The 144,179-nt window shown below is 46.2% G+C and overlaps 1 protein-coding gene and 1 non-coding gene across 2 annotated transcripts; one reads left to right on the top strand and one right to left on the bottom strand.

The window, feature by feature from the left end:
- The first annotated feature begins 3,311 nt into the window (after positions 1 to 3,311).
- LOC146811282 (uncharacterized) lies at positions 3,312 to 120,348 on the top strand. The gene is made up of 18 exons (XM_085618354.1): positions 3,312 to 3,362; positions 12,754 to 12,907; positions 13,785 to 13,963; positions 45,398 to 45,603; positions 52,841 to 52,978; positions 58,169 to 58,352; positions 61,650 to 61,740; positions 69,568 to 69,666; positions 70,303 to 70,393; positions 76,625 to 76,861; positions 77,461 to 77,590; positions 86,187 to 86,268; positions 103,646 to 103,740; positions 107,339 to 107,493; positions 107,688 to 107,871; positions 109,548 to 109,660; positions 112,333 to 112,426; positions 117,365 to 120,348. Exons 2-18 carry the CDS (start codon positions 12,799 to 12,801, stop codon positions 117,461 to 117,463), a joined length of 2,286 nt encoding a protein of 761 aa, XP_085474480.1. The 5' UTR covers positions 3,312 to 3,362; positions 12,754 to 12,798; the 3' UTR covers positions 117,464 to 120,348.
- On the bottom strand, positions 30,188 to 30,327 carry LOC146811283 (U4 spliceosomal RNA). Its single transcript, XR_014967319.1, has one exon. It is a non-coding gene; the product is annotated as a U4 spliceosomal RNA (small nuclear RNA).
- Positions 120,349 to 144,179: the final 23,831 nt, after the last annotated feature.

Below are 144,179 nucleotides of genomic sequence, written 5' to 3' on the forward strand. Positions count from 1 at the left end.
CTGTTCAAGCATACTTCTTCTCTTTTACATGCTCTGGTCCGTCCTGATCCGATCTCTCGTGAATCCTTTTTGGCCTCCCCTATCTGGTACAATTCGCTTATTCTTCTCAACAATCGTCCCATTTGTTGGACTGTGTGGAGAACAAAGGGTCTGATGTGGGTTAACCAACTTTTCGATGGTGTTCTTCCATGTTCTTTCCCTCGATTCCGACTTCTGTTTCACTGTCCCCAATCCTTTTTCCGCAGATTCTCTGTCCTTATGGCCATCATACTTGATGTTTATTATTCACTTCCCTTGTCATCCTCTCCCGTATCTCATTCCCCACTTCTTCAGATCCTGTCTACTCTCCCTAAAGCCTCTCTTATCTATAAGTTCTTCTCCTCCCCCAATCCGACCCGCTCGAAATCTAAATTGGAACTTGCCTGGGAGCTAGACTTGGGCTGCGACTGGTCTATAGGTATTTGGGATAAAGTTTGGGCCAGGTCTTTAAAAATTTCCCGTTCCGCCTCACTAACTCAATCCTTGTTCTTTCTATATCATAGACTTTATCTCTCTCCTGTTTCCATTTCTCGTTTTTCTCCTGATAAGGACTCTGCCTGTTGGACCTGCTCTGCTCCTAATGCTGATCTTTTCCATTTACTCTTTCTGTGCCCTTCTGCTCTCGCACTTTGGGATCAGGTGTGGTCCTATATCTCTCGTCTATTTTCTATCTCTATCCCATACTCTGTCCCTCTTCTTTTTAGGTCTCGTCTGAGACAGCGCTTTAGCGCTTCTCTGGCGAGACTTATAGTAAGCGAGTTTTGGCAGTGCAAACAGTGGCTTTTCAGGCCGCCAAATACAGTGCATGTGCGCCGGGCGCGCGCACCATTTGGCAGCCTGAAAAGCACTGCCTGATCACTTGCTTTGATGTCCTCAGTGAGCCGCGCGGCCACTGAGGACATCAAAGTGCACACCATTTGCCACCCCCTTCTTGCTTGTTGTTGTCTACGTCTTTTTTTTTACCCCTCCTTTAACCCCTCCCTGACGCACACGTCAGACCCTGCCGACAAATGTAAGAGCCGGTCGTGGTTGGGGGCGTGGCCCCCTCCACTCCCTCCTCGCCTTGTTGTTGTTCACATTTGTTGCATCCCAGCATGGTGAGCTTTATATTATGAGGCGTGCATTTCTTTTGTTCGGCGCTGCATTAAAAATAGCAACTGGCGCTGTGCCCTCTCTCAGGTGCTCCCTTTCCCCAGCAATGTTTTCAGTGCGATGTCTGCTCCACATACTTTAAGCAGCACTGCCGGCACCGCTGCTTTCCCCCGTAATCCAGACTTGTTCCAGGCACTTCGCCTGTAACCTCACCCGGGAGCACGAGAGGGCGGGGGAAGAACCGGGAGTGCTGCGAGAGAAGGAGCAGACATTAGCCCTATCCGTCCGTCTTTGGAAATATTCAGCTTTCTTTAACTTTAAGACTCAGCGCGGCGCCCACTGCAGGACACTGCGCATTCACTCCACCACTTCCCTATCTAGGTGCCCTCTTGCTGCCCTGGGACCGACCCTCTTTGTCCAACCCGCTCTTATCTAGATTAATTGATTGATATCTGCCCTCTGCACGTTTCCTGCCCATGCTCTGCCACTTTCTTGAAAGGGTTCACTAACTAGAGTTGGGAGGGTCCTCGGTATAAAACAAGCGCTGGGGCTGCTCTGTGTGTGAAACCGCCACCAATCCTCTCTCAATTAAAGTGCCCGGACTGACCTTAGACTTAGAGCTGCTTCTGATAAAATGGCGTTTGCCGAGCTCTAAATGAGAACATGCGGAGGCTTTGTATATGGAGCTTGGTTTGAGTGAAACAACATCTAATTAGCGGCAGTAATGGGGTCCAGAAAGTCAGCAATTATAGCAGAGTGCGACATTTACTCTACGAGAGGGGATTCCGGTGATGTCTTCAAGTGGTTAACACTGTCCTGTGAACCGACCAGATAACTGTGAGAACATAGTCGAGCCTTCGCAAAACCGAACGATACTTTTTCTATAATTACTCATTTAATAGTTGTTTTTATAGAGCTCACATTCCATCCAGTTGTGTGTCAAGGTGCTATAGCTGCCATCTTACTTGTATAGATCGTGATGGAAAAAGCGCAGCGCTTGCTGAGTACCTGTGACAAGAGAAATGCCGAAATAAACCTCATGTTACACTCCAGCGCACTGTGTACCCTGATGCAAAGCATAACATCCATTGCACACCGACAGAGCACACAGCTGGGCACAGAAACAAAATGAGGTTATGTATTTTAAATGTATTAATCGTAGAGCAAAAGAGCAAGTGATGGCTTTGTGATTTTTAATATATAATATTGAACATGGTAAATAAACTGCCATGCCCGTCCACTCCATCTAAGTTCACCTGCGCCATGTACTCGCAGCGCCAAAATATTTCTGGCTGGTGGTGGGTGCTTTAAAAAAGTAGAAGCAGACAATTATGATGGTTTGAATGTGGCAGTAGGTAGCGTTTCGACTTTGACGAGAAATACTCGTTTCAAACCTGCTCTTGGGGGTTAATGCAGCCTTGGACCCCCGACCATAATACTGTGCGGGCCCAATTCGCGAATGGCAGGCTTGAAAGCGTGGGGTGTGCGTGTCAGGGGAGTCACCCCCTTCTTGCTTGTTTACTTTGTCTCTGGTTCCCCTCAGGCATCCAGACTCTGCCTCTCTGCGGACTTCTCTGGGTGACCCCTGGTGACCCCTGCTTGTGGACACAGGTTTGTCTAAATGAGGTACATCATGCCACTGGCACGCTGGTCCTACGCCTCGCTGCTCCTCAAACCTGCTTTGCCAATTTTCTGTTCGAAATTATGAGCTAAAACACAGAATAAGTGCTTTAGCCCGATTTCTTAACATAACACCACTAAAGCTGACATTCATCAATAGTTTGTGATAAATTAACTGAAGTGTAAGAAGCGGACACGTTGTGGGGCTGTGGCTCTTGAAAAGTGGGGGAAATTGTCTTGCGTTATTTATTTCTAATACAATACATTTGAAGTGTCTGATTAAAAATGGGCAGCGGCCGAGAAGATGTGTTTATCTTTTTTCTTCTTAGCTTACTCATTGCACTGTGTTTAGATTTCTCTTTTCAGATTTCCTCTTCCCAAGTACTTGTTTAGTTTTGCAGGCCGTGGCGTGCTCCTTAAAGCACTGTTTGCTTTACCCCTCCTGCTTCGCTCGCCCCCCAGATAGCACACACGCAACCTTCCCCTTAATGAGGTGGCAACGCCTCTTCAGTACTCACTCCTTCTCTGCTGCATTTGCTGCTCTGGCTGACTGCCTCCCTCCGCCCCAGGGGTCTCCCCCCGCCGCCAGGGAACAAATCTGCCTGCACTATGTAAGTAGCATTAACCACACTCAAATGTTACAGAAATAATGAACAATAAATATCTTCTGCTCCCCCTCTTAAAATAGTTGTTTGACCAGATCGGAGTAAATCAATGTGTTCAGCATCTATTGGCGCCTCATTAACATTTATTAACAATGTCCTTTCGGGATGCAGCTTCAAGTGTGGAACAAACTCCTGTTCCCATACCTGCAGTCGAACTTCAGAGGCGGGTTAGTTCTTGCCTTTCCTTTGCCCCTACTAGTTATTATTTAATATTTACATGACATCGTTTGCGTGATTTACATGCCGAATATTTTCAATGTTCATTTGGTGCACGGACTCTCTGAAGCAAGCCCGGCTTCTCAACACTCGGCTCTGACTCCCTCTATTAACTTGTCGACCACCTCTGATGTTATACTGTTTACACCCCCGACCCCCTCCCCACTACTATCCCCCACTTCACCTCGGAATCCAGTGTGGTATGCTCTCAAAGGTAGAAGCCTGCCTGCAGCCCTCTGCCCCTCCACCCCCCCTGCTCCCCCAGCAGTGTGCACGTTCAGTGCCAGTCCGCAACACTCTGCCCCCAGCGGCATGCACGTTCAGTGCCAGCCTGCAGCCCGCTGTCCCACAGCAGCGTGGAAGCTCACTGGCAGCCCGCAGCCCTCTCCGCCTCCACCCCCAGCAGTGTGCACGCTCAGTGCCACCCTGCAGCCCTTTGCCCCCAGCAGTGTGCACTTTCAGTGCTACCCGCAACCCTCGGCCCCCAGCGGCATGCACGTTCAGTGCCAGCCTGCAGTCCTCCTTCTCCAGTGGTGTTCCACATGCAATACCGTGACAGCCTGCAGCTCTCTGCCCCTCTTACCCAAGTGGTGTACACGCTTAGTGCAGCCCGCAGTCCTCTGCCCCCCCAGAGGTGTGCCCGCTCAGTGGTAGCCCACAGCCTCTGCCCCCTTCACACATCTACAAACTATTCAAACGTTTCACACCACTCCAGACTTCTTGGCGCATCATTCGGTCTTCTTCCGAAACCAAGGTGTGAACGCTTTTCAAACACATTCAGCTGAAAGGCTGCCACGGCAACACTGATAACTATCTTAATTAGGAGGCTAACTTTCAGTTTATTGTAGGATTGCTGTTTCCTTTCACTGCAGATTCCTTTTTTTTTTATCCTTTCTTTTTTTCTAAAACAACGTCTAAAGTTAATTCAATGCCTTTGCTAGCTTTCGTTTTACATTTTGCTTACACAAACATTTACATGTAAAAATGCAAGTGCAGAATGCTTTACTCTCTATTTTGCTCGCATAGTAAACATGAACTCACCATAACAAGCATTTGAGCTTGAGCTATTGGCACTGTAAATGGCAATGCCTTTTATTTATGTGTGGGTTTTTAAAACATAAATAAAAGGCATTGTCATTTACAATGACAATAGCTCAAACTCGTATAAATGCGAGACCTATTGCATTGCAAATGCTTGTTTTAGGTAGTATCTCTGACACTCTTAATATTCCTTCTCGCTCCTCTGGTCTATTAGATCTTATGTTGGCTCTGGCTTTTCAACACATTTCTTCTAATTGGAAGGATCTCTCTAAGCTCTCTATACAATGTTGGTGGAATTCTCTCTGTCACTATCACAGGCTTGATGTTCGTTTTGCTGCTGCCTCCACTCCTACCCTCAATAGAGATTTATTCTGGTTGCCTCTTACAGTATATCTTGACCGCATGGCTCTGAAATCGAAATCTATCTCTCCTTTATCCTCTGAGAATTTCAAACCCCCATAAGTGACCTTTCCTCTGTCCCTCTTCTTCCTTTCCTCTTCTCTACCCCTCTTATATCTTTTACATTTACATTTTACTTCTTTCCTGCCTTTCAACTATTCCCTACCCTTGGCTTATTTGCTCTTTCTATTCTACCTACTTTCTCTCTGATCTCTTCATTTATTCTTCTCCTAACGCCTCATACTTACTTTTCTCTTTCTCCTCTCTCTTCCTTCCCTTCTCCTCCTTTTTTCTCCCCTTTCCCCCTCTCCCTCCTGGTTGCCTTTAAAAATTTTACAAAATGCTTTTTAATTTTCCCTCAGGTTTCTTATGTTTAACACATGATGACCCTCTAATGTTTTTTTTTTCTTTTTGATTCTGTATGACAATGTTCTTTATATGACCTGCATTTTGTTGCTCACTATACTTTTTCTTCAATAAAGCATTTCAAACATAAAAAAGAAGCCTACCTGCTTTCTGAGAGATGAAAGAAGCCTGCCTAGTCTGCAGAAGAATAGACTGTCTAGGAAGGAGTCAGGTGAAGCGGGGCTCCAAGAGGAGCAGACTGATGGAGACCGGTCGAAAAGGGCCTGAGTATCAGATGCCTCTCCAAACTCCCCTGACGGTTACAGACAGGAGCTGTCATTCTGGTGGGATGCAATTGCTGAGGCCCAGTCATACCCGTGATTTTAAAGGCTATGACCTGGATTGTAACTGATACTGCCACGAAACAAACAACTTTTTAGAGGCACCAACCAGGAATGTGACCTGCAGAAGCAGTGTTTATCTTCAACGGCAGATCCATTCTTAACTTGTGACTTTCAAATGTTCAATGGTGTTGTCTTTGGTCGACAGCCGGTGCACCAGTAGGGGATAATCTCCCCTTTCCAATGGTACTCCTCCCCAGTGGATCCCTGCTTGGGGATCGCCACAGGAGTGCGATCCACAAGCAGGGATCCACCCACTAGACACCAGGGAGGGGGAGTCCAGCTCGTCATGAGGCATTCCCTGGGGATAAATCAAAATAGCCTCTGCAGCTGGGGAAGAGCTTCCCCAGCTCCCGAGGGCCCCCCCCCCCTTTCACTGTAATGACGATCGTCGCGCACGTCGCGCCAACGTCATTACAGTGAAAGTGAAACTGAAATGAGCCAAGAGGCTCATTTCAGTTTCACTTTTTACGTGCTCAGGGGGCTATCTCAGCCCCCTGAGCACATAGAAAGAAGGGAGAGGTATCGTTGGAAAGGGGATAATCTCCCCTTTCAAATGGTACCCCTCCCCAGTGGATCCCTGCTTGGGGATTGCCACAGGGGGGCGATCCACAAGCAGGGATCCACCCACTAGACACCAGGGAGGGGGGAGCGGCCCCTTGGGCAAGGGCCTTTGCTCCCCCTGGTTATTTTGGCGCAATTTAGTCTTTTTGCCCCCCCTGGGGGGCAGATGGCGGCATTAGCCTCCAATCTGCCCCCCCCGGGGGGGGGCAAAAAGCCCACTAGACACCAGGGAATTAAAAAAAAAAAAAGGGGTGGGGGCTGCCCAAAACTGGCAGGCCCGTGCCCTCACCCCACCCCCCACCCTCCAATTACTACAGTCTTTCTGCCCCCCTGGGGCAGATGGGGCATTGTCCCCTAATCTGACCCTTCGGGGGGGCAGAAAGCCCACTAAATACCAGGGATTCGTTTTTAGTTTTTTTTTTAGGGTGGGGGCTGCCCGCAATGGGCACGCCAATGCCCCCACCCACCCGCCACCATTACAGCCTTTCTGCCCCCCCTGGGGGCAGATGGGGCATCGGCCCCCAATCTGCCCCCCCGGGGGGCAAAAAGCCCACTAGACACCAGGGAATAAAAAATAAAACAAAATAGAGGTGGGGGCTGCCCAAAACGGGCAGGCCCATGCCCCCACCCCACCCCCCAATTACTACAGTCTTTCTGCCCCCCCGGGGGCAGATGGGGCATTGGCCCCTAATCTGCCCCTTCGGGGGCAGAAAGCCCACTAAATACCAGGGATTAGTTTTTAGGTTTTTTTTTAGGGTGGGGGCTGTCCGAAACAGGCACGCCAATGCCCCCACCCACCCGCCACCATTACAGCCTTTCTTCCCCCTTTTGGGGGCAGATGGGGCATTGGCCCCCAATCTGCCCCTCCGGGGGGGGGGGCAAAAAGCCCACTAGACACCAGGGAATTAAAAAAAAAAAAAAAGAGGTGGGGGCTGCCCAAAACGGGCAGGCCCATGCCCCCCCCCAATTATTACAGTCTTTCTGCCCCCCGTGGGGCAGATGGGGTATTGGCCCCTAATCTGCCCCTTCGGTGGGGCAGAAAGCCCACTAAATACCAGTGCCAATGCCCCCACCCCCACCCCCGCCACCATTACAGCCTTTCTGCCCCCCCCGGGGGGCAGATGGGGCAGTAGCCCCGAATCTGCCCCCCCCCCCCCAGAGGGGCAGAAACCCACTATCCACCAGGGATTTTTTTGCGCAATTGTTTTTAGGGTGTGGGCTGCCCGTAACGGGCACGCCAATGCCCCCACCCTCCCCCCCCACAAAAATGACAGTCTTTCTGCCCCCCAGGAGGCAGATGGGAGCTGTAGCCCCCAATCTGGCCCCCCCCTGGGGGGCGCAGAAAGCCCACTAGAAACCATGGATTTTTTTGTTTTATTAGTGTAGGGGTAGGGGCTCCCCAAAATGGCCATGACAATACCCCCACCCCACCCCCAGAGAAAATCCAGTCTTTCCGCCCCTCCTGGGAGGGTAGTTGGCGGCAGCGGCCCCTGATCTGCCGCCTGGGGGGGCAGAAAGCCCACTAGGCGCCAGCGAGTACGCAGGCTTTTTTTATGCGTGGGGGTGGGGGCTGCCCAAAATGGTCATACCAATGCACCAACCCCCCAATGCCCCCACCCCCACAAAAAATATCCACAGTCTTTTTGCCCCTTTAGGGGCATATCGGGATGAAACCCCCTTCCCCGATTCCCCCCCAGGGCGGCAGAAAGCCCACTGTGCTCCGGCTTTTTTTTAGCAATGTGCATACCTGTGGATTTTGGGCCCTAGCGCAGTTGGCACGTAGGCAAACCTAGCAAACCTGTACATTTTTTAAAACTAGACACCGAGGGGATTCCAGGATGGGGTGACTTGACTGGCTCTCACCAGGTTCTGTTACCCGGAATCCATTGCAAACCTAAAAATGTGTCCAAAATAACAAATTTTCCTCACATTTCTGTGGTGGAAAGTTCTGGAATCTGCGTGGGTCCACAAAATTCCACCCACCCCGTGTTCCCCAAAGTCTTCCGAGAAAAATGGTACCTCACTTGCGTGGGTAGGCCTAGTGCCCACGTCAGGCAAGGGCCCAAAACCAATTGAGGAGACATCAAAATTACCTATCACAAAACAACCTAGTTTTGCAAAGGGGTTCCCATGAGTTTTTGGCCCCGGGCTTGGCGGCTATCTAGGGAAACCTACCAAACCCACACATTTCTGAAAACTAGACACCCGGGGGATTCCAGGGAGGTATGGCTTGCGTGGATCCCCCAACATTTCCTTACCCAGAATGCCCAACAAACCTCAAATTTAGCTGAAAAAATCACCTTTTTCACAAATTTTTGTGTGGGAAAGTTGTGGCATCACCGGGCTGACACACATTTCCTACCACCCAGCGTTCCCCCGGGTCTCCCGATAAAAATGGTGCCTCACTCGTGTGGAAGGCCCAAGTAGCCGCGACAGGCAAGGGCCCACAACGTAGTGAGGCGACATGAAAATTGCCTATCTCAAAACAACCTGGTTTTGCAAGGGGGGTCACTTGGGTTTTTGGCCCGGTGCTCGGCGGCCACCTAGGGAAACCTACCAAACCCACACATTTCTGAAAACTAGACACCCGGGGGATCCAGGGAGGTATGGCTTGCGTGGATCCCCCAACGTTTCCTTACCCAGAATGATCTGGGTTCGTCGGGTTCTTGGTGAACCTACAAGTCCTATATATTCCCACAACCAGTAATGTCCAGCGGATGTATATTGCTTAGTTTCTATAAACAAACCTTGATGGATCTACACAAATGACCCCTTGCTGAATTCAGAATTTTGTCTACTTCTCTAAAATGTATAGCTTTCCAGGATCCATTATTGCTTTTGCACCCATTTCTACCATTAACTGGAAGGAGGTCGAAAGAACAAAAAATAGCAAAAATATGCTATGTCCCAGAAAAATGCCAAAACTGTGTAAAAACGTTTGGGTTTCTGACAAAAGTCTGGTATCCCCTAAAAGCTGGGAAAATGATGATTTCAGCCCCACAAACCCTTTTTTGATAACACTTGCAGGGAAAATCTCAGAAGCTTTCATTTGCAGCCCGCTTTTCCCATTTTCCCCAAAAAAAACTACATTTTGCTGTATTTTGGCTCATTTCTGTGACCCCTCCAGGGGAATCCACAAACCCTGAGTACCTTCAGAATTCCCATGATGTTGGAAGAAAAGGACGCAAATTTGGCGTGGATACCTTATGTGGTCAAAAAGTTACAGGGGCCTCAGCGCGCACTACCCCAAATAGCCAAAAAAGGGCGTGGCACAGGAGGGGAAAAGGCCTGGCAGCGAAGGGGTTAAAGCCTCCATTTTGCTGAGTGGAGATGCAGGAACAGACTAAGGAGGCTTGGGAAACTGTATGGCACCAGTCAAGGCAGATGAATTGAGGGATGGTCGTTTGTTTGGCTTGAATTGTGTGAAGAGGAATTTGGCTATCCTTTCCTGCAGGGTGGTGATGGACACTGGGAGGTTGGTCTCATTGAGTAGTGTGTTCTAGCATGGGAAGGGTTAGTTGATTGTCTTCTTTCTTTTAGTTTACATTTCCATGTGTAAATCTTCTTAGTTGTGCAGTGCATTTGGTGAAACATTCTGTACTTTCCTCAGGAGGTCTTCCTTTAAAGAATGGAAAGAAGCTCCCCCCTTGAGGAGCGGGACTTTAGGAACACACCAATGCATACTATGCAACGCTTCACACCAAGTCAGACTTGTGGACTTTTTACAAGGAAAGGAATCATTTTCTGACCACTGTGTGTAACCAGTGGTGCTAGAGGAAAGAGTTGGGTAGTGGACTACCTGCTCTTCAATCACCCATGTCTTGGAGCTTTTGTATGATACAAAAAGTGTGTACCAGACAATCGCACACCAGTGTGTCTCCCACAAGAGCCTTTTCATGGTTATATGATCTTACCACAGACAGTGTTGGTGATTGTCTATGCTCTGCCTCCTAGTGAGGAGGATAAGGTACTGCAGCCATACTGGCTATTACCCATACTTCTTCAGCCTAGACACAACAGGCGCTTGTACTAGTGTTGGACTTGGCCCTTTTTCCCTGAATTTTTCCATTTTTGTAGTGTTAAAGTGCAGGTGCTCCCTTCACCCAAGATGGCTGCCACAGACCCCTGCTACTGCAGAGTGGCCTGTTCTAGTAGCACCCTAGCTGCCAGGAGCTGGCTGGAACCCCACAACAATGTTGCGACTCCAGCCCGCCTTTTTGTCCCATAGGTAGAGTGGGGAAGCTCCTGGAATGTGCTGGAACCTTCTAGAAGGGAGGTGTGGTTTTTCTTTTGCCGCCTTGGCTAGAGGTCACCTGACCTAGGGCTACTTAAGAGAGGGAGGGAAACTTTTGTGGTGAGTTGGCCATTGGGGTGAAGCAGAGCTGGGAGAATCCACCAGGAGTGTAGGCGGTAGGGCCTAGCCAGGGACTTATGCCTCTGAGAGTGACAGGATTTAGGTGCTGCCTCAAGTGAGTGAGGGACCCTGTGAAACCCACTGATCTTGCCCAGCAGTAGGAGGACCCAGAGACACTCTGCCCAGCCTGACTAGGAAGGATCTAGTCGCCCTCTCCATTCCTAACCCCCTGTAACAGAACCCCTTAAGGGCGCCAGATACATCTGCACCAACAAGACCTTATCTGACATCTAAGAACAGAAACTTACAAGCCAAGCAATGAGACTGCGTGTCCAGATTGAACTCTGAAACCTATTCACCAAGCACTGAGACTGCGTGTCCAGATTGAACTCTGAAACCTATTCACCAAGCACTGAGACTGCGTGTCCAGATTGAACTCTAAAACCTATTCACCAAGCACTGAGACTGCGTGTCCAGACTGACCCCTGAACCCTGATGCAAAGCTGACTGGAGAACTACCGGGGATCGACCAGGTATTAGCGCTGTGACCCCTGCGCTTCCTGCCCTGGTCTGGGACCCCCGGCAGCGTGCTCCGCTGAGCACAGAACCCCATCCTTAATTTGAGCCCCCCCTGTGACGGCGACGCCAGCGCGCTCACCGCCGTGGCCTGAAGGCCTGGAGAAGTGCCCTGCCGTGTCACGAGGCCCGCGGAGAAGCCCGGGGCCCCGTCGCTGCCGTCGCAGCTGCGTGAGGAGGTGTGCGAGGCCGGGGCCGAGTTCCCCCATCATCGTGGGAGCGGACGCCTGCTGACGCCGAGATCAAGGTAAGCCCGGAGGCTGGGATCGTCCCCGGTGCGCCCCCTGCTGGTTGGGAGCCGCACCGCACTCTGCCCGGGTTCCCCCTCCGTGGGAGTTCTCCCCTGCCTTCGCGACGGAGAGACCCCGCCGAGGGATCCTTTCCGTGTGCCCCCTCGAGCGGTACTGAAGCGCGGTGCCCTACGAACTGCACCGGAGCCTGGAGACTCGCTCCTCAAGTCCCGTTGCGCTCCACGCTGGAAGCTCCGTCCTAAAGTACTGACTATCAGTGATTACGAGGAGCGCTTGGATTTATATGCTCCGCTTCAAAGTACCAAGAGTCAGTGATTACGAGTAGCTCTTTATTTTACCTGCTCTGCTTGAAAGTATTACATGTCATTGATTACGAGTAGAGCTTTATTTTACCTGCTCTGCTTGAAAGTATTACATGTCATTGATTACGAGTAGCGCTTTATTTTACCTGCTCTGCTTGAAAGTATTACATGTCATTGATTACGAGTAGCGCTTTATTTTACCTGCTCTGCTTGAAAGTATTACATGTCATTGATTATGAGTAGCGCTTTGTTTTAGGTGCTCTGCTTCAAAGTATTAAGTGCCATTGATTACGAGGAGCGCTTTGTTCTACAGGCTCCGTGTTGAAGTATCCAGTGTCACCCCTCACGAGTATTGTCCGGTGCTAGATGCCCCGTTCAGAGATAGACCTTGCTTAACGCGCACAGCGCGATAATCACCCCCAGGGCCCTACAGGTAGTTAACCCTCCTAGGGAGTCCCGCGCTGGTATAAGTGAAGCGTGCCTCGCCATATTCATGAAGTAAATGTATAGATTCTGAACTGCCGTTACATCTCATGTCTGGCCTGTATACCTTGATGGATTGTATTACATCGCACGCATTGCACTGATATCTCATGAACTGCATCTATCTGGCTTTACTTGGATAAACTTGAAGTATTTGCATAATTTAACCTGTGTGGCGTCACTTATTGTGTGTGTCTCCCGTCCATGAGAGGTGCGTGGTGTATGGTTGCTTAACACACAGACCTTTGGTGGCCCGACCGCTCGTGTCACGTTACCGCCCCATAGGGCCTGGTGACTCCAGGTCCTACAACTAGCCTGTAGTTTGTGGCAGTATTAGCACTAGAGATATGGTAGCGATGACCGTCATGTCCACATCTGCAATGATTCAGACTTTTGTACTCGTAGGTGCTAAAAATCAAAGTCCAGCGAAGCTTGTGGTGGGGTCCCACCATGGCAATGAAGAGACACCTGACCCTGGCCCTCCGGGAGTGGCAGCATCACCCCATCACCGCACTTGGGTACAGCCCACCACGCCGAGAGTTCCTCTTGGGCTTTGAAGGTGAGTGTGACCAGGGGCAGCATATCCTAGAAGCACCATAGTGAGGGAGCCTATCTGTACATTTCCCAAGACCTTTAAATTCCCAATAGACAGTCTAAGATGCCAGCAGGGTTTGCCACTGAGTTCCATGCAGGAACCTATCTGAGGAGTAGATGGGTATTAACTCACATGCCCTGCGACACAGACATGACAGTGATGGCTCAAGGTTGATGGACCCAACACTATGTCTTGTCTAACTTTCATGACCAGTTTAGATCAATGTGCAGTCGCTTCCTCCTTGCCCTATCTTGGGTTGGATGTAATAGCTTGATGTACAGACTTTCTCTTCCCTTACTCTTTGCTCAATTTGCATATATATCTTTCTGTGTCTTAAAGGCTGCACGTAGTCTAACACTATGTCCTGCTTCTCAACTTACGCTTGGCTCATATTTACCTCATAATGGCAGGTTCAGTTCAGAATGCATCTGATTCTTCTCTGTGCTGCATTGGTACTTTACTAAAGCCCATTTCAGCCTCTGTAGCCTGCTAATAGGCCTAGTCATATGCCCTACTTGTCTATGTGACCTGTCCATCTGCCTGCACTCTGTCTGTACTCCCACGCTCCCCCGATCTGGTAAATTCTCCACTAGAATTGTTTTACTGACAAAGAAGAGCTTTCATTACAGGAGTGAGATAGGCATAAGTGTGATGGAAGCTACCGAGGAGGAGTGGATCTTGAAAAGATAAGGCTTGAGAGACAGGTGGGGTGGCAGAGAAAGGGTTCCTACAGAACAAGTGGAGTAGGATATGAGGGTTGTGATATTGTACTTTGCACACTGTAATTATAAACTTCAGCAGCACTGGGGTACCCCTTGACTTATATGTATGATGATTTCAGATGGTGCCATCCAATGGTGCGATCTCGAGAATGGGAAGCTCTCAACGTCTGCCACAGAGCACCAAGGAATGGTCACGCACTTCTTGTACTGGCCACCGCCGAGGCTTGTCTTCTCCTCCTCCATTGACGGCACGGTGGTGGTGTGGACCTCAGGGGCCACCATATTGGACAGGATCGAGGTAAGGATGTGCTTGCCTCAGGAATCACACACCGAGGACCGACTCGTTACACTCTTCTGATCTCTTTCCTCTGATCCAACATCCTATTTTCTGAATTTAAGGGATGAGATGTGTCCTAATGTCCAGAGTTGCTGACTTTGGAACTGGTGAACTGAGTTTGAGTCCTGACATCAGCTCAACATGCTGTGATTCTGGGCAAATCACTAAATCTTCCTGTTACTTAAAAACTAATCTGACCTTGTGTAATGTCATCTGGAGGTCCTAAGGCACTCTAATGCCCCCGGGATAAATATGTGCTATATAAAACTGCAAAAAAAAGCCCCACACATTCTGTATGTGAATCCAACTGAGTGGAAGATACGTTTACATAACCCTGGGATTGTTGCTTTACAAAGGCTTCTCCTTGGCAGGAACACCCTTTCAACCCTGAGCTGGGAACCAGTGGGTGATTATCTAGTCTTCCTTTATTTCATCGGTCCTGATTCCACAGCCCTGGTCCCATCATTCCACTGCATTAGTGTTTCGCTACATTACACATGGCACCCTCACCCATGGCTTTCCACCGAGTTAATAGATTCCTCTATGGTCCCCATTCGTCGCTCATGGCTTCTATTGAGTTAGACCATACCTCTGTTCGACTTATTCCTGGCTTGGGGTAGTTATTGTCTCCACTCAGGGCCGGCTCTAGGACGGTGTGGCTGGTGCGACCGCACCGGGCACTGACTTCAGGTGGGGGCGCCATGTTTGCAAGTATAGTTTAAAGAGCACCTGCTGCCACGTTCCAGGTCACCAGCAATTTCCAGGCAACAATAAAAATGTCAAGATATCTCCGGTGATTAATGTTCTTCCTAGAGAGAGATCGGAGGTTTGTCTGGTGGAAGTTTTGACTCATGGTAAGGTAGTGCTGACGGTTAATATGCTTGCTGCAAAGAATGTGTACCACGCAAATCACAGAAATGTATTTATGAGGATAGCTCAGTGGGCTACTGCTTTTGTTAGAGAGATCATTTTTTTACTTGCAGTTTATAAGTTAAAATCCTAAAATAGAACAGTGAGATATTAACTGTTATCAAGGACCTGCATGCACACTGCAATGTATATATTAGAGTGTTATGATTTTTTCCCAGTCTTTCATTGTCCTAATGTTGCAAAAAGGGTTCATTTGGCTAGAAAATAATTTTTATTATTGAAAGAAGCCCCAACCATGGGGTTACGTTTTAAATCCTGAGTTTGTGCTTCTCCAGACCAAGCACACTTAAACTCTCCTGCCTACCAGTATGGATGACATGTCACTCCTACACCTTGCAGTCCTCTGGCTTATAAACATTTCCTATGCACTGATTTACACACATATGAGTGATTGTCTCTTTGTAATGTGTGTGTGATGTAAAGTGCTCTGACACCCTTCACTGATATGAGTGGCACTATAAAACTATAAAATGCATTAGAGAGAGGGTGGTTTTGGAGACTTGAGGAGCACTGTTAAAGGGTGGTAGTGAGGGAATCTGTGGCAGAGGTGGTCATTGGGGGGCGGCAACAAACAGTGTTGCACTGGGCGCCACCAGCGCTAAGGCCGGCCCTTCCTCCACTGTCCACCTTCCTGGCTTGACGCTTTCCCTTATATCATGCTCTACCAATGGGCGACCCAATGTATATTCCTAAAAGATAATCCCTCCTCATTTTCATGTAAAGACCTGCTAGACACAGACACTAACAATTGATGGCTCCAAGAAAATTAAAGGAGTTTTCAGATGCTCATTGTGAATAACACAACAACTTCAGATGTACAATCTGGCAAACAGGGGTACTGCCTTAAGAGTCAAGGAATGCATCAAGATGGTGGCATCAATCATCAGGAATCATAGCTCTGCAAGGAGCGGGCAAGGCGCAAGGCCACATGACCAACCAAGAATCAACAACACAACCAAGGATTCCAAAGCCCTTAGTAATGTGAATGCACAGTGAGCAGTTTGGCAAGAACCTGCTTCTGAGCACCAACAAAGCCGCATTAAGGCAAAAAAAAATAGATTTAAAACCCACCTTCTTCCAGGCAGGTGTACAAACTAAGGGCAGAATCTGTGTGAACAGTGGGCACCCTAGAAATTCTGTATACACTTAAAACTCTAGCCATGGTGTGCTCCCCGGCAGGGCCGGCTTTAGCGTTGTTAGCACCTGGTACGACAATCATTTTTGGCGCCCCACACCCTATGACCGCCTCCTCGGATCTCTCACTACCAATGGGCAAAAAGTACCCCTCATCTCTCCAATCATAAGTTATTGCGCAACACAGCAGCCCCCCTGAGGTCAGCGCCCCCAGCAGGTCAGCACCCACTGCAGCCGCACCGGTCGCACTGCCCTAAAGCCGGCCCTGCTCCCCAGTTCAAAGCCAAGCTGTGTCACTTAGAAAACCAGGAATAATAGACCCAAGTATACAACACAACCGGATGGATCCGAGCACACTAGCACACTTGCTTTTCTTGGTTAGAATTCTTTGGGGAACGTCATACCCCTTGTTCCTGCAGTGATTCAAATGAAGTGTTCCCATTCCTGAGAGCATTGGTCCAAAGTGCATGACAAAAGACGAAATGTTAGACACTGTCCTTAAAAATCTTAGGGATAAGAGATGATCGTCAAATACTCCTTAAAAATAACATTTAAAAAATGTTGGTCACTTTCAAAATAATTTGACAAGAATCGTGTTTTAAGGATGCACTATGTCTGCTGGTGTAGGTTACAACCCCGCCAGTCGTTTTCTGTGAAATATACGCTGTGCCATGAACTGTCAAATATATCTGGAGGCGCTTCAAGAGCGAGTCAAGTGACTGTTTACTTTTATGCACACATTTTTGGCAGACCACAACTCCCTGGCATTTGTTGATCTAAAACGTATCTCTTAATATTCCTACAAAAAACTGCTATGAAAGAATTATATTAAACTAATTAACTATAGCACTTATTCATAAACCTTATATATGTGAAAACTCTAAGTTGCTTTATAAATTGATTATATAAAATGTGTCCCATTTACAGATAAACAGGGACAAAACTGAATTACTCTTACTATTTTACAGAGAGAGTTTAACCCATATGATTGACAGACAATCCGTGCAATTGGATGGAAATATGGAACCCTTTCTTCTGGAAAGGAGCGCCATGAAAGCCAATCAAGAGTAGATCACTCTCCAGCAAGAATTGGAAAAATTATTGGCAATTTAAATCTCCTACAAACTCAAACAAACCTCAGAGCATCCATAGCGAATGAAACTGCTAGAACCTGGGAAGGCCCAGTCACCAGATAGACCGATAAAGGTATTAGGCTATAGAAGTGCAATCAATAACACCCAACGTGTGCGCGATTAGATCGGAAGAATACAAAGAAAATGTGGATCATATGGGTATACTATCATTGTGTGCCACCCACCTTTAAGGAATGTAAACCAAACTTCACCAGCTTGCAGTGCTTCATTTGAGCCGGGGGTTTCCGGTGCTCAGCACCAGCACTTAATCAACACCGGCACTTTTCATAAGCACCAGTTCAGTTAAGGACACATTCATTTATGGTAGGCACTAGGAGATTAAGTGATTTCCCCAGAATCACAGGATGTTTTGCCAACCCGAGACTCCAACCTGGTTCCCCAGCTCCGAAGCCAGCAGCTCTGCCCATTATGTCACATCCTCCCCCCACTTTCATGGTTAGTAGTTGGTTCTGTTTTAGGCGGTGCTAACAGGAGAAATGGGCTGGTGCAAGCTGCCTGCTGACGAGATCCCCAGCGCTTATATTTTTTTTACAAATTAACCACTGCCAGCTTGTTGGCCCTTTAGCCGTTCTCTCATGTGTTCATTAACCAGGTCGAATCTAGCACAATGCATGCAGGTAGCATAACACAACCTGCTAACTTTCTGAAATATTATACCTCAACTTTCTGGGAAATGCTTTGCCCTCTTCTGTATTGTAGGTTTGTACTAATTTCCCTCTGAACCCTACTGACCGTCTTGGAGACTGAAGTACCCGGCCCCCTGTTGCTCACTCCATGGAAGGACCTGCCGTCCTTTCTTCTGCATCAAGAATCAACTGGTCCTGATAAATAGAACACAGCGAAAACCCCAAAAGGAGGGGCACACATTACAAATATGATTCGCTGCTGCAGATAAATAAAGATCCTGGGTACTGTGTCTAACTATGGGGTATTGGATTATTTCATGAGGTTCTCTTTGGAACTGCCTGTAAGACAGATGGACATCTAGCCAATCTTTGTGAAAAAAATGCACTGTGCAATCTAAAATGTGGCCTCATTTCTAAAACTAATTTGGAGTGGAGAATTCCAAATTTCAGACATCCCAGGCTTCCATCTGTGATCACAGAAGTAGTGTTCAAATATTATGTTTCTTTTAAATCAAGTTTAGCTTTTCTCAAATCACTTATTTTTTTAATTATTTGATCAATTTACTCTTTACAAGCATAATGAATATTATCAATCCAAATGGAGGTCGCCCTTCGGTTGAATCCGTCTCCTATCCTCATCATTGATGTACAGATTTGCACAAGGCCGGCCTTTGTCTAGAGTGGCACAGTAGGGAAAAAAACAATAGGTTTGAATGTTACCCCGAGTGATTGTCCGTGCATTCTTCCCATCACCGTTTGTGTGAGCAATACATCTCTACATCATGCGAGTGTGTAACCAATCAATTTGCTCCTTCTTACCAGCTGAGCCATAAAATCACGCTTTCTATGGGTGCCTGTAGTCTTAAGAACATTTTCTTGCTCTCTAGGGCATTCTAGGGCTGGTAGATATTCCTTTCCCAGAGGGTGTGTCATTCCACAGCTAAAGATGGCTCGTGATGCGGATTAAATGCCCATCCACTTACAAACAATAACTAAGAAGCTGAGGAATACTGACGCTCGCCGTAGAGAGCTTCGTTGCGCACTCCCCTGCACATGTTGGCCAGGGCTATCTTTGCATGCGTTGTAACATCAACTACCTTAACGAACTCCCTTGGGATCCCATATGAGGACTTCTCTAGAGAGAGACATATTTTGAAAAAGGTAACTTAACCCATGAGTAACTGAGGTAGATGTCTCCAATGCTGGACATTGTGTTTAAATGTTTTCGATACATCCATTAAAGTGTGTTCATCAAACACTTTTGTTGTCTTCTGTAACATACATGAGAAAAAACAAAATCCTCCTGTGTCAATTCAATTCAATAAATCTCTGTCAATTCTTCGCAATGGTTTCCTAAATCAAGGCTAACAGGATCATTTAGCGAACAAGACTACGACCAAGTACGACCAATTGATACAAAATTTGATAAATTGCCAAACATCCTGAACATGTCCAGTATCCTTTTGATTTATTCACAGATAATTTATAAAGAAAAATCATATTAACAAATGAATTTGTTTATTGTTCTGTTAAATTAAAACTTACAATATGACACAATTAAACACATCGTACATAAATATCATTTTAAAAGAATCGTCTTAAAAGGCAGTTAAACCCTTCATAATGTCTACAGAGCTTCAGGGTAGGAACTGGTTTTGAAGACACCAATCGACAGTTGTTTCATTTCATGGGTCTTATTGCACTTGTTATGTCCTTTACACCCAAGGTTTCCTATTTAAACTGCTGTTGGTTGAACCATAATTCAATTTGTGCAAAATAGTCAATAAAGTGCAACGTGCCCTACTAGGTTTCTCTGTTGTCCTGATACCAATTAATTGTCATCGGTTAGACTGACCTAATTAGTACATGCAGTCGTACACCAAATCTTATTTTGAGGGCAACAATCTGCAGTTTTTGCATATCTTTAGCCTTGTTGCCTGCGGTTCAATATCAATGCACCTTAAATTAGATACTATCCCTGTTATTAGGTAGACAAGGATTTGATTTATACAGAATATCAGGAAAAAATGTGCAATGTACTTTTTATAGAATTCTTTCTCATCTTAATACTATATGTTGGTTCAAACCATCCCATTTAATCATACCTCAAGGAAGCCCGTTATACTAAGTAAAAATGTACTCGATATAGTTATGCCTTGTACAGTCTACTGGCGTCCCTGTCCAAGTTTCTCCTCAGCTATGGACTAGGATTTTTAAAAATTTCCAGAAAATCAGGTCCTCTCCCTGAAGACCAGCTATAACTGCTTGCCGACATGTACGTATAGTATTCTGGTTAAAATACTGTCTCAACAAACTTTTGCGTTCATCCGCTAAGGCTTGGCAACAGCAGACAATATGACAGATGTCTTCTCTACAATAATTACGAGGACGGCATGACATTACTTTGTCAGCCTTTTCCAGGCTGGTAAATTACATCAAAATTGGAAGTAGCCAAGCCGATATCGGGAAAGCTTTCATTTTGCATTTAGCCCGTTCAGGCCTCCCAGATAGTTTTAGAATTTTAATAAGCCATACGTAGCAATAACCATCCATGAGTGAGCTCTATTTGCTAACGCCTCTCTATCCATCAAAGATTAAACCTTTTTACTGATACCATTAATGACTCTATTAAATGCAATTTGAGAGAGGGGTAAAGCCCAGAGTTCCTCTGCCTTAAAAGTGGAAACAGCCAATTTAAAATATTCGCGTGCTGCAATATTTCTGGGGTCGCTTATTAACCTATGATATCCTAGTGATTTGTGAATATGATGTTTTTCCTAAATCAAATTAATTAAACTCGTTTTGATTCAATTTTCTCATGTAATGTTGGAAATCAATGTCTGATTTAACAAGTTATTGATGGATTTGAACGTCAATTTAATGTTCTACAGGGCAAAAAATTTCAAGCTCATATTGGATACTCTGGAAAAATAAATCAAGTATACGATCTGCACTGAAAACCTACACTTCTCCCGCTATAGTGTCCAAGTCTGTAAAAGTATGCATTCTCTGTTTCATGATTACAACTTTCAATATCCCATTGACAAACTGCTCACAAAAATAGGCCAACTAAAAGGTCACAATAAGGTCATTAGGTGCAGCGCTAGGTGGCGCACACGAAGATGGCTGCCTCGCGGTGAGGCTCCCGGTGCTTGACCCCTCGCATCCGGCAATCATCCGTTTCCCGCCGTCCTAGCGGCGATCTGAAGGTCCCTACCTGCAGCGGGGCCGGGGGTCTACACTCGGTCCCGATTTGAGCTGCCTGCCTGCTTCCGTGCCCGAGTTCTGCCGCCCGTTGCTGGGAGGCCGAGAGGGAGACCCGGCTGCCTGGTGCTGTCCCCGGCGTTGGATCCTGCGCGAGGCCGCGACGCCACCGCGTGACTCGGGCCGCGAGGCTGACGGCGGCTGGCTGCACATCGTGGGATCCAGGAGGGCCCCGGAACTGTCTGACGCTGCTGCTGGCCTGACGTGGAGTCTCCACCGATCCGTGGGGCGCTGCTGGGCTCCTGCGTGGCCGGGAGGGCCTGGATCCGGCTGAGGCCTCTACTGAAGCTGACCGGAGGTGAGCGCTGCGGACCTGTGTGGCCGGCCCCGGCGGGCCTTGCCGGCCCTGGCTCCTGGCTCCTTCCCCTGAATCAACTGACGGCTGGCGCTGGAGGCGCTTGGGGCGGAGGCCTCGCTGGGGACGCGGACGTGCTCTCGCCGCGGGTGCCGGCTTCCACCGCGGGAGGGCCCCCGCCGGCTGCCGGTCATCGGACCTTCCCCCCCCCGCCTCCGCTGGTTAGACCCTGCTGCTGTTGGGCTTGGGGCGCCCTGCTTCCCCTCCCCCGCCTGGGGGGGTCCTGTCGGGGCCCGGGCTGGGGGCGCTGTCGAGCGAGCCCGTGGGCCCGTTGTGGGTGCTGGACCCGGAGCGGGGACGGCGCGGACGGCGCCTGTGTGAAGGGGCCACGCCGGCCTGCGGAGTCCTCGGTGGACCCTGTGAGGGGACGACGACACCTCTTCTCCTTTGCGTTCCCTGTGTGGCCCGGTCGCTTGGACGCTGGGTGAGGCTGGTTGGCGATTCGATCTGCAGCACCTGGCCATCGGTGCGCGCTCCACGAGGGTAGCCATGGGCAAGGACAGGGGCGCCAAATCAGCGGCCGCGCCCCACCAGACCAAAATCGACCGCTTCACGACCTCCGACCCCCCGGGCACGGGCGGGGAGGTGGCACTGACTCCTGGCACGGACCTTGCCGCTATATTGCAGGCCATCACCGCCTCTCGTACGTCCCTTGAGGGGATGGTCGGGGAGGTGAAAGTGGACGTCGCACTACTGCGGCAGGACCTGCGCAATGCCACGGCTCGCATCACCGAGACGGAGTCCCGGATCTCGACGGCGGAGGATGACATTCGGCAGCTCCAAGACCAGGTTCGGGAGCTCACGACTCACTCTAAAGAGCTGCATCGGCGGGCGGAGGATGCCGAAAATCGGGCCCGCCGCAACAACCTTCGCCTGGTGGGATTTCCGGAGGGGGTGGAATCTGGCCGCTCCGATGACTTCCTGGAGAAATGGTTCAAATCTTGGATGCCGTCGGCCAGCTTGTCCGCCTGGTTTGTCGTCGAGCGGGCGCATCGGTCGTTGGCCGCCAAGCCTCCGGTGGGGGCCCCCCCGCGCCCCTTCATCTTGCGGATCCTCAACTTTAGGGACAGAGACGCTATTCTGAAGGAGGCGCGGGCGCAGGCTCCCTTGACCTTCCACAACCACAACATCATGGTATTCCCAGACTACACCCGGGAGGTCCAGGAGCAACGCCGTTCGTACGTGGAAGTGAAGCGCAAGATGCGCTCCCTGGGCCTCAGCTACCAGCTTCAATTCCCGGCACGCCTCCGTGTTGTCTTCCAGAGTAAGACCCTGTTTTTTGACACCCCCCGGGCGGCCTGGACTTGGCTCACCGAAGAACAACCGCTGCGCCAGGCCGAGCGGGAGTCACCGGCTCGGCGGCCTTCGGATCGGGATGCGGCCGGGCCCCGGCGCCCGGGCCGCAGGAGGCGCACGCGGTCTCGGCGGCCCCGGGGGGGGCTGGCGGCTGGGCCTCGCTCCACAAGTGCATCAGGGAGAGGACTGCGGGACTCCTCCGCCTCTTCCGGGACGTCCTCCAGGGCGGCTGGGGGCCCCGGGCGCCAGTCGGCCCGTCTGTTGGACCCGTCCCTGACCCCCCTTCCCGTGTCAGTGGACCTTTCTGATCTCTCCCGCAGCCCAGCGCTCTGACTCTTCTCTGTCCTCTGTTTCGGCAGGGGGCCGGACGGCCTGGTCCCGCTGTTGGGACCTTCACTACGGACCTGGACTCAGCGGCTTCCCGCTCATCTGTAGAGATCTAGGACCGGACTCTTGCATCCGCACATCTGGAGGGGTCCACCACGCTCTTGACACCCGAGCACGTCGCTTGGGGCCTTGTAGTTGCTGTTACAGTTAGGGCGACAGATGCTTCAGTTCTCGAAGTATAGGGTGGGAAATTGGGGGGGGGGGTTTTGGGTTTGTTGGGGTATTGTTTTGCTGGTTGCTCCTCTTGGGGCGGGTGTTTCCTCTAGTTTGGGTCTGGTTCCTCTTGCTCGTGTCACACAGCAGTTCCCTGCGTGCGCTGGTCCAGAGCTTCGCACTGACATTCATATGCGCTCCACTCGCTCCCTCTCCCCGCCTGGCCTCCCTGGCTCCCCTTCGTCTGTCCTCTACGCTCCCCGCGCTGCCTGGGCGACCCTCCTTCACTCCCTGCGCGTTGGCGCGGCCTCGGGTCCTCCTGACGCCGCCCGGGTGCTAGATTCCGCGGCGTATCCCGCTCGTGGCTTCCATGGCTGACCTAGCCCCCGGGGCGCGGATGCGCGTCATGTCTTGGAACGTGAACGGCCTGTTGGATAGGCTCAAGCGCACCGCGGTCCTCAAATATGCTCACCGCATAGGGGCCGACGTGCTCCTTCTTCAGGAGACCCACCTTCTCGGGGACAACTGCCCCTTCCTGGCGCGATATGGTTACGATCGGGTGTGGCATTCAGGGTTTGCTCGTGGCTCCCGGGGGGTGGCGATCCTGCTGCGCCGTTCCTTCCCCTTTGTCCTTACACGGGTGACCCACGACCCTCGGGGCACCGGGATTGCTATCTGCGGCACGCTCGATGGTAGGCCGCTTTGCTTCCTATCGCTCTATGCACCGCCCTCGGGACTGGCGCAGGCTTTGTCCCACGCGGCCTCTCTGCTGGCGCTGCTACCGGGGGGCACTGTAGTGCTTGGGGGGGACTTTAATGCCGTCATGGCCCCTCAGCTGGACTCCTCGGGACCGATCTCGGACTCTCGCGCAGCTCGCGCGCGGCAGCTGGCGGGCTGGGCCGAGGCTCAGGGCCTCTGTGACGCCTGGAGGCTCTGGCATCCTCAGATGCGTCAATACACTCACACGTCGGCCGCTCACCATTCCCACGCCCGCCTCGACATGATCTTTGTCCCCCCCACTGAATGCGGGGGCGTCCAGGACGTCCGCATTCTGCCCAGGGGGATTTCGGATCACTCGCCGGTCCTCCTGGGCCTGGGTCCTCCGCCGCATACGGCTCGTCCGGTGTGGCGGTTCAGCGCCTGGTTCCTCCAGGACAGGGCGCTGCGCAAGGCGGTGGGTACCGAACTCATTCAATACTACTCCGCCAATGAGGGCTCGGTCTCATCGGCAAGTACTCTGTGGGAGGCCTGCAAGGCGACCATTAGAGGGGCAGCTAAGGCGCAAGTGGTGCGGCACCGCCAGTCGCGGCTGCAGCAGCTCACCGCCTGCGAGGCTCAGGCGCTTCGACTGGAACAGTCTCTCGCTGCAAACGATGACCCGGCGGCGGCCCGGCGGCTGCGGCTCCTTCGCCAGGAAATTAGCCAGCGGTCCCTTGATGCGGCCAGGCTCCTTTGGCAGGCCTCGGTGGCAAGGGTGTATGGCTGGGGTGACAAGAACGGTGCGCTGTTACATCGCCTGGTGACCTACCCCAGGGCGTCGTGTATCATCCCGGCGGTCACGGATTCCACGGGGGTGCTCCGGTCCTCCTCTGTGGAGATGGCAGCGGCTTTTGCCCAATTTTATTCTCAGCTCTACCGGGCCCGTGCACCGACTCTTTCCTTGGCCGCTTTACTTGCGTCTGGGGGCGCACACCTCGCTCGGCTTCGGCCGGCCGAGTGGGAAAGCCTGGAGGTCCCCATCTCTCTTGAGGAGATTGGAGGTGCCATTGGGCGTACGTCCGCGGGGAAGACGCCGGGACCCGACGGGTTCCCCCAGGAATTCTACGCCGCATACAGAGACACCCTTGTCCCGCGGTTGTGCGCTCACTATGCGGAGGTGATTGAGAAGGGTTCCTTTCCCCCGGAGGCGGATATGGCCACGATCGTGGTCTTGCCTAAATCCACGCCACCATCCACCGACAGGGCGGCCTACCGTCCCATTTCGCTTATTAACACGGACGTGAAGCTCTATGCGGCGATCCTGGCTCAACGGCTTAGGCCCTTGCTGTCGACCTTGGTCCACCCGGACCAATGTGGCTTCATGCCCGCTCGGGGCACCCGCCACTGTCTCCGCCGTCTCCATGTGGCCCTGGCCCACCGCCATCGGCTGTCCCCGTACCTCGCTCTCCTCCTCGCTGATTTCGAGAAGGCATTTGACTCAGTGGGATGGGCCTACCTGTTTGAGGTCCTGGCCTGCATGGGTTTTGGCCCTCGATTCGTGGGGATGGTGCGAGTCCTATATGCACATCCCCGGGCCAGGGTCTTGGTCAATGGCGTGCTATCGAGGCCATTTCGGATCGGCCGGGGGACGCGGCAGGGCTGCCCACTGTCGCCCCTTCTTTTTGCCCTTGTGATGGAACCCCTAGCCGCCCTGATTAGATCTGATCCCGTCCTTCGGGGCTGGGAGTGGCCTGGCCTGGAGGCCGACAAAATCGCACTTTACGCGGACGACGTCCTGCTGTATCTGAGTGACCCGGCGCACTCCGGACCCCGTGCCCTCTCCATCCTGAGCCGTTTCGGCCGGGCGTCTGGCCTATCCCTCAACTCGCGGAAATCGGTGCTGGTCCCGCTGCACTCATCCAGGGAGTGTTTTGACTGGCAGGAGACCATCCCTCTCCGCCGGCTATCGTTCCAGTACCTGGGTATTTGGGTCTCCCTCCTCCCGGAGCTGAGCTGGGCACTCAATGTCACCCCCCTGGTGAAGAAAGCCAAGGCGGACTTGGTGCGTTGGCACCAGCTGCCTCTCAATCCGCTAGGAAGAGTGGCCCTCTATAAAATGATGATTCTTCCCCGGTTTCTCTATGTGCTGCAAAACACCCCCCTCTCCTTTCCGCGCCCTTGGTTCCGCGAGTTAGACGCGATGGTGACGAGATTCCTCTGGGGCAGCGGGAGGCACCGGCTGGCATTATCGACGTGCCGCATACCCACCTTTGATGGGGGCCTGGGCATGTCTGACCTCTACCTTTATTATCTTGCCACTCGCCTGCTGGTCGTACATGACTGGTTTGGGGGGGGTTGGTCTGACCCCGCCTATAGGGTGGAACTCGGTGAGTTGGGCTTCTCCGGTATCCAGGATCGACTGTATGGCGCGTCCGTCCCCGCCTCTTGCCCGGATATCACCAGGGCCGTCTTCTTGTCCTGGCGAGCGGCGCTCCGTCATACCCGCTGGACGGGGAGGCTGACCCGGGTCACACCCCTGTGGCACGGGACATGGCTGCGTGAGGTCGCGGCGCTGGAAGGGTTTAGATCGTGGGACTCAATTGGTATTTCCCAGCTGGGGGACATCTGGCGGGGCGGGCGAATGTGTTCCTTTTCAGAGCTGCAGGCGCGCTTCTCCCTCCACTCCTCCCAATTCTTTAGATACCTCCAGCTGCGCCATGCTATACGCATCCACACCCCGCTGGACGTCCGGCTGCCGGACCACAGCCCCCCGGAGGCTCACGTTATGATGGGCAACTTGGGGAGGGGGGGCGTCTCCAGGATTTACCGCTCCCTCGTCAACTGCACCCCTACGTCCCTTGAGGGCCTTAAGGAGCGCTGGGAGGGCTGGGTGGGTCCCCTGGATGAGGCCGACTGGCGGGACGCCCTTATGGCCCCCCGCTTGGTGACGGCCTCAGCTCGGCTACGGCTTGTCCAAATTTATTACTTGCACACTGCTTATCTCACGCCGGCCCGCCTACACGGCGCGGGCCTCTCCGGGGATGCGGCTTGCCCCCGCTGTGGCTTCGAGCCGGCTGATTTTCTTCATGTGGTGTGGTCCTGCCCGGAGCTGGAGGGGTTCTGGAGGGGCATTGAGTCCGAGCTTACGGAGGTCCTGGGGTGGGAGGTGCCACATGAACCTAGACATTCCCTATTGGGCATCACGGATGGATTGGATGGCACGCGCTCAGAACACCGGTTCCTCATGACGGCCTTGATGGTGGCTAAACGAGACATTGCAGCGGCATGGAAGCAGCCACAGCCGCCAACCGTAGCTAAATGGGGCGCCGGGGTGGACTGGTGTGCGGCGCAGGAGCGGACTCTCTATCAGGCACGCGGCTGTCCCAAGAAATACCGGAAGGTGTGGGGGAAATGGTTAGGCAATATACCTTAGCGGAGTGGGTTGGGGTGGGGGGGGAAGGTTTGGGGAGAGGGTGGCAAGGTGATGCGGGGTGGGGACTTGGAGGGCCAGACGTTCTTTTTGTTGTACTGCTAAAAACAATAAAAACTTGTTTATCAAAAAAAAGGTCATTAGGTGATTAAATATCTAATCTAGTCACCCTCAACATTACTTATTGTTGTAAAGCTCTTTCTTTATTGTCCCCTTGTTGTACCTACAATTTGAAAGCCAATTTTATCAGTATTATGTCATGTTTCCCAAAAGATGTCTGATATAGGTGGCCCTGTATTTCTCAACCTGATAACTGATTTGTATTTATTCCACCAAACGTTGGCAGAACATGTAATTTCCTACCCAAATACAGTCCTGCCAAGTACCACGCATCAGGTGTTAGACTAATGCATTTCAGTGTGGTGCTCCAAATCACTGCACTGAAATGCATTCTCACGCATATGAATGTGTCTCAGCTGTCACTAAAGCGCTGCAAACTTAGTGTGTGGCAGCTGGTAGCGCACCCCCATGGCCTGTGTGCGGTGCTCCTGCAGGCTTGGGGCGCTCGCTCCACAGCAAAGCTACGGCGCTGGCAGGCTCACGACAATATATATATTACTTCCCGCTGCACCTCGTGGCTCTGATAGTCACACACCCGAGCCTAACATCAAGACATAGTGCCCAAAGGCTGCCAGAGTGGGGAGTTTGTGAGAAAGGCGGCAGGCTACTGGTTTGCAGGCTGCAGCACCTGCCACAATCTTGGCGCTCAACTTGCAGTGCTGCCTGCTGCTCACGCAGTCGCGGCCGGCAAGACGGGCGGAGGGGGCGAAACGGGACGGTATTAAAATTTAAAAAGTACCTTCCTCCCGATCACGCGCCGCCTCAGCTCCTGCTGCTCCTGGCCGTGTTTTACCCTCCCCTCCCCTATGCCAATCTCAACGCTGCAATGGCAGCATTGTGATTGGTGCGGTGCAGCGGACAGCGCCCCAGCCGGGCGCCTGTAGGGAGGCCATTTTCTCTATGTAGGCTGCATGCAAGCATGCAGCCTACATAGAGAAAATATAGAGTGCGCATGACTGGTTTGGTCGGCCCCAGGGGCCGACCAAATAGTCAGGGCCCACAACAGTGTGCAAGCAACTCCCCTCAAGCAGGACCGCCCACCCGCCCGCCCCCAACCAGGCACTTCTGCTTTCTCTCAGTGCGAGAAAGCAGTGGGGCGACGCCCCCACCCCCCAACGGATGAACCGCCACTGTAGGCTCACGCCGGGCCGCCTGAACCCCTTTAATATTATGATCTTAGTATGGCCGGCTTATTCATTATTGCTGAGCCCAGGGCCAGGGAGAGAGTGGTCACGGAGTCATGACTGACCGTGACTGTGACCAGTTGCAGCGGCCGCCAGGACAGACGGGATGCAATGAGGACACCCGGCAGCCTGGACTAAAAGCGAGCAGCAAACCGAAATGATTGTCGGTGGAGGGTGGCTCATGGCCTGAGTCTGCTGCCTTGCAGAGTCACCGACGCCTGTCCCGCTGTCTGTAGTGATGCAAAACTCAAGACCAGTAAGTAGTACTAGCGGCTAGTAAAATTGAAGAGGAACAGCTGCATTCGGACACAGTCCCTACCCCAAAAATGTTTATGTGCTTGGAGTCTGAGAAAAGTATTGTTTCTAGTACGTTCGTAATCAGGCTTAAAAGAAAGGGAATCCGATGGAAATACTTTGGCAACATTGGAAATAATGTGTGTTATTATTAACACACTGACAGTACACACACAGGTGGGTGACAACTAGCCACTGTCACCCACCTGTGTGTGTACTGTCAGTGTGTTAATAATAACACAAATTATTTCCAATGTTGCCAAAGTATTTCCATCGGATTCCCTTTCTTTTAAGCCTGATTACGAACGTACTAGAAACAATACTTTTCTCAGACTCCAAGCACATAAACATTTTTGGGGTAGGGACTGTGTCCGAATGCAGCTGTTCCTCTTCAATTTTTCGAAGATGACTCCACTAAATTCCACCACAGCAGCTGCTTTATGTATGGTTAACTAAGATCTGTAATGCAGTTGTTGTCATCAAATAGCGCCCCCTTCTGGACGGCTGCAACTGATTTTTTCTTGCATTCAAATATAATTAAGTGCAAGCATTGTTGTCACCTGCTCTCCATGACGTTGTTACAACATGAGAGGAAGTGCAGTGTTTCAATTGTATTTACAAGCATAGGTGGCAAACACGCGTGAGCAGTGTGCTATGCATTGTTTGCCTCTTTCCTATACTGGGTTGGTAATAGACTAGACACAGCACAATAGTACGTTTTGTTTGAGAAACGATCCCTCTCTCGTTCGCCAAACTTTCCTTTCAAGACACGTGTTTCCCTTGCTCACTCCGTGCATTTCAACTTGGGTCTCTCTACCTCTTGATCTTTGACACCATTGCGCCGCGTCAAAGATCACTTTTGCGACAAAGGGGTGAAATTCAGTGACTGTCTGCCAAAGGTGCTGGTGAGTTTTGGAATGCTCTGCGGTAAGAAGTGATCCAGGGAGCAAAGGTGGGAGCAAAGACTAGGAAATACAAGGAATAAGACAACTGTTCATTGAAAAACCATCCCGAAATTACTGCCAGAGTAGAAACCTGCCAGCGACTAAATGGCTAATAATAATTTTGTGAAAAATATAAAATCTCCATTAATCTGTGATCAATGCACGCTCACAAACGCAGCTAAAAATCAATTCTCATTTTTCACAGTAAAATTCAGTCTCCTTGGAGACTGTCAAAAATTGCAATGGCGACTATATTTCAAGTCACCACAGCGGGGTATTGGGTAAAGTTTTCAATAAGCAATAATCGCGCCTCGGTTAGACCTCATTGGCTACGATACTGCCACTGCGCAAAGCTAAAGTTTCATTGAGAATTACACGCCGCCCCGCCGCAATACCTCATGTTACAGAGAGCAAGGAAACTATGTATCAGTGTGCAGGCATCAGTATAGCATTGTTGACTTATGACAGTCAAAATAATGAATGTGGTAGCCCTATGTCTGCAAACGTTTACCTGAGCGCGCAGAGGACTCTGGGAAATTGCATGTTAAGTAGCTAGTTAGACCGAGCTATACACTAGTTCCGGTGTTTCATGTTAGGGCTTGGTGCTATCCGGTGCGTTGTAGAAATGGAAGAAGCAGCATCGTCACAGGCACGCGGCCTGTAGCTATATAAAAAGGAGGCGTGAAAATAATTTAGTGAAATATAAACAATGCTGCCATTTTTTCGATATAGCCTTTACTGCAGGTGTGCCGTTTCATGGAGCTACACTGCTAAACTTGCAGAATTTAAGACTCCGATTTTAGGGGTGCAATTTTGGCTTCATTATTTTCAAATCATCACCCTCCAGATCTAAAATTCAAGGAATTAATTTTATTAAAACATTATATTATTAACCACCCGGGATAAATAACCGTGGTTTAGACTGCAGATTTTTTTTTGTTTTGGTCTGGAATATGTGCTGGGTCTAGATACATTAAATCAGGGATCTCCAACCAGGAGCTACTGGCCGCTCACTGTCACCTTTAAGTAGCTTGCAGTCCAACATCACCTTTTAGGCCTGTTTTAGCCCATCTTTATTGTTTGTTTCACTTAAGTGAAGGCCCATTTGCAGTACTTGCCGCCCTCACCCAAACCAGCTGCACCGATTGGCTGAATTAAGCTTAGCCCTGGGCGAGGAGGGTGTGGTGTTGGGCCTCAGGCCCACATGGTGTGAAAGGATGGACGCAGACACGAGTAGTATCTTACAACAAACTGGCCTCGAGCACGTGCACTCGGTCTCTTTTATTGACCGGGCCACGTCACTTGTGGCACCCGTGATGGATGGGTGTGGGGGTGCAGTGTGTCCAGCCCTCGAGGGAGTGGCTGGGATTACAGCTTCCTGTGAGACAATAGAACGTGTCTCGCAGGACACTACATTCCTCCCCAACTTTATTGAAGGACAAACAAAGTGTCAGTCCAACCTGTGGGGAAGAAACAAACAGTTGACTAAATACCACAGGGTCCATCAGTCTCACGAGTCAGGTGGCAGGACGACATCAGACGTGGGCTGGTGAACTTGGCTTGCAGCAGGACCTTCTCGGCAGGCACCCGTAATTTAACCTGAGGGACTCAGGACACGACCACTGGCTTGGAGACGCCCGCTGCATGCCGTCCGTTCGCTGACACTGCCATGTCTTGCTGTCTTGCCTGGCTTCATCTTGGCTGACGTCGGTGATGGTCTGTGGTGGGTTCTAACAGTTCTTTTTAGTGTGCTGCGTCGTGACCATGGATGGAGTCTCCCATGAGGATTCACAAAGGAGTTGCTGGACCGACTGTCAGTGTTGAACCGCTTGGCTGTGACCGGTACCCTGATGGTGGGGCAATGTCTCTCCTCACTCTCCAGCCTGGGGAGGCCCATCGTCGGGGTTGCTGCGGGACTGTAGGAAGGCTGCGCTGGAGCCGCTGCTTGTGTGCCGTCTGGGGGCAGCTGCAGGACCGCCGAGGAGCCGTTGCTTGGTCGCACGCACAACCCTCACGGGTGGATGAGTCTTGGTCAAGACTGGCACTCGCTGTCGCTGTTCCAGTGTAGGCCAGGTTCACAGGTGGCTTCTGATTTCGTTTAGTCGGCTTCCCAAATCGATTTTATCCACACCCAGTGTGGGAGGGTATGCTCAGACGTGAGTCCCTTGCTCATTGCACCATCAGGATTCAGGCAAGCCGGGCCGACGAAGGCTGTGATGCCAGAAACCGGTCCCCGGAAGCTTGTTTTTTTCCCAGTATAAGAATTGGCTTGGTAGTTTGGTTTGCCCTGTTCCCATCATGCACTGGGACAGGTACAGACTAATTTGCATGTAGCCAGGTTCTGAGCTGGGATGGTGCAGTGAGCTAAAAAACGGTGATGGATTGAAACCATGATCTCTTGACTTGGTAAGAGTATTCTGCATCATTCAGAAACTCTGTCCATCACCACCCCCTTTTTCCCAAATCGATTTTATCCATACCCAGTGTGGGAGGGTATGCTCAGAAGTGAGTCCCTTGCTCATTGCACCATCAGGATTCAGGCAAGCCGGGCCGACGAAGGCTGTGATGCCAGAAACCGGTCCCCGGAAGCTTGTTTCTTTCCCAGTATAAGAATTGGCTTGGTAGTTTGGTTTGCCCTGTTCCCATCATGCACTGGGACAGGTACAGACTAATTTGCATGTAGCCAGGTTCTGAGCTGGGATGGTGCAGTGAGCTAAAAAACGGTGATGGATTAAAACCATGATCTCTTGACTTGGTAAGAGTATTCTGCATCATTCAGAAACTCTGTCCATCACCACCCCCTTTTTCCCAAATCGATTTTATCCACACCCAGTGTGGGAGGGTATGCTCAGACGTGAGTCCCTTGCTCATTGCACCATCAGGATTCAGGCAAGCCGGGCCGACGAAGGCTGTGATGCCAGAAACCGGTCCCCGGAAGCTTGTTTCTTTCCCAGTATAAGAATTGGCTTGGTAGTTTGGTTTGCCCTGTTCCCATCATGCACTGGGACAGGTACAGACTAATTTGCATGTAGCCAGGTTCTGAGCTGGGATGGTGCAGTGAGCTAAAAAACGGTGATGGATTAAAACCATGATCTCTTGACTTGGTAAGAGTATTCTGCATCATTCAGAAACTCTGTCCATCACCACCCCCTTTTTCCCAAATCGATTTTATCCACACCCAGTGTGGGAGGGTATGCTCAGAAGTGAGTCCCTTGCTCATTGCACCATCAGGATTCAGGCAAGCCGGGCCGACGAAGGCTGTGATGCCAGAAACCGGTCCCCGGAAGCTTGTTTCTTTCCCAGTATAAGAATTGGCTTGGTAGTTTGGTTTGCCCTGTTCCCATCATGCACTGGGACAGGTACAGACTAATTTGCATGTAGCCAGGTTCTGAGCTGGGATGGTGCAGTGAGCTAAAAAACGGTGATGGATTAAAACCATGATCTCTTGACTTGGTAAGAGTATTCTGCATCATTCAGAAACTCTGTCCATCACCACCCCCTTTTTCCCAAATCGATTTTATCCACACCCAGTGTGGGAGGGTATGCTCAGACGTGAGTCCCTTGCTCATTGCACCATCAGGATTCAGGCAAGCCGGGCCGACGAAGGCTGTGATGCCAGAAACCGGTCCCCGGAAGCTTGTTTCTTTCCCAGTATAAGAATTGGCTTGGTAGTTTGGTTTGCCCTGTTCCCATCATGCACTGGGACAGGTACAGACTAATTTGCATGTAGCCAGGTTCTGAGCTGGGATGGTGCAGTGAGCTAAAAAACGGTGATGGATTAAAACCATGATCTCTTGACTTGGTAAGAGTATTCTGCATCATTCAGAAACTCTGTCCATCACCACCCCCTTTTTCCCAAATCGATTTTATCCACACCCAGTGTGGGAGGGTATGCTCAGACGTGAGTCCCTTGCTCATTGCACCATCAGGATTCAGGCAAGCCGGGCCGACGAAGGCTGTGATGCCAGAAACCGGTCCCCGGAAGCTTGTTTCTTTCCCAGTATAAGAATTGGCTTGGTAGTTTGGTTTGCCCTGTTCCCATCATGCACTGGGACAGGTACAGACTAATTTGCATGTAGCCAGGTTCTGAGCTGGGATGGTGCAGTGAGCTAAAAAACGGTGATGGATTAAAACCATGATCTCTTGACTTGGTAGGAGTATTCTGCATCATTCAGAAACTCTGTCCATCACCACCCCCTTTTTCCCAAATCGATTTTATCCACACCCAGTGTGGGAGGGTATGCTCAGACGTGAGTCCCTTGCTCATTGCACCATCAGGATTCAGGCAAGCCGGGCCGACGAAGGCTGTGATGCCAGAAACCGGTCCCCGGAAGCTTGTTTCTTTCCCAGTATAAGAATTGGCTTGGTAGTTTGGTTTGCCCTGTTCCCATCATGCACTGGGACAGGTACAGACTAATTTGCATGTAGCCAGGTTCTGAGCTGGGATGGTGCAGTGAGCTAAAAAACGGTGATGGATTAAAACCATGATCTCTTGACTTGGTAAGAGTATTCTGCATCATTCAGAAACTCTGTCCATCACCACCCCCTTTTTCCCAAATCGATTTTATCCACACCCAGTGTGGGAGGGTATGCTCAGACGTGAGTCCCTTGCTCATTGCACCATCAGGATTCAGGCAAGCCGGGCCGACGAAGGCTGTGATGCCAGAAACCGGTCCCCGGAAGCTTGTTTCTTTCCCAGTATAAGAATTGGCTTGGTAGTTTGGTTTGCCCTGTTCCCATCATGCACTGGGACAGGTACAGACTAATTTGCATGTAGCCAGGTTCTGAGCTGGGATGATGCAGTGAGCTAAAAAACGGTGATGGATTAAAACCATGATCTCTTGACTTGGTAAGAGTATTCTGCATCATTCAGAAACTCTGTCCATCACCACCCCCTTTTTCCCAAATCGATTTTATCCACACCCAGTGTGGGAGGGTATGCTCAGAGGTGAGTCCCTTGCTCATTGCACCATCAGGATTCAGGCAAGCCGGGCCGACGAAGGCTGTGATGCCAGAAACCGGTCCCCGGAAGCTTGTTTCTTTCCCAGTATAAGAATTGGCTTGGTAGTTTGGTTTGCCCTGTTCCCATCATGCACTGGGACAGGTACAGACTAATTTGCATGTAGCCAGGTTCTGAGCTGGGATGGTGCAGTGAGCTAAAAAACGGTGATGGATTAAAACCATGATCTCTTGACTTGGTAAGAGTATTCTGCATCATTCAGAAACTCTGTCCATCACCACCCCCTTTTTCCCAAATCGATTTTATCCACACCCAGTGTGGGAGGGTATGCTCAGACGTGAGTCCCTTGCTCATTGCACCATCAGGATTCAGGCAAGCCGGGCCGACGAAGGCTGTGATGCCAGAAACCGGTCCCCGGAAGCTTGTTTCTTTCCCAGTATAAGAATTGGCTTGGTAGTTTGGTTTGCCCTGTTCCCATCATGCACTGGGACAGGTACAGACTAATTTGCATGTAGCCAGGTTCTGAGCTGGGATGGTGCAGTGAGCTAAAAAACGGTGATGGATTAAAACCATGATCTCTTGACTTGGTAAGAGTATTCTGCATCATTCAGAAACTCTGTCCATCACCACCCCCTTTTTCCCAAATCGATTTTATCCACACCCAGTGTGGGAGGGTATGCTCAGACGTGAGTCCCTTGCTCATTGCACCATCAGGATTCAGGCAAGCCGGGCCGACGAAGGCTGTGATGCCAGAAACCGGTCCCCGGAAGCTTGTTTCTTTCCCAGTATAAGAATTGGCTTGGTAGTTTGGTTTGCCCTGTTCCCATCATGCACTGGGACAGGTACAGACTAATTTGCATGTAGCCAGGTTCTGAGCTGGGATGGTGCAGTGAGCTAAAAAACGGTGATGGATTAAAACCATGATCTCTTGACTTGGTAAGAGTATTCTGCATCATTCAGAAACTCTGTCCATCACCACCCCCTTTTTCCCAAATCGCTGTTCCGGTGTAGGCCAGGTTCACAGGTGGCTTCTGATTTCGTTTAGTCGGCTTGTGTGGCAACAGTTTCGGACTCCAGTCCATCGGTACTCGGGGAGTGGTGTTTGACGCATGTGTTGATGGCTGGCGTGGTGATGGCTGCCAGCCATGTGGTGAGTCGGAATGACAGGTGGTGGTGTCTTACTGAGAGAGTTCGGATGTTAGGATGGACCTGGGCAGCCACGTACCTCCGCCTTGCTGACGTTGAGTGTCCTTGGCGGTTTAACACGTAGAGTGTGTTGATCCTCTCTTGCCTGGCTTGGGGCCACTGCCGACTCCATCTTGAGGTGGTGTGAGGACAGACACTCAGAGCTGATCTTCACCCGCGGCATCTGCGGACAGGAGCAGGGATGCCACTTGACTTAGACTGCCGATGCTTGGGGATGGACGGTCGCCTGGGGAAGCGTGGGGATGAGACGCGGTTTGCGCTTGCTGCGGCTTATGGTCGGTTCACCTGTGGAGCTGTATCCAGGGACATCGGTCCGCCTTGGTGGCTGTCTGGTGTGTCAGAGTGTGCTCTCGGCTTGCTGTGAGTCCTCGGTCTTCTCCCTTTGCTGGTCTGTTCAGCCCACCTGTGTTTATCCGGTTTTCAGGGTGACAGGGCTGTCACTCTTCTTTTTTCGAGGGCGTTGCGCTTGGACCTCGAGCGGCGCTGTCCTGGTGCCGGCTTCTGCCTTCGCTCCGGAGCGCTCCTTGCTTGCTGGGCGACGTGACGTCCACTCGCGTGTCGCTGGCGTTGGAGCGCCTGTTGCTGTGGCGGCCGCCACGTGGAGTGTGCAACTCCTCTCTTGCCTGTCGTGGGTCACCGCCGACTCCATCTTGAGGCAGTGCTGAGGAGGACACTGTGACGCTATCGGGTCGCTGCTGGTGCGACTCCTGTCTTGCCTGTCGTGGGTCACCGCCGACTCCATCTTGAGGCAGTGTTGAGGAGGACCTTGTTGCTTTCAGCCCACTGCGGGGCTGCGGGTGCATTGGAGCACCTTCTGCTGTGGCGGCCGGCCACGTGGAGTGTGCGACTCCTCTCTTGCATGTCGTGGGTCACCGCCAACTCCATCTTGAGGCTGTGTTGAGGAGGACACTGTGTCGCTTTCGGGCCGCTGCGGGTGCGACTCCTTTGTTGCCTGTCGTGGGTCACCGCCGACTCCATCTTGAGGCAGTGTTGAGTAGGACCTTGTTGCTTTCGGCCCACTGCGGGGCTTCGCTGGGGCGGTGGAGATGTGGGTGCTCTCCTACCTGCGTTCAGTAGTGCTTTTTTTTTTTTCTTTTTTTTGCGGAGAAGTATCTTTCTCCCGGGCGCCTGCCCGTGCTGTCAGATTCGCTTGTGTGGTCTTCTGCGCGCTTCGGACCACGTGCGCTCCGTCTTCGTCTTGGGCGCTCCCTTCCGGCACTGGTGTGCCTGTGGTGTGGTTGGCGGTTGTGCCTGTTCACCAGTGGGGGCGGGTGATGCGACCTCTTCCCAGGCGGTGGCATTGGGCAGCCACGTGTGGTGCGTGCTCTGCACCAGTCTGTCTTGCGCTATTGCTGGGGGCAGCTTTCCTTGAGACATCGCTGTCTTAGCTGGTCGTCCCTTCTTATTGGTAGTGGTTGTCCGTGTGTAGCTCTGAGTTCCTTGTAGCTCCTTGCAGGGTTTATCAGTCTCTCCTTGAACTTTGCAGAGGTGGCAGGCGGTGCTCTTGCCTCTATGGTACTGGTTTGTACTGGTGCAGCTTGGGGCACCTTGGGGCTCTTGAGGGTGGCAGCTACCTGGAGACTTTACTGTCTTCGAAGGTGTCCTTGCTGCGCTTACTTGCAGGGTGTAGAGGGCCGCTTTCCTGGGCATTCCTTTCTGAGGGCATGTCTTGCTGCGCCTGGTGCAGTCTCAGCAACTGGGTGTGAGCAGGCAGTCTTCCTTGTGGTGGCAATGTGCACTCCGGGATCTGTTGACTGCTGTTGCCGATTGGTTAGCAGGACCCTACAAGGTGCTCTGGTGCAGCTGGTCCGTAGGGTACAGTGCAGCTACACTTGTCACTGGTCTGCTGACGTCGGTCGCAGTGGGCAGCCAGTGCGCTGGACCGCTCGATGAATGCACCGGTGCAAGTCCTCCTGCTAGGATCACCTTACAATCTCCTTTGGCTGATCCTGCTACTTCGAGCAGGGTGGTGGCGTGTCAGGGCCTCTCCTCCGGCCTACTTGGCTACGTGCCCGCCGCTCATGGGGGGCACGGCTGGCTATCTGTCCTGGTGCCGGGTCGGCTTGCTGCCATTATGAGCCCACGCTGGGATAATGATGCCGGTGTGGGGCCACTTGCAATGTTGGTGGGCCTCAGCCTTCGCAGGATGCTCTCCCTTGTCTGGCTCCTCCTTTCAGTGATTGGTACTGCCCCTCAGGATGCCAGCTTCCCTGTTCGCTGAGGTCATGTACAATTGTGTTGGTTGGTAGCCAGTGGGACGGGGTTCTTGCAGGGACTGACTGCTGTCTGTGGCTACAGTGTGGGAGCTGGGAGCACTGTGCGGTTCGCTTGGCGTTAGGGTGAAGGGGGTTGCACCCTATGCTTGTGTGAGGGTCTGAGGCATTCACACTGCTCAGCCTTGTTCCTAGGCCTGGGGTCCACCGGTCTCAGCAGCTTTGTGGATGCATGGGCCTGGGTCTTCATGCTAAGATTTTGCACTGTAGGCTGTTTCTTTCCTCAAGTACTTGCCTGGGGCGGCTGCAGTACCACTTGTGGCTGCTAGGTGGCAGTGCAGCATTTCACTGCACAGGGCCTAGCAGTCGTTTTTGGAATTTTCAGGCCTCGGTGCAGTGTTGTCCTTGTCTGCTAGACGATGCAGGCATGGCAGTCTTTCACCTCCTGCTGCTCCTATGGTTCCTCGGGCATCGTGGAAACAGGTGACAGGACTCTTCCTGCAGTACGCGCTGTACGGAGGATGCCTTGGCTGGCTGGAGCAGCGCAATTGGTGTGGCAGGTATCTGGGGGTATGTGCAGGAAAAACATACTCTTGCCGGTGTTTTGACTCGGCCGTTCCAGCTGGGCGCAGATCTCTTCCTTTTCCCAGGCTGCAATGCGTCGCCCCGCTGTCAGGGGTGCCGCAGTAGCTTCATGCATGCGGCTGCAGGGAGGCCGTGACTCAGAGCGCTGCAGGGAGGCCGTGACTCAGAGCGCTCTCGTCCCTCTAGATCGCAGCACGGTATTATCTTCTGTCCTCACGTTGGTGGTGGGGCCGCTGAGGTGAGTGTCTGATAGCGCACTTTTACCGGTGCAGGGACCAGGCTTATTGCGCCATGTCCGGACAGCGTTCCTCGTTTCCCGGTGTAGAAGCGGCAGGTGGGGTAGCCTGTGGGCGCATTAGGGCAGGGGGGCTTCGAGGGTCCGCCGACACGGCTGCCTCCTGCACGGCGCTAGCCGTGGTGCCTCCTTGTGTGTCCGTTGTTGCCACTGACCTCTTGCAGGCAGGCCACTGAAGCGGCAGTATGTGGGCACCTGAGGTGCTGGGTCGAGCACTGGGTGGCCTCCTCCTTCACTCTTGGCACAGTCTCCGCTGACGTGCTGGCAAGCAGGCCTGTGCGAGCCTCTCAGCGGGCTACGCCGATCCTCCGGGTCCTATGGGGGTGGGGGCGGCAGTCGAGTGGCACAAGGTGCTTATTTTCTCCGCATGCGCCGGTGGCCAAGACTGGCACGACAGGGGGGTCGCCGCCTGTCAGGCCTGGTCCCTCCCCACGAGGGACGATGAAGCAGCAGGCACTCGGGGTGAGCGACCCGCCTCGTCGCCAATGTGGTGTTGGGCCTCAGGCCCACATGGTGTGAAAGGATGGACGCAGACACGAGTAGTATCTTACTACAAACTGGCCTCGAGCACGTGCACTCGGGCTCTTTTATTGACCGGGGCCACGTCACTCTTGGCACCCATGATGGATGGGTTTGGGGGTGCAGTGTGTCCAGCCCTCGAGGGAGTGGCTGGGATTACAGCTTCCTGTGAGACACTAGAACGTGTCTCGCAGGACACTACAGAGGGGTGAAGCGGGTGATGGCAATGCCAAAACCCAGCACAAGCTGCATAGACTGACTGCCCACCGTAAACCACACTGCCTGGCTTCTGCTGCTCAGCACAGAGTTTCCATCCTGCACTCCAGTCCTGCCAAGTACCACGCATCAGGCGTGAGATTAACACTTTTTAATGTGGTAGACTGCATTACCACATTAAAATGTATTCATCACACACTTTGATCCGCCGTGATCACCTGCGTGCTGTGAGGGGTGAAGCAGAGTGGCCGCGACCGTCTGAGCGGCATTTGATTACAGCAGCACGGCGTCCAAGTGCTCTGCTGAGTGAGCGACAGCCGTCCCCGGGGCTGCAGCTCAGAAGGTACGGCAGGAACATTGTGAGCCGAGGAGCCGGCCTGCGGCACTTACAGCCTGCCACTCGGGCGCTGCTGTGTGAGACTTCTGGTGCGCAGCAGTCAGTGCACTGTTTTTAATATATATAAAATATTAGCCCTCAGATTGCCTGATACCCTAATTGTACCTGAACTCGTCTGCCTTCGGACTTGCGTTTGGCTGGTGGCTGAAGGTCAAGTCCCGGTCAATACAGGCTAATTGGCAAGATGTTTATTTTCAATTTCCTGCCTGTCCAGCCGGGCCCCCAGAAATTGCTGCTGTGGTCTGGCACCGGAGGGAATGTGTTTGACCTCCTGCCTACACATGCTGCTGCACAGACCCTTGTCGTGGTCATCCCCTGGGGTTGTGTCCGATCACAGGTGTCGTGACTCTCAGATCCGGTACCACCCATTTCCGAATCAGTTTCATTTATTTATTTAATGCAGTTTTAATATAGCACAGACTTTACCCAAAGGTGTCAGAGTACAATAGAACCATGTAAATTACATACAGAGATTTACACACTAACGTGTTACATATACAAATTGGTCAGCTTCCCAACGGTCAATGATTGGTCTAAAAATTTATCAATTTGTCCGTGTGACAATGTATCTCTACAATCAACGATGCACGTCACTTTGTTTTGTAACTTCTATAATGAATTGAGGAAAAAGTGGATAAAACCGATCTTAAAAATATGGGGTCTCCGACAATGTCGCCCAGCTTATATTGCTCTTCAATTTCTTGACAATGAATGTTTAATAATAAATGTCGCCTCATTTTTAAAGAAAATAATTAAGTGTAGGAAACAACTTGATTTAGATTCTCCTGTTAGCAACTATAGGGCGTCTTTGTAATGCTATTTATACGTATTGTAAATATGAGGGTCTAACCTAATGTTTCGTATTATAATATTGGCCTACTCATCTTATAACTTTTAACAAACAATGTACTGTATAAATGACTTTTTTATTGTCCTAATATTTTAATAGAAATCTTTATAATGTTTTTATAATAGTGTTTGGAATATTGAAAACAAAAATTATCTGATAATTGTATAAATGGTTATTTATGCTTTTATGATTTTTATGGGACAAAAATCGAATAAAGCACTTTTTGATTGATTGATTGATTACATATACAATCAGGATAATAAAAAAAATTGAAGGTGGCAAAATTAGGTTAATACAGGTATATAATACATATTTACAAAGTTGAGCTCAAGTGAATGCCAAGCGACTGTGAGGGTCATGAAATGTGTTGAATTATTCCTGGAAGTATGTAGAAGTCGTTAGCCGAGTGTGCGCCTTCAATACGAAGTCAGCGACACGTATGTTTTTTTAATTATGGTTACTTGTAGTTAAGGCTGACGTTTTTTTACTGTCTTTTTTGTGCGCATAATGACAGATAGGAAGTTAAATCTATGTATTTATGCTTAAGAACAGAAAACATGGAAATTAAGTCCTCTTAGGAATGACTCAAAGGAGTGTCCATAAGTAACTGTAGGTCAGAGGTCTTCAAACTTTTTTGCTCAGAGCCCCCCCTAAGCAAAATATTTCGAAGTCGGGCCCCCCTCCAAAACATTATGGCAAGGATTGGGGGAGTAGGAGGGAAATGGGTGCGCATAGGGAGTGGGGCTTATGAGATGATTTCAGGAGTACTTTTTCTATAGCTTACAAACCTCACTAAATATGAGACTTCTAATACAGCAAAAGCATCAAACAAAAACATGTATTATCCCAAACATACTTACCCCCATAATTGGGGTGTTGTGAGCCCCCCCCACTCTTGGACCCCAATGCAACTACACCTGCTGCATTTCTCATAACTGCAGTCCTAAGTAGCAGGCTATCTCCTTTGCATCTTTTACCTCTTCCCCACTTTGGCGGATCATCACCTCGGCCCTAATGCTAGAAAGAAAAATATTCTGCCATGCCCCTTTTTTAAAGGTAAACTGTCATAATTGTGATGCAGTGGGCCCCTCAAACCCCTGAGCCCCAGTCCTGCTTCATATGCTTCCCTAATGATAACCAGCAGTGGCCACTTGCACACCTGGCAGCAGTACCAGCTTCACTAATGAATGGCCTTTTTAAAAAGAAATTAAAAAAGAGACCACTTATATGGTCCCCTTCTTTGGGGTATTTCTCTCAAGGAGCTGTCTCTGGCCATTTGTAAACATAAAAATGAGTCCCCATACAGTGCTCCCTATTCTGGGCCTTCTCTTTGACAATATCAATGAATCTCACTCCTTTCCTCTGTCTCCTGGACCATTACTGTGAGGCTCCAGTAGTCGAGAGGATTAGGGCTTTGCATCTGAATGCAACCCTGCTGGCCTTCTACCTGCCACCCCATGGGCTCAGCTTTCACACACAAAACTGCTCCAGAATGGTTAATATTGACTTTGAGGTGCCTCTGCCTGAAAGCGAAGGGTGTGGCGGTAGTGCAGAAAGTTGAAAAAGAAACCAGCCATTAATTGATTGAGTCACTTAAAGCCAGGGCCACTGGAATTATGAGTTTCTGCAGCAGTATTATTTTTGCACATAATTATGAGTTTACCGTATTTGCTACATAATCCATAATTTGCAGATTCCAGCAAAAAAAACTTGATTTTAGCTTAAACGGAACAAAAGTTACTTAAAACGAGGCAAAGTGTTCCGGAGCAGTGGGAGGCCCTTTGCAAAGATTGACTGGCAATCTTGTAGTTGCTTACGGCTGTATTTGGGTGAGATGAAATATTTCCCTTGACAGCGTTACCATGAGTTAAAATAGCAAAATAATGAAGTAATGCTAACCACAAAATGTGCCACATAATTAACCTATTTTTTGTTGCATTATTTAGTCAACCCTGCAGCATAATGTGGTCCTATCCTACTGAATTAATCCAGCGGCTCTGCTTAAAGCTTCATGGCGGCAAAGATTTATTCTTTTTGAGATGTAATGCAGGGGTGTTAGCTGAGATTTGGAATAGTGGAGGTACTTTAAAAAATGTCTGCATTAGATACAGTTGTATTACTTATTACTAAAAAGTATAATATGTAAGAACTTGTTTTACCTCAATCACTGCATCATTTTGCTGCAACAGCAGCTTAGTGTAGACTATTTAAATACTATTTTAAAATAATGACTTACATATTCAGAATGCTTTCTGCTACAGGCTGAGACCTCATAGCACTATAAACAGGGCCACTGGAATTATGTGGCAAGAGACGGCCAAATTATGCAACAAGCAGAGGCGAATAATGCTGCATAATCTTGCCTATTTTGTGATAGCATTATTTTGCCATTTTTCGACTTGTTAAGTGTCCTGGCATATATTTCCCCTCAGTAGTACCACTTTAACACCCGCATATAGCAATAAGCAACAGAAAGGTGACCAGTCAACCTTTAGAAAGGGCTTTCCACTGCAAGGTAGCGTGTTGCTGCTGCCGTTTGAGCTCGAAACGTGTTTTTTTTTAAAAATCTGCAAATCATGCAGCAGATGATGGATTATGTGGCAAATGCAGGAAAGCCATAACTATGCTCAAAATGCTAACACACGTACACACACATTTACAATGATGGTAGTTGCAAACTGAGGTTTCATAACCTAAAAGAGTGCATTTATCACCAGTTAGTTTAACTTGCATTTATTTTTCAATTCCTCTGTTATTGTATTATTTCATACACACTTAAAAGACTGTAATAACACAAAACACTTGCCCTTTTTTAAAAAAAAACTTCTTTGATCCTGCCAGCACACTCACTGACCCCCGACCCCACCACACTCTGATAACAGTTGTAACTTTCACTTCAAGGCCTGGGTGTAAATGAAGATGGCCTGGAAATGCAGCAAATAAAGCTCGCTGCACTTCCAGGCCATCTTCATTTACATGTACTTTCAGAGGCATTAGCGCCCCCCTGGGAACCCATACACGCCCCCCCCAGGGGGGCGCGCCCCACAGTTTGAAGACCTCTGCTGTAGGTTAATATGTTTGCCAGTTATATACATTCTTTAACATATCCATCGCGCAGTGATATTCATTTGGACTCGGTTGTAAATCGTTTTTTGCTAGGCACACGGGCAAAACTTTGTTGGTTTTAATCTAGTAAGTGTCATACTCACTGGTAGCTTCTTCCTAATTTAATTTACTTTTGTGTGTGCAGCCTCTCACTCTCTCTCTGCAAATCAGCTGTCGTGACTGAGGAATTATGATAATTTATTAGCAGGCAGCTGAGATCATCCCTGCTGGGGCCTCTCACATCTTATTTGGTACAGTCGGGTCCCACAGTGACCTTCCATTTCTGGTGCTTTGCAGCAGTTTTAAGATCTTCTTAGAGTTTCTCGTTGCTCAAATGGGTGAAATCTATGATATTTATATGTTTCCCTCAACTTCACTGCATGATTTTTCTCACAGAAAGTGTCACTTGAACGTTACTCATAATTACACTGAAATTATGAAAATGTCACACATAGCAATATGAAATCTTGGCAGCTATGCAAATAGTTTACAGCAAGGGCATTTAATCACATATGTATGCATTGAGATAGGTAGAATGATTGATCTTGACTGCTTCTCCTGCCAAACAGTATTACATTTAATAATGTTGTTCCAGTTGATGCACTGTGTGTGCATGCATAGTTATCACTGTTTTCCTTTTCCTCTTGGACTGTTCTATTGACATGTCTAAGAGTATATTTAAAAAAATGTCCTTGTTGATAAGAATACAATACTAGATCCTCAAACAATATCAGTAATTTCTTGGCAAGGACAATTCCGCCAAGCCCTCTGTCAGAGGGTTGGTTTGCTTACTGAAAACACTATGCAAATGGTAGTGACGCATTTTTGACTTCTACTGTTGTCTACACTCATTTCTCCTCTTTCCCGCTTCTGCTTCTCCTTCTCCCCTAGATCACCTGTTCTGGGACCTCAGTGTTTCCTCTTATCGTTATGACCTGCTCTACACTTACTTTGCTTCTCTCTTTCCACTCCACATCCCCCACTTTACTCTCCATGAAGCTTCACCCCTTTTCCCTGGATGCTCAACTTTTTTCCATGATCCTTTGCTAGTCGCATTTACTTTGTTCTTCTCCCTTCAGCTGGGTCGTCCCATCTTCAGCATCGCTATCAACGTGCAGCGGCATCTGCTGGTGTGTGGGTTCAAAGGCCAGCTCATGGTGTTCCCGCTTGATGAGAGAAAGGTGTCAGGCCATGTGATTGACAGAGTAAAGGGGAGTTCAGACAACTCGCACACCGACATTGTGTCCCAGATTTGCTGCCAGGACCACCACATCTACACTACTGGGTGAGTCTGATTCTGGCAGATTAGTCCAACAGGGTCTCCTCTTCCTTCCCAGGAAGGCACTGATTCCTCTGCTCCCTGCTTAACCTGACACTGATTTTTCATTCTACCCCCCCCCCCCCACCCACCATGGCCAGGCCTTGTTCTCACCCTGCCCACAAGCTGGCACTAGTTCTACTGCTTACCCATAGGGTGGCACTGATTCGGTCGGTTAATAAAATAAATAAAATTCCATTTATAAAGTGCATGGTTACACCCAACGGTGTCCCTGCGCTAGGATAGAGACCCCCAGAGGAAGAGAAGTCAAAGCTCCACCTACGCTAAGAAGAAAGAGGAATACTGTGGTGAATATACAGAAAGTCGCAAATTAGGGTTGAAATAGCCAGGTTTTTAGTAGTTTACGAAAGTTGCTTTCAGTAGCTTCGACTCTCAGAGTCAGTGGCTGCAAGATGGCTCCCATCCTGGCCCTTTGGATTTTAGGTACTGTGACCAGGTGGGCTCCCGCAGATCTCAGATTGCGGGCTGGTGTGTAAGGATTTATCATCGAGTGAAGGTACCTAGGGCGTTTCCTCCTTTTATTATTATTTTTTAATTAATTTTTTTGCATGGGAGGCAAAACCAAAAACCACATACATCAACATGTTATATTTTCAATACGAATACAATCTTGTCACCAGGGGAGCAGAACAAAACGAATACATGGTAAAACAAACCACAAAATCTAACGTTCAATGTTACTTATTCCATGCCACACCGTGTTAAATCTCCGCATCGAATTTAGGCCTCTAACTTTAGCCAAGACCTTCTCCCTCTCAAAGACCTCAATAACAATAGCCCGCCATTCTGCTGCCCTACAGGATTTTGGAGAGATCCAAGCTCTAGAAATAGCTAATCTAGCAGAAACTATAATCACAGACAGTAATGCACGACGTGCCGGATTAGCATCCTCCTTATACCCCAGCATAATCTCCTCATTAGAAAAAAATCAGATCTAACCTAAGGCGATTTTTACTGACTAATATAACCTCCTGCCAAAAAGCCCTTAGCTGTGGACAAGTAACAAACATATGGAGAATATCAGCCCTATATTCTCCAAATTTAGGACAATTCGTCCTATTACTTGAAAAGTGAGTTCTTGATTGAGCCTACCTAGCTATCTTCTTGGGAGTATAATACAGCATACACACCGTTTTAAACTGTTGTAGTCTCACGTTGATAGACCAAACAGCTTCTTTTAGTATACAAAATGCCTCATCCACTTTTTTAGGAGTTATTTCAGTCGCAAGGATTAAACTCCATTTGGAAACTAACTGCAGACAAGGATGAGCTCTTTCCTGGCAAAGGAGCTTAAATGCTGCACACATTGTCTTCTTCGGAGGTGCCCCATGTAAAAACATCAATAAATCCTGAGTCGCTATCGATTTAAGACACTGTGAATTCCCCCCCAAATCTCTAAATTGTAAATATTTATAATAATGTTGCCGTGGTATCAAAAAAGTATCCTGCAAATTTTGAAAGAATCGAAAGCCATTACAATCATAAAAATCTTCCAACTTATCCACACCCAATCTAGCTCACTGCTTTGCAATCCCATCATGAAAAATGTCTGGGAGAAGCGGTTATCCCACAGAGGGAATTTATTAAAGTATACCGGTAAAGAGTACCTAGCGGCAATTTCTCGCCAAATAGAGACTAGCCGCCTGACGGTCTTGAAGCGTACCCTCTTAAAATAGTTCGGATCATGTATCGGTAGAGGAACTTACAGCTGTCCTGGCCTAGTAAAAGTTTATGATTGAAATACTGATCCTTGTTAGAGAAAAAGCTACGTAACCTATTCATGAAAGAGGCCCAATAATATAATTTAAAATCAGGAAGTAAAAGACCGCCTTGATTGAAAGGATACTTTAGAAATGTAATTGCACAGCGAGCACGCTTATAGCCCCATATGAAGGGGAACAACCTTTACAACGCAACTTTTACAACGCACTACCATTACAACGCATTTTTTACAACGCATAATCCATTACAACGCATGATATTACAACGCATGACACTACAACGCATTTTTAAAAACTACCTTTACAACGCATTCCATTACAACGCATACTACCATTACAACGCATACCATTACAACGCATAATATTACACTACACTATCCAACACCTACCCTACTGATGCACCCCCTGGAGTTAGAATAGTAATTTTTACCCCTATACTATCCAACACTTACCCTACTGATGCACCCCCTGGAGTTAGAATAGTAATTTTTACCCCTATACTATCCAACACTTACCCTACTGATGCACCCCCTGGAGTTAGAATAGTAATTTTTACCCCTATACTATCCAACACTTACCCTACTGATGCACCCCCTGGAGTTAGAATAGTAATTTTTACCCCTATACTATCCAACACTTACCCTACTGATGCACCCCCTGGAGTTAGAATAGTAATTTTTACCCCTATACTATCCAACACTTACCCTACTGATGCACCCCCTGGAGTTAGAATAGTAATTTTTACCCCTATACTATCCAACACTTACCCTACTGATGCACCCCCTGGAGTTAGAATAGTAATTTTTACCCCTATAATATCCAACACTTACCCTACTGATGCACCCCCTGGAGTTAGAATAGTAATTTTTACCCCTATACTATCCAACACTTACCCTACTGTTGCACCCCCTGGAGTTAGAATAGTAATTTTTACCCCTATACTATCCAACACTTACCCTACTGATGCACCCCCTGGAGTTAGAATAGTAATTTTTACCCCTATACTATCCAACACTTACCCTACTGATGCACCCCCTGGAGTTAGAATAGTAATTTTTACCCCTATACTATCCAACACTTACCCTACTGTTGCACCCCCTGGAGTTAGAATAGTAATTTTTACCCCTACACTATCCAACACTTTCCCTACTGTTGCACCCCCTGGAGTTAGAATAGTAATTTTTACCCCTACACTATCCAACACTTACCCTACTTTTGCACCCCCTGGAGTTAGAATAGTAATTTTTACCCCTACACTATCCAACACTTACCCTACTGTTGCACCCCCTGGAGTTAGAATAGTAATTTTTACCCCTATACTATCTAATACTTACCTTAAATGTAATTTAATAATATGCGTTGTAATGGTATGCGTTGTAAAGGTAGTATGCGTTGTAATGGTAGTGCGTTGTAAAGGTATTTTTTAAAAATGCGTTGTAGTGTCATGCGTTGTAATGTCATGCGTTGTAATGGATTATGCGTTGTAAAAAATGCGTTGTAAGTGCATGCGTTGTAATAGTGTGCGTTGTAACGTCATACATCCCCATATGAAGCTACTCACGACCCCAACTAGTTTAAAAATAAATAAATTGGAAACTCTCAAAGGAATTGACCGAAATAAATACAAAAACTTCGGGAGGATCGTAATTTTTATAATATTACATCTGCCTATTATACTTATAGGCAGTTTATGCCAATTCTTACGTTTTTTAATAACATTACTCAGCAAAGCATCATAATTTAGCTTAATTATGGCCTCAATCTGGGACATAATATGAATGCCAATGTAAGTAGCTTCAGAGCATGTTCCCATAACAGGGTTATCTGGTTTGAAGTTTAGTGAGACCTGAGTTTTGTTAGTATTCAGTTTATATCCTGAAAAAGACCCGAATTTTCCTGCTTCTTGTATGATCAATTCTAAGGATCGGCCCGGATTCGTCGTAAAGATAGCAACGCCATCTGCGTAAGCATTGACTTTTAATTCGTTACGTCCTGGAGATAATGGCAAAATATTTTTATTGGCAAGTAAAACCCGGATGAAAGGTTCAAGATTTAAAGCAGTAGTGGGAAGAGAGGGCATCCCTGGCGCATACCCCTATTTATACAAAAAAGCCTAGACTGTGAGCCCGCGTAACTTAATTTAGCCTGTGGGGTATGATAAAGCGCCTTTACCCACTCCAAAAATCGGCCTGATATTCCAAATGCAGGAAGGGTAGACCAGAGATAGCCCCATGCCACTTGGTCGAAAGCTTTCTCCGTATCCAATAATATCATACCCAAATTAACACCGGATTGTTTAGCCAAACCGAATGCCATTATAGCAGTATTAATATGTCCTGTAGTATCCCGACCTGCTATAAAGCCATGCTGCTGGCTAGAAACCAGTTTGGACAGCAAAGGAGCAAGGCGGTTGCCCAAAATTTTTGCATATATTTTAGCATCTGCATTGATAAGTGAGATCGGGCGATAGGATCCGCACTCTTCAGGTGGCTTTCCCTTCTTTAAAAAAAAAAACGATTTTAGTAATATCTTAAGTTGGCGATATAATGCCTGACTCACCTATTTCTATGATAACCTTAATAAAAAGTGGAGTTATTATATTCTTAAAGATTTTATAAAATTCAACAGGTGTCTGATCTTCACATGAAGCTTTACCCAAAGGGAGTGAAGACAAAGCCGTCCAAATGTCTTCTGACATTATCTCTGAGCAGAATTGTGTAACATCCTCATCTAATAATAAAGGAAGTTCGGCCCTAGCTAAATAGCTGGAAACCTCCTCCCCTATTACTGAATCTGATGGGGCATAAAGATCCTCATAAAAAGTTACAAATTGTGTCAGTATCATATGAGTTTGTGTATGAAAAACATTATCCGCACCTTTGATTGTAGTAATCAAACTCTCAGCCTTATTGTTAGCTATTTTAACCCGTTTACCGTGGCAGTAATTCCGCCGCGGTGCGGGGCGTTCCATTGAGTGGGCGGGGCCGCGTCGGCCAACAGACGTGCGCAGCACTACCGAGGTAGTGCTTGCGACAGCCGTTGGCCGACGGGCACAACGAATGGGTTAAAAGCTAGTATCCTGCCCACCTGCTCACAATACTCATATTGAGTTGATCGATATTTATTATAAGCAACAGCCACTCTTTCCTTAAGTTTCCCTGCTGCTAGCTCTCTTGCTTCTATCAATTTAATATAAGCCTGAGACTGATCCCCATCTTGTTGCCTAATAGCCATTGCATGGGACTGTTCTAAGTTAGTTAGCACTGTACATGCCGCCTTAATAGAAGCCTCTCTGGTTTTATTTTTCTCTAATATGAATTGTTGTATGATACCCCTTATGATTGCCTTCATAGCATCCCAAACCATACAAGATGAGGTAGTATTAATATTAAAATGCATAAATTCTGCCAACAATTTCCCCATATGTAGAATATAATCATCATCCGCCAACAAGTGGCGTGGAAAAGAGAAATAATGACTTGTATTAGTAACCGGTAGCAGTTGAATAGTTAGCAGAATGGGATTATTATCTGACGTAATCTTAGTACACACCTCCATTTTAGCTTTACGCAAAACAACATCAGCGACCAAGGCCATATCTATCCTTAGATACTGTCTATGTGGGTGTGAATAATATGTAAACCCCGGTAGATTTGGATGTAGCACCCTCCATGCATCCCGAATATTATACAAACGTGCTAGCTCCAAAATTGACGCCCGTACTTTCGGCATTCTCAAGATTGGGCGCCGGTTAGTAGAATCAATGGCTTAATTCATAATACAATTAAAATCCCTCATAACTATCAAAACGCCTTGTACTTCCAGTAAAGTTAGCATGAGTGAGTTAAAAACCTCGGGGTCATCCACATTAGGCCCATAAACAGCAACTAGAATCTATTTAATTCCAAGAATCTCAAGTTGAGCAATAGCCCATCCCCCCCTGGGGTCTGCCAAGACTTGGTGAATTTTATATACAAGTGTCTTACTAGCTAAAATGGCAACTCCCCTGATCGAAACTACCTGAGATGAACACACAAATATATCCTAGCCAAGCTGTGTAAGCAATGCCCTATCTGTATATGCTAAATTAATTTCCGTTATAAATATCACATGATGTCGATACATTTTTAGCTCCTCTCGTACAAGTTGGCGCTTACGTCCAGCATTTGACCCAGATACATTCCAGCATAAACATTTAATTATCCCCATGGTATAACTAAAAATACCTCACATCGCTGTATTCTCCTATAGTACCACCAATTAACAACTCTCCCCCATACCTTGAACATATCAATTCAATGCCCCTATTGCTTTTACCCTGGATTCTGTGGCAATAGCACATAGCTTTATAGACAGCCCTCCTCTCCACTGGCAGCCAGTGGAGAGTGGACAGATCTTTAGTAGTGGATGCTCTTCTGGGCAGGTTCAAAACCAAATGTGCAGCAGCATTTTGGATACGTTGGAGTTTACTGAGGTTTTTTTAGACTCCTAGGTAGAGAGTGTTACCATAATCTATCTGAGATGTGACTAGAGCGTACAGAATGGTTTTTCTAGCCGCAGTCCGTAGTAGATCTAGGAGTTTTTTTAGGACTTTGAGGGTCCCAAAGCATTTTCCGGCTACCTTCCTTATTGGTTCTCAAACGAAAGTTTTGGATCAAACCAGCCCCCCAGGTTTTTACTTTCCTCTTTAGTGACCGGCGTTTGCCCTAGCATCTGGGGCCACCAAGCTGATGATCAGATAGATGGTGATTTCCAAATTATCATCACTTCGGTTTTATTGTCATTGAGTTTAAGGCAATTGTTGGACATCCATGAGGCAAGCTCCCTAAGACAGGATGGGAACTGATTAGCCTCTGTCTCCGTATCCTGAGATAAAGTGACAATAAGTTGCATGTCATCTGCATATGACACGATGGTTACACTGTATTTTTCTACAATTTCTGCAAGGAGGCCAATATAAAGATTAAATGCTGTGGGACCCAGTATAGAACCCTGAGGGACCCCTTGCAAGAGGGGAATGCTCTTTGATAAATGTGGGTGCTGAGCGACTTGGAAACTGCGAGAGAGGAGGAAAGAAGTCATCCAGCGAAGAGCTGAGCCCCTAACCCCACAAAGGCTCAGTCTATGAAGAAGTAGGTTGTACAATAAGGTGTTGAATGCCGCACCAAGGTCCAGGAGCACCAGTGCTGCAGCATATCCTGCGTCTGCACATTTCCTTAAAGTTTCCGTTGTGAAAAGTAGGGCCGACTCTGTAGAGTGAGAGGTTCTGAATCCGGATAGTGAAGGGTGAAATAGATTATTTAGATTGATATGATTTACAAGTTGATTGTTCAACACTTTCTCCACAATTCTGGTGAAGAATGGTAACAAAGAAATTGGGTGTACGTTTTCTAACAACATAGGGTCAGTAGAAGTTTTTTTTTTTGCAGAGGTTCTAACCAATTTCTTCTTTCCTCCATCAGATATGACAAGAAGCTCATGGTCTTTGGCACATACCTGAACCAGGACAAACAGGTCCTTCGGGTGGTGCACGCCAACCGCCGGGCACACGCTGCAGGCGTCACACACCTGCTGATAGTGCGAGAGTATGAGAGCACCAGGTAAAGCGTATCAAGGAAAGGATTGCAGGGGGGTGGGGTGGGGCTGGTGCATCAGGATGGGGACTGGTGGGTTGTCATGCAGACATTGAGGACATGACTGCTGGTTTGAGAGGGGCTAGAGGGAGGACAGCCTATGAGAGTGAGGGCAGAGGGTGAAAAGGAGGCAAATGAGTGAACAATATCAATAGGTGAGAAAAAGAAGTAGTGGCTAAGGATAGGGAGGGAGGGTCAGTGGGCAATGCAAAGTGTGGGCAAATGAGGCAGTGGGTGGGTAAGCAGCCTACCAATGAGTGACCAGCCATGGTGAGACTCAGAGGGCAAAGGTACGGGTGGGACAGGAGGATGGTCAGCAGGCGCGCATGAAGAGGCGGGGAGGGTTCCCGTGAGCTTAGAAGGGTCCGTGGGCCAGGAAAGGACTCATGGATGTGAGGAGGTAGTAGCAAAAGGAAGGCAGGAAGGGGTTTCAGATTTCCATCTGATAGCTGGAGCAATCCTCCTTGAACCCGCGTCCAGGACTGAAAGGGAACATTGTAGGGAGTTTGATGGTCAGAAATCCTGTAAACTTTTTTTTTGGGGGGGTGGGGAGTTTTATATAGTACGAACTATATAGCACGAACTAGACCCGCAGGTATCAGAGCGCTTTACATGAACACCAGTTATGTTACAAACGGACACATTCATTTCTGTTGGGCATTGGGAGATTAAGTGATTTGCCCAGAATCACAGAATTGTGAGCGCCCCTGCTGACACTCGAACCCGGTTCCCCAGCTCCAAGGTTGACCGCCCCAGCTGTTAGGCCACATTCTCTCCCCAAACGTAGATTTGTCCACCATTGGCGATCCTCTTTGAAGACAGGGAATTAATTCCCCAGGGATTTGCATGATATGTTTGGATGGGCACTTTACCTTGTTGTAGTCCTGATGAGGACTGAATTTAGGCCGAAATGTGTCGACTCTCAGTAATAGGAGCACAACCACCTACAGATAAAACCACAGAGGACACATTAATGGAGGATGGAGGGCCATTGTCTTTGGGTGTATACATACCTACAAGTCTTGCGGCCGTGCTGCCTTCAGGTTAGACCACATATCAAAAGGAAACAAGCATTGGCATAGCCAATAGGTCTCGCCTTTGGGACCTTATAAGTGTTTAGCCATGCAACCGTTGCATAACTAAATACTTATAAGGTCCCAAAAGCGAGACCTATTGGCTATGCCAAGCGGCCGTGAGGCCGCGAAAGTGATCGCGATCAAACATCAAAGCGGCCGTGAAAGTGAAAGTAATCGCGGTCAAGCACGGCGCGCGCGCCCGTGCACATGCACTGTAGCTCTAGGCTGGCCTGGTAGCACTTTTTGGAGCCCTCTCAAAAAGTCTCGCCAGACCAGCACATGCGCTGGGTCAGGCGAGACCTAAAAAATGGACACCTTGCAATAAAATGAAATACCAAGGAGAATAGTGTTCATAAGCCTTTTGGAAAAGTGCAATGATATTTTGGGAAATGTGCAAAAATATCTTTGGGAGAGTAAATGATGATCAAAGTATTTTCTAATGTAATGTAATATGGACCATGGACATTGTTTTTGTCAATGTAATGAAGGATGTTGGTAAAGAATTGTGTGTAGTATTCTTGTGAAATAATAATTTCTGCCAAATAATATGGCCTGTACAATATTATAATAATATTGTTAACCAAATATTATATATTGATAATTTATCCCCACGGAGAACCCCTTTAGTTGCACTATGCTATATCATCAAGTGCAGAAAGTGCCTGTTCTAAACAGAAGTCATTCAACCCTTTTTGGGAATCACGACCATTTCTCAGAAGGTACCAGTGCATAGAGAAACGGGGAGGGGCTTAGCAGGCTCGAGATAATATCATTATGTGAATGGAAAAGAGATCCCAATACTAAACTTACTAAAACCTGGTCACTTCAAATGTTGCTGTATCTCCGTGACTACGGTTTGTTGAGGTATGTGGCGTGCTGGGGGTGGAGGTCTACCGTCCGTGCACCAGGCTCTCCTGCAATATGCGGTTTGTTGAGATGCGTGGCATGCTGGGGTGGAGCTCTACCATCCGTGCACCAGGCTCTCCTGCAATATGCGGTTTGTTGAGATGCGTGGCATGCTGGGGTGAAGTTCTACCATCCGTGCACCAGGCTCTCCTGCAATATGCGATTTGTTGAGGCAAGTGGCGTTCTGGGGGTGGAGCTCTACCGTCCATGCACCAGGCTCTCCTGCAATATGTGGTTTATAGAGGCACGCGGCATGCTAGGGGTGGAGCTCTACCATCCTTGCACCAGGCTGTCATGCAATATGCAGTTTTTTGAGTCATGTGCCATGCTGGGGGTGGAGTTCTACCAACTGTGCAACATGCTCTCCTGCAATATGCGGTTAGTTGTGGCACGCGTGTGCTGGGGGTGTTCGCCATAAGTTGGCAGGGTATGCTCAGACGTGAGTCCCTTGCTCACTTTGCCACTGGATTCAAGCAAGCCTGGCTGAAGACGGCTGAGACCTTGAGTCTGTGACACCTGCAAAATGGCAATTCAGGACCAGCCCAACTGAAGAACCGAGTAGCCATGAACCTCACATTCGGAGAGCACGTAAATGCGAAACACGTGCCAGGTTACCACCCAGACTGCATTTCCCTTCTCCCACTGCATTGGTCAGGGTTGTCAAGCTTCCCAGTTCAATGTGAGTAACTAATTCAATCCATTTTTGTTCTCTGCATTATCTAAATATAAATTTAGGAATACAAGCAACAGAATCCAGAAAACAGGCATTGGCAAAGCTCCTAGATCTTGCCAATGCAGACACATTGGCTTTGACAATGCTTTTTGCTGATGCAGTTCCTACATGACAAAAAGAACGCTTGCTTGCCTATGCTGAAGAGATTTGTCAAATAAAATAATGCTGATGTGTACGCACACAAGCTCCATCACGCGACAGCTGTCCAGCATGATGACAGATGTGTGTGCATGCATCAGAGGAGCTGCAGGGGAGGTTTTGAGGAGCCATGGGAAGTTTTGTGATGGGAAACAGCAATTCAGGGAGAGAAGGAGAAGACACATGCACTCCCATTAAGTCCTAACAGCAAAAGAAAAAAGTAGTTGTGTGAATGTGAGCAGTGGAAGGATACAAATCATCAAATTAAAAGGATGGTAAATGAGGTAAGCTCCAGGGTAGGGACAAACACAAGACAAGGAAGGAAAGCCACTGAATAACAAACAATCAAATGTGAGCGGCAAGAAAGCCAGATGATGGTAGGCAATGGGCTGACTGTGAGCATTGGTATTGCACTAATAGGTCTTCAGCAGATAAAATGCTCTCCGCGGGGGAGATCTACAATCATGGACACGGACTGGATCATTACCTTGTGCATGGAACTGGCAAACTTAAGAGCTCTGCTGCTCCATCTCACACACTACCGCCTCTACCATCTTACTGATATTCACACACCCCCATACAACCCCAGATGTGCGTGCAATCTCACAGACCCTCACAGACTTGATGGGCAGCAGCATCTTCATCTACCTGCACAGCACAATCCTGTGTGATTTCAATGCTAGGGCATCCCATAAAGCCCCATAACACTAACACGAACAGGCCTATTTATGAGCAGGTTTGCTTCGCTCTTGCACCACGCAACATTGTACGAGAGCAACACAAACCTGAAGTCAGATTTATGAAGCCACGCAGTGCCCCACAACATTATGAGCCAGATGTACGACCATTGGATTTAGCGCATCGCAATATGCGACAAATTGCGAGTCGCAAATTGTGACGCGCTAAATCCAATGTACAACAGTGTCAGAGACACGCCTAGCGATTCCCAATGGGGTCGCAAAATGCGAGGCTCATCAATATTCATGAGCCACTCGCATTTTGCGACCCCCATTGGGAATGGCAAGCCTCAAAGGGATGGTGGCCTGTGGGGTCAGCAGACCACCATATCTGTGACTGCTTTTCAATAAAGCAGTTTTTTTTTAATGCAGCCGGTTTTCCTTAAAGGAAAACGGGCTGCATTTAAAAAAGAAAAAATGAAACGTTTTCGTTAAATTTATTAAGGGCAGGTAGTGGTCCCTGGGACCACTGCCTGCCATTAAAAATATTTTCCCCTAAATTCCCAAAGGGGAAAGGGTCCCCTGGGGACCCCTTCCCGTTTGCGAGTGCTTTACCACTCTTCTGAGAAGGGTGGTAAACTGCGACTGTTTTACGACTGCAATTGCGGTCACAAAAGAGTCATACATACTTGGAGGACTCGTTATTAGGAAGGGACGCCCTCGGAACGCCCCTTCCTAATGGCGACTCGCTATTCCTATTTTGCGAGTTGCAAATAATTTGCAACTCGCAAAATGTGAATAGTAAATGGCCAACTCGTTTTTTGCGGTCGCAAAGGGGTCTGAAACCCCTCTGCGACCGCAAAAAACGGTCGTACATCTGGCCCTATATGTCTAACCTCATTCTCATCTGGTAGATCTCAAACTAAAATAATACCACCTCACCACTAATTGCTCTGATCTTTTAGTTTGGCAATCACGTCTACAGCTATGCGCATTACACAAACATAATCTTTAAATCAAATAGACCTTTCACTGACTCACCTATTCTGCATGAATGCATACACAAGATAAAAAACTGGATGGCAAGAAACCACCCCAAACTTTACCAAGAAGTGATCTGAACAATCATATGCAAGCTAAGCCAAGGCGTAATTGACAAAGTCTACGGCCAATGGTTGAAGGAGTCTGGTCGCGGAAAGCCAATGGTTGGAAGGGCAGACCCAAAGTCCACTCTGTGTATGCTGTTAGCAATAGGTCTGATAAACCACTCCGCTGACAAAATAAAGACCATAGAAGTTTTGTAGAAAAAAGATTCTTGGTCCATGCAGCGAGTTTGTGGAATGATCTTGAATGAATGTTTTTTTTATAAAGCGTAACGTTCACTCCAAGGAGCATCTTGGGGCTATCTTCCAGGCCGCATGTGCTACAATATTGGAACACTGAAATTGCAAGAAAGTTCCTAAATCCCTAGTCTGAAATGCATAGAGGCAGGGTCTTGGAAATTCAATAAGATGTCTGGAGATGTTTTCTATACCCTCATGTCATTTTCTTGCATCAACCGCTCTCTCTTGCCCTGTACACCTCAGCTCGCACCTCAACACCTTTAGTCGTCTGGTTTCTCTTACAGGATACTCACAGGCTCCTTCGATAAGACAGTAGGTGTCTGGTCACAGGATGCCCAGCTTATCTACAGGCTTACTCACTTCACAGGCATCATAACAGGGCTGTGCTTTGTGCCCTCTGTGGGAACAGTGTGGATTGCCAGCACGAATGCCCTGCCCACGCTGTACGACCCTCGAGCTGGCGAGATTGTAAGTACTCGTATTTTGTACTCATTTATTTATAAAGCGCTACAATTCCAGGAAGAGAATCTAGTTTCATGGTGCTGTATAAACAAGGAAAATAAAAATAAAATGCACCAATAAAGCAAAAAGCAAGAATAGCGATGGAAAGAGAGTTTTCACTTCACTGGCTGTGTCTTGAGGTCACATGAGCAAAACCAAGATTGTGATCCTTTCTTCCTTAAAGTGGATAAGCACTTAGGACGAGTTCCACCCCATGCCTCACATCAGAAACATCTACACAATGAAGTATCTAATAATGAAGAGTCTGACCAGCATCCCCTCTCCGGGATGCGCCTTACAATTGAAGGCTAAACCAGACTGTCCTTCCCAGATATTGGCAATGATTCGATGTTAATCATTCAAATACATTTTATTCAAATTCATATTGGCTGGAAACAAAGATCTGGAATGCAATTAGATTTAAACTGTGCTTACAATGGAAGTATAATTTAACTGTATCTATAAGTTCAGCCTTATATTTTCAATAGAAATGAAATTGAATTGAAGCCATTAGTTCAACCTTACATTTCGTAAGAATTCTTGATCTTGTTAAATGGGAGAAACCATCAAACCTCTATAACCACAAATGCTCTAACATTACTGTTGCTTATGGCTTCCACCACCACCATCCTTTACTAACATGACTTTTTTTAAAGTCATTTATTTTGTAATTTATTTATTCAAAACTCATTCCTGTTCAACATATTTGTTTTTAAATATATTTTAGGACTAATTGATTCACCCTAATTATACTTCACAGTATTTGGTTCAAATAAATCATGTGTTCCTATTATTGACTGTATATAGAAATAGTTGGCTGTAAAAGATTAATCTGCCCATAACAGTGAGGCCATGTGTATAGTCCTCAAGTTTCAGGTATGTGAATTTTATCAAGAATTAGAGAATATATGAAAGACAAGGGTGAAATTGTTGATTCAAAATTCTCACCGGTAATTCAAAGTTCAAATCATCAATATTCTTTACAAAATCATTCAAAATCATTTAAGGTGACCTCCAATGTCACATATAAGGTGTGAAATATTTATTGAAGGCCATTTAAGCGAGAAAGGGCACTCAATATGATTATAAAGCCCAGTATCTCCATTTGCTCATTACAAGGCCCTGACAAAGCCGCTTATGCCACGAAACACAAGTTGGCTGCTTTAAATTATTATATAGAGAACTGATTCGTGCTTTTTCTTTGCTTGATCGATTTCAAAAAGAGTTTTGGTGCTTTCAATTTTGGGTTACTACTATGAATTTTGAATAAACAATTTCAGTGTTCTCTTTCAAGTGCCCAAAAATCCTTGAAAAAGTCTTATGCCGGATACATGGAGAGTGGAAGTATTGATACATTTATCTTTTATTTCCCCCAAATTCTTATAAATTATTGAATCTATGTTCACTACCTCAGTCAAGCATTCCATGACTGTTTTAGTAACCTAGCGTTTAGACAATGTCACGAGGGATGCTGACAGACCAAATCTGGCTCACAAGAAGGGCTGTGCCAGTAGGTATCTCACTCTATCTTTCTGAATCCATGTCAAGTGGATTTATGCTCCCATTTTGCCAAATCCACATGATAGACTGTAACTGTAATATATGGGATAAAGTACCCCCTGTTGTATGTTAAAAGAACATTGCAAGTAATCAAGGAGTTCCGTGACCCTCTAGAGGAGTGAGACCAAATACCATGTTCCTATAGGGTGTCATGGAACTCCTAGATGGCTTACAATATCCTTTTAACATATGGCAGAGGGTGTTTTATTCTTCATGATACAAGCTGACTCATCGCCCTTCCCTCAAACCTTTTAAATAATTGGCATTGTCCTATGAAAGAGATAGCAAATTTGCAGCTATGACGAGAAAAAGTAGAATCTGTAGTATGAAATTAAACACACCAAAAAGCAGTTAGTCATTTGTCGCAAAAACTAAAGTTATTCCATCTTTCATGTAATGACCTATGGAGGGCAAAAATAAATCTGTTGCCATAAATATCTCATTCCTGCTGGTGGGGTTTATTTTAAAAAACAGATCAGAAAAAGAAAAGCTGAGGTTCTCTTTTTCCTGCTTTAAGTGTGTCTGTGTTTCTGCTTCGTGCGCTGCTTCTCTTTCTGGCTGGTGGCTCTCTCGGGCATTATGATGTCAGAACTCAGCAGTAACAACTTACTGCAGTTGGGAAACTACGTTATTTCCATATTACATTTCTTCATTAGAGATGTCACTAGACACCTGTAATTAGGAAATTAGAGACTGGATTTTATAAAGGGGTTGCAGGCTCCCATGTATAATAAATCTGATAATTTAATTTAATTGTGACCTAATGGGATCCAGGCCTAGGAGAGCAAAAATCAACACAGAAGACAATTACCAGTTTAAATAAAACTTGGACATCTGTTACTTTTACAGCAACTCGGTTCTCTGCCTTTTTCTTGCCATCATTTGGGTTATTGATTCATGTCCTACTATCTTCAGCGTTGCAGGCAGTATCTGAAAGTACTGTCCGCTTCTCTGGGCCTGGGGAAACCTTCCCTGCCCAAATAAATCTGCATGGTTCCCTGCAGATACAGGGAAATCAGGAAACAAGGCCACTATCCCTACCAGGCATGTAGCATGAACCATACTGACTGGGAATCCAAGATCCAGCCAGCCTGTGCCTCACAAGAATGCACCACAATGATATAGGAAATCCAATGCCAAACAAACCAGTCATGCTACAGTACATTATAGAGCTAGATTGAGCTCAGGTCTCTGCCAGCCTCTCCTTCTCAAACGGTGCTTAATTTGTGCTGGTGGTTGCAACCAATGGATACTAGCACTGTTATCTGGAGACAGAAATCTACTTTGCAGCATCATACTTTGGCCCACAGCAAGAGAGGTAAAGGCAGAGAAGGGAGATAGAAGGAGGGAGAGAAAGACTGGAAAACAGTGCAAAGAGATAAAGCAGAGTTGTTGGCATTCTGAAAACATCCAAAGTCCTAGGGCCTGCCTGGGCCAGACATGCCAGAACACAGACAGGACTTGGGTTGTCTGGTGCTAAAGATGAAGGTAAAGCTGTGCAGGCACTGTGGAGTGATTTTAGCTCACGGTTCTGAGTTATGCCTCATGAAATGACATTTAATTCCTGTCATCATATTCCCATAGTCCATCATTGGTGTCTCTGCAGACAGATCACTCATCGTCTGCTCTTCATACACCGCTGTTGCTCACATGTTGGTTCCCCCTTCTCTGCCTTCATGACTTCCTGGTTCCTCCTCTCCCCAGGTATCAGACTTCATGGACACCTTTCAGGATGCTGAGGAAGGCCTGGCCCTGCAGAGGCTCCTCTGCCCGCCCGAGGCCACTCATGTGGTTGGTGAGTAGAACTGCACCTGTAAGAGGCCTCTGGGTGTCACTAAGGACCGGCATAGGCACAGGCTCCTCCTGCCAATAACATCTCACCCTGTGATGTGCCATAATATAATGCTGCATGTGCCATTCTCGTCTCTCACCTTCCTCTGGTCCTCATCACCCGTGTCTCTGCACGCGCCTGTTGTCTCAGGAAACAACCTTAACAACGCGGTCATTACATCGCGTTACCTTTACAACGCGGTTGTTACAGCGCAAGTGGTTTCTACGACTTGCTCTAGATGGTGCTCTAAACTAAGGAATAGTATAATTTACTATTCCAACACCTTCCCTACTGTTGCACACACTGGAGTTGGAATAGTAAATTATACTATTCCCAAGTCCAGAGCGCCATCTAGCGTAAGTCGTTGTAACGACTTGCGTTGTAATTGTACTACGATGTAACAATGCTGTCGTTGTAACGACCACGTTGTAATTGCATGCGTTGTAAATGCATGCGATGTAATGGTACATATTCGTTGTCAATACAACAAGTGAAAGGAGGGTCTAAGGGAAAATAATTTAAAGACCTGCCCAAGTCCAAATCCCCTATTCCAAACTGATGCAACTACATAAAAGGGACCGGGGGTCTACAAAGAAACACAGTAAGTGATGTATATGCTAATGGAAGGTCTTCTTTTACCCCTGGCAATCCGAGCTGAGCATGATTGCCATCAAATTATATCATGTGATAGAGCTAAATTGTCAAGCCCTGTGAAGTCATTATTATCACGTGGTAATCTGCCACATCCATGAGGATGACCGTTAGAACGTAAGGGTCTCCTCCGTGGCGAGCTCATATGCTCTCCGTGGATGCCATTCCCCACCGAGGCAAACAATTCATGCCACAATGTGTGCAAAAAAACATAGAAAAAACTATGAAAAAAACTATGTAATGCAGTGCAGTGAAAAATAAAAAGGTTATGTGAAAAGATGTTTTGGCAATATCTCTTTCCTCACACCTAGTAAAACCAAAAGGAGTTAACTCAAGCTCCCGCTATTGATTCATAGTAGAGCACTATAACTCCTTATATAAGGTCAACATGTTTCAGCCTAAACGGGAGTGATCCAGGCTTTCTTCAGGACCAAATCGCAGCTACTGCATATTAACCAAGCAACTTCTAAACATTACAAAAAGAAGAACCATACAACCTCGCTTGGTGCGAAGCCTTCATATGCAGGATGCAATCATCACCTACAAGAAGATAAATCAATTATCATACTTTGTGCTATTTAAGAAACTAGAAACCAGCAGGCATAATGTTATGTCCCAAATGGCTCTAATGTATCCGCTTACCCTGAGGGGTCAAGGTCCAAACCTCACCTCCCTGGAACCTTCCTCGGGTGTAGATGAGGCCCCGCTCTACAATAAAACAGGGGAAAATAAAAGAAGATGGGCTCTTCAACCAACCTCAGACTTAAACAACCAAGGAAAACCCCATCTGAAGTATAGGGTCCAGCCAGGTTATGTGTCAATTATCCTTCTCTCCTTTACACTCTTTAAAACAATTAAACCTGCCAGATGTCATAGACCTGTTATGATCATAGAGACTACTGTTGTGCAAAGAAAGCACAGTCACAGGCTCTGCTGGCTATGTGCTTCTTGTATGCCTCTAGATCTTCATGGCTAACCCGTTAGTATTCAGTGGCTTAATGGGCTCAACAACACACATCAAAATCAGCATGGTGTTTGTTAAATCTACGTCTAAATAATTCACTTATGCCGGACAGGAGCGAGATAAATGTCTTCATTCTAACATATGTTCTCACTCGGCTACGGCTCCGAGACCGCTACATACAGGGACCCTCATTCAAGGATTCGTTTCCGTTGCGCTACGTAACTGAGTCAATACCACTCAATTAGGCATACACTGACCTGTCCGTCGGTACCTCTGGACTCCCGCCGAGTTCAGGGAAGGAGGCACCAGAGTCTTGAACATCCTCGATATAAATACCCTTTGTTGTGATGGGTCTACATCCGGTTTCGAAAAGCGCGCGCTCTTGTTGGAGGCGGAGTAGCAGCGCCGAACTACATAATGACGTCACGTGCGTCTCTTTTGTAGTTTAAAGAGGCGCGCGATCAGTATCACCCAACGTGGCGCCGCTAGACTACAGAATGACGTCACGCGCAGTTGCCCTGTAGTTCAGTTTGTCGTCTAACACCTAAATCAAGCACAGATAAATCGCGTTAAATCTTGAAGTGCACTATCATCTCAAAGATTTATTTTGGAAAGGTGATAGTGCTCAATTCTCTCCCAAATATCAGTAGGAATAGAGGGAAAGGCTATTTTCTTGGGCAGTCATTTGTGTCAAAGCGCCCCTGGTCAGCTTATGGTGTTAAACAAGGTAGGACTAGTACCTCTATAATGATGGAAGAAGCATGCCCTGCTTAGTGTTGCCCTTTCAGTAAAAATCACCCCAGACTCCAAATATTGTCTAAAGGAGCAAGCCGAATAACAGTACGTATTCTTCTCCACGTATCACTAAATGTGAAGAAAAAAGTTGTGTGTGTAGTTAACAATGGGTAAATGTGATAGTCCTCACATCCCTATTACTCATACTGAGTTATTCAGCACTGCTAAAAGGGAAAATGAACATCCTGCGCCTGGTGTGAGCCTTCACCTCAATGATGTCACCATGTGTATCTTAAAAAGGCATGCCACTGATAGGTTCTGTAGTCCCGAGATATACATCGTTGCATTGTCTAATGGCCATCAAGTACTCGTGGTAGCCATGATGTTTAAGTTACATAGTGACCAGTCCAAACCGTGGTCAGCTCGTCATGTATGTAGTGTTCTGAGACTCAGTTGGGCCTGCCTATAAATTAAAGGCTAACCCAGGGAATGTCATCATTCAGACCTAGAATGGACTGTTCTTGAAAAACCCAGTATACCCTTATCTGTCAGTGACATAGCTAGATATCTATTTGTGAAAGAGCAGAAATGGGTGTACAGATTACACAGTGACACTCTAGGTCTGAATTTAATTGTTTTAAAGAGTGTAAAGGAGAGAAGGATAATTGACACATAACCTGGCTGGACCCTATACTTCAGATGGGGTTTTCCTTGGTTGTTTAAGTCTGAGGTTGGTTGAAGAGCCCATCTTCTTTTATTTTCCCCTGTTTTATTGTAGAGCGGGGCCTCATCTACACCCGAGGAAGGTTCCAGGGAGGTGAGGTTTGGACCTTGACCACTCAGGGTAAGCGGATACATTAGAGCCATTTGGGACATAACATTATGCCTGCTGGTTTCTAGTTTCTTAAATAGCACAAAGTATGATAATTGATTTATCTTCTTGTAGGTGATGATTGCATCCTGCATATGAAGGCTTCGCACCAAGCGAGGTTGTATGGTTCTTCTTTTTGTAATGTTTAGAAGTTGCTTGGTTAATATGCAGTAGCTGCGATTTGGTCCTGAAGAAAGCCTGGATCACTCCCGTTTAGGCTGAAACATGTTGACCTTATATAAGGAGTTATAGTGCTCTACTATGAATCAATAGCGGGAGCTTGAGTTAACTCCTTTTGGTTTTACTAGGTGTGAGGAAAGAGATATTGCCAAAACATCTTTTCACATAACCTTTTTATTTTTCACTGCACTGCATTACATAGTTTTTTTCATAGTTTTTTCTATGTTTTTTTGCACACATTGTGGCATGAATTGTTTGCCTCGGTGGGGAATGGCATCCACGGAGAGCATATGAGCTGGCCACGGAGAAGACCCTTACGTTCTAACGGTCATCCTCATGGATGTGGCAGATTACCACGTGATAATAATGACTTCACAGGGCTTGACAATTTAGCTCTATCACATGATATAATTTGATGGCAATCATGCTCAGCTCGGATTGCCAGGGGTAAAAGAAGACCTTCCATTAGCATATACATCACTTACTGTGTTTCTTTGTAGACCCCCGGTCCCTTTTATGTAGTTGCAACATATTCGTTGTCTCCATTCACTGTCAGTAAAAGATCGAATGATGTGAGTGTTACCATTTTTTACGGTTGGAGTGGCCCTCTCTATGTGCTCCTGTGAGAATGAAACATGTTCACTCCCATCCTTGTTGAGTTTCTATACTTGTCTTTTTTGAGACGATTACGAGATGCAGGTGATCAGGAGAACCTCTCCTCTTATGGAGTCTCACTTCCTCGGCCTTTACCTTTATCTGGTTCTTCTGATCCTCGCTCATGACTGTGAGGCGTGGGAGATGGGCTTTGATTGGGCTCCTGCGTCGTCAGGCACGTGATCTACAGCATCGCCATCTTCTCTTTTGGCTACCAAAGGGGTGGATGTGGCTTAAACTGAACAAAGGTGAGGTGTACCCGGCAACCAAGTCCTGCTCTCAGCTCAAGAAGGAGCCCCTTCATCAGATTGTACTTATTGGTGATTTAGCCAAATAAATTAAAAAGATATACATATTTTCTTCTGCTTTTTTTTTATATCAACCTACAAACCCCTGAATTAAATTTAAGGTGCATATTAGAAAGGTGCTAACAATTGAGGAGCACAGGACTGCAGTCCCTTTGTTTAATTCAGCCTTTGCCTTCCTCTGCTCACGGCTCTGCTAGACTAGAGCACAATGTTCAAGTGAGGAGGACTCCATGATGGTGGCCAGGTGAATGCGATGATGATGCCGTCTACTTGACTTAATGTACAAGGCGGGCAGAGTGAAAGTTGGTCTCAGTGGATCATGTACTTCGAAAAACGCATTGAAGCCATCGATGAGACAGGTTTTATTCCTACAAGGAAACAAGCATTAATGTATAATTGCCCGGGCGTAGAAGGCTGTTTGGCCATATTGCTCCAATAGAGAAAGAAGAAGCCATGATGGAATGGGATGTCTTCATTGAGTCGTAAACAGAATGCAGTCGTATTTTGATACATTGGCTTTACCAGTGCTCATTTATACTGAAGGCAGGCTCAAAGTAGGCTCCTGAAACTGCACTTTCCTCGCCCCTGACTGTTTGATTAAGCACTTCTAACCTGCCAATGAAATTAGCAGAGGCGTTGTTTGTATTTATAGATCACATTATAATGCATTGATTTATTCTAGGGTCATGCTTCAGCAGGCAGAGTTGTTATCCCTGGCAATACATGTAGATCTGTCCCCCGCTTTTAAATGTAGTGATCTATAAGCCCCCTCGCTCTGTTACCAATGTAGTGTTTTTTTCCTGACATGCTGTCTGGCTGTTTATGACTTCAATGTGCTGGCCGACTGTAACCTTCCCACTGACAATTCTAACTATGCTGAGTCACAAAAATTGCCAAATGATCTGCCAAGCGCTAAATATGAAAAGATTGATGACTGAACCTCCACACAATCATTAATCTAGTATTTCATTCTTCCCCTTCAGTTAACATTTTATGTTCAGAAGAGTTGGCCTGGTCTGACCACAAGTTCATATACTTTGTGTTCACCTCTTCCATAAAATTCAGTCTGGGGCTCGCCCAGACACTTTGCAACATGATTAGTCAAAACTGAATTGCAATGACTGGTCCAACACTCTTGAGGAATCCGGTCCCACATTATTTCTGGATACTCCATCAAACAACACCAAACTTTTAATGACTGTTCGCTTGATAACCCGATTTCCGCTAATTGATCCATGCGATGTTCTCTAATCCTTTTAGCCCCTTGGTGTACTGAAGACTTAGGGCCTAATTACAAGTTCACCGAACCCGTGGTGGCAGTCCGACCTCCACCAGTCTCTGGGACCGCCAGTAGTATTATGGCTGCGGCAGTTGGACTGCCACAAGACCGCCCGCACTGCCGGGATCAAGGATGCCGCTGGGCCGGCGGTCTTTTACCAGCAGGAATATGCTGGTGGTGCCACAGCCGGTGCGCACCTCCGAGCATGTTCCGAGCTGCCATTTCACCACCCTTTTCATTGTGGTGAACCCACCATGAAAAGGGTGGCGGAATGGCAACAAAGGCCGGATTTTGCAGTCGGCGCTCTGACTGCGGCGGTCTGCATGATAGGCTCTTCTATGAGCCTATCATGCAGACCGTCGTAGTCAGACCTCTGCAGGACCGCTTGCCAGACCAGGATTTAACTCCTAATCTGGCGGATGGTCGCACCATGGCTTTGGTGGTTCTACAGCGGACAGCACGTCGCACCGTCCGCTGTAGGACCGCCAAAGACGTAATCAGGCCCTTCTTAGTCTCTGCTAAACAGTGTGCCAAATGTAGAGAGAGAGAAAGCGAAGAGTGAATTATAACCTTGAGAATTTCTCTCCTTATAAGACAGAATTGCATCTTTATTTAAAAAAATGGTTTCGTAAGGCTAAAGCCAATTATTTTCATGAGCGTACTCTCCACTTCGATAATCTCACCAGAGAGGTTTACTCTCTCCAGCATAGTCTGGCCTCCCCAACTACAGAGCTATCAGCTGAGCTACTCCTGACCAGATGGCACGTAACAAGAAGTGGACACAATTATAATGACAGTTCTACAAAACCCTGCTATCCTCAAGGATTGTTCCTACCACCTGGAAATCAGTCCTGGTAAACCCTCCCCAAAAAAACCTCAGGCAGAGCCCCCATTATATTGAATTATCGATCAATTTCCTTACTCCCTTTTGTTGCTTAAGTCACTTGTAAAATATTTGGTCAATCCACAATTGTCCTCTTACTTACTTAGAAGACCACTCTTTAATTCATCCTTTTCGATCTGGCTTACGGGAAAAAAGTCTGCGCTGAATCGGTCCTGGTCTGAGCCTTGAATGATATTTGGATGACTTTAAATGCCAGAGGGGCTGCTGCTTTGATTTTGCTTGATTTATCTGCTGCCTTTGACGCCGTTTCTCATACCATCCTGCTAATGCGGCTTAAAGACATTGGTATCACAGACACAGTCTATACATATTTTCATATAATCATGCACAGGCAGTGCCTTGAGCCAATTTCCAAATTTTCTTTAAACGCATTATAGCAGGAGTTTGCTATAATGATTATGGTCTGCAAAGCACTAATACATATAAATATCTGAGAAGAAGCAAAATCGAGCCCAGTCAGGGGCGGCTCCTCCATTAGGGCGGAGGAGTGTCACCCCACTGTTTTCTCACAGTGCGAGAAGCAGAAACATAAAATGGTAAAACTACCATTTTATGTTTCTGCTTCTCGCACTTTGCAGCCGACCAAACCAGTCATGCGCACTCTCCCTTTTCTCTATGTAGGCTGCATGCAGCCTACATAGAGAAAATGGCCTCTCCATAGGCGCCCGGCTGGTCGCCGTCCCCACCAATTACAACTATGCCATTGCAGCATTGTGATTGGCTTAGGGGAGGGAGGCTGCCGGTGGCTGCTTCCCGTTCAGGAGAGCAGCAGAAAAATGCGGGACCCGGCCAGGAGCTGAGGCGGCACGGGTCCCAGGATGGTAAGTTTTTAGATTTTTTTTTTATTAAACCCGTCCCACCTCCCCTCCTCCCTCATTAACCCGCACAACCCTCCCCCCACCCGCGAGTCATGCCGGCCGCGACTGTACCCAGTATGTCATGGTAGGTTGCGCATTGTGTGAACGGCCACATCCATGCTTTGGTCTTCTCACCCTGGAAAGGAGAGTTTGATCATTCATGTTCTCTGTCAAGGAACAATGAGAGTTCACAAGAAGAGCTTTGTCCACGTGTTACATGAAAAATCCCTTGAAGAAGCCCTGGAAAGTGTGTTACAGAGGGATGCAGGGAGAGCTGTGAGATCTTGCATAGGTGTGCTGCACTGAGTGTGGAGACTGGACTCAGCCTCTCCTTCTGTGCTTTCAAAGGTACAGGACTGAATTTAACCATTTCCCTTTGACCCTTCAGGCATTAACAGACAACACCAAGTGTTAATCTGGAAATATACCTCCATGGGCTGCGTCACCATCATAAAAGGAACCGACCCTATTGAGTGTCTCTCATACAGTAAGTGACCATCCCATGTGATTATAGTGGGTGCTGAGAGAATTTCCTTTTGCGCTTCGGGGAATTGCGTTCGGATCGGCATGGGTGCAGGACCGGCATTAGGGCAGCGCGACTGCGGCAGCCGCACAGGGCGCTCACCTGGAGGGGTGCGCTGTGTTTAGCATTAACTTACGATTTTAAAAACACCTGCTGCAGAGGTCCTTGTGTGTCCAGCTTTCAGGCAGCAATAAAACTGTCAAGACAACTCTTGTGATTATTGTTTCTGCTTGAAACAGAGATTGAGTTTTGACTCGCTATAAAGTAGCGCAGAGGCTTAATATGCCTGCTGCAAAGAACAGATCTGCATTTTATGTGGCTAGCTGAGTAAATTTGTAAATCCAGCCTTTACCAGTGCTTTAAAACAACTGAAATGTATGCGAGAGAGAGGCTATTGAGAATTGAGGGGCACTTTTGCCGGGTGGTAGTGAGGGAATTCAAGGCAGAGGTCATTTGGGGGAGGGGGTGGCATAAAAGATTGTCGCACCGGGCGCCATCAGCACCAAGTCCGGCCCTGAATGGGTGTGGTCAGGTGTGCTGTATGAATTACACTAGGTGCTATTGGAAAACCTTAGACGTGTTTTGCTGCTCTCTCTACAGCTGCAAAGATACCCCTACTTCTATTTAGCGGACACAGCAACGGGATGGTGCAGAAATGGGAACGAATCCACTTATCCACCTTCCTATACAGGTGAGAACAGGCTTGGGTCTTATATATGAGTGCAGTAGCCCCCCTTTATGTTCTAGCAGAGCGCAATAAGGCTTTGTTAAGGCTTCTGTAGACCTGAAAAAGCATTAAGTCCCAATGGGGTGAGGCTCTCTTTGATCCACTAAAAAGTAATCCAAACATGTAAGTCGCATAGGCACAGAGTGGGCAGGTCCTACTCATGATCTGTAAAGATCAGACCAGATTCAAAATGTTCAGGTGAAACCCAGGCAGGTAGCATTCCAACAAACATACATGCTTGTATGTGCTCTCACACACTCAAAAACTACCTTCAGTCTCCCTTTCATATCGGGCACCTCGCACCTACACACCAAGCAGCTACCAGCAACTATACTAAGCAGCTACCAGCAATCACACCAAGCAGCTACCAGCAATCACACCAAGCAGCTACCAGCAATCACACCAAGCAGCTACCAGCAATCACACCAAGTAGCAACAAGCCATCACACAAAGCAGCTACCAGCAATCACACCAAGCAGCTACCAGCAATCACACTAAGCAGCTACCAGAAATCACAACAAGCAGCTACCAGCAATCACACCAAGCAGCTACAAGCAATCATACCAAACAGCTACCAGCAGTCACACCAAGCAGCTACAAGCAATCACACCAAGCAGCTACAAGCAATCACACCAAGCAGCTACCAGAAATCTGTCGTCACAGGAAAGAACTCTGTGTCCTGGTGCCCTACCCTCCATCCCCTCACCAGGTCACACACACATGTGCATGCCAAAACTTACTGTGTTTACGTATTCCGGGCAGGAGGAAGCAATTTCAACAACAGTACACAGGAGCTAAAATTTCTATATTTACATACGTTCTCTTAACTAAGGCGTCTGGTAGGATTTCCCTAACAAATGCATAAGGGGCCATGCAGTGAAAAGTAAAAACTTTTCTTCTGACCCAAGCGTACATCATCAGCAATAACCAACAATGAGGGCTACAGAATGTCTGCTTGTTTGATGATGTTGGATTGGGTTATAAAGACCTCTTGTGGCATCACTGGCTAAATGGCCCCTCTAGATCGTTTCCTCTTGAACACTCCCTCAGGATGACCTTGTAGTAGCTTGGTTGCAACTTATTTAGACAGACACAGTAACTGTAGAAAACAAGTCCGTGGAGACCCCATAGGTTCGGCCTGGTTCTGCTTGACTCCAAAATTAATCTAGATTGAAAACTAAGGGGTGCCCCACAGGGTAACATTTTAGCCAGTGGCAAAATATGGGATTTTTGGAACCACCTTTATATCTAAAGGTGTCCCACGTACTTCCTATTTGCTTCTGAGAGAAAGCTTGTGGTACCACATCCCTAAAATAAACATTCTCCGGGGGTCACTATGGTATTGTTAAATCCTGCAAGGCAAGTCACCGTTTCCTTGGGTAATGAAGACAGAAAGTAGAGAGTTCTTCACAGTATTTAGTCCTTGACAGATCCATCAATACCCTTCTAAGAGAGGGATGCAGTCCCTGCTACCAGACATTGTGGCTGGAGACGGCAGGACCCGCCTCTCCCGAGTGGTGGGAACTCTATGTTATGGTGTTGAAAGTCAATGAGGGTCAACGGGTTTAGACAAGTGACGCAGGTTTGCAGGTAATGGCGGGATTAGGAGCTGTTTCTTCTTACTTGGAGACTGAATGTGATATTGAAGATAATGACACTGCACAGGGGCTTCTGCGGCGCTGCGCAAACATTGTCATTTCATATTAAACACAGACTGGATTTGAGGTCAGTCTAGTAGTCAAATATGAAGCTTCATAGTTAGGAATTATTTAATCAAATGGAAAGTTTATTAATTTCAAGGTTCCTTCCTAGGCCAGCATGTGTTTCACGACAACATGTCGCTTCATCAGGGCCAAAAACTATATATATATTTATTGCAAAAGCAATATGAAAATCCTTTTTCTCGAACAATATTTGCACAATGATGAACAAAGAGGAACAGAGTGTATATTCTCCTGGGTATTAGGCAGTTTTTTAATGTATGTCTTTGATTTATGTAGATAGTAGGATAAAAATGAACTTCACTCATGGTACGATGGCAGAGTAGGGCGTATAGCTGGAGGGGTCTGTAAACCTGTCATACATAGCTTATACAGGACTGGAGGGTGGTGTCTTGTAATCCATTTTGAGGTCAATGTTGAACCCGTAGAGAGCCTCCTCTCCCCTCCCCTTCTCCGGGGCAAATTGCTGCTTCAATCTACCTCAGCATCAGGATGAGAGAGGAGAGGGATGGAAGGGATGGACTTGCCTTTGACATGAAGCAGGCACGGGCTATCTTCCAGGAATAAACCCACAATAAGCCCACCGCAAAGCAGCTTACCACCTCAGCACTGAGAAGCATGGCGGTAGACATGTCCTCTTTGCATCTGTTTTTTAATGTAATCATTTTGTGTGCTGGATTGACGAAATGGCAAACACAACCATTACATTTTTAATATAAAACATGCGAGCAGCGCATTTTATTTAGTCAGAGGCCCCAAGCTAAAGGCTGAAGTTGAGCACCTCAGTACCATCATACGTCTGATCTCCGCTAAATGTTCTTTGAGAAACAGATTGCCTTGCAAAAAACACAAATAAACTGGTATGAAATGGTTTCCTTGAATTAAAAGGTTTAGCCACCCCTTATCTCCTGCCGCCCCTGGCTGATGTCTCAGTGTGTCATAAGATGGGCAGCTTAGGGAGGCAGATGAAGGCTCCTAAGTCCTCTCCTTGGGGCCTTAGGAAGCCCAAGCTGTCTCCTCCTGAAGCTACACACCATGAATCATTGGGGGAGCTGGAGAGGGCTCTGGCTCGGGGGTTATAAAAGCTGTCGTCGCAGGCTGCAGTGGCATCTTCTATTCACACCCGGGAGATATATATATATCTATATATATATTTTTTTATTATTATTTTTTATTTAACTTATCTTATTTTCTTTCTCACCCTCTCTCTCTCTCCACCGCTCATTTTCTTGCCCCCTCCTCTCCTAACTCCCCTCTTTCTAACGCTTTCATTACAGATCTCTCCCCCCACCACAAGCGGCTCTGTTTTTCACAAGCCTCTGGGACAATCAGCTACACTACGTAATACAACTGCATCCATTTTATCCAATTTTACAACCCTCCCATCCCCACTAAAAGCTGCATAATAAATGGGGAGCCTCAAACAAAAACATGCCCGGATGTGTTCAGACACAAGCCGACTCTCGCCGGCGGGCTGGCTGAACATGCCCAAGCTTGTTTTTTAGGGACTCCCAGATTGTTAACCCTGAGAGTGCTGCAATTTTGCCTCTAACAACGCCCTAGACACCAAGCAAGGGCCTGTGACTGTTGTGAAAGCCTCCCTAACCACGTGGTAAGCTATGCGTATGTGACTAGCACATGGCCAGGGTGATGTCACAACACACGAGGCCCAGCACGGTCATGTGACCCCCCCCCCCACCTACAGAAGTAGCATCATTTCCGGGATGGGTCCCCAAGAACCGAAAGCCCTGCTAACGGAAGTGACATCACTTCCAGGTCTGGTCAACTGTCACTTTTTGCTTGAGACCTAAGGTATCCCATTGTACTACTGTCAAGATCTCCTCAGTTTTAGGGGCAAGGGTCACCGGGCGGCCAGTGGTTGCTGCACTCATCTGGTCTGCTCCTCACTGTAAGTTGGCCAGGGTCCTCTTAGCTACAGTGGCATTTAATGGATCCTCTTATGTCAGGGTCAGGGCAGAGAGATTGTAGTGATATCCCTGTCACAAGGACTGACATCACAATACATTGCCCAGTCTCCCTATGGTTCATACGCACTGAGATCCTGCATCTCAGCCCCGTGTACAAATAGTGAAGGCACCTGGGGATGAGCACAAACCCTCCCATGGTTATTAACTCACAGTGGGACGCTGCTTTGCTGCATCAAGTGGTGGCAGGTCTGATGTGGGGCTCATCTGCTGTCCAGTGCTCTGTCGTGCCCATCTGGGCATATGACGCTGCTTTCCGCAGCTGCTGCCTTGCAGACCTGTGGTTTATTTATGCTGCTTATTTCCAGACGTGGTACTGCACCAGAGCTTGACAAGATGGTGGGCACTCCGCAGACGCCATAAAAGCCTTGAGAACCTCACTCACACCAAGCACAGGGGCTCGTTGCTGTTGCCACAAGGTGTGTGAGAGACTCACCCACATGACTTAAAAGAATATACGCGACACGTACATACCGTGTGTATGTGTGCGTGTGTATATATGTATGCATGTATGTGTATATATAGATATATGTATGTGTATGTGTGTGTGTATATATATATATATATATACACACATACCACACTGTACCTTGTACAATCCCACAAAAATATTCCATGCCCTTTTATGGCTGTCACCTGCCTAACAAAGTGAACTATAGAGTCCTGCATTACAAACACACATGCACCATGCACACACGCTACTCATGCAGCCACTCTATGTGGAATTAATCAGGACATTCTAGAGAGATAATAACATATACATCCAACAGAGCACCAGTCCGCCCTATGGTGATCTATCACAGTGCTCCCAAGAGTGCTTGCTCTCAAGACTCACCATGCCCAGAGCATTCAACACTCGGACAGCTTATCTCACACGTGGAAACCCAGCAGACCTCCAGGCCTCTTTACCACAAAAATCTCACCCCAGCAGCATTGAACATGAACCAACCACCTAACTGGAGACAGACAAGAATGCAGCACCCAGAACACATCAAAACATCACTCAGACACTGGCATGTGATGGAAATCCAGGAATCATATATTAATACACCCCTGATATCTGACATTTCTATACGGTCATATTAATGGCATACTGTGCACTATACAAATACCAACAATATAAGGTAGTGTGCAGTGCCAGTGCCCCCCCAAGACAAAGCATTCTCCTGGTGTTTTCACTCAGATCTTAGCAGTCCCGGATCAGCATACTGTTTCCACCAATGAGTACAGACATGTGGCCTGAATCAAACGCCCCTATGTGTTGGCTACATGCGGCGGTAGGCTACGCAAGTGAGCATGGGTTAGACTCCACGGAAACATTAGAACATCCATTTTGAAGAACCAGGCCCACCATAACCTTCCAGAATATGTATGCAGTCACACAACATAAACATCCATACTGGAAAATATACATGCATACTGGTTTTATTGGTCGCCACCCATATGCGACATTGGATAGTGGGAGAAGCAACTACCCGATAGCTCCCTTGGGTTCTTACTCGTAGCTGGCAACAAAGGTTAAACTCACTGTCCGCCTGATTACAGGCCCCCTCTGATGCCAAGGGTATGCAGAATGCTCTTGTGGGAAGCACAGAGCAGCCATTTGGATGTACATCGAGGGAAACCAACCCTACCCCTACCTTTCAAGGAAATTGGCCATCAAGACTTAAACCAGACTATTCAGGCCAGATCTGGTATACCACCAGGACTAGGGTTCATCACCATCCTAGAACTTGTCAGTGGACTGCCTGTGTCTAGGTCCACCTAAGGCGTTTGTGGCTCTATACTGACCTAGTGTACCCACCCACTTACTTTCCTCCAAATTCTGAAGCGCTGTCATTAATATATCACTTGGTCCTTCTGAGTGGTGGGGAACGAGGCCACACCAGGAGCTCTGACACCATCTGACATGCCTCACTTCTACCTTTGGCTCACTGGCAGCCATGCTCTGGTCCCACAGTCCATCAAGTGACCCTTCTGTCTCGAGGAAAAATCTACAATTATACTGTCCCCGTTAGGGGGTTTGAGTGTGCTGCCTTCAAAGGGGGCCTACAGGAGCATGCACACAGGTCATTCACTCTTAAATAATTTCATCCAGGCCAGTAACTTTGTCACAGCTCTCAAAAGAACACTCTTACTACTGATATGGACCCATACACCCACAATTATGTATTATTCATAGTATATTTTCTACTTTGCTTTCTCCAGTGTATCTTTTGCACATATTTTAGCCTCTATTGGAGACACCATTGCCTTATCATGGGATGTTAGTTGGTCTCTTTCACATTCACTGATGTCTCTTTTGCACACACACGTGCCTCTGTTGCATTCATCATTGTCTGTTTTGGATACACTGCAGTCTTTTGGTGGGTACATACTAGGCTCTCGTAGGGTGCATACTAGGCTGCCGTAGGTACGTCATGCTCTATTAGGTATATGCTAGCCTCTTGTAGGCACTTGATGCCCTTGTTTTCTGTTTGGTTTCACAGTAACGAATCAGTTCATACATCAGACATGCGTCCGGAGCGATGTGATCCATGGATACGAAAGAGAGCCCAGCAACCCATGGTGCGACCTAGCATACTGCGGGCAACTACCCCTAGCAAGAGAGCAAGTACACCAAGTAGGAGAGCAAACACTCCCAGCAAGAGGCCAAATACCGCGGGCTCCCTGACCTCCCAGCACAGGGCGAGGCACACGCAGAGAAAAGGTGCCATGTTTACAAGGTAAGACCAAGCCAGCAGAGGTCCCTTTCAACAAGACCAATTAGTCATTTCCATATGGGGCAGTTGTGGTCATTATTCCTTCAAGGGGGGTAGTAGTGGTCATCATTCCTTTAAGGGGGCAGTTGTGGTCATCATTCCTTCAGGGGGTTGGTAGTGGTCATCATTCCTTTTAGTGGGCAGTGGTGGTCATTATTCCTTCCGGGGGTATGGTGACCTTCGCCTTCAGGGGGGCAGTGGTGTCTACCCTCCTCCATGTCATTTGGGTTCTTCTACGATGTAAGGCACTAATGAGTCTTCAGCCAATAGGATAAGGACGTCCTACCATAGGAGAAATTGTGAATCTTTCAACCAGCGGCAAATAAAGGACACTCCCTCCACCAAATCATTGGTATTCCTTCCTCTGGTGAAATAGGGAAGTCCACCCTTTGAGGGGTAGAGTCGTGGCATCCTCGCTGAGAGGGAAGTGAGGAATACCTCCATGATGGATAGTGGCAAACGTTCCTCCACCTGCGATAATTGAATTCATACTCGGGTGCAATGGGGTTAATTACCACTGATACCTCCAGGCAATGGTGTTCAGAGATCTTGTTCTTCCTCAGGTCTCTATTTGTGGAAGATCTGGATATTCTTGTGATGTCTGCAGAGGATGGAGACATCTACATCTGGGAATTTGATGATTCCATCACAGGATCTGACTCTAACCATACACATAACCAGGACGAGAAGAAGGTGAGAAGCCTGTAGGTTTGCTGGCATTAATAGAGGTATGGTTGACTGTACCACCGATGAGATGCTTGCAGATATTGAGTTGACCATTCTGCCAGTGAGTAATGTGGAGTTGCTGGCAGGCAGTGAGACGGACTTGCTGGTAGTCAGCATTGTAGACTTATGTTGTTCCTTAGTTTTGTATAGCACAATGTTCACCGTTTTCAAATGCCATTTGGTGATGTTGTAAATTAGTAGCCGGGTGACGGCTTTGTCCAAACTGAGGGGGTTCTGAGTAGGCCTATGAGCTATGTATGGTGTGTGTAGGAATAAGGTGCGGTATACTGTGGTATGAAGCTGTGTTGTGTGGTATGGTAATACAGCATGTGATATGATGTAATGTATGGCATATTTGCTGATGAGTTGGGTATGTGGCATACAGTGTGGTGTCACGTGTGGAAGGATGGTCTGTGGCACTCTTGGGTTGTGTGAGGTGTGATATTCGAATGAGGATTCTGGGTGTGAGGTGGAAATGCATGGTGGCGTATGGTCATTACATGAAGTGGCAATAGACACTTGGATGGTATGGAATCATCTGAGGCTGGCAGAAAACATCCTGACATCTGTGGGGTTGCAAAAACTTGGTCCGACTACAATCCGGCCTAAGAAAACTAGAAATGACAAAAAGTCTCAATTTGGGGGAGGGGTTAGGGGTCAATCATTCATTCATAAACTTTATTTCGGCCACGAAGGCCATAAAAGCGACAATACATTACAACAATACCATGTCAAAGAGCAGAACACGTTTTGAACACCAAGATAAAATAGAATAGTCAAATTGGAATATTCAAGTAATTAACAATTGGTGGAAAATTTCCTACGCTGCAACCATGCAGCATTCAGAAAGCGTGAAACTGAAAAGACAACTGGGGGGTGGGTGTCATGTTTTAAAACTCGCAGGGCGTTAACACAATCTCTAAAGCCAAGATTTCTACAAATAGGCTTTACCCAGCGTTTCCTATGGGTGAGGTACGTTGGGCAAAAAAGAACACATGGTTTTCATCCTCCAATTTGTAACCACATGCTGGACATGAAATGTTTTTGTTAGTGTCCCATCTAGAAGTAAAAGACCTAATTGGTAGGGTGCCCATTCTAAATTGTACATATAACTTCCTAGCAGCAGGGGGGAAGATCAAATCCAAAAATAGCTCCCTCCCATAGTTCGGTTTAATCTGAAGGAACTGGGCAGTCAACCTACCTATATTTGGGTTCATGTGCAAGCGTGCTAAATGAAAGTGTCTGAACTGTTCAGCCAAATTAGTTTTTGATACAGCTAGACAAGAGCTTTCTGGAGTATCCCAGAGTTCCCGAAAGCCAATCTTGGCACAAGTATCCCTCACATAGATTAACCAGGGGATATTCATGTGTTTGATTGTGGGCCAGAGCCCCAAAAATTCATCTCTGTAGGTTTCCAGGTCCGGGTTGGACCAAAGTCTCTTCCAATAGTGGAGGGGCCGCGCAGCCACCACCTCTTCAATGGGGAGCAGGCCCAGGTCGAGCCTAATAGGGACCAACGGGGAACTAGAGGGTAAACTTAACAAATTCCTTATGAAGGAATTTTCGACCCTTGATAGACTGTCGATTTTGGAGTGACCCCATAGTTCCGCTCCATAAATTGAAGCAGCTCTGGCCTGGGTTTTAAAAATTTCTACCACTGGTGCAGCTGGTTTAGAGGCCAAACCTTTGGACAATCTAGCCATACCTCCTGTGGTTTGAGTCAGCTTGAGGGTGGAATTGACAACCTGACCTCCCCATCCCAGATCTTCTTGTAATGTGATCCCCAAGTAACCAAACGTTTTCACCCGTTCGAGGGGGATACCATTCAGTACTGGGTTGGGGCGAGTGTGTTTAGGAGGGTTAAGAATCATAAATTTCGTTTTGGCTAAGTTGATCTCAAGGCCCCTATCGCTACAGAAGTCTACAAAGCCATCTAGGATACGCTGAATACCCATAGGAGTGCGTGACAACAACAAGGTGTCGTCAGCAAACATTAGGGCTGGTACCTTGCCCGAGGCAAGCCTAGGGACATCAGTATCTTTTATGGCTAAAAGATGATTTATGAGCCCATTAATGTATAGGCAAAACAACGTGGGCGCTAGCACACATCCTTGTCGAACTCCTCGATTGACAGGGAAGCGTTCAGAAAGTTCGCCATGCTTTCCACATCTGACCTGAGCAAAATTGCCCTTGTGAAGGCTCTTCAAAACATCTAAGAGATAGGTGGGAACATTAAGCATCTGCAGGACTGCCCAGAGGTTTTCTCTCGGGACCAGATCAAATGCTGATCTTAAATCAACAAAGATGAGGTAGAGGCTGCCACCCTCCACACTCACTGACTTCCAGTATATAAGCTGGAGACGAAAGATCTGGTCAAGAGTTGAAATACCCTTCCTGAAGCCAGCCTGTAGAGTGCTTAAAACATTATTTTCTTCTTCCCAGGCCTGTAGTCTATTCAAAATTATACGCCCGAATAGCTTTTGGGTTGTATCAATTAAGCTTATCGGGCGATAATTCGAAGGCTGTAGAGGACAGCCTTTTTTGTGGATTGGCACTATCTCAGCACCTCGCCAGGTTACTGGTGGTTCTGCGCCGAGTAGGATGGAATTAAACAGGACACAAAGATATGGTACCCATATCATGGGTTCAGACCTAAAAAGGTCACCTGGGATTTTGTCCAAACCCGGCGCTTTGTTAGGTATAAGCATAAAGATGGCATTTTCAACCTCTTTGATCTTAATAGTTGGGATGAACTCAGCACGACAAGGTGTGTTAGGGGGAGGATCAGTCAATGAGGGTAAATTACAATTCGTTGTGGAATATAAACCCCCAAAGTGCCCTTCCCATACTGCAGGAGCTATATTGGAGCCAGTGATGGTATTAGGATCCTTCTTGCCATTGCTAACAATGGCCCAAAAGGTCCTAAAATCCTTGTTCTGCAATGCTACTCTTAACTCCTCCCACTTATCATCTTCCCAAGACTTCCTTGCCCTATGAATCAGTTGTTTGTACTGGACTCGAAGTAGTTTAGTCCTGGATTTGTCCTTGGCTTTGATTGCCAAGATCAGTTCAGCTTTTAGTTTCCTACACTCGGGGGTATACCAAGATTGTTTATTGGCCATATGGACCTTAAAGGTCTCTGGCCGAGAGAAAACGTCTAAAAGTTGCGTGGATAGCTGAGTATGAATATTAACAGGACTAGATAGGCTCTCAATGGAAGAAGAATTTAGTACAACTCCGGCCATTTCATTGAGACAGGGCAATGCCAATCTGTATGTTTCTGCCAGTTTCTCAGGGCACACAAGGATGCTTGGCCATCTAACTCTACGTCTGTTATTGTGCAGAATTAGGGGTTGAAGAGATGGAAGCACCGCAGTGCCATTACTTATAAAACCCCAGCTTGCTGATTTTAATTTCATGGTGAGAGCGTTATGGTCGCTATCATCGCGGGCAACCACCCTGAAATCTAGCACCTTGTCCCAGGATTTTATATCGATCAGGATATAATCCAAAATCGACAATTGCCCAGTTCTATTAAAGGTGGTTTGTCCGGGCTGATCAGATTTAAATCTGCCATTGCAAGCCCTCAGGGATAAGGAAAGGGTAAGAGAAAAAATTTGTAACACTAGTGGGGTCCAGGCTTTAACCATAGGTATCATAGGCTCGGGGATGTTCAAATGTGTATCTTCCGCCACAGGGTCATTTTGAACTGACAGACTGAGTGGCTCATATTGACAGTTAAAATCGCCACCTACTATGACAGAATATTCGGAATCTAAAGTCAGAATGACATCATTCAAAGCTGTAATGACCTTAGATTCTCTTCCGCCTGGGGAGGGTCTTTAGTAGACATTCAAAAGAGCTAGGTGTTTATTCCCAGGCAGGTCTAATAGAACACATAAGATATCATCACAGCCCGTTTGGTGTTGCCTGGCTGTAGCACCCAGGTGAATTGCAACCCAGGTGCTAAGACCTCCAGAAGGTCTCCCCCTACCACTAGATAAAGCAAGGATGTCAAAAGAGGCAAACCCCTCCCGTTGGTAATTTTCCGTAGCCCAGGTCTCTTGCAATAGACAGATATTGAAGGTGTCCATAAAGTTGCCCCACTCTTCGCAGATCTGTTTGTTCTTTAGACCCGCTATGTTCCAAGAAATAAAGTTGACATCAATCTTGGGCTCTCGTTTGGTGGAAAGGTCACTAAGAAGGGTATTTCCCTGGTCCAGATTTACCCGGCCGTGTTCATGTACCAACCCCCCCGGTAGTGGCAGTGCGGGAAGATCTACCAAAGGTGTAATGGAACGTTCCGTAGAACTGACTACCTTAGGGTTAGATGTAAGCACGGGGGGAGAAGACTCAGGCCAGAGATGATTGACCCCCCTAGCTACCTTGATGTTGTTTGACCCTTTCTGGGCCCCAGTCAAGATGGTAGAAACACCGGGGTCCAAACGTCAATCCACCAGATCTAGAACACTATAGTTGTTGAAGTGGTGGAAGGTTTCAAGAGCAGGTGGACAAAATTGAGTGTCAGCTTGGGTTTCATTGAAACGAAGGGAAGAGAAACCCACCTGGACCCCATCAAAACCAGCCACCCAGCCCCTCCCAGGAGCTTCACAGCCTAATAGAGGTGGACCCGGGTAGAAATAGGTGAGTGGAAGGGCTTTAATGGATGTTTCAGAGCAGCCGGAAGAGCGTGACTGCGTATTACAAATATAACTGACTGTTCTGGGGTTTCTAAAGTTAATTACAACGCAGTCTCCCTGCACATCTTTAATTCTGTGACCCACCCAATCTAGCCGTCTTACGAAAAGAATTTCGCTCCTACACCTATTGGGAAGGGGTTTATGACGATTCAGCCAATGGATGCACTTATTTTTAAGCTTACTAAAATCCTCCTTTATACCCTTGTCTAAAGTAGGAACCCCCGAGAGTACCACCACATAAGGAACTGATTCAGGGGGGAGGTCCAAACAAGTTAGCTTATGTGTCACTTGAGTGACAATGTTTGGGCAACTAAGAGTGTTTTGTGGGGCATTGTTAATGCTCAAATCAGCAGGTGAATTTGTGGTGGCAAAATTGCCCCTACTCGGAACATTCTTGGTTACAGTTAGTAAGGGTGGGCCGTCAGATGCTGTTTGGGCAGTAGTTCCTGGCCTATCACACTGCAGGGTAGAATGAACTACAGCTTCTAGCCTCGGGTTAGGTGGTTTGAGTGCAGAGACGATTGGTCCAGCTGGGTTTTTAGCAGAAAGAAAAGAATTGGTGTTAATGCCCTCCCGCATATTGGGCTCAATAACCCCCAAGGCATCAGCAAACCGAAGTTCAAAAGCGGATAATTTTTTTTCAATTAAATCAAGTCTGTTACACATCGGTAGGCATGTTGCAGTAAGTAGCTGCTCCAGCTTAGTCCAGAATTCTCCTCCAAGTCCCGTACCCAGATCACACTCAGTACTTTGAGTCACCAGATTGACGGATTCGGTATTGACTGCGCAATCTAGAGCTCCAGATTTAGGCCGCTTGGAATATTTCGAACTTTTGTTAGCCAGAACTGTGCCACTCCGCTTTCGTCTAGCGGTCTGCTTTGTCGAAGTAGCATTAGTTGCTTCAGAGCGGATCGGTAGGCCAGATCTGGTTATCCCCACGGAGGTTGGAGGGAGGGTAGGAACTTGATCAGTGGTCTCTTCACACTCGACAGAGCTGTTGGTATTGTGAATCAAGGCTGAAGATGTAAATAGCCTATCATGGGGATTTACAATTTGCGCTTGGCTGGCAGTGCAATGATTAGTTGGTGACTGCACTGTAGCAATATGCCCCAATGAGGACCATTTGGTAAACACTTGGTCCAAAGAGAGCCTTTTTTCAGTTAACTCGATTTCCCTCTGTAGGACAGAGGCGGCCCTGATGATGAAGTTGTCCAATGTACCAACAAATCCTGACCCAGTAAGGGACATCCTCCCCTTCCCCGCACCTCCAGTTGCCATGGCCAAGACCCCAGCGATATTGCCAGACAAAATAAACAGTATATCTAGGGGCCCGACAGACCAGTGTTTCAGAAAACAATGCAAGCAACCAATGACAGCAGGTAACAAATGTGTATCCACGTACCCCTAAAGCCAAGAAATGGGCCCCGTCCCGTCCTCTACCGTGCTCGGACGAGCTCAGACGAGCCCGCCCTTTGCCCGGGCTTCGCCCCGGGCTGCTCCCCGCACGCGTCCCGCTAAAGCGATTGAAGGCCTTGATTCATATAGTGGGAGTAGGAGGGGCCAGGAAGAGTGACCAGGTGCGCTGGGCTGATTTCGTGGCTACGCACCCTGGACCTCGCAGTCCCAGCAGATAAAACAGGCTCCGAATGGAATAGCGCTACAGAAAGTCTCCCGGTAGCTTCTCCGTGCAGAATAAGTGAAGCGAATTAAAACAACACCAAAGTCCGCGCCTGCGAGCGGCTCCCGCGAAGCGGGGGCCGCGAGGCGTTTTGTAGCAAGGCAGTGGGAGGAGGGGCCGGGAAGAGTGACCAGGTGCGCTGGGCTGATTTCGTGGCTACGCACCCTGGACCTCGCAGTCCCAGCAGATAAAACAGGCTCCGAATGGAATAGCGCTACAGAAAGTCTCCCGGTAGCTTCTCCGTGCAGAATAAATGAAGCTAATTAAAACAACACCAAAGTCCGCGCCTGGGGTCAATCTGTAATACAGGCCTGCAAGCCCTGGAACTCGCTTCTTCATGAAATAATGATTATCAGCAACTACCTGTAACTCAGAGGGGTCAATAGGACCATCTTTACGGAACCCACAAGAACAACTGCTCTTCACATGCACCCTGCGCGCCTATTTCTCGTGCTTGTTTGCTACATTCCTCACCGAACTCTGAGCTTCGACACACAAATCCAGTTCTCATGCATGACGCCAAGGCATGTCTAGTGTATGCAGCACACCAACCAAAACTCTAGTACCTAGACATAACAAATGGGGTACATTCTTAATCACTTGGAACGCACTTTGGGTCTCTTCAAGGGTAAGAAAGTACAATACTTGTGCCAATATTGCAATACATTATTGTGGGTTCAAGAGCACAGGAAGTGATTTGTGGTGCCATAGACCATGTTTTAAAGTGTATCATTGTGTGGTGTTACATTGTGTGGGGTAGTGTGATGTGATATGTTTTTGTGCTGTGGTAGAATGTTAAGTATTATTGTTTGCTGTAGTGTATTATCGTGAGGTCTGATGTTGTGTGGTTTATTGCTGATATGATGTTGAACGGTGTGGTTCTATGTGGTCATTATTTGAGGTGTTATAGTGTGACGAGAGGAGTAAGGGGTGTTTTGCGCTGTGGTATGGTGCACCATATTATAGATCATGGGACTCTTGTTCAGATGAGGTGTTGTTAGGTGTTATGTACAATGCAGTTTATTTTTCGATTGTGTTATGTGCTTTTGTGGGTGCAGTGGTGTGTGCTGTGGTTTGCTTTTGACTGCCCTTGTCAAATTTCCCTAAAAGAAGGACCCACTCTTCTTGAGTTTGGGACAATTGCCCTGGGTCTTGAACATGTGGATATGTCCATGAGAGGGCAATTATTACCCCCTTTGAGGGATTTTGTAGGGTAACATGGTCATAAGCGAGGGACAATCTAGTCATTCAAACTTTTACTGTCCCTTAGTCCATGAGGGAAACTATGAAATAAAGTGGATTCTAAACGTTGCTGTCTGTGCTCTAATGCTCCATCCCATAAGAAGACAGCCCTGACTTTCAATACTTCCGTCACAGGCACACTATAAATCAAATTAATTAATGTTCTATTAATCAGATGAAGACTTCCGATGTCGTGATCAACAGCTCAGTCTTGCTCTAATGAGTCCACCCACCTCAGAGATGCACTTGGAAAGGTCTAAACCCACAACCATTGGGTCTGAAGTGAAAGAGAAAAAGGTCTGTGTGTCATCAGTAAACCTGTAGTGCCATACACGTCGCCCTTCTATAGCCCTGTGGGACATTCCCCCCTATACCACAACTAGCTGGTCTTCTGAAAGTGCTGTCAGTTACGCCCTTCGTGGTGCACTTGGCCACACCCTTTGATGCTTCCTACTGGCCCCACTTCCTTATAGCACTGGGCCTTTGCCGCTTCCTAATACATCCTACAACTTCCTTCGGACAGCTACCGGGGTTTTAGATGCCGTTGATATTTTGTTGTTGATATTCTGACACACAACCTTGCCCAGCTTCTCCTCAAAGAGTAACACATACATTGAGGACAACAATTGCACGCTGGTCACCCTGCTGGGCAAAATAAACAAATGTAACATGTAGAAAATCATTACCACCCTGCTTGCAAACTAACTTGTAGGGAGTAGGAAAATTGACAAGCAGTGTCCTTCATCCCAATGAGACATCTCAGCTGTCAATGTTATCAAAGGGAGAAAGCCAGTATGGCAGACTAGAAGTAGTAATCAGGTGGGGGCTTGGTCATCTCTGGGTGGGGGAGCAGGAGACTAGTGGGGCAGTAAATCACTGTCATTGAGAGGTGAGTGGATGGAAATGGTCAGTTGTAATTCTCTAACATTGTTTCTCGCAAAAGTTTCTGCTGCCCAGAGGGTCTATGTCAGAAGACGCTCCAACCGAGCAAGAGAAGGTCACAGGGATCAACAAACGGGAAGCTGGTGAGTACGCAGAGGTCCCTCACACACACACACACTCACTCGCACTTATTCACTCACTCACACTCTCTCTCTCTTTCTTCCCCCAAAACACTGTTAACTGGATAGGAAAGGAGCTGGAAACACAGATTCACCAATCAGGAGTGTGAAGTAAACAGGTGATACGCACCAGAGTGGAGGAAACTTCAAAGTATACTCACAAGCGTGAGAGAGGCCCTCAAACAGGAAAACTGAGCAGGGTGAGGTCCCGAAACTCACTCCGCAAGATGCAAGAGGGACTCAAAACACACAGAAAAGGAACTTTCAAAACAAAGAGTTCAGGGTGAAAGCGGCCCAGAATTACAAAAATAACAGATCACTAAATACACACAGGATGTGGCCCCAAGAGCATGCACAAAAGGCCGAAAGACATAATGAAACAAGCACATGCTGACAGGGCGGCTAGAAATGCACACATCAAGGAGGGGCTCGGCCGTGAAATGCACACGGAGGAGCCTAAAACACGCGCCATCTTATACCAGTCCAGAGATGGCCCAGGCCCCAGAAACAGCTTTATCAGCAGAAAGAGGGCAAAGAAACGTAAACTTAACGTTTCAGAAAGGTACCCAAGAAGAATATATAATAACAGGCACGAGACACACACAAGCACGCGCAAACAGAATGTGGCTCAAAAACACGTCTCACATAGAGCAGGTGGTTGCCCTGAAAAACACCAACTCTCCAGGAAAGTAACCCTCGGTATGCATGAGCACAGGAAATACAGCCCATATAATATGAAAGGAAAGTCGGAACCTTACAAATTAATTTACTAGAGTGGACATTGGCCATAAAACACATCCCAGGACTGGGGCAGCTTAAACCACACCCGCTCCGCACCCTTATGCATCTCATTGCCTAGTGTGAAACCAGGACAACAGAATTATAATACGCAAGTCTGTTTTGTGGTCACGTGATCCTGCTTTATGGCCGTGCAAACAGCTCCTTTAGCAGGAAGCACTCCCACAATTACCGTTTTATTTTGAAAAATTCTCAAATGTATCTTTTTTGTCATTCTGTCACCCTCCCTCTTCCTCCTGTACCTCCCCGACCTCTCCATCGCCTTCCACAGTCTTTCGTGGTTCTCAAACATGTGTTCCTCCTCTTTGGAAAAGTCCGGTATTTTGCTTCAGTCGTGGGTGCTTTTTAGTGGCTGTGTGCAGAGCGTTCTGAGCGACAACATGGGGATTGTGGGTATCAGCATGGGATACTTGGCATCAGGGGCTGGTTTCCTGTAACACCTACTGCAGCCGCACCCTCCTGGGAGATGTTCATTCCACAGGCAGGAATATGTGCTCCGGGTCTCGTGGGAAAGCAAGGATGATTCAGTGGCGGCTCCTCTGCTGAGGCTCAGGAGTGTCGCCCCACTGGTCCCAGAGCAGGGCAACAAAAATAAAACGATAGTAACAAATTGTTATTATTATTTAATTTTTCTGCACAGAGCCAGGTTGGGGCGTGGGCAGGCTGGGCTGGTTCACAGGAGGAGGAGTGGTGTGGGCACTACTAATTGCGCATGGCGGTTTGGCCGGCAATCTTGGAGAACTATCCCAAGGCTCCCAGGCACTGCTTGAGCGGCCAAACAGGCCGCTCAGACCAATCCCGACGCTGCTGTCATGCTTGTGACAGCAGCATCCTGATTGGCTTAGGGGAGCCTGGGAGCTTCCTGCTTCCTGGAGTCAGGAGGAAGAGGATGGAGGAGAGGGGCAGCTGTAACCAGCTAAGTGATTGTTTTCCAAATCCCCCCCAACCCGCCACCCCCGTTCCTTAGCAGCCGCCACTGAGACCTATGATCGTCAACAAGAATTCTCAGACTCCGAACCTAGACTCGATGTAGACTGGGCAGATAAAGGTGATCACAATTTAGGCATTTGATGGTACTCTTTCTCCATCCAGAGAGAGACTCGGACTCTAGGGGGATGAGCTGAAGAGAGACACGCGTGACGTGCACGTTTCACCATCAATGCTCCTCTGGACCTACAGTGGCTGCAGGGTTAAGTGAGTAGAGCGTAATCTGTTCACAGGTCCATGTGCTCGCTATGCCCCTTTGCGGGGGAAAATTAATGGACAATTGGCAATAACTAAACAAAGGAAAATGACACCATTTTACAAATTCAGATGTGATATAGTTTATTCTGGTTTACCATAAGCCATATAAACAAAATCAAAGTAAATGTTCAAAAACTTAGTAAAAGTATCTACATGAATACAATATTGTACAAAGTGTTCATATATCACCATTATTTGAAGCATTTCATTATAAAGTAACACGAAAACGTATTTATGATTGCACATGTTCACACTGGAGAGGTCCGCTAGCAGACAATACATGATACAAGTATACAAAAAAGGGGAGCTACCCTCATGTTTTTCCAACATTCTCACACAGCACACAGCGACATTTCATGTGTCTTCTAACCCTGACCATAGTCCACATAAATGCTGATTTTTCAGACGCCAACTCAGGTTTCCTCAATATTTTAAGTGGTGATCTGCTATGATCTATATCACAAAAAACATCCTACTTTTTGTACTTCTTTCAAACTTCGATGTGTACTTCATGGATCGCATCACTGTAGATAGTCTTGCAAAACCCACTTAGAAGTGAATACAGCCCAGTTTTGAATCACTAAACACCCATTTGCTTTTCCTTTTAATGTTCTTGAAAACTGTTACTAGACGTAAAACTGGTTCACCCAGACCTAGCTCACTTTACTATTATTGGCAAAAACTAATCTTGTTTCGTAGGGGGCTCCTAAATAAGCATCCATATGTTCCAGTAACACTAACCGTGACCCAGGATCAACCCTTATCATGTTAAAACACCAAGGGGGTCATGTAGAGTTTTGCGGCGAGGAACAACCGCCATAAAGCAGCGGTGCGCCCACCCTACTACGCATGTGATCCCCCCCAGACCATTTAGAGGTGGGAGAACCACAGGGTGTTACTATTGTAGCCTTCGCTGTCTCCACCAATGGAACTCTTTGACATCAGAACACAGTGATGCTCACCTGGCCCTATTTAGGGTCGGCAACCATCACTAGACTTCCCTGACAATGACTGTCATGTCTGACAGATGAGTGGAGACAATCCCCTTCATCCCGGTTGGAGGATGCTACATTTAGAGACACCTGCCAGGAGGTAGGGTCACTGTGGCTTCAGTGGAACCACTGCTGGGGCAGCTCCTCTGCAGATGGTGAACTTTACTAAGCAGGTGCCATGTTTCTTACCCACATTGGGCACAGGTATTTGTTTCTTTGAAACATGCAAGTTCCCCAAGCTGGAGTTTGTTTCCTCAAACAAAAAACTATTTCCCTGACATGTGAGGAGTTTTCTCCATGTGCATTGAGGTCCTCGTTTGATTTCCCAGCCTGTGATGGTCGCCCCCCCTAAATAAGGTGAGGAGGCCATTTCTATGACCCTGGCATCCCTGTGGTGAATGGGTCATCAGTTCTGAAGCTTTTATTTTGACATATGTGCATGGTTTTCTACAGCACAAAGCAGTAATCAGCGGCATCAGGGTGCCGTGCAGAAAATGCTTTAAATATTGCAATGTGCCCTACAGTGTGGGTTTATTTTGTTGTTACAGAAATGGAATCATATTGTTGATTTCTGCACAGAGTAAAAAGGGCAGAACAACCTCATGCCACATCAGGGGAATCAACAACTATGGAAGCATAACATGTGTGCAAGTGGTTGCTTGTCCAGCAAGGACAAAGGCCCACAACTTAGGAAATGGAATGTACTGTTATAGAGATAAGCAAGTGCTCGTGCTTGACTAGATGTGGCATTACAAAGTTTCTGAGTACAGAAATAAAGACTTTAGACGTAGGTGATATATTGAATGAGAGATTGTTCCGAAGTGCATGGGCAGTTCTTGAGAAGGCGGGTTTCCATAACCTTGTGTTTCATCAGTCTCTTCTGGGCAAAGGCCAGATGACCCTTCGTAAGCATTTAATGTCTAACACAATTCTTCCAGGAAGAGGGGAGCGCAGCGAATATTTTGAAAGACTGTTGAAGCTCTTCCTCTAAAATGCGGTAAGCCTGTAAATCTAACAAGCATTAAACAAGCCTTGGCAAATGCCAAAACGTGTCGCCTATGCAAGAGCCATTGGCTTTACCAATATGTTTCAACCATGTTGTACACCAGCGTGGCTGCTGTTCAGCATGGATAAAAGTTAGTGGCATAGAGGAGAGTTGCGTGAAGTGTCATAGAGTGGAATGACAAAGAGTGGAGTAGACTGTTGTAGAGTGGAGTGGCAGAGAGTGTCGCGTATGTGAGTGGAATAGTTTGGAGTCGCATAGAGTGGCATACCCTGGAGTGGCATAGAGTAGAGTGGAGTGGTGTAGAGTACATTGGCGTAGAGTGTTGCAAGGAATAGTGGCATAGAGTGTAGTGGCATTGAGTGCAGTGACATTGGATTCAGTGGCATACAATGCAGCATCGTAGAATCCAGTGCCATAGATTAGAGCGCTGCATAGTAAAGTGGAGTGGCATTGACTAGAGTGGCTTAGAGTGGAGTGGCACAGAATAGAGTGGTACAGAGTAGAGTGGTGCAGAGTAGAGTGGTGTCGAGTGCAGTGGTGTAGAGTAGAGTGGCTTGGAGTTGAGTGATGTACAAGGCAGTGGCGCAGAGTAGATTTGAGTGATGTAGAGTGCAGAGTAGAGTTGAGTGGCATAAAGTGCAGTGGTGTAGTCTGGTGAAGAGTAGAGTAGAGTAGCAAAGAGTGGTGCACAGTACAGGATTGTGCTGTAGAATGCAGGGGCAATGAGTGGAGTGGTGCAGAGTAGAGTGGCATAGAGTTCAGTGGCGGAGAGTGCAGTGTTGCAGAGCAGAGTGTCAGAGTGCAGTGGTGTAGAGTGAAGCAGTGGCGTAGAGTACAGTGATTCAGAGTAGAGTGCAGTGGCAAAAATTGCAGTGACAGGATGCAGATGTGTCGAGTGCATTAGCGTAGAGTACAATGGTTAAGAGTAGAGAGGTGTAGAGTGCAGAGGCATAGAGTGGAATGGCACAGAAATGAGTAGAGTGGTGTAGAGTACAGTGACTCAGAATAGATTGCATCAGAGTAGAGTGAAGTGGTGCAGGGTAGGGTGCAGTTGCGTAGAGTGGCATAGAGGGTAATGGCGTAGAGTAAAGAGGTGTAGAGTGCCATGGTGCAGAGTTTATTAGAGTTGTGTACAGTGGATTGGTGTAAAGTGCAGGGTCATAGAGTTTAGTGTTATAGAGTAAAGTGCAATGGTGTAGAGCAGAGGTCTTCAAACTTTTGGATGCCGAGACCCCCCTGTCAACATTTTGAGGCGTAAGGACCCCCTCTTGACAAAAATGTCTAAACCTGTTGACTAAATTGCGTGGGATGAAAATGTAAATAAGGTTATGTGATGCCGCGTATTTTGGGATAGCATTGCTTCATTATTTTGATCTTTGTTACACACAGTAACGCTGAGGAAAGATTTCACCCAATCAGTACCCATTTATAACCAAAATACAGCAATTATCATCAGAAAGATTTCAAGTCAACCTTTGTGAAGGGCCTTCCACTCTGCAGCAATACGTGCTGCCACATTAGAAGCTCACCTGGCCCTGACCGGAAGAAGCAGGGGTCCCTTAAAACCCTGGCGGTTTTGTGTAGAGTTAAGCCTTTTACCCATGCAGCTTTCCTCTAACCCCCTCCCTTCCATCCCTCTCTCCTCTCCTAACCCCGGATCCCTCTCTCACTTTGCAGGTCATTTTCTTTCACCCCTTTTTACAACTTCTGAACTCTCCCCATTCAACCTCTCACTTCACCTTTAATCACCTCTTGCCATTCTGTCCTTTCACTGCCCTCATCTCTAACAGTCTCTCACATTTATCTCATGGCCTCTCTGGCCCTGTCACCTCCCGTGCCCCTCAGCACTTCTCATTCACCTCGTCTCTTCATTCAAATTTTTGTCTATTTGTATCTTACACCTCTCCAGTCCCCCCATTCCTCTTTCACATCTCCCCTTTGTTCTAACAGAAGCCCTCACCTTTGGATCACACTCACTTCTTGCGTGTCCACACTTCTCTTCGGCAATTCACATTTCTCCTCATCCCTGACCTCTTCAATCAAATTCTCTCACTCCCTTGCTGTCCTCTCTCATTTTGGGTGCGGATGCAAGTTCAGAATGGGATGAATGAATGTATGATTACTGATGGGCTTGTTTGAGTGAGTTGCATATTGAGTAGTGAGGGGGACAGGTGAGTGAAGTGTCACATGAGTGCAGGATGAGTAGTGTACTCGTGTGACTGCAGGTTGAGGTATAGTGTGAGCAGGACAAGTGCATTTTGAGAGCAGAGTGATCACTGTGAGTGCAAGGTGAGCGGGTGAATGGTGCGAGTGCATGGTGATCAGTGTGAGTGCATTGTGATCACTGTGAGTGCAGGGTGAGCGGGTGAATGGTGCAAGTGCATGGTGATCAGTGTGAGTGCATTGTGATCGCTGTGAGTGCAAGGTGAGCGGGTGAATGGTGCAAGTGCATGGTGATCAGTGTGAGTGCATTGTGATCACTGTGAGTGCAGGGTGAGCGTGACAATGAAGGGCGAGAATGAGGAATGAGTTGTCTGAATGCAGGGTGCATTCCCAGACCCATGAAGTAACTCAGCATGTTATTGACGGGGCGTAGACTTTAAGATCCAAGTTAAACTATTGCGGCATTAATCGGGGATCGAGGGTGAAGGAAATAAATAATGTGCTGATCCTGCAACAAACTTCCAGTCCTATGGTTAGGGTTGCCAGCAGATTATTTTGGTGGCCCAGTCGGTACAAAAAAAACCAGTCACCTAAAGCGGTATTTTCAGCGCTTATCTGTGCATACTTCCCAGGGCCGGCTTTAGTGCTGGTGGTACCCTGTGCGACCATGTTTGTTGGTGCCCCCCACAATGACCACCCCCACCACGGATTCTCTCACTAGCACCCTTTAACAGTGACCAAGTCTCCATAACCCCACACTCTCAGATGCATTGAATTAGTTATATAGTGCCACTCATACCAGTGTAGGGTGTCCGAGCACTTTGCATCACACACACATTACACAGAGACAATCAATCATAAGTGTGTAAATCAGTGTATAGGAAATGTTACATAAGCCAAAGGACTAAAAGTATAGGAGTCACATGTCATCCATACTGGTAGGCAGTATAGTTTAGGAGTGCTTGGTGTGGAGAAGCACAAACTCAGAGTCGAAAAAGAAATAGCATAGTTGGGAGTTTCCTTTAATAATAAGAATTGATTTCTAGCCAAATTAACCCTTTTTGCAACATTAATCAATGGTCTAATAATGTATTCTTTGTAGTGTGCATGCTGTTCTAGGATGAAAGTTAATAGCTCACTATTCTATATTAGGACTTTAAGTTATAAATTGCAAGTAACAAAAGGATGTCTCTTTTGAAAGCAGTAACCTGCTGATCTCTTCACATCATACGCACTCTGTAATCTACTTGGTACACGTTCTTTGCAGCAGGCATATTAACCCTCTGCACTAACATCACCCAAGTCAAAACCTTAACTATACAACATTCTGATCTCTCTCCAGGAAGATAATTAATCACACCAGTTATCTTGACATTTATGTGAGGCCTGGTAATTGCTGGGGAAAGAAACGCTGCAGCAGGTGCTTCAAAAGCACAATAAACTTTCACACACGGCGCCCCCAGAAAGCCAACTTTGTATTCCTTTCCATGAAATGCATTCTCACACTACGGCAGTGAATGTAAAATCCAAATGTAAGGAATAGGCACAGTGGGGACCCAGGGGGTACTGGAACCAGCAAAAAAACCTAAGCCTCTGTAACCAGTTTACAAAGGCATGTTAAAATGCAAATGGTCTTTAAAGACCTGTGAAAAAACACGGGGGTGCCGAGATAGGAATCCAGACACTGCCCAGCTGAGCCCCCAGCAGCTCAAGTTTCACTGCAGCAGCCCGGGCTGAGACACAGGACGGGGGAAGGGGGGGGGGCTGAAGACCTTGGGCCTGGGCAGAAGTGTGACTGGGAAGGCGCGACCCCCTTTGCATCACTCCACGGCCCCCCTGGGGGTCGCGCCCCACAGTTTGAAGACCCCTGGTGTAGAGTGTATTGGCATAGAGTGCAGTGGCGTAGAGTGCAGTGTTGCAGAGTGGTGTAGAGTATAGTGTCGTAGAGTAGAGTTGTGCAAAATAGATTGGTGTGGCCTAGACTGGAGTGGTGTACAGTGCAGTGGTGTAGAGTAGAGTGGCAAAGAATGTATTGGCATTGAGTACAGTGGTACAGGGTAGAGCAGCGAGGCGTAGCATGAAGTGGCATACAGTTCAGTGGCATAGAGGGGAGTGGTGCAGAGTGCAGTGGCGTGGAGTGATGTTGAATGCAGTGGTGCATAGTGTGGTGCTGCAGAGTAGAGAAGAGTAGTATAGAATGGAGTATGCATGGTATGATAGTGAACTGCCATTACTGACAACACATTTTCAATTGAAATCACCATTACATTTGCACAGACATACAGTTTTCCTAATAAACGTTTACAGTGCACAAATGAAAATGTATGGCAATTGCATCACCTAGTGTAATGATTTGTTTTTATCATATAACGTATTTGTTACCAACACACTTCAGAAATAACAAAAATTGTGCTTAATTCTGATATATTCTGAAATACTTATTCAGTTCATTTAAAATGCTCTCATATGCTAGAAAAAACCTCTTTCCTACCACCAGTTTCCAGCAAGATTTTCACATGAATCCTCTCACTATGAAGTCAGAGAAAGAAAAGTAAGCAAGTGCCCTCCGGAGACAGCGCATGACATTTGACCTTGGTCTTTGAATGCACTGCAAATGTGACAAGATAAGAACAAGATTTAAAGACCTGTTTACAAAAAGGGAGTACATGGAAGAATGTAGTAAACACGGTTTAGGCAATGGGAGGGACAAACTGAACCTAGAGAGCCTAAAGCAAAGAAAGCCAGCAAATAGAAAGCCAGACAATGTGAATTACAAACCACAATGACAATGGTAATCAACAGGCAGCATGCATTCCTATGACAACTTTCTGAAAGTCCCCAAGATATCTTTAACAACCCCCTATGGATGCCCTGAGGGGTAAATGGGAAGGGGATCTGGGTAGGCCCATTCCTGAGACGACGTGGGCGCAGCTGGTGCGGCGGGCCTGGAAGGGCACGCGCAATGCCAGATTCCAACTGGTCCAATTCTATACCTTACACAGGGCTTACTTAACTCCGGTTAAACTCCTGCAGTACTTCGGAGGCTCCCAATCGCCGTGTCCTTGGTGCAGAGTGGAGGGTGCTGATTTTGGTCACATGTTTTGGTCCTGTGTGGGACTGGGCTCTTATTGGGTAGATGTGGTGGCGTGCCTGAATCAAGTGACGGAGCGAGAGCTGGAGGCGGAGATGGGGACTTGCCTGTTGTTGTGGTTTCCGCACACCCCCAAAACCAAAATTACAAGCAAGTTTTACGATCTAGGATTGATAATGGGGAAGAGGGAGCTCACTATGCACTGGAAAGCTAGATCTGGGCCGAGCTTTCGGAGATGGAAGGCGAGCTTCTTGTCCTGGGCGGGGAGCGAAGGGACGCTGCGCCTGCAGATGGCCAGACGCACGTCTAATGACAAAGCGCTGGAGGCGGCGCGGGCGTGTGGAGCTCTGGTGGAAGGGCTTATATCCTTGGAGGAGTTGAATGAGGAGGATAGGGATCCTGTGGACGGGGATGGGAGTGTGGAACCCGGGGTGGGGCCCCCTGGGGCGACTGGGGAGACCGCCCTGAATAGGACCATTTAGGTACACCTGTGGAGGACTCAGCGTTTGCACAATGTATTGGTAACTGTCGAATAGTCGTGGTGGGCGGCTGGAATCTGGATGGGGGGCGGGGGGGGGGGGGGGGCTCCAGTCTCTTGAGAACAGTGGACAGGCTCGTTTGATTGCCCTGGGCTCGGATTTCCTGGACCCCGGGTCCCTCCCAGCAGCAGTGAAGGAGGGGTTGACGCGGGCACACTGACAGGGGGGGTGGGGGCAGAGAGGGCGGAGGGTTGGGACATTAGGGAGGAAACGCGAGAAGTTCGGATTTCTCCTGATATATACATTGAGGATTGAGTCCTTTATTTTTCTCTGTTGTTGGTTTCACTGCACTGATGGAAAAATTTAATAAAAATATTTCAAAAAAAAAAAAAAGATATCTTTAACAACCCAGACAGTTGCGCTGTCTAGTAGGCTGCGACCTAAATAAAAAGGTTATAGAGAGAGCAGCTGGCATGGGGAGCAGGAGGGGAGACACAATAGTACCTGAATCCCGTAGGGAGCAGCAGATGAGCACTGATTTAGTTGAATTAATCTGTACTTGGTCCCTGCTCCACAGCAAGCATCGGAAGTGACTTTGCAGCTGCACTGGCCGAGTGAGATGCTGCAAAGAATAGTTACGCTGAAGCAGACAAATAGTAAGCACTTGGCAGGTTCCAAGCCCATTTTGTAAACAATAGTGACTCGCAAGCGATATGCATGCTCTATTGCATGCTCTCACAGACTTCACCCTAAGAAAAGCTCCATGACTGAGGCAGCCAGCACTGGCCACTTCATAGTGCTTTTTTTATGTCTTGTCACCGTCTTCTGATTGCTTCAGGTGTGTTAAGGTCCTCCCGCCACTGGTGCTGTGGTGCTGTTTTTATTTGGTTTCGTGCTTCTCCCTCTCCTCCCTTCCTTGTCCATGTTGCACCTTCCACTTTCACCATTCGTGTAGCTTGTTATACCAACCCACGCCCCCCATCCCTGTTTGTCTTACTCTCCCATCCCCGTCTGAGTTGCTTGTTATCCCTTTGACCAGGCCAGAGTTAGCTGAGATAGTGCCCTGGGTGAAATAAAATGTGGCTCCCTTGTTTCTCCTCATCTCCTCTCACGCCAAGCTTTTCACTCTAACCTATCCGAGCATGTACCAAGAGTTACTCTTATATTCAGTGCTTAGCTTGTAAAAAAAAATAGAGTTGCCCAAAGGCCGTGGACCATTTTTGCCACTCAAATTGCCCACTTTCACCACTGGGCCACCATCACCCTGCCCACTGTCTCCAGTGCTAGCACCCGGCCTACTTGGAATCAATAACCACGGTTGAACATACCAAATAGGTTCCGGTGGGTGATTTAACGCAAGAAATGGGTAATGGTAAATGGTAAATATCACAGCACAGCTGTCACATAGATGGTTAAAAAATCCAGAGGTTGTGAAGGGAGATTAAGGAAATACTTTAGTACTTTTTTGGTGTTCCAAGAAAGATCCTATGAGATGAGGGAAAGAGATGTGGCCCGGGGATAATACTGCCAACTTTTGAACTGGAGAACCAGGTTTCAATCCCTGTTTTGGCTCTTTATCCTGTGATTCTGGGTAAATCACTTACTATCCCGATGCCCGACAAATGAATCTACCCTTGCGTAATGTGATGCTTGTTTAAAGCGCTGTAATGTCTAGGGCCCAAGTTTGCGCTAAAGAGATTTTTTTTAATTACATTTCTCAGGGTTATAGGGTTATTGCTAGGCATTTTTTTCACTTCATGTTTTTTCCAGAGTGGACATCTCACAATCTCTTGCTGTAGACAGGAGCCGTCACCAGTAAATGAAAAACAATGCTCTCCCCTTTCAAAATATTTATTTATTAAATTAGATCACTTTCCAGTAGTCCTAGGACTCTATTAGTGAATGAGCCCTGGGCATTTTACAAAACGTTCTGATCTACCAAACATTGAATTTGAAAATACTCTTACATTATTCAACAGAAGCTTTTGTATTTGGCCTAGGGGTGGAAGGGGCTCATCCGCATCTATAAAACTGTTAGGACTTCAGAATAGTGAGTGAAATAGCTGACTAAGTTGAGTACCACAGCTTCAATCACTGGCATAGCCAACTCATCTATTCATCGTTCTGGGGGCGATAACATGTGTACCAAATAATTGTATCTTTTCCTAACTCTCCCTCTCCCCGTTCTCTCTCCTTTCTCTCTGAGACAAAATTAAGAATGTAAGATGCAGAATCCATGCTGCAGTTTGCTTAGTTTATGTACAGACAGAAGAGCACCCTGGCCCTTCAACTCTTTTGTCACAAAGCTTCTGCTTCATGGCAGTGGAGAAGGGTTCCAAACCCCTACAAGGCTGTATAAATAAAAACAAGCATTGAAAATGCAATAGGTCTCGCCTTTCATTAAGTTAAAGCTATTTGCTTTGCTATACAATACCATTAGCTAAGCAAATGGCTTTAACTTAATCAAAGGCGAGACCTATTGCATTTTCAATACAATACTTGTCATTATGACAGTTGCAATACACAATAATCCTGTCTGAAATGAAAAACTGCGGTCACAGAATGTACATTACATGGGAGTAAATGTGCAGCTCCACTTAGGCATCACAAGTGCTCTTTGGTAGGACCAATAACACTGACAGTGCTGAATGACAGGCACTGTGATATCACAAGTGCTCTGGGGCAGGACCAATAACACTGACAGTGCTGAATGACAGGCACTGTGACATCACAAGTGCTCTGGGGCAGGACCAATAACACTGACAGTGCTGAATGACATGCACTGTGACATCACAAGTGCTCTGGGGCAGGACCAATAACACTGACAGTGCTGAATGACAGGCACTGTGACATCACAAGTGCTCTGGAGCAGGACCAATAACACTGACAGTGCTGAATGACAGGCACTGTGACATCACAAGTGCTCTGGGGCAGGACCAATAACACTGACAGTGCTGAATGACAGGCACTGTGACATCACAAGTGCTCTGGGGCAGGACCAATGACACTGACAGTGTTGAATAGTTTATCGAGAAACAGTGGAGCAGTGCCATCTGGTGGCCTAAAAACCTGCAGGGCTTCATAGAGGATGACCAAATGTGGTGGGCTCTGTGTTTTAAATGGAATGATACAGTCGAACCGAAGTAAACACTCGAGCAGCCCCCAAGTTTGTCCGGACACAAACCTGCTAAGGGAATGGCTGAAACACGTTTTCGCCCCCAACACTCGGGCTTGCATTTAATCGCTCCGACAATAAAATAAACGTTCCTCTTACAATAAACTGCCACAAAGCCATATAACCATTAAATTGAGCTCCCCCAGAGACGGATAACATGAACAGATGAAATTACCACCAAGCGCTGCAATAGACTAAACATAAATGTGCATTACCGTGCGAGGCTGCTGCAATTATCGCCGCATGGACACTTGCCTAAAATTGTGGGCGAGTCAATCGAGGGCAGGAAAGCATTGCCATGACGACACAGAATATGTAACCAAATCTCGGTAAAGTAACTGACCTGGATGGGGATTAAACCTGCAACCTTGTTGTTAATAGCATCACACTGTAACCAACTGAGCTAACAGGCCCGAACTAGTAATGAAACAAAACATTTGAATTTGGTTCAAATCTCCGTTAACATGTGAGAAAAGCATTATTACATTCTTCATTGAAAATGCTGCTGTATAATATCAAGATTGTCACCTCAGTCAGCGTTGTGGCGGCTGGTACGGGCCTACCGACGCCGTGAACATGCACCTTCTCCATTGTAGCAGGCGGCCTGGACATTGCTGCTTGACTCACCTCGTGCAAAAACGGCCCCCGCTGCACAACTGGAGGCCTGCATCTGCCATCCGGTGCACCGCGATCAGCCATTCGAGCCCCATTGTTACAACTCTTTTGCGCTGGCCCCCAATCGGAGCAACATCAAAGCGCCAGCCCCCACGGCGAACCCGGAGGCCTGAATCTGCCATCCATTGCAACGCGGCAGGAGAAGGCAGCCCCTTCCCCCCATTGCACAGCACGTCTGGAGAGCACACAGAGCGTGTTAGCGCTGCGTGTATCTGGAGAGCACAGGGCGCGATTGTGCTTCGTGTATCTAGCGGGCACACCGAGGGGTATTAGCAATGCGTGTTTTTAGACAACACAGAGAGGCGTCCACGCTACATGTATCTGGAGAGCACAGATTAGCGCGTGTATCGGGTGACCGCACAGTAAGAAAAGAAAATAGTGTTTAGCTGCTTATTAGGAGACACTGTCTTCCGCCGCCAGTAACAGATGCAATCCCGGTGGGCGGGGCCAAAAGCGGAAAGGGTGGTAACCAGGAGGGACTAAAAAGCCTCCTGGACAATCATAACACCCGGTTTTGCATAATTGGTGACGCACAATGACACGCCCCAATGCAAAACACGGGCGGAGCAGAAAGCGAGCTTCTGGAATCGTATCGATTCCAAAAAGCCCTTGCTTGGCGAGTGCAACGCATGCGCGCTGCTAACGCCAGGCGAGACCTAAAAAAGGGGCGTGACATTGGCTCAGGAGTGCAACAGTGCGCATTAATCACAATGTTCACAGGACCCTGTAGACTGTGCAGTTTTGGTTTTTAAAGGATACATAAAACCTGTGGCAGCACCATGAGGCAGCGGTCTGGGTCACTTACTGTTTATTTACATTGTTTTGTTGGTTCCCGGGTATGGTGGTGGTGTTCTCCTGCTGATCTGTTACTACTCCACTGCTTGGCAATAGTGTCCTGCGTGCCCTTGTAGGCCACCAGAACAATACATCCAAAGAGGCCTGTCCATGTAGCAAGTCAGAGTTTTCCTATCTTCGAATGCATGAGGAAGAACAGGAGCATTGCGTCACGGCTGCTCATTCTTTGCATATGTGGGTCCTTGCGAGTGGTGACTCTCAGAGCTTCTGCCACTGCTGACCTTATCTGCGGCCTGCTCATTGCTGGTGGCGTTAGTGGGGGGGGGGTTATGTGCTCAGGGGTCAGATGACCTCCATGCCCTCACCTAAATTGCCTATTCAGGTGTAAATTAGGATTAAAAGGTTCTAGAAGGGGCTGCCCAGAATGTGATAATGAGGTGAAAGGAAGGCAGACTATACAAGGTAATTTATGCAACACCTGGAGCAAATGGACTAGCACAGGCACCCTTGAAACAAAATTAATGTTTTAAAGTACGTTTCTGGGCAAGTTTGGTGTGCCCCTCTACAATTAGGCACCTCGGGACAGTGCTAAATGCCAGCCCTGCCTCTGACCCTTCCCCCATGTTGTTTCTTATCCTTCCCACCCCCATCCATCTTGCTTCTTATCCTGCCCCTGTCCCTGTTTCTCCTTCCCCCCTACCAACCAATAGAAAGAGAAGCATTGGCATAGCCAATAGGTCTCGCTTTTGGGACCTTATAAGTATTTAGGTATGCAGCACAATATCCCTGGTGCAACAACATCAACTGTTGCATGGCTAAACACTTATAAGGTCCCAAAAGCGAGACCTATTGGCTATGCCAATGCTTGTTTTTTATAGTTGTATGAGGGAAATTTCAGCTTAGTGATCCATGAATGTTCAGCAATTCAATGGTGATAAAACTAAAATTGCGTGCAATCCTTGCGAAAGCTTCCTTCTGGTGTTTAGCCAATATTGGGAACTTTGGCTTTTGGGCGAATGAAGATCTGCCACTAATAAGTAAAGTAAATAAGGTGTCATCCTCTTGCTTCTCCATATTGAGTGATACAAAAAATTCTACCACTTCTTCCGGCTCAGACGCGACCTCTGGTAGTACAGTTCACCATCTTAAGTAAGCTAGACTATTGTTTCGCACTTTTTTTAGGTTCTCCAGATTATATTTTGAAGCAGCATTATAGAATTCGAAACTGCCGCTGCCAGATTAGCATTACAATGTCCAAGTCACTCCTCTGCATCGGAGGCCTTAAGACACTGCATTGGTTGCCTCTTTCAACAAGCAGGAAGTGGGATAAGGGAGGGGGTGGCAAATGGTGTGCACTTTCGCGGCCGCTTTGATGTTCTCAGTGGCCGCGCGGCTCACTGAGAACATCAGAGCGGCCGCAAAATGATCACGCAGGCTGCCAAATGGTGCACGCGCCCGGCGCACATGCACTGTAGTTGGCGGCCTGAAAGCACTAGTTTGCACTTTCAAATCCCCCGTTTAGAAAAGCTCTCGCGAGAGCAGCGCTAAAGCGCTGGCTCAGGCGTGACCTAAAAAAGCACCATGACAAGGACAGTCCTGCCCGCTTCATATCCCTTTTTAGGTCAAGCGCAAGCACTGCTCTGCGAGTCATGCTGTATTCAGGTAGGGACTTGAAGCTCCGCCCACACTCCACTCATATTTTTCATTGGCTTGTTTCATTGTCCACTGTAAACTGTGGCTGTTCATTGGTCAATAGGCTTAGTAGTTCCTCCTTGGTACCGCCTTGTCTCATTTTGTAGCTTCCCACGGCGCAACCCCTATTACGTGTGTTGTTACTCGGTAGGCTTTAATTACAAACTCCAAGCACTATTTTCTCACACAGCTTTGTCCTGCCTGCACACACTCTCTCCTAACGTTTTTCTTTTATAGCATGGGCGCAGAGGTTTCGAATTTGCGAGAGTTTAAGCTATTAATTGGCATTGTAAATGACATTGCATTTTATATATCGGTTTCAAAAACAACATATAAATAAAAGGCATTGTCATTTACAATGCCAATAGCTCAAACTCTCGTAAATGCGAGACCTCTTGCATTGCAAATGCTTGTTTTTCTAACCGTCATGTTCGTGCTCCACCCTCCCGTGCTCCACCCCAACACGATTCGCAAAGCCAATATCTCACCCATAGGCAAGACATATTGGCTTTGCCAATGCTTGTTGCTAGGGTGTCTAGTTAGCCCGGAGTATCGCCACCCGAAGGACAAAAGCCTGTTACACACTGAACTGGCTCGCTCACGTGCTCACCCAGCATATCTATACGAGGACTGCTTGAGGATGGAATCCAAGGGAGTCAGAAACCATGCATTTATTTCGGGTTTTGTATGTGCAGCCTTTTGGACTCAGCTGTACCAAAGGGATGTTTCTATAGTTAAGATCAGGAGTGAAAATAAATACATATACGACACCTAGATGGCGCCCTAGGAGAAGCAAGATACTTGTCTGCTCAGCCAGCCTCATTATCCGACGCGGCGAGTGAGGCGCTAACATCCCAAGGACGCTGCCAGTGACGCACTAACATTCCAAGGCAGTTGCGTCACTTGGCGCTGAGGGGGGCACAGACACAACACGGGGCTGCTGTGGTCTGGACACCGACCTTACAGGACACGACACAGACAACATCTAGATAAGAGTTTGCACAACCACAAGCTTAAGCAGATGGAACACATAGCATCTATGTTAGTACATTCTTTCTCTCACCCCCTCTATTTCCTTTTCTCTGGCATCCTTGTGTCTGTCACCTTCTCACTCCCTCCCTCCTTCGCGCGCCTTCTCGTCTGTTTGTCCCTCTCTTTCTCATTTCCCATTACCCTTTCCGTGCCGCGTCCTTTGGCTTTCTCCTCATGCTTTCATTCCTCCTTCGCCAGGTCTCGTCTGCAGGAAGCTCCTGTGCGGTCACTCTCACACAGTCTCAGGGCTGGCGCTGGTGGGCCTGGAGAGCGGATATGGCGCAGTCTACCTGGTGGGTACAGCAGGCATTTTCGGATCTGGACTCCTTTAAAGTAATGTTATCACCCGGGCCACTGGACTTAGGCGATTGTGCAGCCCTGGCGTTTTCTTCATAACCTGCAGCCCTAGCATTTTCTTCATAGTCGTGGATTTAACTCAGTTGCCACATAACCAACAATCTTCTGCATCATTATCAATTCAATTCAATTCAATTCAAAGTATGCTTTATTCGAATATCATTCATAAAAGCAAAAATACAATTACAATTTCTTACATGATTAAGAATAAGATTAAGATTAAATTATGATCAGAAGATCAAATACAAAGCATACATGTACAGTTTTTGTCTTATATAAGACCCTATAAACGTACTGTTCTTTTGTCGGTAAATCATTATCAGATTTAAACAAAAACAAATTTTGCTTCAGCTGAAACGAATTAAAAGTTGCTGAATAAAGCTCTGCAAAATTAAACGTGTGACTTTTCAGCTGCTGATTGTTGTGTGAAGATGTAAAACTAGTACTAATCACTCACTCAATCAATCAATCAATCAATCAATTAGGGGTTTGTAGAGCGTCTGCTTCACCCACGAAGGTCTCGAGGCGCTGTGGGTTCCTGCTGCTGGATTATGCTGCCTGTACTAATGAGGTGAAACTTTTGCTTTGTATTAATGTGGGTTACAATGCAAACCAGTGCAATAATACTGCCACATAATGTGCCATATTCTCCGACATAAACTGTTGCGTAATGTAATCACACTGTGGCGCAGCACAGAGCCGGGCGCCTATTTCAGGCATCTGCATGGCGTAAAGTGAATTCATTTAACACAATATTTCTCAGAGTTAGTGCTTTATTTTCAGACCACACAGCTCAGAAACAGAAAGATGCAAACTATACTCATCGTTTCCGAACTATACTCTCTTAAAATAAAGCACTTGCTCTGAGAAATACCGGGTTAAAGGAATTCACTTCACACCCTGCAAACACGTAAAACAGGCGCTGCTCCAGAAAAGCTCAAAATTATATGACTTCTGGACCCATAATGTGCCTTTCCATTGCCACATACTTTCAGTGGTCTTGCTTATCACTAAACTGATGTGAGTTGCAATAAATGCCCGCTGTTCTGTTTTTTTTTTTTGATGGAACATTCTCACCAAATTGATCTGCTTTGCAAAGAATGAACGTCCTGATTAAAGACTGCTTTATAGTGACTATCTCTTAGACCTGGCACCTTGGCGTGGGTCTCCCTTCCATTTTTTGCTGTTGCCTCATGTGTTTTTGCTGGTGTTAGATGCTTTGGGCACTGTGCCACTGCTATCCAGTGCCACAGTGCAAGTGCTCCCTATTGTAAATTGATGTATGGATTAGTGATTCCATGATTGACTGATTTGGTTTACTTGTCAGACCCTAGTACAGTGCACCAGGAGTGCCCAGGCTGGTAATCCAAATGCTGCTAGTGGGCTTGCAGCACTGGTTGTGCCACCCACACAAGCAGCCTGTAAAAGTGTGTCTAAGGTTTGGCATTGCAGAGCCTGCGTCCAGTCTGGTACTGCCATGCTGACTGGGCAAGTGCACCCACTTGCCAGTCCCTAAACCTTCCCTTTTCTTCATATCAGACACCCCTATGGTAGGCCCAAGGGCAGGGTGCATTGTAAGTATAAGGTAGGACATGCCCTGGTGTGTGTGGCATGTCCTAATAGTGATTTACAGCCATTTTCGTTTTTCACTATTGCAAGGCTAACTGTTCCCCATAGGCCAGAATGGGCAGTTTGATTATTACATCTTATAATCCTAACTGACTCGGGGAACTAGGTAGAAATTTGAGTTTAGTATGCCTGAACTCAGAATGATAAAATGCATCTTTTAGTGAAGTTGGTTTTAACATTCTGTGTTTGAAAATACCACTTTTAGAAAGTAGGTATTTTCTTGTCTAACCATCCAAGCCTGCCTCTGCTAGGTTGTGTATTCCTTGTCTGGAGTTTGAGTGACAGGGGGATTCCAGGAGACAGGGTGAGTCAGCACAGGACTGAATAGAGAGATCTGCATGCAGATGGGTGGGAGGAGTTGCACCTGGGACCTGAATAGGGCTGGGCTTTCCCTCCACAATTCTGGCTCCACCTCCTGTGGTGCGTCTGATGTCTCTGCCCTGCACTGTGAAAGGAAAGGAGTCATGTCAACAAAGTGCTCCAGGACTGACCAGAGCTGGTGTGGATTAGGCAAAGGCCTCTCTGCCTTCAGAGAACAGAGAGAAACTGTGTATAAAAAGGGGGACGCAGACCCCAGAACTTTAGATCACTTTTGGGAAACAAGAAGAAACCTTTGCTGAGGAGAGGAACAAGAGGAACTGGGGAGTGACTATCCCTAAGCTAGAGGGATTGGCATGCAGTAGTTGCCTGACTACCAAAGAAAGGAGAGAGGAACTTTGTGTGTACTTTCATCAACTTGTGAAGGATCTCCAAGGGCTTGAGAGAGAGCTTGCCTCCTGCTGAAGTCTCAGGGACAACAGACTTCACCCACGAGCTCCCCAAGAGTTCTTTGGAAGTGCCTGCAGTTGTAATGGGTTTTCTGAGGGGCTGCATGTCGCAAGGAGCTGGAAGCGCGACTCACGAGCAAGAAGCGTGTCGCAGGGTCTGTCGCAGCTCGCATTGTTGCCGAAGCATCTCGCATCGCCGGAGAAGAGGATCGACGTTGCATCAGATGCCGCCGCATCACCGGGAAGCGTGTCGCAGGGCATGTCGCGGCTCACATCGTTGCCAAAGCATCTCACATCGCCGGAGAAGAGGATCGACGTCGCATCAGACGCTGTCGCATCGCCGGGAAGCGTGTCGCAGGGCCTGTCGCGGCTCGCATCGTTGCCGAAGCATCTCGCATCGCCGGAGAAGAGGATCGACATCCCATCAGACGCCGCCGCATCACCGGGAAGCGTGTCGCAGGGCCTGTCGCGGTCGCATCAAGAAGAAGACGCCATCTTTGTCGCATTGTACCGGATCTTCATCGCATCACGGTGTTGCATGCCGCATCGCCACGGAAGCGCAGTAAGAAACCGACGCATCACCTCCCCTCGCAAAGAAGAACCGACACATCCCCTACGCATCAGTAGGGACCCGACGCATCACCGTTCTTGCATGTAAGGAACCGACGCATCACCTTCCCTGCAACACTTTCGTTATATAGCGTTACGCATCTTAAGGTACATTGAACTCAAAGTGTCGCATTTTAACATCAAAAGAGAACTAAGCTAATTCTACCATTCTAAGTACAGTATTGTGGATTTTTGTCATTTATGGTCTTGTGTTAAATCTATATAAAGAATACTTATTTTTATAATACAACTTGTGTGGTGTCCATCTGTAGTGTTGTCACTTGGTTACTGTATGTGTTCACAAATGCTTTACACACTGCCTCTGAGATAAGCCTGTCTGTTCGTGCCAAGCTACTAAGGAGGTGAGCAGGGGTTATTTTAGGAGTGTACCCCCTTACCCTGACTAGACGCAAGGGCCCCTATTTGGACAAAGGTACCTACCTCTGCCAACTAGAGACCCCCAAATCTAACACTATCCTAACAGGGAAGTGTCCTGCTCTGGGATGACAGTGTTTCTTCTTCCCAGTAGCTGAGTGGTGGATGGGATTGCAGACTGTGCCTCTGGGACCTGGGGAGCTGCACCCTGAAGGACTCCTTCTCGAACCCAGAGGAGGACAGCTGGAGTGAGGCGAAGGAGGTGGCATGTGAAGGCTCCATCTTAGACCTAGCATACTCTCCGGAGAGGTGAGTATCCAAATTCCCACATAGTTCCTGCCTTCTGTTTGCTAGCATGGAGTTATGGGCCTCGCGTAGCGGCAGAAAGAGGAGATAACAGAGATTGGACCGTATTATAGATGGCATGGATGGATAAATGAACGGATGAATGGAGGGATGGATGCCTCTGTTCACTGTGTTCCCCTCTCCTCTCTCTTACACAGAAGGCTTTTTGCCTACTCTTCCAGTGATGGTCAGGTGTACATTCGCCGCTTTGGCCTAGTCAGTTCTGAGATGACCCTGGTAGGGGTGCTCCAAGGACATGAGGCTGACGTCACGGCCATCTTGTGGCATTCGAGGCGCGAGGCGTGGATCAGTGGCTCAGAAGATGGAACCATCCGTATCTGGGTAGGTGTCAGTAGGGGAAGGATCTATAACCAAGGGGTGGGCTCTCAGCATCAGTCCTACATGCTCTTGTTTAACCTACATGACCCTAGCCATGACCCCATTCCAAACTAACCTTTATGCCATCGGTCCCCACCTAATGCTCTGTGATCCAGTCTTAAACTATATGACCCTAGGCGACCTTAGTGCACACTCTATGGCTCACTGTAGCCCCAGCTGAGCGTACCTGATCACCCCCCTAACTCGATCAGACTCCCCGACTATCTAAAAATCCCATTTGTCTATAACTTTGTTCTCTGTCTCTCGCCCTGTCTCATGCTTACCCGCACTTTGTCTGACCTTAGCTCAACTCTATCTAACCTTGTCTATGACTCTAGGCCGGATGCTGTCTGACCGTGTGACCCAGCCCCTGATCTAGTCTAGGATGACATCTCCGACTCTTTTGCAGACCCCTTTTCTGATTCTATGAGCTTGTACGACCCTAACACTGATTCTCTTGGCCCTATCTGATTCAGCTTGGCCCTAATTAGTCCTAGCATGATTGATTCACGTGGGCTGCCAGCCACAGATAACTTTTCTCAATCTTCACAGAGCCTAAGAGCATCCTGGGATTTTATTAAGCAAAGTCAAGCATTGCAGGCCACCCTGCCATGTCATTTTTGTAATTGCAGTCCTCGAACAGACACTATTTCATCACTTATGGAATTTTGTCCATAGAGGCAGAGGCCTGACAAGGCTTCAGACACCCGTCTGGAGACACAACTTACAGTCGTTCTGCAGATAGCACCACCGAGATGCAGTGGCAGTATTGGATAGGCTGTCTGACACAGAACCTGTCATCCTACGCGGCGGTGAAGGAGAAACAGAATCTGTGGCGGACAGCTGCCCTAGAAAGCAAGACTGCGTGTGGACGGCTGTCCTCACTCCCCCGCCATTTCGAGTTTACTAATTCAATAAACTCGGTTTCTCTCCAAAGGCGAGAGACCTCACTTGAGGTGTTTTACTTCGTTTCCAAATTGGGAGGAAGAAGGTTCTATACCTAGGAACTTATGTGGTGAGAAGTCCTGAGGAAAGCCGGGTGATTATTTAGAGCTGGCTGAAACATGTCGACATTTGTGCAGAGTGGGGGAGTTGGAGCCTCATTATAAGCTCTCCAACCTACCACCCACATTTTTTGGTTTTTAATCCATTCTGGGCACCTAATATTAAATTTGAAATAAGGATTTCCCGGGATCGGTTTTATATCACTGACTATCACTGGTTCTGCACCTTTACTCACTTTTGGTTCCACTTATATTGTGTGTTGTATTGTCTTCCCCTCCCTTATTGCTCCACCTCCAGCGGTTGGCTGGCGCGGAGGTGTAGTAGCAGCCCTATGATGAAGCATGACACAGCTTGCTGTGTGTGAGGGCAGTTTTACTAAATTGGTGGATTTTCCCTCCTTCCCCCCCCACACTCATGGTTCTTCACGCAATTTCGTTTTTAACCCTCTTCTTTTTGTGATATTACAGAACCTGACATTGCATGACTCTATATAGCACTAACCCTACACTTGGACCTATCGCTGACACTATTTGAATCTCAGTAACTCTGGTGTCGGCGCCCTCTGAAGCTCGCCAGCCGTAGCACTGGCCCTATCGCCTGGCCGTTTCCTGATGTTCTGCTTTGTGTGTCTCCAGGATGGGAACAGCTCACAGTGCCAGAGGGTTCTGAACACACAAGGCCCAGTCACCTGCCTGTGCATCGATCAAGTGAATGGCAGCATTATCGCAGGAATCCATGACACTATCAGGTAAGGCTCATAAAGACAACGCACAACAGAGATCATGGTCTCACATAGGATGGCAGAACCATGCCGGAGTCTAGCTCATCTCATGGGGAGCAATGAGGAGAGTCTCAGCCTCCATGTTTACCGGGCCAGGAAGCACCTGATGCTCATCCCTAACTAAGATCACAAGATGCTTTCATGCTGCTGGGACACAGGTTTTCCAGTCCTGGGCTTTTCCTTTACAGATCATTATTTTAAAAATCACCAGGTTATTTTTGCTTTAATTGAACAGATGCAAGGTGACGACTCCTAGAATGCATTTCTCTGTTAAGAAAATGCCCCGGCCTGGAAATAAGGTGTCCTGGTTACATAGAGCCAACTGGTATGGCTTTACTTATTTCTGCTAGAGTCTACTGTTCATGTCTCAACTCTCCACAGGATGGAACTCCCTTACTCAGCCTCCTCATAACCAGGAGGTGATACCATCCTTGTTCAGTTAGTCAAATTTGGGAAACCAGGCTATGTTCCTTTACAGCCCAGTAGAGTGCAGAATTTCTTCTCCACCTAATATACTCCCTACATAAGAAACCTTCCTTAATTTTTCTCTTTGCTGCCCACAGTGGAAGAGTGACCAGATGACACTATGTCAAGGGACCACAATGGTTTACTTAAGGTTGTAATCTCGCTCCTAATCATCACGGACTCCATATTTCCAACCTGGGCTTTTCACTTACAAATCATTGTTATTAAGTATGCTAATATGTATGTATGTGTGTATGCATGTAGTATTTTTGTTAAGCACAAGCGGTCAAGGGCAAAGATATAGTACCAGAGTGATGAAGGGGGAGCTGGGTTCTGTTAGCAGACGTATACTGTTACTGCAGCTTCATCATTTATAACTCTTTAAAGAGGTTTGTCTTCAGTTATTTCCTAAAATGGAGTACGGTTGGAGCAGTCCTAATGGATTTGGGGATGCTGTTACTGCTCATGAGTGTATAAAAGGAGAAGACTTGTTGTCTTGTTTTCTCCTTTTTTCACCTCTTCATCTCCTGTCTGATAGTGTGCTGGATGTAGGTGCGCAGGGAGCAACCAGAGACTGTGTGTTTGATTTAGTGATACAGGTCGCGGTGCCAGTATGATGGCTTTTTAGATATTATAGAGGGTTTTGAAGATGATGTGGGAGATGGAGCCAGGGTTGTTCATTCAGGTAGGGGTAGTGTAGTCATTTTTCTTAAGGTCCTTAAGGAGACTTGCCTGACGCATCAAGGATGACCTTAGAGGGGCCAGTTTGGAGCCTGGTACACCCTGCAACAGAGTAGCTGCCATTATCCATATGCAAAAATAGTCAAGCAGGAAGTTGATTCTGTGTTTGATTGTCTTGAAGAGCATTCTGCTTTGGGAAGCTGCCTTGTTGATGGTGCTGGTTAAGTACTTAGCTTGGCTGATTTGATGAGTTGTCTACATGTCGTATGGAGGGACTTAACTAGTGTAAGATCATTTGGAGTTTTATTTCTTCACATCTGTTAATGGAGTGTTTGTTTGTCTTTGGGAAATACCAAGGCACTTGCATGTTACAGTTTTATTTTGGGTGTTTATTTGGTATTTCCGAAATGTGTTGAATTAATTTGAAATGTACTGATCTTAGATGTGCCAGTTGCAGGGTGAGTCTGAGCCATAGGTTGTTAATAGAGAAACATTTGAAAGTTCTGAAGATTTGTCGTTCTCTTTTGGGTGAACTCAGTTTGTTGGTTGGATACATTTTAAGTAAAAATCTCTTCACAAACGTACCATTAGTTGAAGAACTATCTTATAAAACGTTGTTTTTTCAGGAAAATTCTTCTAGAAAATATTTTGGGCAAAAAACTTCACATGCAACTATTTTTGAAGTTTTTAAAACCTTGAAGCCTTTGAAAAGTGTGGAGTTTTTGAACTTCAGAATACTTTTCGGGTGGAATTTAAATATCACCCACTACGATTTGACTGCTCTCTTTTTCTTTGCATTTCAATACTTGCATTTTTACATTCAATATGGGAAAATAAAAAATGAACTGCAAGTACTAGAAAGTAAAGAAAAACAGGCTTGGACAAGCTAATGATGCATGATGTGAAACAACCTGAGAGGCGTGCTAATAGTAATGGTCTTACCGCGTGCCTGTATACCCAACCCGCAGATAGTATCTAGCCTGCTTCCGCCTCTAAGCTTCCCGGAAGAAGGCCGCCTCTTTACCCTTTGCAGGAAGTACCAATCCTGCCTGAGCCCCTGTCTGCCCTGCAGATGGTACCCCTGTCTGCCTCCTGCAGGGAGTAGCCCTCCTGCCTCAGCCTCTGTGTGGCCTGCAGGAGGCAGATTCAATACTCCATACAGGGGAAGTTGTTGTACTCCCTAAAAGTGGGACCCTTCTAGCCTCCGCCCCTATACTCCATACAGGAAGCAGCCTGACATTGTGCCCTCAATCTGCACCCTTATTGTCCAAGTCAAAAGGACCTCATGTTCTGCATCCTGGGCGTTCCTTATACACATGAGTTTTTTCAGGTTTTATTTACTTACCTGGTTCAAATAAAGTAAAACCAGACCACTACTCCCATATTACACTGATTTGTTCAATGAAATCCAAGTAATGTGGTGTTGGCGCGATGGCGTATGGAGTGATCTGGAATCCCGAGGTCCACTGATGTAACTGCTTTTGTCTCCACAGAGTGTACGATGCAGAATCTCTTCTTCAAGTTCAAACTAACCTGGGACACAAAGACTGTGTCCAGTCTGTCATCCATATACCCGAACTGAAGCAGGTATTTTGTGGTGGGAGGGAGGTGCTTGTGGGTCCTGCATGTGGCTGTGTCTGTGTCAATTCATGAATTTATGGTGTTGCCTTGGGGACTCCACATTACCAGGACATCTTGTTTCCGCTCCCGTGTTTACATTTTGTCTCAATTTCCACTTCGATGACCATAATGTTTTAACGGGGGAAAACACTTTATTGGAGAAGAATACAACGTAATAATGTGTTCATACATGTAGTCCAATTTACAAAGAAATTGTATGAGTAAGTGTAACTTGCTCTTGCAGTACTCCTGGTTTACTCATGAATTTCACGAGTAACGTAGGAGTGTTTGTGGCTTTCTCCTGGAATTCCGGAGTACTAAAAGAATGAGCTGCAGCAAAATATTAGTGCATGGGGTGGAGGTTTGTCACTGGTTCTTTTCACAGTTTTGGGTCATGCCAAACCTTCAAAATGTTCTTTGTAGACCTTCTTCTCAGTGATTGGAGGCTCACATGAATAACACTGTAAAGACCAGCATAACAGATTTGCAGGTTTGGAGTCTGGGGTATCAAATGAAACAAACTTAGTGGCAGAAAGAAACAAAGGGAAATTATGAACATAGGGAAACAAATTGGAAACAAGTGCAAAGAGAGGGTGCAACATAGAACGTAAAGAAGAGGTAAGGAGGGGAGAAAGTTGGAGAGAAAGGGATGGGTATGGTGAAGAAAGAAGGAAGGAAACCAGGAAAAAAGAAGGATGAGAGAGAGAGATGGAAGAGACAGAGGGAATGCTGAAGAAAGAAAGGGGAAGGAATAAAGAATGGAGGAAAGAGCAAAAGATAGAAATTATGAAACAAGGAAGAAGAATACAGTGAAAAAGGAAAAAAGAATGGAAGTGAGGAAGCAAGGAAAAGTCAATAAACTGTGTAGTGGAGGGAGTTAGGACAGACAGATGAAGGAAGAAAACGAAGGAAAATACAGCGAAAGCAAGAATGAAAGAGAGGAAAAAAAAGCAAAGGAAGAAAGCGTGAGATCAAAGAAGAAGATAGTAAGATGATGTACACCCACTTCCCCTAGCATACTGACGGCCATGTAATAAGGCAGTAATCATAGGCATATCTTCAGCATTCTTGCCATTATCTTAGCCAACTTGAGCATTGTGGTTCAAGGTCTGATTTATGGTGACTACCCACAACTTCTCGCGAACATCCTGGCTTAAGCCGTGGATCTCCTCAATTCATCCACTTATTATGAGAGGCCCACAAAATGGGTTGCTACCTTCTCACCCCTGAAGACATCATTAACTCAATTGGTGAGGAATTAATTACCACACTATTGCAACTTCTACCTGTAGGTTCCACTAAGAAATGAGGAACTACTGGGGAAATCAGTAATTCCAGCTCAGATTCCCCTAGTAATCCATTATTTTGGCCTACACTCTCACCTGGAGATGTTGTCTACTTTTAGCATCCAAAACCTAACTAGCTCCACAGTGTTCCTGAAAATCCTATAATTCCAATAGGGTCAATAACTGCCAGTATCTGCCCCATTGGAATAAAGTGGCCACTCGTAATGAGGGCCTGAATAGCTGCCAATATTTTACGGTGTGCCTCCTGGCATGTACATGGGCATGTGAGGCAGATTCGGTTTGTGTGGGGCAAGAGTACATGTCAACCTTTTATGAAAATGTCAAGTTGGTATTCGGGCACTAAAATTGTGAGTTTCTTAAATTAAAAGCTGATATTTTGCAGACAGAAAGTTACTGTACAAAATGAACAATCTTTTGTTGTGTTGGAAATTTTAAGAAAGATGGCGTATACCTCTTGAAAATACCAAACTACATTACGACAGTGGTCAAAGCGCCTCGAAATCTTATTGTGTTTTCACCTATTTTTAGATCAATATTCCCTCTGCTTTGTCCTTGTCGGTATCATTATCTTCTCTGTCCTGTTGTCTCTGTCCTACCTGGGTCCTTGCGGACTGTCCCCCAACTGGAATATTCATTGTTCCTCTGCCCAGGGGCCTGTATCTCCCGTCAATGTTTAAGTGTATCCCCGGCCCCCGAATGAGTGTTCATTTCGCCCTGTCTGGCAGATTAGGCCCCTAGTCCCATTGTTATGTCTTGTCTGTCCCAGAGTCTGTCTTCTTTTTGCTCCAGGCTATGTCTTTCCAGTCGCTGTGGTACTGTCCCCCTAGCTCAGTGTCAGTGGCAATACCACCTTCCCGTCCCTTCTGCTAATGTTTTGCATGTCCCAACGTTGAAGTCTTCCCAACCATATTGTTGGGGTTTCTCCCGCACAAGCATCCGTTTTCCCTTTCCAGTATCTGTGTACCCAATCCCGGTGTCTGCATCCTCTTTGTTTAGGCAACATTGTCTCCCCTTTGCAAGTTTGTTTCCATTGTTCTAGTGCCTTCTCTGCATCTATACTGTACCACAGATTATGTTTCCTCTGTCCCTGTGCCAGGTCTTCCCAGCCCTGCTGGCTGTGTTTTACTTGTCCCAGTGTCTACTTGTGCAAGTGTCTTCTCTATGCCAGTATAAGTGCCTTCCCTACCGTTTACTCATATAGTATATATGGAATAAAGTACCCCTGCCATACATTATCAGAATATGACAAGTCACCGAGGAGTTTCATGACCATATTATTATGAGCATTATGTTTTTCCCTTTTAGATATTCCCCCTTCTTAAATTGTATGTGTTGGTTATTTAGGAATAAATATTGAAGCACATGATGCACATTTATTCATGAAATTATTAAGTCTGCTTGAATGCATTCATTTTGTATGAGTCAAATTCTCTCTTCTTGTGATTGTTTAAATAGTAAACAAAGTTTCATGGAAGCTGATAACATTACTTCTTGTTTATTGTTTTTAAAACAAAGGCATGGTTCTATTGAATGTAAATAAATTAAAAAGGTGCCAAGGCATTTTCTGCTAATTGTTTATTCTGAAAAGTCCAACAATGATCAGATGTTACAAAAACGAACACTAGGCGTGAGAGGGAGAGCGGAACTTCATACCATAGACCGGGACAGAGGCCATACAGAACGTATCACCTTCCTTTGCTGAAGGTTACAGGGAGGCGCATGTAGCCTTCACTTGACGGGCTTATCGGTCTGCTAGCTGGTGCAGACGACAAAAGCAGTCGTGTAATTTTTCTGAACATTTGTTATTTGTTTAGACCAGGTAGGCTGGTGTGGTCCATCTTTCAAAACCGAGTTAGGGCCATTTCATTGATGCTAAGAAGAGGAGGGGATTGTTAAGTATTGACATAAAGAAAGAATTAAGATTTTACAAATATGATACAATACTATTTGCTATTCTCATTTCTGGTGAATTTTGCTGCTACTATATTGTTTACATTCACTAGTTATTATTCATTTAGAGTGCACCAGGATAGGTTTCTGATTTAAAAAATACATCTTTGAAATGTATATTTCCTAGTCTTGTCTCTTAGTTTTGTGTGACTTTCCATATTGAAAAAGGGGTCGAGTTCCACAAATTTTCCCTGTGATATCTCATAGGATCTTTGTTACCTGAAATGCATCTCATTCAGATATTACTCAGTGGGATGCGGGGTATTTGCAGTGCAGTTCGCTTTCTGATATAAGCTGACACATTGACTAAGTCCTTGTAGCCAAGGGGTCTTCAAAGCCTATTACCTGTGCCATGTTCTGGAAGAAAGATCCAGAAAGCTTATCAACATAGAGGCACAACACTGAAGCCGTAGCTCCTTTATAAAGTCATGGGACTTCTTGGTGACTTGCAATATCCATTTAATATACAGCAGAGGGTATTGTATTCCTTATAATGCATGGACACACCATCACCCTTCCAGCAAACCACTTAAATCCTTTGGGCCTTGCTCTCTCGTGTTCATTGCAGACAACAAGAAAAAATCAGGATTTGTAGAGTGAAATTAAACAGACCAAAAAGCAGTTAGTAATGTTTGTGAACACATATTAGAATCAGTTTAACGTGCCAGATTTTAAAACAATTGTACTTCAAAATATGTGGAAACATGCAGAGATCCTGTCTTTACTATTGTGACGTATAGTGTAAAAATATATGTTGCCATAAATATCTCCTTTTTGATGATCAATTTATCTTTCTACAAAACAATATCAGAAGAAGGAAAAGTGAGTTCCTAATTTCCTTGTTTAAACTGCATCTGTAATTATACTCCTTGACTTGCCTTTCATCTTGGCTTCTTGCTTTTGAAGTCAACTGTAATAACTTATTACAGTTGAGCAGCTACGTAATTTCTTTATTACATGTGATTAGAGATGTCACAAGTCGCCTATAATAAGGAAATTAGAGACAGACTTTTTTATACAGGGATTAAAGACTCCCATGTATTCTTACCACAATCAATAATAAACATAATTGAATCAGTCAGCCACCTAAGAAGCAATTATAAGGCAACACTGGAGAATAGGAGTGATGGCTCTCAATGGTCGTCCCTCCTGCATCCATTTTCCACCCCTTCCTTATTTTCTCCTTTCTCATGCTTGTCCTCATTTCTGTCTTTGTGCAGCATTTCCTTTATTTGTATCTCTCACTATTCTTTTTTACATCCTGGTCTTGTTATTTCTTCCTCCTTTGTCCTCTAACCTCCTCAAACTTTGATTGTCTCCTCTTTCCGACAGACCATACTGTCTCTCCATAACTCACTCCTGTTAGTTCTCTACCCATTTTTCAGCTAAACTTTCTTCACCCTCCATCTATGTTTTATTTTCCTACTATCTCTAAACCTTTCGTTTTTACCTTTTCTCTCATTCTCCTTCTTTAAACCCTCTTTGTCCTCCCTTCACTCTTTCCCTTTCAGCCTCCCTTCCCTGTTCCACTCTTCCTTACTTTTCCCTTCTATAGTCTGCCCTCCCTTTACCTTCCTTCCCCTTTCCTTATCCTTCTCTTCCGCTAGCATTACTGCCCCTCTAATATTTTCTCTCTTTCCCTATTCAGTATGTATCGGCCTCCTGGGACTGCAGCATCAGGCTCTGGAACGCCTACAACTGCCCCCCCTCCAAAGCCCTGGTGGCCACATCCATGAGAACATTATGACATCCTTGCTGTCTTCAACCTCAAAATCCCACCACTGAATGAACCACGAAGGACAGCAATACAGTGGATAAAAGAAGAGAAATGACTCAACGGCACAAGTCTGCAGTCAAAGGTCCACCAAGGGCTGGAATCTCCAACCTAAAGTCTGTGCGCCGGGTCTATCGTGTGCAAGGGTCCCTCAGTCTGTAGTTGAGTCTTGACTGTTGGGGAATCAATCACCAGAACAGAAATCGTCAACCCCACCAAGGGATGGAATCTCCAACCTAACGTCTGTGCGCCGGGTCTATCATGTGCAAGGGTCCCTCAGTCTGTAGTTGAGTCTTGACTGTTGGGGAATCAATCACCAGAACAGAAATCGTCAACCCCACCAAGGGCTGGAATCTCCAACCTAACGTCTGTGTGCCGGGTCTATCGTGTGCAAGTGTCCCTCAGTCTGTAGTTGAGTCTTGACTGTTGGGGAATCAATCACCAGAACAGAAATCGTCAACCTTTTGTCCTGTGAACCACCTAAACAAAATCTTTCAAAGCAATATGGCAAAAATAGGGGGGGGGCATTGTGGAGGGCAAGGAGTGAGGGTTAAGAGGTCATTTCAGGGGAACCTTTTCTGTAGCTTATAATCCACGCTAAATGTGAGATCTATAAAAGAGGAAATATATCACACAAAAACAGAAATATACCAAAAAAACACTACTCCCCATAATTAGGGTGTTGTGAGCCTGTTACAATTCTGGGTGCCAATGCAACTGCTACACTAATCAGAGGAGCAGCCCTGAGTAGCAGGCTGTCTCCTCTGCCTCTCCCAGCCCTTCCCCACCATACCACCATCACTCCAATCGTGAAACAAACTCTTTGTCCCTTTCAGAAAAAATGAACTCCCAAGCGTTACCCAACTCTTTCAGCATTAATGCCAACATGAAAAATGAACCCCATGCCGCTTTTGTAAAGTAAGACAGTAATAGTTGTGAGCACACCACACCCCATGACCCCAGTGCCACTGCACCTGCTTCACAAATGCTAGCTACTGCCTCAGAAAGCAGGAGTCTCCTCTGCCCTTTGTTAGAAACCGGACCCCTACCTTTTCTCACCCCCCTCTCTGCCATCTCTCTGAGGCCAGTCTCAGTGGTCTTCTCTGCTTCAATTTTCTTCTGGCTTGAGCCATTGCTACGAGGCTCAACGCAACCTAGCACAACAAGAGTGCACTGGGCCCTACTGCAAGCAATGAAGGCTAATAAACCAGCCTAATTGGAGTTTAATTCACCCATCACACCCTGAGGCCCCGGTGCCCCTGCACCTGCAGCACCAATGATACCTACAGCACTTCTGAGCAGGCTGTCTATTCTGCCCAGTCTGAGGCCCAAAACAGACGGTCTGCCCGTCTGTGTAAATAGAAAAGGCCCACATTTCTCCCCACACCAAGGGTGACCTAATGCTGGTAAGGAAAATAGGCACCCACCTCCTAATAAAACAGCCATCAGTGGGGTACAGTGGCCCCCTCACTACTCTGCCCTAGTGGCAGCTACACTAATGGCAGTGATGGCCCTTTAAAAAAAAAAGAACTGGCCCCAATACTTCTCTATCTTCCCCAAGGCATCCCTCTGAGGAGGCTGTTAAGTCCATTTGTAAATGAAAAAAATAGCCCACACATAGAGCCCCCTCTTCTTGGTCATATCTTTGAGGCTATGCATAGATGTCACTCCTTTCCTCTTTCTCCTGCTACATTACTCTGAGGCCACAGAGGTCTGGATGATCAGGTCTCTGTGTGTGCATGCGACTGCTCGTCTCCTTCCTGGCATTGACCCCACAAGACTCCCTTGAGAGAAAATCTGCTATGAGGTCTAAGAGGGCAGTGCCTTTCGGGACCGACATGCTTGTGCTTGTTTACATTTTACAGAAACAGTTCACATACGTTTTGATAAAAAAATATCTCTGAATGGTTAATGTGGCTCTTGATGGGCTTCTGGATAAGAGGGAAGGAAGGGTCTGACGGGACCTTGCAGCACTATAAATGCACAACACTGTGTGAATCAGGATTCAATTCTGTGACTCTGTGCTCACACACACAGATACCTGCAGTGATTAACCAATTGAGGTTTCATAACGTAAAAGAGTGCTTTTCCCACCGCTTAGTTTAACTTGAAATTATTTTTAATTTAAGGTTATTGCATTTTTATATAAAGTTACTTTAAAGTGAAAAAAAGGCAATCAAAGAACATTTGGGTCTTTTTAGCTACGTCTTTGACCCACCACCATGGCGCAGATCACAATTCCCACACTTCAACCTCTGCTTATAAATGGAGACAGCCCGGAAACATGCCAAAAAAGCCAAATTGTGCTTCTAAGCCATCTTCATGTGCAAGTACCTATTGTGGCATTTGCGCCCCCCTGTGAATACCGCCACAGACCACCAGGGCGGCGCGCCCAAAGATTTGAAGACCTGTGCACAGGGGTTGCTGTCCCAAGCTTGGAGTTGGACGTGGCTTTAGAGTCCATCCAGAAAAGCCTCATCAAGTTCAGCTCTTCGAGATGTGATCCCTTGATCTGCTTCTTTATTTACTTCTCCTCAGCTGACAGCCCAACTGGTGCCCCTATGAAAGTTGACATTATTTTCATTTCACGCGGTGATCCATTCCTTGATCTTTTTTGCAAGTCACATATGGCTTTTCCTATCAGAGACTAAACTGTGTGTGTGCAAGGCCCAAAGAGTGCGTGTGCAGAGCGTCCACCTGGCTAACTCCATCCAAGTCGACTACTAATTTGCTCCTCTCAAAATATGGCAATAACTCAAGACCAGGGAGTACACCACGGTTTTGGTAAATACATTCTTACATTGCAAAACCACTGGATTACAGAGGTGATCTAAAAAACCAACACTGAACATTGAAACTTTTTAACCTACATTTCGTTTTAAGATTTGTTTGTAACAAAGGTCTATTTTTTAATAATAAAAAATGCCATTTGTGTAATCTTTTTATCTTTTTATTTTGCATACCAGCCTGAAACCATAGCAGCTTTTGTTTTTTTTAAAGTGTGTATACGTATGCCCCCCATGCCTATGTTTCATGAGTGGTTCACTGTAACTATGTTCCTTAGGCATTCAGGGGCAGCTGCGTGAGAGTGAATGGACTGTGTCGCAACTGCCCTATGTGTAACATACCAATTTATGTTAATCTGTTTCACTATCTCATAAATTCATAAATTTGTTAATCCTGTTGCAGTACATACTTATAAAAATAGATTTCATATTATAAACAAAGATATATATATTTTCACTGATAAAACAAAGGTTACAGTAATGTTATAGTTAGATCAAATGTTCAGTAACAACTTAACATTTTAAACTCTAATAACCACAGAAAATCACCAGTTATAGCTATCCCAAGTAATTAACTATAATTCATGCCCTGAGGTTACTATAATTCGCACCCCCGCCATGCACAGTTTTTTGGGATCCTATCTCTCTCTTTACTAATCCAAAGAATGGATGAGGTTGGTGTGTCCTTGTCACAACTTTACTCTCGTTGACTTTACATGATCTTAATCAAAGGGTTTTTCCTGCTATTACAATAAATTATACTTGCTAATCGTTCTTCTAAAGGCAGCAGTGGCGGCTGGTGTACCTGGGTGAGATGGATGTCCTCCTGCCCCGTGTGGGATAAAAAATAAATGCCTAATGGAACACTGATAAGCTAGCAAAATATTGTGCTGTCTGCTCGTGCTCAGTGAACAAACATGTGCAAATCTGGGGTTTTCTTTAAGGGGGTGGGGGAGAATGGCCCTTGCTCTGCGCATGCTTTTTTGGCTGGGTGAAGATTTCTTCGACCTGGAGCCAGAAAGCAGGGCAGTTACGACACACTGGTGGGCACAGCCTGTGTCTCACTGCCAGAATAGCATTTTGATTTTGGACGTTATTGGCTTGGCCCAGAGCGGAGTCGGAGACCCTCCATTAATTCCAATGGCTGGGGCCGAAGCAGTCTGGCATAGAGATGTAGAAGTGGGGGGTGGCAGTGGCCTTTGCCTATTCCACGAGACCCAGCAACAGTTGCTTGTTTTACAAGTGATTGGTTTGCTGGGGTCTGGGGGAGCAGTCCAAAGACCAAATCCAGTATTTTCCAGTTTGGCTTGTGCCTGCGTGCTATCGTTGCTATTGCCACACTGTCTGCAACTCTGCACTGCAGTCCTGGAGCACGGCTCGAGAACGTTGAGGTGACAAAGGTAAGTGACCCGCCCCACATTAACCTCCTAATTATAGGGGCACTGTTTTTGTCACCTGCACTTTGAGTCCCTGCTGCCTTGCCGTGGTGGTAGTTGGGGGGTTGCTTCTCTTTATCTGAGGCTCTGCCATGGTGGCGTACGTTGTTGGTTTAGTCTTTGAGGCCCTGCCGTGCCGTGGCTGTAGTTGGGGCCGGGGAGGTGGCTTTCTTTGAGCAGGACTGGCTTTGACTCAGGCCCTGCCATGGTGGCGTACGTTGGTTTGGGCAGCCTTATTTAAGTCCCCAATTGCTGGCAGGAGGAGCAACGGGCAAAGGAGCAAGTCAGAAACAGGGACGGACCGCGGGCAATCCCCCAAGTTCACCTCGAATTCCAACAGGGTAGGATTGCAGCTCACAGCACAGATCGCATCGAGACCCCCAGTGTCCAATACAGACACCCAGTCGCTCTCCAGATCACTCTGTAGGCCTCCAACCAAGTGCTCAACTAGGTCAATGGTGCCCCCATCTCCGGTGCTTTAGGGCCCGGGTCTCACACCCCAATGTAGTCTGCACTGCCCTGCACAATATTGGGGTCGCGTTGAGCTTTGCAGGCGCTGCTGCGAGCACTCATTGAGGGCCGTTTTCAGACTGTCCGCTGGCTCTGGCAGCAGCCTTGCGATATCACAAGCAAGTCAGCGGTAGTAATTTACTACAGGTGAGTAGTGATGTAACAAGTAGGCGGAATAAAGGGAAAGGACAGGTATGTTTAGATCTTCCATGTTTCATAAAGCCATGCGCTAAAGCGCTGCATAGACATTTACAGAGTGTCCATGTGGCCTGTTGATCAGTAGTAGCATAGCGTTGCTGAATTAAAAGATCCCACACATGCACCAGCAGAGCAGTTGTTCCATTTTTCAATTCGAAATTTTAGTGATGAATGTGCCGGCCCGTGACGGTCGTTAGGTGCAGGCCTTGAGGCCCTACCATGGTGGCGTACGTTGTTGGTTTGGTTTGGGCAGCCTTTGAGGCCCTGCCTGCCGGCGCACACTGATAGGATATTAAAAGCAAAAGATGGTGAAGCACGTAAGCATGCAAACCTTTCATTGTGTATTTTAAACGATTAAAAGTACGGAGAAATTTTTTGTACGTTTTATAGTTTAAAATATTAGTGCATGCTTCACCATCTTTAGCGTTTAATATCCTATCAGTGTGCGCCGGCAGGTAGGACCTCAAAGGCTGAGAATGCCAGGCACGGGAAACACAATTTGTGCACCTGCAGAATTCTAAAATTGTCTGTTTTTTTAATGCATAATTGTTTTAGGCTAACAACTTCAAGTCTGGCGCTTATGTTTTTGAGCTTAGCAAATATGCACATTATGTATTGCAACGCCACACCGGATTATGTATGCAGTATGTCAGTCAAACAGGTGCCATCCCTTAAATTATCCTAAGCAACTCCATGTGCCAATCTCATCCAGGCTGAGACTGACGTTTGATCCCTATAGCATAAACAGAAGTGTGCCCGGCCCACCATTAAGCTCCCACATTATGCGTCATTTACAATCTGGTTTACCTCTTCATAGTTGCATCTGTATTCATTTGGGTGACATACTGTTTTCAATGTGGCAAACCAATACTTAAGTATTCAATTATTTTAGCTACAAAGGTGAAAAAAAACCACACACATATTGATTTCACAAGAATCCCTCTTTTGCACCTGACCCACCCTATGCCACCCTTCTGTCTGATCCCCAGTTCTAGACAATCACATCAGCTCACACTTTCAGCATGGCAGCTTGACTCCAATCTGTGTGTTGCACCTAGGCACAGCGAGGACTGACTGCCTCCAGCGTAGTGACGCATGCCTACGCTGCCAGGCACATGAAGTAAGTAAACATGTCTGGGTTGTGACTGGGTCACTTCTCTCACCCCAGTGTAATTTACAGCTTTTGTTTTTGTAGTCATCTCACGCAGGTATTGGATTTTTCCAATGTACAGTATACAGGCTCTACAGTCTCGTTGAAATGCAGCTTGTTTGCCAATATATTTACAACATGACATGATTATAAGCTGCTACATCAAAGACAGGACTATTCCAAAGCAAAAATACATCTACATTGTAAAATAATTTGCAAGTTCTCGTCCAGGAAACGTCCTGATGCCAAAAACAAATTCTAATTTTTGTCTGTCTTGATTTTATTCATTGGACGCGTGTGTCTGTATGTGTACAACTATGCACTCTCAAGAAACAATTAATTGAGCATAGATAGGGTTTAGCATCATATGGAAGAGAAAAAGGAGGGAAAATGTGTAATATCTACTGCTAGAGTTATTTTCGTCACACGGATGGTATGATTCTTTTTTTAGTTGCAAGGAAATGTGTGAGTAATGTCCTAAAAGGCTTTAATCTGCACTTGACATTTAAATTGTTGAACCACTGAAGTTGAGTGCTTTCAAAATATAGCACCGATGGAGGCAGTGTATAATTTAAACCCCTGGAGTGCTTTTCCATTGACTTAACTTTTAGGGACACATTTTGTTTAGGATTCTTCCCAGTGAATTCTTCGTCTTCCCCTGCACTTTCAAGAAAATTGGCTAAAATCGCATAAGTGATGTTGGCATTGACCTTTCACTATAGAAAATCATTTTTGTTTTGCCCAACCAGAATTCGATGGATCTCTTTCGCCATCTAATTTTTTAAGTATTTGCAATGTACGGTGTTACCAATGGTGTGAGCCTTAATTACTTCATCAACCAATAGAGTAAAGAGGCAGAGATGTGTTACAGGTAGAAAACACCTAGAGGGCCTGTTTCCATTGGTTGTGTGTGCTTGGCTTGAGGGTCATTTTGCAAGCAGACCAGTTAGAGGATTGGGCACATTCTTTATATGTTTCTAATGTTTTTCTTCACACTTGTGCTTTAAAATGCTATATTTGGATCCCTATTTGCAACAATTTACAGTAAATATGTGGTGTAAAAGCCAGCATTTAAATACATTTTTTGCAAAATTTTCTTGTGGGGGGAACCCCCCCCCCCCGCACCCTCCTTTTGCAGTTAGGGATCGCTCGTTATACTTGGATACAATTTTTCTCCTCACCACTTTCAAAATCCACCAGCCGCCACTGAAAGGCAGTTTAAGATTTTACTTTTGTTTAGGCTTCATTTGTTAACCACTGTTCACATTTTGTAATATTTCAAAAAGAAGAAACCGATCATGCCACCCAATATTTTTTTATATTTGAATGGAGAGAAAAAGGATACATTTCAGCAGTGTGGTTCAATTGAGTCACTAGTGGGGTTTCAACGAATTCACTGGGATCTAGATTCTGGGGTGAGTACACCAGAATGCTATTGGCCCTCTAAAGTTGCATAAGACCATTTTGTATTCTGTTTTAGTTTGGGTCTAAGTAATGTCATGTTGGTGTGCCTTTTCAATAGCATTACCTGTTCACTGGGCTCACAATTCTCTCCTTCTTCAGGTTCTGATGGCATCTCAAAGCTGAGAAAAGGGATGTAGCCATCTTGGTACTCTGCTCAGTAAAGAAATGGAAAGAAAATATTGAACAAGGAATTTACGTTAATCAGACCTCACCCTCATTCAGACTCAGCCCACAGAAGAGTAGTTGCTTTGCGAGCAAATTGCAAATGTCGAGTCTGACTTCAGAGGAGAGTGTATGTGGAGGGTCAGTGTGCACTTACATTGAAATCATACAAAGAAAGGGATAGCAAGCAACTTTAGTCGATTGTGAATCACTTGCTCGTTGACTGCAATATTTAGCAAGAAGAAAACTGGATTGCACACCGAGCATCTTTTCATAGTATAGACGAACGACCACCAGCCACCACTGAATTCACTATTATCAAAAGAGATCTAACAATTGTTAAAAAGGCTATTATTGACTATTCAAGTCTCAAGATACAACTGCACCTGTGGTCCTAACAGTATTCCAGGAAGTTTATTTAACGTTGATCCTGTCTTGTGGTCTTCCTAGCTTTTTCCCTCCTTTGTTTCTTCTTCAGGCAACTTCCTCATTCCAGCATCCCTTAGATGCTCTTATGCCTCATCTACTTTTTTAAAAAAAAGGCAATCTAGAGGATATGTTTAATTATAGGATAATAACCTTACTTGACATTAAGCCTGGATGAAGATATTCACCTATGTTATTGATTATATAATAGCTTTTGATAGCATCAGTAGAAGGATGCTCTAGAGAAAAAGAAATTGAAGAACAGAGGATTCCTGTCTGTTATCCGGTTGCTTTATCATAATACATGGGCTCAGATCAAATTAGGGCAGCACTCACACCTGTCAGATAAAATTAATATCTCGCACACAGGGGGTCAAGAGGAAGTTTATAATACCAAGAGCAGGTATTAGGCTAACCTACACTCTTCCAACTGAATACAACTCACACTATGTGTAGGACAGCACAACTAAATGTGGAGGAAAGGGAGGTGTATTGGTGGACATAACCATTATATGGACGTAAACCCTCACTCACACAGGAGTGACATGCTTTATCATAGGGTTCCTCCAACACAGTGGGACCGCAAGGTACCCAGTGTGGGCTACAACTTCCCTTCAGGGAAGGAGTGGGAGTGTTCTCGAAAAAGCACATAAATGTATTAGCCTCAAGCGGTCGCAAAGAGGGGCAGAGTGCAAATTAAAGAAAATTGTGTGTGAATATAAAACTATCTCAGTAGAAACAACCACTCTTTATTTTTCATAGAAAATTGTTGTGAGAAACCCCAGCAAAATAGACACAGTGAATATCTTCAAGGGTTTTGGGAAATCCTGCAGTAGATTTCTAAGTAATGTAAATAATTTTTACATGTTTTTTAAAGTGTTTGGTATTTAATGGCATATACTTAATAAATATACCTTTTTGCCTATTTTATTATCCTTTGCTGGATGCGACTTCATGATTTTCTTAAGCACACATGGCTAGTTATCTTGATTTAGACCACTCCCCTACTCGGATAAGCCACACCTCTTTAAGAAGTTTGCCACGCCCCCTTTAGAGCACCCCCAGGTTTTTCTTCCCACTTAAAGCCCTGCCTTTCCCTGTTCTTCCTCTGTGTAGTTTGTCCCAGTGTCTTTGTTCAAGCTGTGTGTTACTTGTTGTGGTCTTTTTTCCTGCATTCCCCTGGATCTCTGACCCTTCTTTTAATCATTTCTCTTCTGTACAATAATGTTCTCATATGTCTTCAGATGTTCTTTGGGAAGAGCTCTACTGCTGCCTACCTCAGTGGCACTATAGAAAATAAATAAATAAATCAAACTAAATAAGGGTGTCTATTGGAGTGCAGATTATGTCATCAGGGTTTGGGGTACCTAATACATTTGATATGCATTTGTCTGGCACTAAGTGCTCCTAGGAGAAGATTCCTGTGCCCTTTACTTCTGGAATGTGGCATTTGCAACTGTCATGATGCCTGCCTTGCTGTCTGAAGTGGTAATGATTACAGAATGGTTGGCAGAATGTTTTTGTGAAATGTATAGATATTATGAGGTGAAAATCAGCTACAGGAATTACACTGTGATATTACTGTACTGGTAGATGGGTTTAATAGTGGCTGGGTCATACTAGCAACTTGTATTTTCTGTACAGACAGGAAGATTCACTAGATAGGTTTTGCTGAATTTTTATTGAAACGCATTGCTCCCTGCGAATTTTTAGCTGAACTGTGCCTTTTAGAGACTTTAAGGTGTTTAGTTGAAATCACACAGCAATGTTAATATACGTGAAAAACTATGTTCTCGCATAGTTTTTTAGGTCTCGCCTAGCGAACGCAGCACAGCTGCATCGCTTGGCGAGACTCTATTGTTGTGGCTTTTTCTAGCGAAGGGAGACAAACCATGTGCGCGCACGAACATCCGATGTGCACGCGCATGGTGTCTCCTCTGCTTCACACGCTCCCACCGGCGCGCCCGCATGGCGTCTCTTCTCTGGCTCCCACCGCACGCTCACATTTTCACTTTCCGTCCCCCGTCGGCTCCACGAAGACAGCTTGTTTATTTCTTTATAGCTCTGTGGAGGAATCCGATCCCATTAATTCATGTGATAATTTATGAGTTTATACGGTGTACTTTAAACTACCTTAAACAATTAATTTAAATACAAAAACTGAATTCATGAAAACATATTTGGGGGAGGAGCCAGGGTAGAGTTGTAACAGTTGGAACACATTAAGACTGTTAAGTATGACTGATCTCGGTGAACCCAACTCCTGTTCTTTCCACAGAAATAGCTATGTGCTTACCTCATGAAGTCCCTTTCTTTCTCTGAAATGATAGCATTTCATGTGACCCGTCACATTACTCACAAGCCATGCAATCATGTTCTTTGTTTACGCTCGAGACCACCATTAATTAGAACGTCATAGCAAAGACTGCATGGATTAACAATCAGAGAGTTGTATATTTTGTCTGCGTTTTACATATTAGGTCTTTCATAAGTGATGTAAACCCTCCACACTTCGGATGTACAACGGATGCTCCTCGAAAATGTTTAAAGTACTTCAAGTCTCATTACAGACGTAGTCGTCACGTTAGAGAAAAGAACTTGCGGTTGAAACATAAACACCGGCATATAAATAATCGGTTCATAGGCGGGTCTGTTTTTTCTGTTGTGAAATGTTTGCTTCACGTCACTTGTGTTTCTGTAGCGTAGACGGCTGCTTCATGTCACTGTCTTGGTGTTTCTTTCTTTGATAATGGCTTTCCAAGCACCGCTTTCCCTTGAAGTTCTTAAAAGGGTTTTCTCAATGGGAGGTGCGCGTGCCTGCGTGCTTATATACGTTGTGTACGTCATTTCTAGCAGAAGCATGCTGGGCTGCCATCAGAGCTGTCATCAGCACCCATCTCACGCCGAGGGTGCGCTTTAGTTTGGATTTTTAGGATTTTTAGCCATTTCAGTAGTAAAGCTGCTTGGATACTTTGATTTGCCTTCCTGGGTGTAGCTAAGAAAACATTTTTTTGGCGAGGGGGGGGGGGGGGGTAATTCTTCCAGCAATTGGCAGAGTGAAGGTGCAGGGGCTCTAAGAAGGGGTGAAAAAACAACAAAGCCTCATTGACAAGCAAATGGTCTTTTAAAGACCCGTGAAGTACTTGGGTGGGGCTGTGTGTGTGCCTGGGAAGCTGTCTCAGCCGAGCTAACACACACGACAGTGGGGGGGTGCTGGAAGCCCTTTGAGCCCAATGGGCGTTGTGCGCCTGTCTGCAGCTGTTGGCTTAAAAGCCAAGACCTACAAAAACACAGTCCTATAAGATGGAGCCAGTTTAGAGCCATACATGTATAGTGTGTAGGAAGCAGTTTGGGGAGTGCTTGTTGGTTTTGGGGAAGTAGTGACAAAGGTGGCTCTGTTGGATGTCAGCATACAAAAGCTTCAGTGTGTCTGTGTGGTAGTGGAAAGGTTACCAGATGACTAAATGACAATGCCTTTTATACATGTTTTAAAAACCAACACGTAAATAAAAGGCATTGCCATTTACAATACCAATAGCTCAAACTCTCACAACTGCGAGACCTATTGCATTGCAAATGCTTGTTTCATTAGGTCTCGCTTACCAGACAGAAAAAGTTGTCTGATTGTGAAAGACTTATTGCAGGATTACGGAGACCATACAGGGGCTTATAGTTAGGGCTCTCAGTTTTCTGTTTTCACTGATTTTCTCAGGAAAAAACAGACAGAAAACTATTTTTCTGTCTGTATTTATTTTTAAATACAGAAAAATATGGAAAATTGGCCTTCTTTCGAATATTTTTTCTACTGTCAATCATGAGTGCCCAGTCAGTAGGTATACAGATTGACAGGTAGGGGTGATGAAGAAAGACAGTAGAATTATCTTATTAGGCTTAATTAAGTGCAGATTTACAATTATTTATGCTATTTTAAAATCCAAGTGTTTTCAGAGAACGCTATTGCATTGTATACTGCTGATACCTTTTGGACATGCAAATGCGAGTAAACATTTATCAGCTCAATAGATTTGGAAAGATACCAATTGCAGATTTATTTATACAGAATACACAATATATAAATGAATAAATACAGGAAAAAGGACAAAACAAATATGGGTAAATACAGACGTAAAGTCAAAAAAATAAATACCATAAAACCGGGAGCCCTACTTATAGTCCACCCACTGCTTACCACTGGTCAGCTTTCTTATCATTCTCATGTGCCTTGCTTCTTGTTCAATGGCTTCCCTTGTTCCATTTTGTACATCTTGCCCTGACCCTCCCCTGGAGCATAGCCACTTTACTACCCGTTTGGTGGGCTGACTTTATCCTTCCACTGCTTACTGCTGGGGCCCAATTTTCTTGTTTTCCATTTATCTCCAAGAACCCACTCTGGTCGATTGAACCTTTTTACTTGCCCAACAGCGTGGAGGGAGCAAACACAATTATCAGAGAATACTTTCCGCAATTTGACATAATTAAGGACTCGAAACTCAATCTCTATTGCTCTCGGGATTTTATTATCAACATAAACATCTGCAGATATAGGCACCTTAGCACAAGGCACAACAGGTAAATAGGCACTAACACAAATGCTACTCTACGAAGAATCCGCATTCGACTAAATATAAACAAAAGTACAGCTTCTAAAAGCATGAGGTAGATAACTACCAAGCCAATGTCAATATTAGGAATCATTAAATCAAAGCATCTCTGTCCCTACTCTGTGCTAGATGACATCCCTGCTTAACATTCCCTTAAGACCCAAGAAATCGTGAAAAGGTGTCAGAAGTGAAACTTCCTAAGAAGTCTTCACTTAGAGAGAGCTTGATCTAAAATGCTCCTTCTAGCTCCTCGCCCACCTCTTCTCTGCTCAACCCACGGGGCGCTGTCCCTAATACAAAACCCCAAATCACAGAACACGCGCTCCGGCACACCTCCTCGACCAGGTCTTCTTCCAGTAATTTTCCATCCAGAGCTGTCCATCCTCCATCGTCCATCAGCTTGGCCTTGGGTCCCAGACACCGTCCGCACTAGGAGTTGCGATTGGCACATTCCAAAGTACTCCCATGTCTGGCTTCCCCCATAATTCAACTCTTAGACAAAGACCTTTTCTACTAACGAACCAACTGTCCTTGCACCTGCGGTGAGATCATGGGATGGAAAAATACTTCGCATCTTTAAACTTTACAATTTACTGCAGCCCAAAACCTCTATCAGAATAAATCATTTGCGGCCTACCGCATTCAGCTAACATAAGAAATAACAGGCCTTTCTTCTCAACGATATATGTGCATTCGGGCCTCTACTCGGTTAAACACGCTTCTAAATTACATTCTAAGCATTAGTGCTTTTACTTTCATATACATGAATAAGCGACATACATGAGTAATTTTAATCATGTTACACATTTAGCCTAATACATTGCATTGAACGGAAACTAATCGTCATGCATTTTACTGAATACATTCACAATATGTTTTCACATCTCTAACACTTCTATGTTGCGATATAGCTGAAACATTTCTTAATACATTTCGCACGACACATCTAAATATACATTGATTATATGCGGGTGCCAACTAACGGTGAATATGATGCACCCCTACAAATTTCAAAACCTTTAGGCGCTACATCATTACCTTCAAGGAACTTTTCTTTTCTTTTTGGTTAGGCTCTCCAGGAGAGTGCATGTGTTTTCTAGCTTTCTCCCTCGTGTATCACCCCCTGAAATGACCCCCTGGTGCCATGTGTTACTCTCTCACTCGTGCTGTTCGCTGTCTCTCATGTACTTCTTCCCCCGCGCTTCGTGTTGCTCTCTTTCATTTGCTGCTCCCTTCCCTGTGTGTTACTCTCACCATCGTTTGCTTCTCCCCCACATTACTCTCTCTGTCATGTGCTGTTCGCTGCTGCTCTCTAGCGTGCTTCTCCTCCTGCCCATGCTCTGTGTTTGTCTCTCCCGTGTTGCTCTCTCCCTTGTGCGCTGCTTTTTCCCATTTGAAGGCACACATTGCTTTTGTTACTTAAAACTATATTGCTCTTGGGCATCAGAGATTTTTATGGGTTTGAACTTGTATCTAATGGAATTGATTACCTGTTTTAAGCACAACTCAGTAGTGCAGGAAGCAGAATAAGGTACTGTAGAGCATGCACATCATTCCTTGTCCTTGTGGTTAAAGCCCAAGTGACAAAAAATCACAAAGATCAACGCTATATTGACTTCCATAAATGCATCTCTACAAAAATGCAGGCGTGCACCTAAACCCAATATCAAACATCATCACAAAATGCTAGGACTGTCTTGGTGAATAATAAAACAAACACAGACCAAAATTTCCTTGGAAGTAAGATTGGCTTGACTGAGGTCTTAAGTGCAGTTCAGAACGCTGTATTGAGATATTTATGGAAGGTCTACATTTTGGCAGTCAATATTTTTGTCTCTTAGATTTTTGAAAACTATTTTTTGCAGTGTGTTTTCACATGGGACCAGCCACTGCTGGCAGTCTGATATCTATTGTTACCTTAAAGAACATAATACCAAACTATATTTTTGATCTCACCTTTGACTGAAGTGAAATTTTGACACGTGACTTGAGTTGCTTTATGCTCTTCCAGACTGAGCCTACAAATGGTAAGACTTCTGTTTTAGTGGGGTGGTGATAAAGGCTCATGGCGACCTGCAAGCTACTCTACACAGCCAATGTCCACCGCTTTGTGTTGAGCTGTCTGTTGGCTTTTGTGAGGAACCCTTTGAGCAGCCGCGGTCAGTACAGGTAAGAGCGGTGGGGCTGGGTGGGTGGGGGGGGGGGGGATTTTGACGGACGAGGGAAAATTAATTATTTATTTAATTTCCCCTCATTGTCATCTGTCGAAATCCCCCAACCCACTCGGCACCACCGCTCTTACCTGCACGGGCCGCGGCTGCCTTTGAGGAGGGAAATATTTTGCCTCCAGTCTTTTTTCTTGCCCTATTCTCCAGGTTAGAGGCAACATCATCATTTAGAGCCGAGGGTGTTGGGTAGCTTCTTTCCTGTGCTGGATTCCACAATTAGGAATTCTATGCTACCCTTAAGACTTTAAAAACCTGACTGTTCATTGGGGTATACACAAACTCATTCAAACACACATATTCACACTCTCACACTCACTGTAAAGAAGCGAAAAATATAAAATAAAATAGCATAATGTACAATGAAGCCTCACTTCTCACACAAAGGCTCACTAAAGGTAACCCTAAAGCAGACGGGGAGCCTCCATTAGCCAGAATACACTTTACCAGCCAATCAAAGATGGTAGCCTGTGAGTCCATTCATAGGTTTGCTACTTTTAGAATAATCAGTTTTGTGCCTTGTCGGAGGGATGGGCGGAAACAGAATCGAGGAGGCATAATTGGTGGTTGAATGTTGGGATTTGTATTGAATAAGCCAATTGGTAATGGTGGGCTTCCAATTATAGGTGGTATGGGTGGTTCTAATGACGTTCTCCTGTTGAGTCTTCTGGTTTCTCGTCTTCTTCTGGGGATCTTCGTAGGTCAAGGCTTGGGTGACGTCTCCCCGGAGTCTCTCCAAAAGAAGAAAAGAGTGGTCAGTTGACTAGCCTAGCTCTACTTCAGTTTTACCATCACTACACCCAAAGTGAAGGATTTTAAAGGAACACAAAAGGAAAAGAATAGAAATCCGGCTTCCAGACTACTCCTATGAGTCAACGCCAGGATACCATGGGCTTTCTATACATCGCCTGGAAACGGTCTCGTTTAGGGGATATCTTCTCCCCTATTCATACCAGCCGTCCGGACGCCAAAAACTAGGGTAAGTGAAGGAAAATAAAAGGAAACATTCAAAAGGTGTGAGGGACGAAGGGACTGTCTCTCAAGAGACGTGACGATAGATCCACAGTCTTTACAGGAGCAACAGTGCGAGATCAGCACCTCTTAAATACCAGGAAGTGTAGGATAACAACAACCAAAGACCGTGGTGCATTACTGGTGGAGAAGGGGTTTGTAGGTCAGGCTTCAGTTAGGTGCTCTTTCCCATTTGAACACCACCCCTTCCCTTTCTGTGTCACTCACCGCGTCTGCTGCAATTCTCCTGAGTTGCGGCGGCTTCCACAGCGTCCTCCGGGGGCGTCCACCAGTCTTCGGACCAGCTCTCCATGTCCTCCCTGATGTCTTCCGCTCCTGCCGCTGTCTCCTTGATCTCCCGTTCCTCCTGCGGTTCCTCCTCCACCCGTTGATCCGTTGCTTCCCTGCTCGGCTCAGCTTCTTCCAGGGTTCCGTCACCACGCCCCGTCTTCCTCCTGCGTTGTCCTCCTTAAGGCTGGTTGCCCCGCCTCTTCCGGTCCGTCCCTCATCACCCATTCGCTGATCTTTCCTCCATCGGCTCCTTCTTCCTGCAGGGAGGAGGGAGGTACTGTGATTAACCCTTCCCGTCCCATGACCGTATCCGGACCGGCATGAGCGGAAAAGGGTGAGTTTCTGTCCTTGTTCCGGACCACCCTCTCACATCCCCCTTCCCTAACTTTCTTGCACGCAAGAAAAGAGGCAAGGGGATACCTAGAAAGAAAGTGTGCGTTGGCTTGCTCCTTCCCTTTTCTGTGTAAGGTGGTAAAGCAATAGGGCTATAAGGCTAAGAACCATATTAGGACTCTATCGTTATGTCCCTTATTCTTAGCCACCCACTCCAATGGGGCATGATCAGTGAATATAACAAACTCCCGTCCTTCTAAGTAATAACGGAGTGATTCTATAGCCCACTTTATGGCTAGTGCTTCTTTTTCTATCACTGCATACCTTTTCTCTTGGGGAAACAGTTTTCTACTAATATATAGGACTGGTCTTTCTTGTCCTTGGGGATCGGTCTGGGACAGCACAGCCCCAAGCCCATGTTCGGAGGCATCTGTTTGCAATACAAATGGCTTGGTGTAATCCGGACTGAGAATTACGGGTTTGTGGTTATGGCCTGTTTCAACTGGTGGAAGGCATGTATTGCCGCAGGGGAAGGATAGTTCAGCTCTTTTTCAGTCTTAGCGTCTTTTTTCAGGAGATCCGTTAAGGGATTAGCTATCTGGGAGAATTTAGGGATAAAGCGTCGGTAATAACCCAAAACGCCTAAGAATGCCCTCAAATCTTTTTTATTTTTTGGAAAGGGTATAGCGGTGATAGCCGCCACTTTTTCCTGTTGGGGTTTTATCAAACCTTCTCCTCACAGATATCCGAGATATTTAACGTATTTTGCCGCCAATTTACTTTTGGATGGATTTATGGTAAAACCTCTCCTCCCAGGGCTTGAATCACAGTTTTTAAATGTTGGCGATGTTGCTTCCACGTCTCACTGTGAATTATGATATCATCAATATATGCTGCCGAAAATGCAGCACAGGGTTTCAGGACAGTATTCATTACTCGTTGAAAAGTGGCAGGTGCCCCATGTAGCCCAAAGGGAAGGACAGCAAAATGGAATAGCCCTTCTGGAGTGGAAAAAGCTGTTTTCTCTCTATCTTGTTTATTCAAGGGAACTTGCCAATACCCTTTACAGAGGTCAAGACTACTTATGTAGCGAGCTTTTCCGATTCTCTCTATCCTCTCATCGACTCTCGGTAAAGGGTATGAGTCAAACTGTGAGATCTTGTTCACTTCTCTGAAGTCTATGCAAAACCTGATAGACTCATCAGGTTTTGGCACTAGAACAATGGGGGAGTTCCACTCACTGGTGGAGGGTTCTATTATCCCCATCTGGAGCATCTGTTCTACTTCTTTTTTTACGGCGTCTCTCCTTGCCCCTGGGATTCGATAGGGTCGTAATTTCACTTTCTTTCCTGGAATGGTGTGAACCGCATGTTCTATTGCATCTGTTTTACCAGGCATAAGGGAAAACACTTCTTGTAGAGGTAGTAAATGTTTACCCAGCTCGTGTTTTTGACTAACCAGAAGTTCGGGGTCTATGCTTTTGAGGTATAAAGGTTCGGTCTCTTCGGTCAAACTCAACAAAGTGGGGATGGGTCCTTCCCATTTGTTTAATAGATTAACGTGATAAATCTGAGTATGTAAGGGCTTCTTCGGATCAATTCCAAAAGGGAGGTCACTGGTGTTACCTTTTCTTTTATCCGGAAAGGGCCCTTCCCCTGGCCTAACATTTTATGGTGTGAGGTGGACAGCATCAACAGGACAAAGTCACCTATTTTGAATGTACGGGTTTTAGAGCTTTTATCTTATTGGGTCTTCTGTGAAATCTGGGCCTGTTCTAAATGAGACTTGACAATACTGCGTATTTCTTGTAAGTGTGTTTTTAGGTTAAGGATATATTCGGGCAAAGGTTTGCCTCTTTGTTCTTCTTCCCACTCTTCTTTTGCCATCTCAAGTAAGGTATGTGGTTGTCTCCCATATAACAACTCAAAGGGTGAATACCCCGTACTCTTCTGTTGTTTGCAACGGATGGCGAAGAGAGCCAAGGGCAGCATATCCTCCCATTTTCTAGTCTCAAGGTCAAGGAGCTTCTTTAGTGTAGTTTTAAGTGTGGCATTATATCTCTCCACTAACCCGTTAGTCTGGGGATGGTAAGCTGATGTTCTTATTTGTTTAATGTTCAACTGTTGGCATACCTCTTTCTTCAAATTGGATATAAAAGGAGTACCCTGGTCGGTTATGATTTCCAGAGGAAATCCTACCCGGGAAAAGATAGAAACCATAGCCTTGGCTATCTGTAGAGCATTGGGTCGTCTTAGAGCCACTGCTTCTGGAAAACGAGTGACATAGTCCACTTAGACTAACACATATCTATACCCACTACGAGAGGGAAGAAGGGGCCAATAATGTCCATCCCTACCCTAGTGAAGGTTTCCTCAATTATAGGCAGGGGTCAAAGGGGGGCTTTAGGGGGAAGGCTTTGGCTGTTCTTCTGGCATATGGAACATTCTTTACAGTACCAGCGAATCTGTTGGTAGATCCCTGGCCAGTTAAATTGGTCCAGAATGTCTTTCTCTGTTTTTTCACCTCCAAAATGACCTCCCAATAGGTGGCTATGGGCTAGGAAAAGCCTTTTTCTCTATACTTTTGGGTACTAACAACTGAGTGTTGTGAACCCTCCCTCCCTTCCTATATACCAAACCTTTCTTTATGAAGAATTGGGGACCTACTTGCTCGGGCTCTTCCTCTTCTTTTATTCCAAGCTTCCCTTAGGGTTGGATCTTCCCTTTGTGCTGTGTGGAACCCTTAGTCATACTGCCACATGACCTCTTAATTTGGTTGGGTCAAGGCTACTTGTGTCCAGTCTCTTTTTTCCCTTCTCTTCTGATTTTTACTTTTCTTAGGCTTTCCGGGGGAAAAGCTAAGGTCCTGCTCTTTGGAGAACGGGGCTGTTTTTCTCCACTCCTCTGTTTCATCTTTCAACAGCTGCTCTATATATGGATAGTCTCTCCCTAAAATAAATGGCTCTGGTAACTTAGGGATAAGACCTACGAGTAGAGGGACCAGTTCTATTGCTGGCTTGTTCTGTACCTGTACCTCTGTTGTGGGGTATTGTCTACTGTTACCGTGGACACATTGTATGTTCACGAGACCCATGGATCGAGGTTTACCCCCGGGCACGCTTTGGGGCCTCATAACGCTATGTAAACATCCTGTGTCGCTCAGGGCAGACCGATCCTCTCCATTTACCCTCACTGTCTGATGGTATGGAAGTGTTTGCCCCTGTCTGGTTCAATAGAAGGTTCAAGATAGTCCTACTTCCATCGGCCCCTCCTTTTGGGGGCACACCCTGGCTATATGTCCAAACCCTCCACAGTTAAAACATTGGGGTCCTGATGGGGTGGGAGGTCGAAAAGGGGCAGGTAAAGGACCCTGCATTAGGGTAACCGTCTCTGGCTTTCATGGAGTAGATGGTCGACTGACTTTTGTGGCGGCGCTCCCTGTCAGTTTCTAATGTGTTTCTTCTTTGCCTTTTTGCAACTCCAGAGCCCTACTAAAGGTGCTGGCTATTTTGACCGCTCTGTCCATGTTTAGCTGAGTGTGTTGTCGAACCCAATTTTGTATCAGGGGATGTAAAGAGGCTAAATATTGTTCCAAATAAATCCTCTCCATGATTTCCTCCTTGTTGGATCCCAACGGTTTAAGCCATCGATCTGCCATGTCTTTTAATCTATAGGACAGAGCTCGGGGTGTTTCTTGGGGTCCTTCCTTAATCTGCCAAAGTCGTATACGATACGTTTCCTCGTCTATTCCTAATCTTTCTAGGATATTTTTCTTTATCTCGTCATATGGGGTTACGTCAAGGGATTAGCGGCTTGGTACGCTGCTTGCAGATCTCCAGAAAGGAGGGGACCCAGATTATGACCCCATTTATCCATGGGCAATCCGGCTGCTCTGGCCATTCGTTCGAAGTTAGAAAAGAAGAAATCAGGATCCTCTCCACTCGCATATTTTTGTAACACCACTGATGGGAGGGTGGTATGTCCCCGTTGCTGACTCAGGGTGTCCGTCAACTTTCCTATCACAGTCTCTTGATTATGACCTTGATCAGCCAAAGTTTTATGGAGTTTTCCCCTGTCTTCCTCAGCTACTGCCAGGAATTTCTCCATAATGCGTCCTAGTTTCTCTTGGTTGTCTGCCATTTTCTGAAGTGCGGCCTCCATTTCCACCGATCCCACTTCTGACACCACTTTTTGGAGGGATGGGCGGAAACAGAATCTAGGAGGCATGTTTGGTGGTTGAATGTTTAGATATTTATTGAACAAGCCAAGTGGTAATGGTGGGCTTCCAATTATAGGTGGTATGGGTGGTTCTAATGATGTTCTCCTGTTGTGTCTTCTGGTTTCTCGTCTTCTTCTGGGGATCTTCGTAGGTCAAGGCTTGAGTGACGTCTCCCCGGAGTGTCTCCAAAAGAAGAAATGAGCGGTCAGTTGACTGGCCTATCTCTTCTTTAGTTTTACCGCCACCACACCCAAAGTGAAGGAGTTTTAAAGGAACACAAAAGAATAGAAATCCAGCTTCTAGACTACTCCTATGAGTCAACGCCAGGATACCATGGGCTTTCTATACATAGCCTGGAAACGGTCTGGTTTAGGGGATATCTTCCCCCCTATTCATACCAGCCGTCCGGATGCCAAAAACGAGGGTAAGTGAAGGAAAATAAAAGGAAACGTTCAAAAGGTGTGAGGGACGAAGGGACTTTCTCTCAAGAGATGTGACGATAGCTCCACGGTCTTTACAGGAGCAGCAGTGCAAGGTCAGCACCTCTTAAATACCGGGAAGTGTAGGATAACAACAACCAAAGACCCGTGGTGCATTACTGGCAGAGAAGGGGTTTGCAGGTCAGGCTTCAGTTAGGTGCTCTCTCCCCTTTGAACACCCCCCTTCCCATTCTGTGTCACTCACCGCGTCTGCCGTAACTCCCCTGAGTTCCGGTGGCTTCACAGCGTCCTCCATGGGCGTCCACCAGTCTTCGGACCAGCTCTCCACGTCCTCCCCGATGTCTTCCGCTCCTGCCGCTGTCTCCACGATCTCCCGGTCCTCTGGCGGTTCCTCCTCCACGCGTTGATCCATTGCTTCCCTGCTCGGCTCAGCTTTTTCCGGGTTCCGTCTCCACGCCCCCTCTTCCTCCCGCGTCGTCCTCCTTAAGGCTGGTTGCCCCACCTCTTCTGGTCCATCCCTGGTCACCAATTCACTGGTCTTTCCTCCTTTGGCTCCTTCTTCCTGCAGGGAGGAGGGAGGTACTGTGATTAACCCTTCCCGTCCCACGACCGTATCTGGACCGGCATGAGCGGAATAGGGTGAGTATCTGTCCTTGTTCCAGACCACCCTCTCACATGCCTTTTCTGCCTCCAAAAAAACTCATCTATTTAAAGGACTTTAATCACTGGAACTCTTTGGGGCTTGATATCGCCAACATCACATGAATTACACTTAGAAACAACAGTATCAGTCTGGAAACCACAGGCCAGATAATATGTGGGAGTTCTTTGATCCCAGTCATGCTCACAGGTTTTATTTGTAATGTCCTCGTAGGGGAGGACAGGACTAGCATGTTTGTCTTCCTGGGAATAACTGGACAATTAGAATATTTAAAGAGCCTTGAACCAAGCCTGTTCACTGTGACAACAACAATCAAAACTGGGGGTTTGTGGAGTACTGCCTGGGATCCAACCACTCCAAGCTATGTAATGAGGAGTCTCACACAGCACAGGTGTTATACACGTAGGAGCCTATCTATAACCCCTGGAAGCCCTGCTAGTGCGAATAAGAACACTTTGGTTCTGATATTATGGTTGGTTGCGGGAGCCAATGGTGTAAACAAGCCTACTATCTGCATCTATGCACTGTTCCAGTTCACTATGAAAAGTTGAACATTTACACAATACATGTATTCTTGTGCACAGACGTAAATATACTAATTCTGAGATTTCACAAACATTCAGAGTAATATGTCTGAAATACAGCACCAGTATCGGCTTTTCAGCCATATTACTGAGAATGTCATGGAACATCTGCTATGTGGAAATACACAAACAGTATGTATGCATATTGGGAAACTGCACAATTAGGAAATGTAGCATGATGTGAAAATGTCAATTTTTGTGCTTTTTTGTAACTTGGTCAAAAATGTTCCCCTTGGAGAAACATTTTCTACTACACACCCGCAAAGTCTGGCAGCGTTCCATTTCCCTCCCCAGCCTGGAAGGGGAATTTTCTAGCCCTCTGCTGGAGTAAATCTCCAACTGCTTCCAGAGTGGGAAAGGAGTTTAAGAATTCCCCCAAGCTCACAGGTTTGTAGAGGGCCACAACTCTCATGGCAAACCACGTCTTGACCGACCAAATCCCCATCTCGAGCTTTTGCATCTGACAGGTACTCTTCATGGATAACAGTCAGGCATAAATGTGCTGGCCACAAAGGCACATTTACCACAATAAATTGCTTTGTGAATTGGCCCCTTTGTGTCCACTTGTAGGAATAAAATCTATGACAACTTTACCACAAATGTTGAGGTGAAAGAAATACTCCTCACCATCATGAGAGCGTGGACTCCACCACAAGAAAAATCAATCTATGGTCTAAGTGGGCATTGAAGACTTACTGGGAAAAGCATTGCTTCATTACTGTTTACTAGAACAGCTTCTGCTCAGGTAACACTTCCTCCAAGAAAACAACAAAATCAGAAGTTGACTTTTGTATGCAGAACCCAGCTAGGTTGGTTGCTAACCGCAGAGGACCCATCCCGTTGCAATGTCACTCTACAGCCTTGAACGCTGAACTATACATGTAGACTTAATCTTACAAGGATTTTGAAACAAACTTGTTCACCAATTACTTGGCATAAGAGTGCTGAGCTTATCTTCGGGTGGGTGCCTGCCTGTGGTAGGTCGGAGGGAGGTGGGGGTCTATAGACATGACCTAGCTCTATGTGTGAGTGTTGTGTGGAATGATTGCACGGTTTTCCTAATTCCAACAATCTTTTATAGTAGAAGTGAAGGGACAAAAGTTCTCACGCAGTGCACAGTTGAGATATAGTGCTCTTTTCGAGTTTCTCTACCTACTTAGATGTTTTATTTAAAACACTTTACAATCTGCAAGCCCACTGATTATGCTACAAGTTGTTGTTGCTCAACCAACAGTAAATAAAGGTGGCTACCCCCACCCCACCCCTGCCCTTTTAATATTTAAAAATATGTAAGCCCACAGAGTAGATACAGCATGTCTCGTAGATACAGCATGTCTCATAGAGACAGCGCATGCGCTGCCGAGGCAAGACCTAAAAAATGGTAAGCAGTCAAAATATCGAAAATAAAATTTCGACCTACACTAATATCGAGTTTTAAATATCGAAGGGACAGAATATCGATGTCAATAATATCTATGGACAGAATATCGACCCTAAGGTGAGTATTCTTATATCGATGTTAGTAATATCGAAGTTAGTAATATCGATATCAAATATATCGATGTTACTAATATTGATGTTACTAATATCGATATTTATATTATTGTTATGTATTTTATTATGTATTTAATATGCATCTGTTATATGTTTTTTGTTAAGTGTTTTACTGGTTTTAAAATATATGTATACAACTTTTATATGTTAATAATGGTTTTTTAAGTCAATTTTGTGTTTTAGTACTGTAGCGGGTTGTGGGTTTATAGGGGAATAGGGTGGGAAGTAATTTAATTATATTAAATTAATTATACATTTTTAGGAATTATTTAATTGTAATTAAGTAATAATTTATTTTCATTTATTGGTATTGATAATTATATTATTGTTAATTAAGTATTAATTGGTAATTAATTTTTATTAATTGGTAATTAGTTTTTATTAATTGAATAATTGATAATTATGTTAAGTGTATTATTTTATAATTGGAGTGTGTTGTGCGTTTAATAGTCTTGGAAGTAATTGAAATCTTATTAAGTAATTATTAAATTTGTTGTTGGGTGTTGATAGTTAATTAATTGGAAATTAATTATTAATTGGTAAATATTTTAAATTATAAAATTTTGGTTATGAAAAATAATTTGTTGTTGATCAATCATTAATTTTGAATTAAATATGATTAAATATTATGTATTGATATTTCTAATTAATATATTAATAAGTAATTATTAATTGGTAATTAATGTTTCATTATTATTTTGTGGTATCATTTTTGTTAATTGTTCAATATATTTTAATTGCTAATTACTTTTTAATAATTCATATGTTTTTGGTCATGAAAAATATTTTATTGTTTAATATTTATTATTTGGTAATTAATATTTATTAATATTTATTAATTATTTTTTATTGGTATTTATTATTAATTTATTGTTAATTAATTATTAATTGGTAGTTATGTTTGTAATCATAATGTATTGGTATTTGTAAATAATTTTGAGTTATTTGATAATTAAATCACTAATTATTTTAAATAATTATTTTATTTATAAGTATGTTATTTTTAACTTCTACGCTATCCAACACTTTCCCTACTGTTGCACTCTCTGGAGTTGGAATAGTAATTTTTATCCCTACGCTATCCAGCACTTTCTGTACTGTTGCACTCTCTGGAGTTGGAATAGTAATTTTGACCCTTAGGCTATCCAACACTTTCCCTACTGTTGCACTCTGTGGAGTTGGAATAGTAATTTTTACCCCTACGCTATCCAACACTTTCCCTACTGTTGCACTCTCTGGAGTGGGAATAGTAATTTTTACCTCTACGCTATCCAACACTTTCCCTACTGTTGCACTCTCTGGAGTTGGAATAGTAATTTTTACCCCTACGCTATCCAACACTTTCCCTACTGTTGCACTCTCTCGAGTGGGAATAGTAATTTTTACCCCTACGCTATCTAACACTTTCCCTACTGTTGCACTCTCTGGAGTTGGAATAGTAATTTTTACCCCTACGCTATCCAACACTTTCCCTAATGTTGCACTCTCTGGAGTGGGAATAGTAATTTTTACCCCTACGCTATCCAACACTTTCTCTACTGTTGCCCTCTATGGAGTTGGAATAGTAATTTTTCCCCCTACGCTATCCAACATTTTCCTTACTGTTGTTTTTTTTGGAGCTGGAGTAGTAGTTTTATTGTCTGTGCTATTTAATATTTTTTGTATTATTTTAGCTAATGTAATATATAATTAATTTTAACAATATTCAAATTAAATGTAATTTTTTAAATGTGTTATATATAATTATTTAATTTTTATTCATGTTATTGTTTTATGTGTATGATGTATTTGTAGTTTATAATAATTTTTAATAATTTATAAGTTATTAAAACAATTATTAAAACTGATTAAGTAAGTATATATATTGTATATTATATGTATATGTTTAATTATTGTTTTATTAAATTATGTATATTAATTATTAATTTTAAACATTATAAAATATATTTGATTATGTTTATTTTATTTATAAGTAATATTTGGTTTATTTAACATATATTTTTTTAACTAAAAAATACCCTAAATTTTTAAAAACGATATTTTTGACATTCTATTTTTGTACTTACCATGTTGTAGATAGGATGTCGATATTCTTTACATCGATATTTTTGCTCCGATATTTTTGTAGGTCGATTTTTTGACCTTCGATATTTTGTCAGTGATCCCTAAAAAACAACTCATCAAGCTGTGATCTGGTCACATTGTTTTAGACACCATCAGCTTTTGGCTATTCGGCCACTGTCACATTGCGTTCTGGTAATTGAGGATTCACTTTTAATATTGAAAGCATTGGCTCAAAATTCCATCCAAGCAGACAAAGTAATATTCACTAAATGAGTAGGAAATCTACAGTAAGATATTTATAATTGTATCTGAAAGTAAATTTCCTGCTTTTAGAATACTCAAACTCTTATAGGAACCCACAAAGAAAGCTGCACCTGGTTCTGTTTTTTGTATGGATTCTTTTGAATACCCCTTTTTTAGGGGGGAATTCATTTCCTCTGTACAGAGTACTCCCTGGCAGCGAGTGCCATTCAGGCTGTTTTTTTTCCGCATTGCAAATATACAATTTTTAAGTCTCGTCTATCAAACAGAGCAAGCTAATGCACCTGTTATCCCACTGAAAAGAAATAAATGGT

Source organism: Triturus cristatus, chromosome 7 (assembly GCF_964204655.1).
Source record: "Triturus cristatus chromosome 7, aTriCri1.1, whole genome shotgun sequence".
Taxonomy (NCBI): Eukaryota; Metazoa; Chordata; class Amphibia; order Caudata; family Salamandridae; genus Triturus; species Triturus cristatus.

Excerpts from the sequence above, each read along its gene's own strand:
- LOC146811282 (XM_085618354.1), top strand. The coding sequence starts at position 12,799 with ATGGCAATGAAGAGACACCTGACCCTGGCCCTCCGGGAGTGGCAGCAT. Across the intron at positions 12,908-13,784 it reads GTTCCTCTTGGGCTTTGAAG|ATGGTGCCATCCAATGGTGC; the intron begins GTGAGTGTGACC and ends TGATGATTTCAG. Across the intron at positions 107,872-109,547 it reads ATGGAACCATCCGTATCTGG|GATGGGAACAGCTCACAGTG; the intron begins GTAGGTGTCAGT and ends GTGTGTCTCCAG.